Genomic DNA, 144,179 nt, shown 5'->3' with positions numbered 1-144,179 from the left:
CTCTCCTCTCCGTTATCCGAGCCCATCCCATCAGCACCGATTCACCTGGGCTGGCATAATGGTCTGTCTACACTTGAGACCTGGCACTTTAAGTCTCCTTGATAATGTATGATGTCACAGAAGGGAATCTTCCATGTGCACTTTTACTTCTTCATGATGTCAAGTGGATCAGTCCTCCTACAGGCACATGTTTAAAAGACAAAAAGATACTTCACTGTGGAGGGGGGACACTGAAGGCCAATTAGTGGCAAGATGTGAGGACCTCTCATCTCCAATTCCTGTACTGTGACTGATGGGGCTGTTCCAGCTTTGGGGGCACTATTTTGGTTGTTTTTCACTTCCCCCATCCATATCCAGTCAGTTTCAGGGGCAGCTCCATGCCCCACAATGGCGAGAGACACTGTTGAAGTTCATTGTGTTCATTGGCAACCTTCAGAAGGAATCCTGGGGGTCTGGTCGTAGCATGTGGCTGGGAGTTGTAAATGAATATTCACTTTTCTGACTATTTTAATTTTTTTTTGGTGGGGTGGGCATACTTGTAGTTCCCCAGAGATTATTCCATGCTCTACCATCAGAAATTGTTTCCATCAATGATCACTGTTTCATATGGGGGGCCGAGGTTTGTTCAGTCTCACAGAGGGATTCACTATATTCTCTTAAGTGTCTCTCCAGCCGCATTTTGGTGCCTTTTTTTTTTATAAAGAATTTCTGCAGCAGGTAGGGCATTTTCTTACACACATCCGATCCTAGTTTGATTCCTTCACCCCTCTCAGAGAGCCCAGCAAGCTACCAAGAGAATCTAGCCCCCAAGGCACAGCCTAGCAGGCTTCCTGTGATGTATTTGATATACCAAAAACAGTAACAAGAAGTCTCACAATTTGTTGTGAGATGTTATTGGTGCCTGCTCGAGCAAATTGATGAACAACGGGAGTACAGTGTAAGTTAGGTTGGAAAACATCTTTCAATTCTTCATCACCTCCCTGACCCTGACCATGTGACCCTGGCTGTTGGAGTGAATGTTGTGTGTAAAGGTGTTTTCTTAAACAAGGATTTATGTTCTATTTTTTCTATTTTATAAGGTAGTTCACTATATTTGATTACATTTCATATTGAAGCACAAATCCCAGCTAATTGGGCTTTTTGAGGAGGAAGAGATATTTGTTTAGGGATCACTCCTGCTGCATTAGAAAGAAATTTATTTAGAAAGAGCCAGAGTGGTACTACAGCAGGTAGGGGGCTCTTACCATGCACAAGACTAACCCAGGTTCAGTTTCTGTAATTCCAACGGTCCCCTAAGCCACACCAAGCATGATCCTTGAGTGCCAAGTTAATATAAGCCCTGAGTACTGCCTGTTTTGACCCAAAAATCAAAGCGCGCACACACACAGATACACACTCGTAATTTTGTGAGCAGAAAGAGGCTAAAGGTTTGTTCATGCTTATTCCCTGTGGCTACTCCCTGACAGAGCCACTTTGGGGGCCGTGGCTGCTGTGGGCATCCCTGAAGCGCAGGGGTGCTTGATCAGAGGGGTTCCTGGCCTAGGAGGCAGCCCTTGGCTGGGCCCATAAGGACCTTCCTTGGGATCCAGGAAGGAGTCCCGAATCTCAGGGCTGCAATATCCTCCCCTGTACAGTGAGCCCATCACTCCTATCCTGACAGACAGCCCAAATCCCAGCCTGCTCTGCATCCTCTGGAGAGTACGGAGCATCTGACAGTGTCTCCCAGCTTTCCCTGGTACCCCAGAGTCCCTGTCAGCAGGACATTTCCCGGTCCAAGGCAGGAGCTTTCCAGGTCAGGGCTAGAGGTTCATCCTCTCTCTGCTCACAGCTATGACTACTATCCCAGGTCTTTGTTTTGGAGTCTACTGCTGATCCTTGGGAATAACAGGCAGGATAAGATCATGCTGAGGCTTGCTACTGGAGGTTGTTTGCATGGAATCTGAGTGAATTTTATTGTTTTCATGAAAACAAAGACTTTGTGCTGCATGTGCCATCTGTTCAGTCCCTCGCTCTCCATTTGTCCTGGGCCTGGTGAACCCCAGATGTCCTGGTCACCTGACTGAAGTAACAGAAAATAAATTACAGTCCTAGCTCAGCAAGCCACGGAGAGTACCTCTCCCGCGCAGCAAAGACTGGCAAGCTACCTGCGGCGTGTTCAATATGCCAAACACAGTAACAACAAGTCTCACAATGGAGATGTTACTGGGCCCGCTCGAGCAAATCGATGAAAAACAGGACAGTGTCTGTGACCAAAAAATATGTGGTCAGGAATGCTTGGAGCCTGGCTCTTTAAGGCTAGGACCAGAAATGCAGGTGGCTTCACAGAATGCAGGTCTTTCCATCCCTGCCCTCCACCCAAGGTGGCTTCACTCTCTGGGCAACAGTTACAATCAGCCACCATTGTTGCTGAGGATGAGGCGCGGGGAAGGAGCAGGTATTGGGGTGCCCAGGGAGACTGCGAGCGTCCCTAAGGTCCTTTTGTTTCACCAGCCACCCTGTGGTCTCTCTGAGTGCCCTAAACTGCTGTGGTCTCTGCATAGTGAGTGGTGGGGTCACTCGATGATAGTGTACAGGAATGGTGGCCCCTCACCCAGGACACACCGAGTGCTCCTGACGAAAGCTGTATCTTACTTATTAATTGAATTTTAGGAAACAGTCACTGTCACTGTCCTCCCATTGTTCATTGATTTGCTCGAGCGGGCCCAGTAACATCTCCATTGTGACACTTGTTACTGTGTTTGGCATATGAAATATGTCACTGGTAACTTGCCGGGCTTTGCTTTTCAGGTGAGATACTCTTAGTAGCTTACCGGGTTCTCTAAGAATGGTGGAGGAATCGAACCTGGGTCGGCTGCATGCAAGTCAAATGTCCTACCCGCTGTGCTATTGATCAGAGGAGATTTTTCTGAAGAAAGCTTTTTTTTTGTGTAAGGAGGACAGTGGCCTTGCATGTAGCTAACCTGGGTTCGAACCCCATGACCACATATGATAACCGGAGCACGGCCAGATGTGATCACCCCAGAACCTGAAAAGGAAACTCCGAGTGGTCAGAAAAGCATGGAGTTAGGGAAGAAAATGAGCTTGGAGAGGAAAGGTGTGCTGGGAAAGTTTCTGAAACAAAATAATGGAACAAATGAGAAAGTAATTTCTTTTAAAATTATTGTTATTTCTTAGAAGGAATTAAGGAAATAGTGGGCTCAAATTTGAATTCTTGAGCGTGTGTTAAATGAGAATTAGTGAATACGCACTTTAAATCATTCTTTTAATGATGAAAATACTGGGCTATTAATGTCAGTGACTTCAATGGGCATAAGAAAATTTTAGCTCGAAAGTTCCAACTTAGCTTCTTAAAGACCTGGTTTCTATTTATAGACATAGTATAAGATTGCCCCCCACCCCACCCCGGACCCCTGTTTTCAATCACAGTGCACACAGTGCAGGATTTTCCCATTTTGGCTGCTTGGAGGTGGAGGCAGGGGATTATTTGGAGATTATGTCCAGGACAGCTTGTTGCCGGCCACCTTTCATTCCTTAGACTGAACCATTGGCTCCCTCGACTTGATCAATTTATTTCAGTTAATTCTGTTTTATTTATTTATTTATTTTTTAGTGGGGTATACACCTTGGTATACTTGGTTACACTTGATGGTGCTCAGGGAACAATATGGGATTCCAGTATTCAAATCTGGTTTTTCTGCTTTCAAGAGAAGCACTTCTCCCGCTGTACTATGTCTCCAGCCCCTTTGCACAGAAAAATTTTGATTTATTATTGTCATTTTGAATTGTAAATTTTGACTCACAGCACTCAGTGCTCTGTGCTAAGTTTAGCATTTGATCTTAACATTGTTCCTGGCACTGCTTGGGGACCCTATCTGCTTTAGAGAACTGAATGTGATTTAGCAGCTAGAATGGAAAGCATCCTATGTACTGTCTCTGCTTACCCTATTTAATTTTTCTACAGAAAATAATATTTTTTTATCTGCCAAGTTTCTTAGCAGAGCCCTACCCATTGACCATCTCTCCCAGACCAGGTGCAGGTACACCTAGTAGGGCGCTTGCCTTGCATGTAGTTTGCCTGATTTCAATCCCCATCATTTCATAGGGTCCAATGAACACAGCCAGGTGTGGCGCAAAGCCCCCCGCAGAAAAAAGTCTCACTCCAGAATTTGTCATGACAATGAGCATTCTTTGAACATCTTTTTGTGCTTTGTGAATATCTTTCCTGTCTGTTTTTTTTTTTTTTTGCTTTTTTTTTTTATTAGACCCAGCGATGCACAGGGGTTACTCCTGGCTCTGTATTCACAAATTAGTCCTCTTGGTGCTCGATGACCATATGGGATACTGGGAATTGAACCCGGGTTGGCCACGTGCAAGGCAAACACTCCATCTGCTGTGCTATCACTCCAGCTCCTTGCCTATTTTCTTGTTTTTCTTTTTGCTACAAACTTGACGATGGTCAGGGACTCTGCCCCTCTGTCCAGATGTCCTTGAGATTCCATGTACCCCACCTTAAACCACATGATCCGCCGTTTGAGCTCCTTTTCCCGGGTCTATCTCACTACGAGGGGAGCAGATGAGGTGGGATTTGGGGCTACATCTGCCAGTGCTGGAGGACTGCAGCCTGTTCTCTGCTCACAGTACTGGTGGACAGTGGGTACCAGGAAAGGCCCCCCCGGGCTTTCAGCTGACTGACATCCACCCCAGCCTGGTGTGCTGTCTCCTGCCCTCAGTTGATATGTTCATTGTAAGTTCTTGGATGTGAACATTCTGGAATATTTCAACTATTAAGCCCGAAACTATGGGTTTCCAAATAACGAGACAGAAAGAGACACTAACTTGATAATGCGAAAGCAGTAGGAGTTGTAATCCAGTATACTGGCGCCAACTATCTCACGCACAGAGTGGCCTCTTGATAGGGACACCGATGTCAGGTAGTAGTTTATATAGGGTTTGATTACCTAAGCAGTAAATTTTGTATAGTTTCAGAAAAAAAAACTTAGCTAGTTACCAAACAAAATTGTTTTGGCAAGTGTCTAGGCTAACAGTGGTGAGGCAGTAGTTAAAAATTTGTTTTCCATAATCATTCACGGTTACATAAGCTCATTCTTTTAGGGTTAACAAAAGACAATTTCTGGGACATTTTGACTAGGGGCATAATGATTGATTGAGCCCCCTGGCAGGGCCCAGGAACTTTCCCAGGTGGGTTCAGTTTGGCTAGTTGCACATTGTTCCATTTCTGGGAAGCTGAGACTGTTTCAATTCCAGGAACCTGGGGCCTCACTGATTGTGCTGATTTCTGCCACCATAACAGGTGTCAGTTTTCCCCTTCCACAGCAAAACACTGTCTGTAGGGAAGTAGTTGGAGGCTCTGAGAAAAATTACAGACTTTTCACCATTAAGATTTCTTTTGGGCCAAGTGTAATATTTGTTCTCCTTTTCCTTACACAAAATCACATACCAAGGGAGAAAAATCATATAGTCTGTTAAAGCCTTGCCTGTAAGCTCTGAGTCCTGCCTAGTGTGGCCCCCAAGCAAAGACAAAGTAAAGAACTGACTCTTGAGAATATAATGCTGGATTCCAAACCTTTGCTGTTGGCACATAACAGCCTCTTTGCTTTTATTTGTGTGTAGGAAGGGTAGGGGATTTGGGATTTCTGCCAGACCCAGCAGTACTCCAAGATCACACCTTGGGAATTCAGGTTGTGACGTTAAGTCAGCCACAGGCATGAGAAGTGTCATGCCCACTGGTTTCTCTTTCTGTCCCCTGCAAACCTTTAAAAATTCTTTGGAACTGCAGACTGTGCTGCTTACTGGCATCATACTGGGATCCACCAGGCACCATCACCCTGCCATGGCCTTTTCCGGCTGGACCTCATCTCTGCGTACTACCCCACCCACCCCCATCATGCCCATCTGTGTCCATTTCACAAGGCTGACAGGATTTATATAGAATTTGAATTGCTGGGGTCAGAGGTAGGCCAGGAGTGCATGTCCTCGCCTTGTAAGCAGCCTGCCATGGGGCAACCTCTGTCAAAATGCAGGGTCCCCCAAACACCCTCATGAATAATCCCAAAGTTCTGCCACTTGTGGCCCTAAAACCCAAATCTGTCCTACAAAACTGGCTGGAGGGGGCTTTGACAAAATACATTTTTTTTCACTTTTGTTTTGTATTTTTTGCGTATGACACCCAGTGGGGTGCCAGGGATTGAACCCAGGTCAGCTGTAGGCCAACACCCTAGCAGACTGTAGCTCTAGTCTATAAATTCATCTATTTTGGGTTGGAGGCTATGTCAGTCGTTGCTCAGCAATTACTCCTTACTCTGTGTTCACTGATCCCCTCGTGCATGGCTTGGGAACTTGTGTGTTGTGGGCAATGAAGCTGGGTCGGTTGAATGCCAGGCAAGCACCCCGTGCTCTGTGCTATTTTTTGGCCATCATAAAAATGCTTTTACTCTGGGTAAAGTCGAGAAAGTTGTGAAATTGGATGTCTCTTTTTCTCATTTGAACACAACTTTCTCTTACATTTGTGTGTTTTGGGACCAGTCAGCAGTTCTATGGGCTTAGTCCTGAATGTGAGCTCAAGAATCACTCCTGGTGGGCTCAGGGAGACCTATGAGATGTTGGGGATCAAAGCAGAGACAGCCACTTGCACAATAAATGCCCTAACTGATGTGCTGTCACTGCTCAGACCTAATTTTCATCTGTAGCACTAGATTCCTGTTTAGATATTAGAGTATTTTCAGAGAATGGACCGAAGTCACCTACTTGCCTTATCTTCATCATGAGTACCCTGGGTGCAAACCCTCTCCTGAAGTTGATGGACCATATGACAGTGTCTGCCCTGTGTGGGTCTGTGACCATGTTTCTAACGGCGAGGCCAGTGAGGACATTTTCGTCGCCAGGACAGGGACTTCCGGCCTGTTAAGGCCCTGGGCTGTTCTCTTCTCTGATGCTCACAGCTCTGATTTGTCCTCCAGGTCGTTGGACATAACTCCCTGCTATTCTAGGGAATTAGAAGCTTGGGACAATGGCAGTGACCCACCTGGCAGACCATCCCCAGGTAGGAGGAGAGTGACAAGATGACAGAAATCAGTGACAGGAGGACACAGACTTCAGGGTCATCCATCTCTGATTTGGTTCTGGAAGGAGCCCTGGGTTGTCACTACTGATTGGAGTGCCCAATGCTCTGCTGTTTGACAACATTTTTGACCCTGTGTTTTTTTGTTGAATTTGGGTTTTGGGGCTATACCCCAAGATGCTGAAGTTGTACTCGCAGCTCAGTGCTCAAGGATCCCTCCTGCCAAGTCTTGGGAGCCCTTTGATGTGCCAGAATAAGAGTCTGATTTGTTCAGGTTTGTTTTGTGAAGTGAAGTGAGGTGATGTGAGGGGAACACCCAGCGATTCTCCAGGGTCACTTATGGTTCTGTATTCGATATTGCGCCTGGCATGGCTTGTTTGAGCAGATGGTATGGTGGGGATCGCCTGCCCCACTCACTGTCCCTGAGTGGACGTACCTGAACGGCCGCCTCTCAGAGGAAGCTCTACAGGAACATGATGCTGGAGACCTGCCAGCACCTGCAGGCTGTTTCTGAGGGCCCTGTGGGTTTAACTTGCCAGGAATCCAGAGAGGCACCTGCGAGTTCAGAAGAGACTGGATTCTTTTGGCCAAAATGTATGACAACAGTGGGAACTGCTGTTTCTCTTGGTCCTCTATTTTTACCCTATTTTTGTTATTTGTTATTGGGCCACACCTGGAGATACGCAGGACTTGTACTCCGGGCTCTGTACTCAGGGAACACTTTTGGTGGACTCTGGACTCCAAATGGAATTCAGCAGATAGACTCCAGTTGGACACATGCAAAGCAAGCGCCCTCCGTCCTCTGCCCCGTATGGTCGCTCAGATTCCTCTCAACAGTTTCCTTCTATTGCTGAATTACTATGGTACCCTTCACTGGAGTGTGTTCATTTTTGGGTTTGATTGGGGGGCTGCATCCACATTTCTCTTGGCTCTGTCCTGAAGGATCACACCTGCCAGTGCTCAGGGGCCCATGAGGTTGCTGTCTGAGTCTGGTGCCTTTCTCACTGTAGTACTGCACCAGCACTTCAACTTCATTTATTATTTCGTTGTTTTATTTCTATTTGATTTGGGAACTACACCTGGTAGTACTCAGAACATTCGTGAATATTTAGGAATTTCTCCCTACAGTGCTCCGGAACGATATAGGATACAGGGATGTAATCCATATTTGTGTATCAGGTGTGTTGTGTGCCTGCCATGCTGTACTGTCACAGTGGTCACAGGTTCATTTTCTTTTCTATTTTTCCTTTTGGGTATTTTGCGTTATTTCTGGCTATGCTCATTGATTGTTCCTGCCTCTGTCCTTAGGAATTACGTCTTGTGTTTCTCAGGGGACCATATGGCATACCTAGGAGTGAACCCGGGTCAGCAACGTGCAAGGAAAACACCCTCCCTGCTGTATTATCACTCTGCGTCCAAGAAGTTCGTCATTTTGGGCCTCACCCTGTCAGACGGTGCACTATTTCACTGTGTGGATTTTCTTCTAATGATCCTTGGGTGTCTTCAGCATGACTCAATATGTCTCTTAAACCTTGGTATTATAACTCTGGATAGGCACCAATCTGGATATAAGGAAAATGGATATTTTGTTCATTCCTTTTCCGTATTTTTGAGGTTTTTATTAGGATCACAAGGGTGTTGACCTGTGTCCTTTCCTTCTAACTAATCTGGGCATTCATTTCTGTGGGGTCAGGACGTTCTGGGATGAAGCCTTTGTTAGTTGCTCAAACCTTTTGAATCACAGGGAAATTCCTCCTGGAAAAAGGCCCTGTATATGTGAGAATTCTCTATTGTCAGCCTTACTGTGCACAGGAAAAATTTTTCTGGAGAGAAGCATTATATATGTCAGGAGTGTGGGAAGGGCTTCATTCACACCATCAACCTTTACCAGTATAGGATATTCCATACTGTAGAGAAATCTTTTGTATGTCAGGCATGTGGGAAAGTGTTTGCTCTTTCTTCAAGTCTTTGTAGTCATACGAAAATACATACTGGAAAGAAACCTCATTTTTTTTTTGCGTTTTGGGTCACACCCGGCAATGCACAGGGGTTGCTCCTAGATCTGCACTCAGGAATTATCCCTGGCAGTGCTCAGGTGACCATATGACATGCTGGGAATCGAACCCGGGTTGCCCACATACAAGGCAAGCACCCTACCTGATTTGCTATTGCTACAGCCCCAGAGAAACCCTTTTTTTTGTATGGAATGTGGGAATGTCTTCTCTTAATCTGGGGGCCTTACTAAATAGTGGAGAAAAAGTTCATCAATGTCTGTCATTTGGGAAGGCCTTCACTCTACCCTTAGTCCTTAAGACTAGTATGAGATTTTGTACTCAGAGAAGCCTTATATATGTAGTGAATGTGGGAAGGTCTTATTCATTCCTCAGCCTTCACTAGGCATATGAAAATGCATACTGGAGAGATCACTTAATCACTTAATCATTTAACTTCCCGTTAGTCGTCGACTAACACAGACACATAGACACACACCGGATGTGAGAGCAGAGAAAAAGAATAAGTATTCAGGATAAGTCCAAAAATGTGATTTAGCACACAGTGTTCAATCCTTTAAGTGTTTCTCTGTAGAATTTGTCTTTGCAGATGAATTTATTTTTGGTTTTGTTTACTTTGTTAGTTACCTTTTGTTGTTGCAGTATTTGTGGTCCACAACCTAAAGCGTTTATGTCTAACTCTTGGCTCTTAGCTTAGGGATCATTTATTCCAAGGTCAGGAGCCCATCTGGGGTGCTCAGGTATCGAACCTGGGTCAGCCACGTGCAAGGCAATATCACCTATATCTTTTTTCCTATATCACCACCTTGGCCACAAGGTATCATATTCATCTTTAAAAAGTAGAATCACTCCTGCTGCTACAACTTTGAGACACAGCTCACATTCTGGTGTATAGTAAACATCCTGGATATTGGGTTAATTTTCCTGTACAGCAAACTTTTTGCACTGTTTCAGATAAATTACTGCACAACAGGAGTGAGTGCTAGATGCAGGCTCATGAAGATGTGTCGGTGGGGTTTAGGACTTTCTGGGGGAGAAACCGGTCATGATCTGGCTGGAAGGTGGAGCTCTGAGGCCAGGGAAGAGAAGTGTATGAGCAAGTGAGTTATTTATGTTATAAAATAAATGAGTGTGGTTGAGTAGATGCATGAAGGAGGGAACAGGCTTGCCAGGCTGGTTGGAGACCATTTGCCACTTATTCCATTCTGCACACTCAACTGTTTCAGCCTCACTACACTCCCCATTCCAATCTCACCCTGCCCCTCAATCTTGTCTTCTTCTGTCCCCTATGGTGGTCTCTCCTCCCTCCATCTTGCAGCCTAAGTCTCCTGCCCACCCTGCAAGCATTCCTGGTAGCAGCTTCACCCAGGTGAGGTAGCACAATGAACATAGGAAAGCCCTTCCTTCCCAGGGTACCCTTCTAAGATAAGACAAAGACCTCCTCCCGAATAGTCAGTCTGTGTCGTTATCACAAGGTACACAGGATTTATCTAGAATTTGAATTTCTAGGGTCAGAGATAGGCCAGGAGTGCAGGCCCTGGCCATTGGAAGCAGCCTGCCACAGTCCAATCCCGGGAAAGCAGAGTCCCCTAGCACTGCCAACAGTTCTTTCCCTGCTGTCCCCCAAACCAAACCCTGACCCGACAAAGTTGCCTGGTGGGCTTTGACTAATATACAAGTTCTTCTTTTTATCCTTTGGCTTCTGGGTCATACCCTGTGGTTGCTGCTTCAAATACCCAGTTGGTGCTGGGGACTGACCCAGGTCAGCCATGTGTGAGGCTTATTAGCTATGAGACTTAGCTCCAGCCTCTAAATTTATTACTTTATTTTTTGTTGTTGGCCACTCCTGGTAATGCTAATGGGTTACTTGTGACTCTGCTCATTGATCCCCCATGAAGATGTGGGGACCCTTTGGTCTGATGGGGATTGAAACTTGGTTGAAGTGTGTGCCAGGCAGCCACCAAATGATCTGTGCTATCTCTGTTGCCATCAAAAAAAAGCTTTTACTCTGATTAAATTCCAGAAAGTTGTGATGGTAGAGGTTCTTATTTCTACTAAGTACCCAACTCACATTTCTTGAGCGTGTTCTTGTTTTGTTCTGGGACCCCATCAAACAGTAGTAAGAGTCTGGGCTTCCTTCACAGTCTGCATTCGGGAATCTCTTGGTGGGCTGTGGGGGCCCTATGGATGCAGGAAATCAAACCAGGATAGCTGTGCGCAAGGCCAGTGCCCTCTTTCCCTCTTTCCCTGTGTTCTGTTTTCCGGCTCCCACACTTAGTTTTCATCAATTCGGCTAGATATGTCTGTTCAAATAGTATAAAATTTTCAGTTAAAGAAAAAGGACAGCAGGTCAGCTGCTTGCTTTTCCTTCCCTGAAAGTGATGGGCAGCTTAGATCACAACCCACTTTTATGTCCCCTGTAGAGGAAGGAGCATCTGGCAACTCTGAGACGTACCTCGGGGTGGTCAGGGCCTTTCCAGCTTCAGTGCGGGGACTTCCGGTGACGGCTTTGGGTTGTGCTCCTCTCTGGTGTTCACGGCTATGACTTCTTTTCCAGGGGTTTCTACGGAGCCTCCTGCTGATCCTTGGGCACTACAGAAGCTGCAAACAATGGTGATGTATCATGTGTCGCACTGTCCCCAGGTGGGAGCAGAGTGATATGGTGACATGACACAGTGACAAGCACGTACTCGCGCTCGCCTCCACTCGCACTCCCCTGCTACTGACCTCTCACCATTGCAAGGTCCAGGTGGCAACCCAGGGACAGACTTAAAGAAAAAGGCAGTCGGGGTCACTCCTTAGGGCGGGGGCGCTAAGGTTCCGCGGGAAGAAACAATCCCCCTCCCCCCGCCCCCCAACTCCCCACTGATTTCAATTTTTTTCCGCAGAAGCCAGGAGGGCATTGCTACAACACACAGCTCAAAAGGGTTTTTAATAAAAATTTTTTTAAAAAATGAATAAAAGAAAAGGACTATCTTTTCATCAAAAGGACTATCTTTTCATCAAAGGACTATCTATCTTTTCATCAAAGGGAAAAGTAAGGATATTCAGTACTACCTGTCTGTTCAAATGTCACTGAAGATATTGTTTGCTTGATCCTATCAGAGTATACAGCCAAGTTGGCTTAAATTTATACCTTTCATTTCTGAGTTTGAATGTTGTTGTATTATAATTCTGTTGGTGAACAGTTTCAGTTTTTATCAGGACTGAGACTTTTCTCTAGATAGAACGTTTCCCCTTTCTGGCCTCAAGAGGGGATTTGTCCCAAATGAAACGAGTGTAGACGTTGTGCCAGATATCTTTTTTCTCAGAGCTTCATGGTCATTCTCCATCTGCTAAGAAGCAGCTGAGGCTACTCAGCAGCATCTAACATATTCAGGTCTCTACACAAACATAGCATGTCTGAGGCTCCCTGGATAACAGCTTGTGTTTGCAGGGGCTTGTTGGAGATGAAATCCAATATTCTCAGACACAACTAGACAGGGAGAGATGAGTGAGGGCACTTCAAATGAGCTCTTTAGAAAACCAAGGCATTTCTTTATTGAAAACTGTATGTGATGTCGTGGGTTTTTTCGTCTGCTACTGGGAGTAGAGAGGTCCTGATGATATTGCAGGTCTTGCACCCCTAGTCATCACTAAGGGGAAAATGAAAATAGACCCTGGGTCCTATCAAAAGGACTGCAGAAAGGTTGTAGAAATCAGTGCTGTTGGCTTTACAAAGGCAAAAAATTTAACCCCCTACAATCCCCCTCAGGAACCTGATTGGCATTAATACCCTGTCCTCTGTGTGTGTGTGTGTTTGTGTGTGTGTAGGAAGCATAGAAATAGCTTTATTCATTTAGCAATAGGAGGGATTTCTATTTTGTCTCCAAGGGCACTGAAAGGGATTATCAATTGTGGATTCATACTGGAAAACTGGCAGCACCATATCTTCTAGTAGGTAAGTTTCTGAAAATTTGATAAGATGGATATGTTTTCCTAACTCCTGAGAGCCAGAATTGGCCAGAAAGTTTAACTACTAAATATGAAGCATAAATACTAAGTATTAAGCATTTCCATAGTGGCAGTCTCAAGTACCTAATAGTAGAGTTGGGAAGAATAGTGTGGATTTTTCTCTTCAATTCCCAAAAGCAGAACTAGTTTACCAAACTTTTAAAAAAAAATCTGTCAGCAGTATGTATTATTTACTTTCGCCTACACATTTGTCTTTCCTATACAGATCTTGAATTCTTTTTCCTTATAAGATTAGGCTACCCATTAAGGTTTGCTAGTTTGACCCCCACATTGTAAGTAGGTAAGGTCTACTAAATCATAGATTGGAGATCGAGAGATCCCAAGAATTTTCTGAAGAGTTGATATAGCTTAACATCAAAGGAGAAACAGGACTGCCTGGAAATACTGTATTTCTATGCCAACACAGGAAACGTGCATTCCAAGCAACATTGTCTTTCTCTTTGCCCTTCTTTCCCTTGCCCACTTAAAATGGCTTTGGCGGAGTCCCTCTGTGAGTAGACCTAGGGATGGGTAGACAGAGGGCTAGGAATAGATCCTATCCCGTTGCAGTGTGCAGCACCAGCGCCAGGACCACTCAGCCTTAAGTCTCCATTGTGGTTTTTCTCTGTGTAGGTCACGAGATACCATACAATATCCAAATGAGCCATGTCAGAAGCAACCTTGGCATCGTGGTACCGACGACTGAGGACATAGCTTTCATCCAGCCACCACTCTTAACAAGAGCACACCTTCATCCAAGGTCAAGATGCCAGTTTATTCTGAAACCCACCCCCAGGACTCCTGCATTGACCAAAAATGGTGAGTAGCTGCTCCTCTGCACAGTCCTGCTGCGTTTTGATGCCAAAGGTTTCGTTCCTGAAAACAGTACCGAGATCCACACTTGCAGTCGGATGAGGTGGTTTTTGAATTATCCTAAAGCAAAGACCATTTTAGGAGGTGGTCATTACGGAAATTCTTGTCTTTCTACATTATTCATTGCTCTTAAACTGTAGGCACATTACGGCGTTGGAGGCTCCATTGAGCGATGCAGGTGTGCAATGCCTTTCTACCATGGGACATTGTACTGTGTGTTTCTCAAAATAGTCCCATATTCAAAAGAGGTAGTTTGGAAGGGTCATCCCCTACCTGCATCCTGGGTCAGATGATTTCCATAGAACTCTCTTTTGGGTCCATTCATCTAACATGCATTCCCTAGAAACATAGCCATCTCCTACCTATGCCATCAAGAAAAAGAACTCTAGATGATAAAGTGACATTAAATGGAGGGGGTCCCAAGTGTGAGCTTTGAAGTCTTTAGTCTGAAAAGGAGATTGATCTGGTTTAATTTTCCTGTTATGAATACAAACCAGGTGTCTGTATTTGCAATAAAAACAAAAGAATCATTGGGATAGTGAAAAGTCCATGCTGAATTTCCATGGTTGTCTTTTGTCAATGTGAACCGACTGAGGGACCCAGAAGTAACTCTCTTATATATCTACTGCACACACCCTCACCCTATTTTCCTGATTTCTTTTGGCCACTCCTGACTCTGCCCTCAGGTACTGAATGTGGGTTGGCCATGTGTGTGCAAGACAAAAGCCCTACCTGCTGTACGATCTCTCCAGCCTCTAAAAAATTTGAGGTAACAGTGCTTTTCAGGAAACTTGAACATCACATGCCAAATGATACATACAAATAGACAGATATGCATATTAGGAAATGTCTCAGGAACTCTGCTGAGACCATCCATATTTCATTTGCTTTTTTTCCAACTGAGATTTATTCTGAGAAATCTTGTCTCACAGGTGGTTGAATACATAAATTACCACAAACAATACTCTTTTCCCCACTTCAAGGAAGTAGTCAAGACTTTGTGAAAACTTTCAGTCACGTCAGTCACAGTTTTAAAAGCAAGACAGCTTTATTTAGTATCTAGCAGCAAGACAGATGTTATTTGAATATATAAAATGAACTAGACAGACTGACCAACAGTTGAATTGGCAAAAACAAAAGGCTGATTACTCAACATTTTTTTCTGTGACTTAAGAAGGGAGAGTTGTAGTGGACTTTTTTATGTTTTCAATTTACTTTTCAATAAAGTTGTTTGGGATAATTTGTTACATTACATATTCTAACAACGATCCCACTGCTATTGTACCTTCCCACCACCATTCTTTCCAATTCTTCCAACCACCCCTGAAGCCTGCCCCTAGATCAGAGCCTGAGTTATTGATTTTCTATGGCTTGTTATCAATAATTTGCTACAAACAGTCAAAAGATGTTCCTGTAGAAGAAAGTGTGTGAAGATTATCATAGCTCATCATGGAGCCCTTAGGCCCTTGTAGAAGAGATTATTAACATGCTGTTACAGGTTAAGTCTTAAGTCATGATATCTTGTTCATAAAGATTGGTTGCCTTGTACTTTCCATCCCATCCAATGTGGTGTGCTCCTCCTTATTTATCAGTGATGTGAGTTTGAGAGGTTGCTCTAAGAATTCTAAAATTTTGAATGGGCTGATCCACCAGAACATATTCTAATTGGACTGAAATCACTTTTATTTTAAAGTGACTCTTTTTGGATCAGAACCCTGAGTTTTTTTTTTTTTTCTTCAAACAAATCTGGAATTGAGCTGAGAGCTACCTGGAATGATCTAACGTAGCTTTGATGGAAGACTCTTCCCAAATAGAAGGACAATAGATAACCACATGCCTGCCAATATCATCATCAGTAACTTAAAGGATACAAAACTCAATTGACCTCTAGCAGAATTCTAGAAAGGTTTTGGTCATCTAGTCTACTAGTGTTAGGAAACATCACATAAGCCTGCTCAGATCAATTAGAATTTGCTTTTAAATAGAGAGTCCACAACTTCTCCACACCCTGTTCCTTGAACTCAAAAAGTATTCTGAAAGTCAGTTTCACGTTAGAAGCAGAGACTAGTTTGGAGAAGACTCTTTCATGGGCTTTATAAGTATTTTGATTCTTGGCACAATTGGTTACCATTCATCAATAGAGTAGCTCAGAAGATAGGCTCCAGTACTTGAGTTTCCTCCTTAGATGAATATGGTATGTGCCATTGCAATGTATGAAACACTAGTCGAGCCACTTTTTAGCACAGATTTAGGGAGTAGTTCTCGTCCTACTTTAGATTACAATGCTGGGGTTCCAGTATCAGGTATTGCCATAACTAGGTTCCAGAGTCCCATGGGTGCTTGTCTCTTCCTTCAAGCAGAGGACAGAGCAGGAAAGAGAAATACAAACGGTATTCCGAGGGAATGAAGTAGAGAAAGCTTCCACCAGAGGAGAGTGTTGAGCTTTTTGCAGCAGGAAGTAAACACACACTGTCTGTGGCACTGTGGCACTGTCCTCCCATTGTTCATCGATTTGCTCGAGCAGGCACGGCACAAGTGGAATGAAATATGAAACAGAAAAAAGAAAAGCAAGTGGAGAAATTTGGCAGAAATATTTTTATATTTGGAATCAGGGAGGAGAATGGGGAAGTCTGTGTTAGAAAGGAACAGGAAAATACTGAGGAGGAGAAAAGTTAGCAGAGAAATTTGGCTTTTAAGTGACTATTGGTTCGCCGAACAAACAGATGACACTTAAAACAAGCGTCTGTAGTAAAATGTCTTGGTGGGATGTTGACTATAATAGCATGAATATATAGAATGATGAACTACCAGAAAACACATGGGCTTTCGTCCACCTGGCAGTTCCCTAGTGATGCCCCGATATGAAGCACCATTCTGCTTTTCCTCCCTACAGAACATACTACGGCTCCTTTATGAGAGGGGGCCCTTGACAGAAGGCATATTTCATCAATCCGCAAGTGTGAAGGCGTACAGGGAATTAAAAGAAAAATTAAATGCCGGCACTGATGTACAGATTTATGGCGAGCCACTTTTTGTGGTGGCCTCCGTTTTCCAGGTACGAAAGGTTCTCCCTTAATTCACTATGTTCTGTGTTGCTCAGGAGAAATACAATGGGATTCCCTCGCGTAACAATGTCAGAATAAACTGTAAGCCTGAAGGGTTCTAGAAAAACATCAGGAGCTAGAGAGATAATACAACTATTAGGGCACTTGCCTTACACTCAGCCTAGGAGGATTCAATCCCAATCACATTTAGATGGTCTCCCACGTCCTGTCAAGTGTAAGCCCTGGGCAAGGCTGCATGTGGCCCAAAACCAAAAAGAAAAAAGAAAAAAAGAAAGAAATCACACTTTATCAGGTCAGCATTGAGTTTTTTTAAAGCCACCAGGAAGTCTAAGAGAGAACACAGCAGGGAAAGCATTTGCCTTGCACACAGCCCAAAAGCCTATAACAGAAGTATGCATAGCATGATTCTCAAAGCAAACATCCTGATACAAAAACTTTCACGCAGTCTACCTACCTTCTTAACGCTGGCAAGATTTTCTAAAGGAAGCTCATTAAACTTGAAAACTAAAGTTTGCCACAAGAAGCATTTGCCTAAGGAAGAGATATTGCTTGGGTGAGTGGGGTGGGCTGGGGTTGGGGAGCCACTGAAAACTCCACTCTTTTGAACCTTTACGATTCTTGCTGCGCCCCATTAATGCCATCCCATGCAGGACAATCCTGTGGTGCCAGTGATTGAAACTGAGGCTCCTGCGTACACAGCATCCTCTCTAGCCTGCTAACATCCCTTCTAATAGAGGCAAAGGTTGGGAAGGAAGAACCACAGAATCTGGACTGCCTTTCTCAAAGAACTCCCAACGTCGGCCTTGTTGGCGTTCCTCGCACTTAGACTTAGGGTACCAGAGTTTGATCCACAGTTGAGCTAGAGATGAAAAATGCAGAATCAGAGGCATCTTTTAGCAGTTTTGAACTTTTAGATTTGAACTCAGCAGGAGCTTCTGTAGACCTGCTTTACGTTCCCACCTCCCAGCAGGGTTGGAATGCACCAGAGCCAGGAGAGAGAAAGGTCCTGGAATAAACATATCCAACTCAGGAAGTATGGTGAAATGGCACACTCTGCCCATCCCTAGTGAGTGCAATTTAGGAATAGGAAGTGAGCCGGCTCTGCTCCTTGACAACTCTGAAGTAGAGGTTTGCAATGAAGCACCTCTCAAAAGAACTGAAGATTGGTATTAGGTTTTCTCATCTGGTTTGGCCAGAGTATATGATGACTTGTCAATCCTAAATATAATCCAAGGTATACATGCTGTGCTTACCCAGCTGTGATACTGTAAGGTTTTTTTTCTGTTTTGAGATGTCAGATTTTCTCTCATCTTTAAGGAATTTAAACCACATGTCTTGAAAGTTAATTTTACTGTTCTTCACCAGGTTTAGAATGTGAATTCTTAAATTTTGTACAAAATCCTAAGGTTATACACAACAAAACTTAAGAAGAGTTTAACTGCAAGTGATTTGTGCAAAAATAAAATAAAAAACTATCAGTATAGTGCAAAGTCTGTTCAAGTGAGTCCCAGCTATCTGTTTGCATGCAGTTACCAGAAACATCTTGGTTTCTAACCAGATTCTAACTTGATTCTAACCAGAAGTTAGAATCGATCACAAAAAGGACCGAGTCAGTCATGTTCCTACATGTGAAATCAATTTATTAATAGGTAACATGACATCAAGGGGTTTTTGTAACAGTCATAAAAACATTCTAGCTTCCAGTTTATTTTTTAAAATTTTTAAGTTTTTTCATTTTTGGAGCATTACAGAGCCGTTCATAATTGAATTCCAGTCATACAATATTCTAGCACCCATCCCTCCAGCAGTGTACATTTCCAGCACCAGAGTCCCCAGGTTCCTGCCCAACACCCCTTACCCCCTCCCCTTGCTGCCTCTTTGGTAGGTGCTTTTCTGAACTCTCTCTCTCTCTCTCTCTCTCTCTCTCTCTCTCTCTCTCTCTCTCTCGCCCTCTCTGGCTCTCTAACCTTTTGGATATTTTATATTTTCTGCTAAGTATATTTTGTGCTAAGATTGTCATAAACCAACAAGTCAGGCACAAGATTCTTGCCAAGAGAATGACTGTTCCTCGTGAGCATATTGAGCACTCGAAGAGACTAGCCAACTGTCTCTAACGGGAAGGAAAATTGTCCCAAAAAGAAGGAAGCCAGAGAGAAAGGGACTTGGGCTCAGCTGAAGTGCCAGCCTGCTCCGCCCAGAGAACCAAAAAGCAAAGATTTCCCATCACTAAAGCTCCTCAAATACACAACCAATCTGGACAGTGGTTTTTGCCAGTTCAGTTCTAAGTAGCAGGCTGAAGAGGATGCTTCAAGGCTCTGTGTTCCCGTGCTATTAGAGATGTTGCCTCCTTTAGGTTGCCCATATTTGGATAGATCAGCTTCAGAGAAGTGAAAAGTATCTGAGAGCTACTCACTTAGGGCAGCTAGGCTCAGGCTGAAGCAATCTGACGCTTTGCTCTGAAGTATAAGTTGGAAACTCTTTAAGATGGATGTGGGCCCAAGAGCTAGTACAGGGCAAGATGCTTTCCTTGCACGTGGAGGGTTCGTACTTGGACCCCCAGCACCTGTATTTGGTCCTCTGAGGATCACGAGGAGTGACCCCTGAACACTGAAAACCAACCAAAAGAATGGGGGTTGGGATAGAGGAAAGCTTTATAGCCACAGAAAGTCAGGGCGAAGGATTGTAAACATAGTGCCACCCCTTTTCCAAGGTAGCAACTGCCTTTGTATATGCTTTCTTCTGTCTCTGTGTCTACAGCAGCCCAAGGTAGAATACATCCCCAAGAGCTCCCTTTGTGTGTGGTGTGTGTCTGTTGCCCCGAGGGGAGGCGAGCCTGGCCTGCTGCTTCGACCCCTACGCCTGACTGCTAGGGGCGACGAGCCTCTGGCCTGGCCCAGATGTGCCTGCAGCAGGAGACCCTGGCGGGGCTGCCCGAGGCCCCCTGGGGGGGAGGGAGTGAGGAGGGGCTTGAGCTCTTGCTAACCAGCCCCTGAGAGCTTTAAATCCGCGGAGTTCTGCCTCTCCGCGACCCCCGAACATTCCCGAACGTTCCCTCCTTCCCCACCCTCACGCCCCGCCGCGCCGCCCTCTCCGGGTCGCTCGGTCCCCGCTGTCCTCGCTGCTGCCTGACGCAGCTGCTGCCGACCGCGTCTTCTCTGCTCTTTCTCCCAGCCCGCTCGGCTCCTCCATTAGTCCGCCCGGGCGCCGGGAGTTCGACCGGGGGTGTGGGGGGGGCGGGGGGGGACTTCGGGACCCCCCCCCCCGGCGCCCCTGGGCGCGGGTCCCCGCGGTGGTGGCCCAGGCCAGCGACAGGGCCCACAGAGGACGGGAGGCGACCACCGGATCCCCCCGCCTATGCTGCAGAATCCTGGGGGAGGCAGCCAGGGTCTAGGTCTGGGGATGCGGGAGGCTGCAGGCAAGGACCCTTGGGGGCGGGGCGGGGCAGGGCTGTCGAGGTGGGCGTGTGTGGCCTGTCACAGCAGCCCGCCAGCAGCTTGTGGGCTGGCCATGTGGCGGCGCCATCGACCAGCGGCTCCAGTGGCGCTAGCAAGTGCTTGTGGTTGTGGGGGGGGGGATGTTGCTATCTCTGCCCTGCCCAGTCCACACCCACAAGACGTAGTCACAGTTGCTTCCTGCCCTTTTCTTTCATTTTCTTTCTTTTTTCAAAAACCTTTTATTAAAAAGCCTTTTTTTAGGGCTGGAGCGGTAGCACAGCGGGTAGGGCGTCTGCCTTGCACGCAGCCAACATGGCCGACCCGAGTTCGATTCCTCCGCCCCTCTCGGAGAGCCAGGCAAGCTACCGAGAGTATTCGATATGCCAGACACAGTAACAGCAAAGTCTCCAATGGAGACGTTACTGGGCCCACTCGAGCAAATCGATGATCAACGGGAGGGCCTCTACTTTACTCAGAGTCCTAAAGCTGATTTTGTTTCATTAGTTCATCTGTGTTTACTTGCAATATCTTACACACTTAAGAGTCATATGATGTTTATCCTTTTCTCTCCGGCTTATATCACTTAGCATAAGGAACGAGAAAAGAAATGGTCTCTTAAATAGCTCACCTTAACACTATCCTCTCAAGCAGCATTCTGACCTTTTACATATGGCCTGTAGGTGGCAGCAACAGCATGCTATGGAATCTGCATTCTGCCCTTTCAGGGCGCGCATTTCATAGGAGGGTCTGAGTGTTAGGTCCTTCCTTCCTTCCTTCATCCTTTTTTCTTCCTTCCTTACCTCCCTCCCTCCATCCTTCCCTCATTCCCTTTTTTCTTTCTTTCGTTCTTTTTTCTTTCTTCCGCGCCTTACCTGCTCCGGGTGCCCGCCCACACGCTCAGCGTCCAGCTGGTTCCCACGTGCTGGCAGGGACCCCCCCACGCCCGCCCCTCACCTGCTCCGAGCGCCCCCACACACGCTCAGCGTCCAGCTGGGCCCCACGCGCGGGCCAAGGAGCAGCAGCCTGGCATGGCGGTCGCAGCCCAGGGCCTCGGAGGTGGCGCTCAGGCTCCGGGCGGTCTCCAAGGAGCCATCGCCAGCGGTCGGCGGTCAACGCCCGTGACGTAGGCCGCACAGGCGCGCGGGACACCGAGTGCGCCACCAGCGCGAGATGCGGGAGGTGGGGAGCGCCAGCCCAAGGTCCCAGCCAGGCCTGCCCCTCCCGCCTTCCTGCTGACCTTTAAAGGCCAGAGCATTGCCCCGACGGGAGGCGAGCCGCGGGCCCGCTGCTCCAACCCCTGCGCCCGGACGCCAGTGGATCAGAGCGCCTGGGCCGCTCGGAGGCCGCGCTGCGTCGCGAGCCTCTAGCCTGGCCGCATTGTGCCCGTGGCAGGAGAGCCTGGCGGGAACGCGGGGAGCATCTGGGCCCGCCCGAGGCCCCCAGGGCAGGAGGACGCGGAGCACGGGCCGCGGGGGGAGGGGGCGGCTCGTGCCCTGCGCGCGCCTGCGGCTGCGGGGTTTAAATCCCCGGAGTTCGGCCGGCCGCGGCGCGAGCCCCGAACGTTCCCTCATTTCCCACCCTCACGCCCCGCCGCGCCGCCCTCTCCGGGTCGCTCGGTCCCCATTGTCCTCGCCGCCGCTCGACGCAGCTGCTGCTACCGACTGTGACCGGGTCTTTTCTGATCTTCCGCCCAGCCCGCTCGGCTCCTCCCTCCGTCCGCCCGGGCACCCGTGCTCGGCCGGGGGGCCCCCCATTGGGGACCCCCCGGCGCTCGGCGCCCTTGGGCGCGGGTCCCCGTGGTGGTGGCCCAGGCCATTGGCCAGCGACAGGGGCCGCAGAGGACGGTAGGAGACCACCGGGTCCCCTCGCCTATTGCAGAATCCTGGGGGAGGCGGTGGGGGTCGAAGGTCCGGGAGTATGGGGGCTGCGGGCAGGTCCAGTTGGGGCCGGGGCGGGGCTGTCGAGGTGGGCATGGGTGGCCTGTCACAGCAGGCGGCCAGCAGCTTGTGGCTGGGCCACTTCGCAGCGCCGATGCCCACCAGCAGATCCTGTTGCCCGAACAAGTGCTCGGGGTTGTGGGCGGGCCCAGGGGATGTGGCTCTCTCTGCTCTGCCCCTCCTCACCCCCAAGATGTAGTCACAGTTGCTCCCCGCCCTTTTCTTTTATTCTATTTTTTTTTAATTAAAAAGCCTTTTGATTTGTGTGTCCTGCCAATGCCCTCCTGGTTTCTGCAGAAACAAATTGAAATCAGTGTGGAACAGGGGGAGGAGGGGGTCTGTTTCTTCCCGCGGGACCTTAGCGCCCCAGCCCTAAGGAGTGACCCCCACTGCCTCTTTCTGTAAGTCTGTACCAGGTTGCCACCGGGAGTGTGCAAGGGTGAGAGGTCAGTTGTAGGGGAGTGCGAGTGGAGGCGAGTGGGAAGGTGTTCACTGACTCCTGACCTTGGACCTCGACCTTGCCCCAGAGCCCACTGTGAGCATAGGTGAAGTGGGTGAGGAATGGACTCCAGTATATATTGAAAGCACCTAGGGTCCTTCCTGGTCACTTGTCAGGGAGAAAGGGAGGGAGAGGGAGATGGGGTAGAGGGAGATCACTAAGAGAAAAAGAGAGAGAGAGAGAGAGAGAGAGAGAGAGAGAGAGAGAGAATTTGAATCCAAGATGTGTCTCCTTGTTTCACTGGGTAATTCAGCATTCTAGCAAAAGGAAAAGCATCTAAGAGCTTGATCATTTCTCAATTGGTACTTAAACAGTAAATCAAGGGTTACTCTTTGCCCTCCCCCCAGATTCTTTGTAGTCATCACAACCATTGTCCTGAGATTCCACCCTTTGCCCTACCCATCACCCTAATGGATTTTCACTTGACCATTTCAGTCTTTTCCTTTTGAAAAGAGGAAGTAGGTTCTGTGAACTGGTCTTCCTACACTTTATTACCCACTTGGGGTTTATGAGAGTGAGGTTCTAGAACTTTTGCTTTTCACAATGTTTTTCCAACGAAGGTATCTTGGTTTTTAGTATGAATGGGCATACCTGTTGAATCACACACCCCCCATAGTCCCATGTCTAGCTGTGGGATTATTTCCAAACAAATCACATGACTATGGTTCACAATCTCCCTGTATCCCAAATACTCAACAGACTTGGTCTCCTTTAATGTTTCGTCATACGTTTTTTAATTTTATTTTGGGTCCCATCTAGAGATACTCAGTGACTACTTCCTGTTTGGTACGCGTAGAGAGGGAGTGAGAAGGGAGTATTGGGGGTGGTGGCACTCTGGGACTCATGTGGTGTCAATACCTACTCAGGTCCCCAGCATGCAAAGCATGAAGAATAGGCCTTGGAGCCAGCTTTCCTGTAAGAGCTTTACTTTTGGGTATGGGGTTGTATTGAGTCATGACATATACTTGGAAAAAACTCTACAAGAGTTAGAATGGTAATTACTCAGCACTAAGCCTTGTGTCATCATTGTTTACATTGCCAGTTGCAGCCAAATAAACTATTAGTCCATTAGTAAGGGTAAATTGTGTTTTATAACTTCTTTGGGTTTCATATATCTACAAGTATTTTGGGAAATGATGTATGATGTCTTTGGGGGCCACACCTTGTAGCTCCCAGGGCATACTCCGGACTCTGTGCTCAGGGATAACTCCTGGCAGTGTTCTGGGCACCCTCTGTGGTGCCAGGGATCGAAGAGGGCCACATGTGAGGCAAGTACCTAACCTCTCTAGCCCCCAAAATGTATTTCTTAATGAATGATTTCCACCAGAGGTGTACTGGCCAGACCACTCTAATCGATTAGTTTATTTGGATTTCAATGTTAGCTCTGTTACTCTGTAATCCTGAAAAGAACCTTTGGTCACAGTGTCTTCTGTTGTCAAATACTAAACTAAAATACAGTGCAGAACAAAGTGCACTGAAAAGCTACATTGACCACAATCACATCTTTTCTTCTATGACAAGGTAATTCTATAGAACTTCAAGAATCATTCAGTCAAACACTAATTGTATGAAAACCATCCTGTCTACTTGTCCAGTGGCATTGCCCATGCCTCCAATGTAGTTCACATTCCTAGAAACTCCTCCGTTCACTGACTTCTGAACTTCTGATTGGTTCCCTCCCTGTAAAATGGGGTCATAATCCGTAGATGATACATATCAAAAGTGATAGGAAGGAATAAATTATAAGAAAACTTTGTATAAAGTAGATCTTGCTAAGTGTAAGTAGATATAAAACAGTACAAAGGAATTTCCATTTGTTGAGTATAAGAACATTTACCTGATTATCCGTTGAATACTGTTTAATTTAGCTTCCCTTACCATGACGAAAACACCAAAAGTTGAGTGACTTTAGCAACAATTTTTTCTCTTAGTTCTAGTGATGGTGAAAAAGTATGGTTGGAATTCCAGCTAATTTCTAGTTCGAGCCATCCTCTTGCTGTTCTCTTCCATAGAAGAGAGTATGGGTGAAAGCAGAGTGGAGAGGAAGATGGAGGTGGTGGTAAGAGAGATATCATTGGGCTCTTTTGATGAGGCCACTGGTCTCCTCAGAGGATCCAACTCTTCAGAGTGCCTTATGCCAAGCTAATGCTAACGCTTTCTCAAAGGGTCCATATCTTCATACTGCCATCCAATGGGAAATGAAAGCTCTGTGAGCATGAAATGAAAGCATGTGAATTTGAGGTATTCTGAACATCAGTAAGTCAAGGTAAAAAGGCCCTCCCGTTGATCATCGATTTGCTCGAGCGGGCCCAGTAACGTCTCCATTGGAGACTTTTTTGTTACTGTGTCTGACATATCGAATACGTCATGAGGAGCTTGCCAGGCTCTGCCGTACAAACAAGATACTCTGGGGAGCTTGCCGGGCTCTCCGAGAGGGGCGGAGGAATCAAACTCGGGTCGGCCATGTTGGCTGCGTGCAAGGCAAACGCCCTACCGCTGTGCTATCGCTCCAGCCCATGAACATCAGTCCATAAGACTATGAACATCAGTCCATAAGACTATGAATATCCAGCCTATGAACATCAGTCCATAAGACTACTAATTAAAGCAGTCATTCTTAAGAAATACCAAATGTTACAAGGTTACAAAATGGGTCAAATAAAGATGAGTTTATTCACCATGATCTTGGTAAAGGAAATCCGAAAAGTTCTTGAAGTGAATGTGGACAATACAAACCTGTTCCATGTGGTATAGGCAAGAACGTGCTCTTACACCGGAAGGAAATGAGCCAGTGTGGGGTGAACAGCAGAGCCCGAGTCTGAACCCAGATTTCTCAACTTCATTTCTTTTCCTAACCTAACTAGAGCTGATTTTGCTACGAAACATAAGATATCAAGAGAGACGATTCTGAATTTTGGATGTAACCATCTGAGAAAAGCACATTGGAGAGGTTTGACTCCAGAGAGCTAGTTTCCTTCCTTGGATGCAGAGACTTGATCCCCCACATGCCACACTGAATTGATGTTTATTCGGTAAACAGTGCCTATCTGGATTCTCCCACAAACCAGACCCATAGGAATGCCAAGATCTCACCTCTGCTGAGGGAGAGGTGTAATTCGGTGAAAGTTGCTCAGGCCTAAGAACCATGAAGCCTGTGGGCAAACACAATCATTGTTCCATGGCCTTCCAACCTATCCCTGGGTATCAGTCAGTTTCAACATTTTTTCTAAGGCACATGCATTTGAGGACGTTTTCAGTCAGACCTGCTTTCTTATGCTTAATGCAGTGCTTGTTGCTGGAAGGCTTGCGCTAGTTTCCAGACTCATAGGACTAGTTTCCCAAATTCTGTGTGGGTGGTCCTACACCACAGGTGAGTTCCTCATAGAAAACCATCCTCTGAAACTCAGTGGAACCCACTGGAAACACTCTCAATTCAGTCAACATTTGATTACATGACTTCAGTGTAAGGGGGAAATTAACGTTTCATAGTTATTTTTTTACTTAAAATGTGAACGCAACATTTCATTGAAACATAGCAATTGAGGGGGGCTGGAGCGATAGCACAGCAGGCAGGATGTTTGCCCTACACGCAGCCAACATGGCCGACACGGGTTCGATTCCCAGCATCCCATATAGTCCCCTGAACACTGCCAGGAGTAATTTCTGAGTTCATGAGCCAGGAGTAATTCCTGAGTATCACCGGGTGTGACCCAAAAAGCAAAATAAATAAATAAATAAAAGAAACATAGCAATTGAACTATCAGTTGGTGGCTCTAAAATTCATATAAGAACAATAATTTTTTGATTAAATGTGATGGCTCTCATTCATATTCAGCACAGTTGTCTTTTAGAAATGCCAATTTAGAAACTTCCTTTCTCCGAGTTTTTGTGGGTTGCGGGGGGGACAATTATATGTCTCAGATTGTAAAGACTCAAGTCACAGCTACCTGTATAGCACAGTTGTGCTTTTGGTTCTGAAGTGAAGCCTGCTGAGATACAGTTTTATCACTGATTAACATCTGCTGTGTCTCCTGTGTTGTGACTTGAAGAAAAGTCTGCAAGACCAAAGGTGAGATTCAGGAGAAGGCACAGAAGGGGATACTTGCAGGAAAGAAAACCTTCCACTTGAGTCATTTCCTTTCTAGCTGTCATTCAGGATGTGGTGGTTGCTCTTTCCCAAGTTCAGACATCCTGTGCCACACAGACCCAGCTGCAACTTAACAAAATACAGAAGATAAAAACTTTATCTTCCTAGAAAGTATCAGCAATTGAAAACTCTCAGTTTCACCTTACTGCCTCTTAAACTTTAATAGACTACTGTCAGAAAAAGAAACAGAAATGTCATATATGTTTACATATACACAAATAAGTGTGTATTTATAGATTTATTTGAAATATAGAATATGTAATTATTATATGGTATAAATATTCTTATGTAAAATATAATATATTATTTATAGTTCAATGTATAAGTAAATATGAACATTTAGAATATTATGTCATTTAAATATATATAAAATATGTATGTTTATATATAATTAATATATAAATAAATAATAGAAATGTGTACATTATGTGTCTATATATTATATATATGCAAATATTACATTTCATAATAAAACATAATAAATTCTATGTGTATAATTTATTTGTTATAAAATATCTATCATCTGTAAAATATAATTACATATCTTTTTATATATACACTTTTATGTGTGTCATATCCGCATATCCATATATATATAGACAGACATGTGTTTAAGTCTGTAGACATATATGTATGTATTTGTCTAAAACAATGCATTCCATATGTTATACCTATATACACACTTCTGTGTACATACACTTGATGAGTATGCAGTGACTTGAGTGCACATTTTCTTACTGTGCATAGTTCTCTGAGGAGAACATTTGGCATAAACCTGGTTGTAGAGTGAAGCTCTGATTCCCATTGTAGTGGTATTTGCAGATGGAATGGTTTGGGGAGAGATTTTAGTGAGATGAGATGTGACAGTGGCATTCTTGTGATGGTATTGATGTTTCAGCAAAAGGATGGCTTCGCACTCTGTCAGCTCTTGAAGGTACCCAGGATGACACCTTCCTGGGAACCAAGAAGAGCCCTCACCAAGAACTGCATCCTCCAGCACCTTGTCCTGGGATTTCCCTGCCTCTAGACCCTGACGAACAAATGTCTAACAGCCTTTCTCTGTTAGTTTGCTATTATACTCCACACTGAGACTCCCTGAAAAATTACGTGGAGGGTAAGTTTTGTCTGGTTGTTAGTTTGAGTGTCTCAGTGGAGTTGATCGCAGGGGAGCTGCATGTCCCACACAAACTAGAAGCCTGCAGGATGACAGCTCAGCTTGGTCATGGCACCTGAGGCTACCTAGGATAGGGCTGATGTCCAGCCTTGGTTTCTTACCTCAAGACTCAGCCTCAGTGTGGGAGACAGGAAAGGGGGTGAGGAAACTGCCTTTGTCAGTGGCCAGTGAAGGGGCCTGAAGGCAATATAACTCAGATCATTGGATCATTTTGTTGCGGTCTCATTTTCCGTATTCAGGAGAAGTTTAGACGAGAAACTTCCAATGGGCAGCAGAAACAGCCCCATCAGGGCTGGTATATCAGTGCTGCACTTAGCAGCCCTGACCTAATTTCAATAGACACTGGCATGTGGCATGACTGAAAAGTAAACCCTGTTGGTGAATGTCTGGTCACTTAGAAAAGTGGATTCTAAATATGGAATATGTGTATGCTCACATCTGCTTACGTTTCAGAAACCCAGAAGCTTACTCTTTGGCTTTCCCTGTTTCTTTGGGCCCTATTTGCACCTCAGAGAGTGTTTTACTATTCTGTTCCTCCTTGTACACCAGGAGTATCAGCTTCTTTCTAGCCCCTAGGAGAAGTTGGATAAACCTAAGCTCTTTTGCATTCTCATTTCATACACTATTTGGGGAAAATTCTTTTACCATCACGATTTGAGGGTTGATCATCATCTGCCCACCGCCACCCCTTAACCCCCTCCCCCCCCCCACACACACATACTTGAGAAATGAGGTAGGACTCTTGAGTCTGAGCTACTGGACCATTAGGTGAGTCAGCACTTTGTCCAGCAGGCAGCTGGATACAACTGGGGAGCCAGAGAGTATATAGTGTGCAAATACCAACTATGTGGGCAGCAATGTGGAAAACATAGTAAAGTTCAAAAATGGTGTGAGGATTATGAAGGACGAATCTGTGGGGCCTCACCTTGCCTACTTCAAGTCAGTGTCCAAAGAGAATCGTGACCAGACAAACTCACCAAAGTACAAGTTCAATCAACTGGATGGCTCCAACACTCTCCAGAGTCCAACACTCTCCGGAAGCATGTTTGGTAGGTGGAGGCAGAGGCACAAAGAATCTTAAGGCACATTCTTGCCTCCTTGATTCATACCCAGAGGTTATGTTCTTCTTTCTAAAGCATTACTCTGCTGTTACACTAGCAAGGTGCTTTCTGTATCCAAGGACTTGTGTCATGATGGCACTTTATTGGATTCCTTCTTATAGGTTGAACACTTTTCATTTTACTGAAATGAAAGGATTTGGAGGAGTCAAGCTGGAGAACCAGAGTTCCGAATTCGGGACATGAGTCATCTGGCCTGGTGCCCACACTTCTCTAATATTATATAGATTCCTGTGTTTATTGTTGTGATTCTAAGTTGTTGTCTCATGGGAAAAGGGAAGCTTGTCAAATGTAAATATATTTCTGAACCTCAGAAAATAACATATTCTTTAGTCATCTGAAGATATTTGCTTGAATCAATGGCCCAAACCACTTCTGAATGACATGATTCTGAGTGAGTAGATCCTCCTTACGATAGAACAACTGACTATAGCAGAAATATCTGCTCATCTAGCAACCAAAACCCTCCTTGTGATGATAGAACCATAAAGCATGACACAAAGTTGCAAAGAATTTTCTCATTCCCTTGCGAAGACAGTGTCTTTAAGATTCAGTGGCTTGAGTATGTGCCCACATAGATACGCTTCAGGAGTGTAGGGAGACAAGAAAGAGTTTCTTAGTCACAGTGGGTGGAGTCAGTTTGAAGAAGTGAATTTGTAAATTCAACAGTTTCCTTATCCTTGAAACTTCTTTCAAGACTTTTCTCCAAGTCTTCGTTTCAATTCTATGATCATTTTAAGCATCTGAAAGTAACTTTCAAAAGATTTTTTTTTCAAAGTGACTTTAGCACCTTGTGACTCAAATGGGACTGGAATAAAACACTGAACAATTTGTAGATCATATGACTTGCAACTTCCATACTCCACTTTTGATACAGGTTTCTTTCCCTTTCACCTCTATGAGAACCAGAATCACCACCATCAGAGCCACTGACAGGTTTTCCAATTAGTGTCTCGTGATTAACATGAAGTTAAAAAATTCCAATGAGAGACTCCTTCCAGGGATTTATGGCAAGCATGTTTTCAGAATGCTAGGAAATAAAAGAAAGAAACTTTTCTGCTTTGGTCACCTGTTTACAACTTCCTATTCCGATCCAAGTGTCCTGGTTACCACCTTCAACTCTCAGATGCAGGAAGTGGATACCCAAATCTTGAGGATCTGCTCTTGGAAATGCTGAATTAGACAGGTAGGCATGTGCCTCCCATTTTTGAGGGTTTCAGACTGAGAGCTGCTGAACCATTTGGTACAGAAATATGTTAGAAAAAAATGCAAAGAAACCATTTCCATTATCAGTTGATTGTTAGAAGGAGAAAGAAAATGATCACTTCCAGCCATGAACCAGTTTGGTGAGACAGCCTGGTGGTTTAGTAATTTAGTTCTTTATTTCGTCTGAAGAGCTCGACTGAGATAAAGTTCCTAGGACATAATATTCGTGGGTATCAAATATACAGGCTGTTGGCTTTAGTCTCTACACATAAACATGCCTCCATGATAGCAATTTCAGAACATTGTCATTATCCCAGAAGGCAACACCGTACTCTCGACCATCATCTCGGTTCCCTTCCCTGCCCAACCCCAACTCTAGGCACATGCTACCCTGCTCTTGAGTTTCTGTCGGTTTATGTCTTCTGGAAGTTTTGTAGAAATAATCATGCACCCATGTTGTTGCATGTCTTAATACTTTTCTTGCCAAGTCATATTTTATATAAAGCCAGGCACCCACTTGTTGCATCTATCAATGCAGTCTTGACTCAAATGGTATTAGATTTTGCGGGCATTTGCCACATTTCGGTAGGCATTCATAAGTGACATTTAAAATCCACAGGAAACCTCCCTACATCGAATAGATAAGTCTGTGCCAGGCACTGGGGGTACAAGGCAATGATAGGGCTACTAACAAATGGTTTATTAAATGAACTGTTTCTAAGGAAGGGAGAAAAAGTCTCTAAAGGACTGATGTCTGCTCTCTAAGAAGAAGGCCTAAAAGCTACATAATAGAAAGCGCTATCACACAGGCATCATAAATCAAGTAAGCACTGGACACAGGGAGTGAGTCTCTTTTGAAAGATAGAGTTCAACTGGTTGGAATAGACTTTGTCGATTAGCTGGCTTTATTACCATCATATGGAGTTGTTGCTGAAGTATAAAAGAAAACAGTTTGAGTTTCATCTTTCATGGGGAGCTCTGTTCATTTACTCTTTGGCAGAATAGATGTTTTGTCTCTGAAACGGAATTCTGTTGTTCAGGAGACATCTGGTAAAACAGCTATTAAAGTATTCTTTTCTGGTAGAAATGACTGCTTAGTAGAACAGCAGCAGTTTGTAAATGGAATCATGATTCTCTCTTACCGCTTCTTCCAGTTTCCTCCTCCTTGTTCCCATGTGGCAGCAAAGGAGTAAATAGATTATGCTTTGTATTTCATTAGTTTTTAGCTCACCTCAAATTTCTGTTTCTTTTCCTGAGGAGTAGTTAAATGATGTGTTATCAAGAATTTACCTAAACCCTAATGCAATGGATGGTTTTGCCTACTATGGGATCGTATCTTTTTTTTTAAGTTCAGTTACCTTTTCTCCCCACTGTAATTTTATTTTAAAAACTTGACTTTAGAAATATTCAATAGGAGAGATAGTACATGGAAGTCATTTGCCTTGCATGCAGCTGAGCGGGGTTCGATAATTTGCATCACATGGCCCCCAGAGTACAGAGCCAGGAGTAAGAAAAGGCAGTCCGTGGGTAACTTAGAGGCCATGGGAACATCAGCAGCGTTGAGGTGAGGTGTTTGCCTGTATGTAAACCACAGAGCCAATAGTTTGATTGGCTTGGAAACCAAATTGGGATCAAACTTAAACGTGTCTGTAATGGATGCATGCCTGAGGAAGGGGTTGTGGGAACCTGGAGAAGGGAAGATGACACTGGTGGTAGAATTGGTGTTGGGATATTGGATGCCCGACACCCTAATATAGAAAGCTTTGTAAATCATGGTGCCTCAATTAAAATTTTGATAATAGAAAAAGCCCTCAATTTACAGACTAATTCTTTGGATAACTTCATCGGAAGGAAATACATTTATCACTAATGTTAATATTCTGTACAGCACTATGAACAGTGATTCCATTAAAGCCAAAATAAAAAGGAAGGAAGAATAATGTCAGAGAAGGTGGGATTTCCCAATATAAACATATGTACACTTAAAGGTCCCTTAAATCCCTTAAGAATACAGTCTCCATCTTTTAACTCTCTTCCTCCTTGACTTGATTTCTTCAAATTCTGTCCTTCCTGGAAGCCGGGATTGCAGCCTCTCAAGCCTGTGAAGTAGTATAGAGCCTGCCCTGAGGAATCTATGACTCAGAGGGAATTGTTCCTGCCCCTGCTCCAACAGGGGTCCAAACAAGTTTTATATCAGCTGACAACTGTTATGATGATGTTTGGTTCATGGAATGTAGCACTGGAGCACTGTCCTCCAGTTGTTCACCGCTTTGCTCGAGCGGGCACCAGTAACATCTCCATCGTGAGACTGCTGTTACTATTTTTGGCATATTGAATACGCCACAGCGAGCTTGACAGGCTCTGCTGTTCGGGCAGGATACTCTGAGTAATTTGCTGGGCTATCCGAGAGGGACGAAGGAATCGAACCCGGGCCTACCGCTATGCTATTGGGCCCGTCCTAGTGTACTCCACATACAATTCCTTGCTCTCTGACCCTAAACAACTATTACCTCTTTATAGTGACACTGTTTCAGATGTCACTGTTTCATCTACATAATGGGATCATAAGCTCCTTCAAAGGTAACACAAAAGTTGTGGAGCTGGGGACCTGATGATGGTACAGCAACTAGCACATTAGCCTTGCACATGCCCACACTGGGTTCGATACCCAGCATTTCATAGGTTTCCTGGAGCACCTCCAGGACTAGTTCCTGAGTGCAGAGCCAGGTGTAACTCCTTAGCACCGCCAGGTATGACCTCCAAAGTCAAAACAGTTTGAAAACCTTTATTTTGATGGGTTTTTTCCCTCTCAACAGGACGGAAAAATGCCAGAGACACCTGATACTGCAGCATCTCTCAATATTGGTGGGACACCCGAGGAACAGCCTGGTGTTCAGGAACAACCTAATGTGGAGGAACATCCTGGTGTTCAGGAACAACCTAATGTGGAGGAACATCCTGGTGTTCAGGAACAACCTAATGTGGAGGAACATCCTGGTGTTCAGGAACAACCTAATGTGGAGGAACATCCTGGTGTTCAGGAACAACCTAATGTGGAGGAACAGCCTGGTGTTCAGGAACAACCTAATGTGGAGGAACAGCCTGGTGTTCAGGAACAACCTAATGTGGAGGAACATCCTGGTGTTCAGGAACAACCTAATGTGGAGGAACAGCCTGGTGTTCAGGAACAACCTAATGTGGAGGAACAGCCTGGTGTTCAGGAACAACCTAATGTGGAGGAACAGCCTGGTGTTCAGGAACAACCTAATGTGGAGGAACAGCCTGGTGTTCAGGAACAACCTAATGTGGAGGAACATCCTGATGTAGAGGAAAATCCTGGTGTCCAGTAAGTGGAAGCTTTGAATCAACACTGGTTACTAGCCATGTTATTTCATGTATGTTTCCTGAACATTTCAGCACCTGAACTCTTCACCTGCTATTAGAAAATAGGACTCATGAAGTTGTCTAATAAGGCCTCTTCTTTTTTTTTTCTTTTTAATTTTTATTAGTGAGACACCATGAGGTACAGTTGTAGACTTACAAATTTTTGTGCTTGGGTTTCAATTATAAAATGATCCATCCTTCCACCAGTGCCCATTTCCCACCACCACGGATCCCAGTATCCCTCCCACCCCCCACCAGGGCATTCATTCACTTTTGTTCTCTCTCTCCTATAGGGTGTTGTGGTTTGCAAAAGATAAGGCCTCTTCTTTAGATGAGTTGTAAGGCCTTCCAGGTGATATTTGTGATCAGTTACTTTGAAATTGATTCAGAAGTGAATGTTCTATCACATTGGATACAAACACATAGGTCCCACTTTTTGATAAAATTTCTTTAGAGAGGGGCTGGAGAGAGCTCAGTGGACTGAGCACATTTTTGCATACAGGAGGCTCGGGATCAAACTCCAGCACAGCACCCCATTGTCCCCAAGCACCAGGAAGAGCAGCCTCTAAGAGTAGTCCCTGGGAGGTGGGAGTTGTCCTTTAGCATCACCTATCAAGCGCTGAACAAAAAAGAAGTTTATTTGTAAAGAAATTAGATAGGATAGCCCAAAGGTCGAGTGTACCTGTGGCCCCCAAACCTAAAAAAGACCCATTCTGGAAAGAGCAATCAAAAGATAGGAGGAAAAGTCATTTTAATGCTGCTCTACAGATTGGTTTCACACAAATCTTTTCTTATAATGCATGTTAAGATCTGATAGTTATGCATGATCCTAAGGCACTTTTATAAATTTCAGGCAAGAAGAACAACATGACTCTAACATCACAGTGGATGGTAAAGTTGGATTATCAATGAATATCATAAATTGTTTCCTTTAACTATGGTTAAGTCTGTCAGTAAATTTGTAAAAATGTGAAGTGAATAAGCTAAATCAGTTAAATATATTCTGAAATGGTCATGTAATCTACTGGGGCTCCATCCTATTTCAGTACACATTTCATTTTTAATCTTTTGTAATGTATAGGAACTGACTGGCTATTCGTTCCATTTATTTCTAACTGTGAAATGACATTTTAACTTAGTAGTTTGTATCTCCAAAGGACTCAGGTGATTTTCTTCAAGCTATGTATCCCTTTTGTAAAAGGAAGTCCATGTCAATGTTATTTACCCTTATTTGAAGTGAGCATACATTTGATACATGGTGAATGCTGTGCTGACTTAATATAAAATCTGTGCAAAGGCATGGCATTCTTCTACTTTGGCACCATGACTCACAAAGCTGTTAAAAATTGATCCTCTATGCATATTTCCATGTCATCTGAAAAGAGTGATAATTAGACTTCCAGGTGGATCTCTTTGATTTTTTTTTGCTAGCTTAAATACTACTGGGGCTTTCAATACTATGTTGAATAACAGTGGAGAAAGTGGCATCCTTGCATTGTGTATGATGTCAGAGGGAAGCCTTTTAGGTTTTCACCATTGTGTGAAATACTGGCTGTAGTTTATTGTCAATGGTTGTTACTATCTTAAGGAAGTTTGCTTCTATGCCTGCTGTGTTGAGGATTTTTATCATGAGTGGGTGTTGGATTCATCAAAAGCTTTTTTATCCAGTAGTATAATCATACAGATGTCTCTGTATCAAACAATACAATCAATGTTATACACAATATCATATAATCAATGGAAATTGTTAAAAAATTTATTTTATTGCATATGACATTACTTTGCTTCCATTGAACACTCTTTTCATTCCTTACATGAGACCCAGTTAATTGTGGTGTATTGGTACTTACAACTGGTATGTTGTTGAATTCAGTTTGCTAAGATTTGTTATGGATTTTTAAATTGATGATCAATTGTGATATTCATCTGAAAATTTTTCAGGTCATATTTCTATCTGCTTTCAGTATCCATGTAATTTTGCTTTCCTAGAGATTTGCCTAGTCCTCTTTATTTCACATTTGAGAAGTTTGAGGAATATTAAGTATTCAATCTTTTTGAAAGGTATGCTAGAACTTACCCATGAACCTATCTAGACGAGTCTCCTCCTGGGGAGATTTGGAATGACCGTTTTAATTTCCTTGCTTGGAATTGGTCTGTTCTGTTTTTATATTTCTTCAGTATTGCCATTTGAGAGGTTTTATGATTCTAAAAAGCCACGCCTTTCTCCCTGGTTCTCCTGCGTGGCGGCATCTTCTGTAACCTGTATTTTTGTAGTTAGATGCTGCTTATATTGCCAGCTCTTGATTGTCTGAAAATGTATTTATCCCTCCCTCAAGTCTGACAGTTTTGCAAGATAGAAGGCTCTAGACTGGAGAGTCATTCAATGCTTTGAATATGTCACTCCCTTCTCCTATGGTTTCAGAGGAGAGATCTGTTGTGAATTTTCTTGCCTGTCTCTCAGTTGCCTTTGTGATGAGGATGGGTAAATCAAATGCAGGAAAGTCGGGTGGTAAGGCACTAAATGGGGCATGGTTCCTGAATGACATAGGGAAATAAGTCCCAGCTTCCCTCCAGTCACCTATGGAAAGCCAAGGCATGACAGGTTTTAGTGCCAAAACTATATTGTGTAAACAAATTCCAAGGAGTGAAACTTAGTTCACTCTCTTCCTAAAGTTAGCAATTTCCGGCCAGCCATCCCTGCTTTCCCCAAAAGGTCATGTTTTATGTCACTGAAATAATCCATAAATGTAAATATAGATGTCAAATCAAAATGATTCATAGTGATTTTCGAGTGTTTGACGCCTCCAGGCAGGTGAAAATAGAATTCCTTCATGACCACTAAGGCAAAAATAAAAACTCTTTTTTTATAGTACTATTCCCTGTAGTTGGCTGCGTGCAAGGCAAACACCCTACTGCTATGCTATCTCCCTCCCCTCTTCACACCACCACCCTTCGCAAAGTCCCCTCCCATCCTCCACCACCCTTCCCGTCCCCCCCCACGCCCCCCACTCCAGCAACTCTCACCATCCGTCCCATCCGCGCCCCCACCCGGGACTCCGGCCCCGCTGCGTCCCGAGGTCGACCAGTTGAGCCACCCGGATCTTTTTATTTTAAAATATCAATTTACTTCTTGAATCACCGTGAGAAACAGTTACAAAGCTTTCGGGTTGAAATCTCAGTCCTACAACCAGTGCACCAGTGCCCATTTTCCTCCACCACCACTACCACCACTGATCACCGAAATCCCGTCTCTCTCTCTCTCTCCTCCCCCTCTTTCCTCTCTCCCTCTCTCCCTCCCCCTCTCCCTCTTCCTCCCTGGATCCCATTCTATATCGGCATCACTTTCGCATGTGCTCTCCTCCCGCTCGAGGTCCATCCCTGCGCAGACCTCGCCTCGCCTCGCCTGGGTCCGGTCGGGTCTGTCAGTCCCTCTGGCACTCGGATCTCCAGGCCGGCCGGCCGGTGACCCTGTCTTTCGAGCGACTGCCAACAACTGGCGCTCCCCTTCCCCCTTTCCTTCCTGAGCCTTTTTTTTTCTAGTTCTTCCTGCAGCCCTTCCCCCTCCCCCTTCCTGCACCTTTTTGCCCCCTCCTGGCCGCTTTTATATTTCTCCCCCACCCCCATCGGTGGGGGAGGGGGCGGCAGGGAGGCCGCCTGCAGGCAGTATTCCAGGAGGGGGAGGAGCGGGGACAGACCTGTCCAGTACTGAAGCACAGCGGGAAGGCGTTGGCCTTGCATGCAGCGGGCTCCGTAGAGCCAGGTTCCATTCCTCTGCCCCTCTCAGAGAGCCAGGCAAGCTCCCCGTGAGGTATTCTATATGCCAAACCCAATAACAACAAGTCTCATGATGGAGACGTTACTGGGCCCGCTCGAGCAAATTGATGAACAACGGGAGGACCGTGACCGTGACTATTCCCTGTACTAGTTTTTACATCTAATATAAAATGAAAGCCAGGTGTTAAGCAGCAGTAACATTTTCATAGACCAGCACCAGCTTGTGGATTAATGGTTGAAAACCACTACTCTAGAAGAAATCGAATAGACTGAGACATTTGAATATCTCCACCCATTGTGGGAAAGAGGAAAAAGCAAACCGGGATGCTAGACAGCAAATAAGACACAGGAATCCCTTCTAATAAATCACGGTATGTCCTGCACGTGGGACATATATCAAAAGGGAATTTTCTTTCTTAGATTGCCCTATCTAGAGTTTATATACTTCTTATAGTTCGAAGAACACTAAACTTTTCATATATTTAAGCATTAATTTTCATATCAAGAAATAATTGAACTTTGTGTTTTTTTAAACCATTTCAGAAGGTTCTTCTTGCTGTTCCTCATTCTGTTGCTTGAAATGGTAAGATCATCTACCTTCTCTAAAAGTTCGATATATTAACTCTTAGTAGGTATATCATCTAACCACCTTATCCTTTAACATAGCCTGAGTGTATACATATGAAATGTGTAATTGACGATGTGGTAACATTTTTTTCCCTTTGATACTGGTCATTTAAAAAAAAATTCGCTTCAAATTTGATCTCTAGACCATATACTCCATAGATACAACCATTGGCAGTGGTTCTCAAAGCTGGTTGTAGTTACATAGAATATGCAGACCAGGTAAGATCTGCTTGTTTGGGCAATTTTAAAAAATCTCTAAAGATTTGTGTTTGGCAGTAGAAGACTTTTGAGCCAATACATCTCCACCTGCATTGAAAAGAGAACCCAGAAAAAGAACTCAGGAGCAATCCGTCTTCAATGATTTAGGTAGAACTGAAGCACTTTTCTCCCGTTGTTCATGGATTTGCTCGAGTGGGCACCAGTAACGTCTCCATTGTGAGACTTGTTGTTACTGTGTTTGGCATATCAAATACCCCACAGGTAGCTTGCCAGGCTCTGCTGTGTGGGCAGGATACTCTCGGTCGCTTTCTGAGCTCTCTGAGATGGACAGAAGGATCGAACCCAGTTGGTTGTGTGCAAGGCAAACGCCCTAGCCGCTGCGCTATCGCACCAGCCCAAGAGAGTTTAGGTAACACCTGAGAACATGTTGGCAGTGACTATATGCCATTCTGTGTACTGACCGGGTTCTGACTTCAAAGGTGAATGCATATGTTGAAACTCATTGTACACCTAAGATAAAACATTGGAGTGGTTGAATTTAAATTGGACTATACATGTCTTATAAAATTTCAACTTTGCTCTGTTTGAATTTTTTTTCTAATGAACTATTCAAAACTTCTGTGTGGCAGTTGACTAGAAATATTTAGTGCACTGAACCATTGTACTGGAAAACATAAAGACCCTTGAATATAGCCACTAGAAACTGTGATTTTGTTGAAACCCATTTAATTGATTGACTAAAGATTGTGGTGCTTGATAATTACAGGCAGGGTGCTACTTTCCATGATGAACCTTATGGTTGTTCACCCACCTTGACCACTCAGAGAGAATTACTGCTGAGTAGTCCTGTTGAATTGAAGAGAGGCATCCAGAAACAGGACCGCCATTTATTTCTCTATGAGGATATACTTATTATCGCCAAAATCAAGTAAGTAGAATGCACAATGTAGTTCATATTATAAAACAGCATTACCACTAAACTGTTGTTCATATTATAAAACAGCATTACCATTACACTGGTTCTGAGCGATAGGAAGTCACATTTCTCTGGGCATTCTCTCCTCCTGCCTGTTTAAGTTTCAATTACTTTAGGAGTGTTCCTGACATAGCGAATTTGGTGACCTGACAAGGAGGTTTGACGACCGTGGTCCTAAGGAGTTGGAGTTGGGGAAGATGACGTAGATATTGTTAGAAATCTCTTCCATTGCTGACCTAAAGTAGATCATTTTCTCAGCCCCCGGAGATGATTCCTTGTGGTGACTCTACTTCAATCTAATTCTTTCTGACTTCTTTTCTCTTTCACTTTCATCTTGGGCTCTGCTTTTATGCTCTGTGAGTTTTTGTTTTTCATTATAGCCAAAATAGAAGAGAACACCATGTGAACCAAATCTCCAAAAAGAAACATGATTTTTCAATTTTATTTATTTAATTTTTATAATGTAGGAGCACTGCTATTTATCCAGCCATTGGTTAAGGTCACTGAATTGGGCATGAATTCCACATTACTTCTTTATTAAAAAAATTTTTTTAATTGTACAAGTTAGTTCACAATGTTTGATTACATTCAATTTTCAAGCACCAATCCCACCACCATTCCACCTTCCCTCCACCAAATTCGGGATGTTTCCGTCCCAAACCCCAATCCCTGTCACAAAACATAACTGAAGTAATATATTTTGTATTGTCTGTTATGAAGAACTGCTGAACATGCTTACAAAAAAGTGCTCATATAGGAAACAGTGTGAAGATTGTTTTATTTTGGCAGGAGCCATTAAGATATTCTTAGGATATTATTAACATTAATATATTGTAAAAGTTTGGGTGGTGTGAGCTTTGGTATACATCTCTGAAAATATGTATATATGCAGATTGTCTGATCTGTGGATATATTTTTTTCACTCTATTATTTGCTGCCAACTATCTGAATCCCATCGACTGTGGTGTGGTAATTATGGAAAATGGGTAGGGAGTGTTTTATAATTTGCTTTGTGGCCGCTTTCATGGTGGCACAGTCCAGGGATATATTTAGTCATATGTGAGGTTCGCCTGAGCATGTGGGGAGCAGCCTTGAGCATGGCGTCGGATAGGTTGTGGAAGTTTTTGGCTGCCAGAGCTGGGTCTCGTGGGGCAGGGAGGGCTTCCACCCGCGCCCCCTCTGGGGGACCCTGAATGGAAAACAGCCTGGTGCAGAGTCCTGTGGCATGGTTATCGGGGGCGCATGTCATGCTCCCTTTAGGGAGAAGCAGCCATGTGATCTGGACGGTGGCCGGTGATGAGATTATCTGGCACCGGCAGGAGGTGGCTTATGGTTGTGACTCCTTGGTGGCCTGAGACTGGGGCAACCGGGCAGAGGATCTCTGCTCCTGTTCCCTCTGAGCCCAGAGACCAAGGTCACAAAGTTCCCCATTACCTGGGTTCTGTAGGACTTCACTCATGCGTGAGGCTCGGCCTGAGCTCTTGGAGAGGGGCCTTGAGTGTGGCACAGGTTCCTGCCTACCTCTGCGCTACAGGCCCTAATTGCCTCTTTGGATCTCGTTTGAGATTTATGGGCCTCTAAAATAAGGCCAATGAATGAGGTGGTTTGTGGGTATGTCTCCCACATACCTAACTTTTGGCCGTTGAATTTCTTGGTAAACTTGGCCCCAGGTTGTTGGGGTCTGGCCAAAGGCACAACAGCAGTTTTGGGGTATCTGGAAGCCTAAAGGAAGGCACCATCAGGCACCATCATGCACTTGCCAGACATTTACAGGTTGACCTGCTGGCGGCACCGTACCCCCCAAAAAAGGGACTTTAAATATGTTTTTCACCTACTTAATCATCTTGAAATGTAAGAATGTTAAAAATAAACTGATTTCCTTTCAAATCATACTTTCAAAACTGTTTTTGATCCAAATATATTGTTCAATATCTAGAAAAATCAAATTGCCATGTTACATCATTTCTCTACCATAATGTGCAAGCATGTGGGCTGATGCATCAACTATTTCAAGGATTACATTTGGCCTATGTTAAAATTTACTGTGCTTACTTCATGCTGGAGCGGTAGCACAGCAGGTAGGGCGTTCGCCTTACAAGCAGCCAACATGGCCGACCCAAGTTCGATTCCTCCGCCCCTCTCGGAGAGCCCGGCAAGCTACCGAGAGTATTCGATATGCCAGACACAGTAACAACAAAGTCTCCAATGGAGACGTTACTGGGCCCGCTCGAGCAAATCGACGATCAACGGGAGGGCCTTTACCTTTACCTTTTACTTCATGCTAATGAAAATAAGGATAAGGTTTTGGTTTGCCCCTAACATCTGGAAACTACGCTCTTATCACAAGTACAGAAACTCTCATCACATTGAAGAAATCACATAACAGGAAGTCCTATTTGGTTTTATCTTTTCAGGTACAATAACACTTATCAAATTAAATACAAAGTAAGACTGTCTGATCTGTGGATATCAACATGTACCGAAGAAGTTGAGGAGAGAAACTGTCATTCTGATAAAACATTTGTGTTAGGATGGCCCATAGTAAACTTCGTGGCAACATTTAGGTAAGAACTGTAGTTTCCCCTGTGTTTCCGTTCTTAGCTCCTAGGAATGTCCATTTTTCAGACCATTTTGAGGATAGACTAGAAGCAAATTTATTTTTTCAAAGATATTTTAATTGAATCACTATGAGATAGACCCTTACAAAGTTGTTCATGATTGAGTTGTAGTCATACAGCAACCCTCCACAGTGGGTCTCCATACAGACCCATCCCTCCATAGTGTACACTGGTCCCAGCACCAGTGTCCCCAGTTTCCCTCCCAACACCTCCCACCCACCCCACCCCATAGAGGCAGGCCTCTCTCCATCCCTCTCTCTTTCCCTGTCCCCCTTTCTCTTTCCTTCTCTTTCCCTTCCTCCCTCTCTCCCTGTCTCTCCCTCCCTCTCTCCTTTGGACATTGTGGATTACAACACACATACTGACAGGTGTATCCTGTTATCAGGTATCAGGTATATCCTGTTACCTACTTTGAGCACTCAGTTCTTGTCCAGCCTGTTCATTTCCAGCTATTCTTGCCATACTGGTCCCTTTGAAAAGCCTCATTCTATAAAGCACTTCATTCTGATAGTGCATGTAACCTGGAACAACTCTTTTGACACACTCTCATAGAATACTTGTATGCCTTTGATTCTCCTAAAGAGTTCTTAAAATGTGAATTCAGGGGAGAATACGGGGAACTCTTGGAGTCATTTGTCTTCACCAGTGACTTTATAAGAGGACACAAGTGGTCACAAACCTGGCACTTTCCCACCAGCATGTCCTTCCCTTGAGTTTTGGATGTGGAACTTTCAAGTTGATCTTTTCAATGAACTGAGATAGAACTTCACTGAAGCATCTTAAAAAATAATTAGACTGGACAAACTGTACTGCTCAATGGACTAGAAGTCAGCTTTCGTAACAGGAACAAAAGTAATGCTACAAAATAATGGGTTACCCAAACTGTCTATCATGTTCTTCTTTGGGAACTAGGAAGATATGAATATCAAAAGCAAGGTTCTTTCAGGGAATCAAGGTTACATTTACAGGACTCATTCCAATGCTGGGATGGGCTTGGAGAATTGATGTATAGAAAGTCTTGCTGCTTTCATGTTGAATGTGCTGAATGAGGGTTGTGGTTCATAAGTCAATGCAAATTCAAGCCTGTGTTCTTGATCAGTTGCACACCCCAACTCATTCCAGCATTTGTTTTAGTGTTTGTTATATGCATACTACATTTTTCTTCAGGTACGGCATCTTGGGCCATACTGAAGGAGCTCAGGGGCTATTCTTGACAAAAACCCAGTCTCATCTGGACGGAAGAACCATAATGCAGAGAGGTTCACTGCCACCACTGGGATGTGAGGGGGGAATCTTTCAAGGGAGAGTAGGGAAAGGGTAGCTCCAAAAAATTATCAATATACTAGACATTGTCCTCACAAGGTACACTCACAGTCCTTGGAAACAAAAGTCAAAGAACTAGACTGCTGCCTGCCAAGGTGAGAAAGTTTGATAGCAGTTGTTATTGCTAGTAGCTCCGTTGGTGAAAGCCAAATGAAATGAATTTAAAGATTAGAAATCTCAGCAAAAGTAGAAAACATTTATTTCAAAGATCCAAATGAGATTTTCAGAGTTGAAACTACAATGTCTTAGTTTTTGGTGGTTGGACTCCTAATTCTTGGGTCCTTTACAATATGTTTTGAGTTCTGTGTATTTAAAACCTCTTTCATCTGATAATATAAATGAATAAATAAATAATATGTACTCTATCATTTTAAAAAGGAAAAAGTCATCTGTGTAGGCTGAGTGTAGAATGAAAATAAAAGAGGAAATACCCACTGAATTTAAAGATAACATCAAAACAAAGTGCCTAATAATAGAAAGAAATTTAAGTAACAGATACTTGTTGGAAACTGCCAAAAGACATAATAGACTTCTGGTTCGAACTCCTGAAAGATGAGAGGAAGGATAGGAGGCAATAAACATTTGAAGAAATAATGGTTAAAACCCTCCCAATTTTGGTAGAACTTAACCAGGTTGTTTCAGTTAGCTCTGTGAACTCCTAAAAGGAGAGTAAACATTTGACACACTGCTTTAGATCAAATATGACCAAAAAAAAGTACTCCATGGAAAGGAACACTCATTCCCATCACAATGAACTTGTCATCAGAATCTGTGGCCATCAGAATACTGTGGAATGCCCTCTCTAGAGTACTGAAAGAAAAATCTTTCACCCTGTAATACCACAGCCAGGAAAAATAACCTTCAAAACCGGATAGTAGAATATTTTTCTAAAGCTGCAAGAACTTTTTATCATTAAACCTATTTGACAAAAAAAAAATACTGATGAAACTTTTCTTCCGGAAGTGAAATCCCAGAGGGAAAACTTGAGTGCACACGAAAAGGTGAAGAACATCAGAAATGGGATGGGGGAATCTGGCTGACAGCTGAAGAAGCAGCCTCTCCAACTAGTGGCACTCTATTGTCCAAATATAAAGAAACAAATCAGAAAAGACTAATGATGACTAACAAAGTTGGAAAAAAACTGACATATGGATGAGGAATTTCCTCTCCGTTGAATCTAATTTGGCAAGGAGTAAACGATCAATATGGACTTAGACTTGGGATAGAGATAAAAGATATCTCCTCTTTAGAAAAGGCTTTCAAGGTAGTTCTGATGGCTCTCACCACTTGTCCTCTTGATTCACAAACCTGAGACCTGTGCCTACAAGGAAAAAGGCACTGCACTTGCTTCATAGAGAAGGATAGTAAAAACGGGAGCACTGTTTGAGAGATATAGGAAATACATGAAATGATATATCTACAAAACTCATCAGAAATATTTCAATACCTAATAAGACCTTTATTCCACACACTCAGTAACACAAGAAAAACCTGTTCTTGTAGATCAGATTAAAATTGACTTTGAGCCTTCAGTTTGCCAAACTGGTAAATTTCTAATTCTCTTTTTTACCGGGGCACTTGTTTTCCTTGGGGTAGAATGACAGAGAAGTTGGGGATTGGGGCTGTAGAACTAGTACAGGAATTAAGGTGCTTACCTTGGATATACCCCAGTAGATCAAAGTATTGCATATGGCCCCCTAACTACTCTCAGAAGGGAAGGAGGAGCATGAGGAGAAGGAGGAGGAGGAAGTACAGCAGGAGGAGGAGAGGGAGTAGGTGGTGGAGGAGGAGGGAGCGGAGGAGGACGAGGGGAAGATGAATAAGTTGGTAATGTCTTCAAAGTATATCAAAATTTTCTGACAACTAGTCTATCTAGTCTGTGGCTGACAATATCTCCTTCTGCGCCCAGTTGTTTCTTCCCAGTTACTCTGGACACTGGCCACACATGGGTGCAGGTATATGCTGATAAAAATATGCACATATACATCTTTGGTACCTAGGAAGCAGCCTCTCCTAATATCTGAGAGAACCTTTTCTTGGGGGGATCTTTGTTCCTTAGACACTTCAACATATGACTACGTTCAGACCCCAGCACTGCATGATCCACTGACACTGCTGGGTGTCCCATTCCCTCCACTTTGCACCAAGAAAAATCAAAGGAAGTAACAGTGACTTCAGGAAAAAAAAACAATAGTGATTTTAGTTTTCATTGAACTTAACCAGATGATTCAGATGAAGATTGTCTCCTTTGAGTGTAATTAAATCACAGATTTTTTATATGAAAAATCAGTTTGTTTTTCTAACAATAGATTTCAGATCCAATTTACTTGCCCCTCAGTGGGCCAAGTTTCACACGGGTTTTATTTGGGGAGGTGAGCCAGGGGCTGCTCGCAGTGATACTCAGCCAGACGGCCAAGTGACTGGGTGCTCAGCCCCAGCAGTTCTGGGAGACACCAGGGCTGACCCACCAGGCCGTGGTCACAGATGACATGTGGTGCCAGGAAACTGAACCGAGGGCCTTGCTAAGGCAATCATGAACCTCTGAACTGTCTTTCCAACCTGCTTTCATCTTTCGAAGTTTCAGTGAAGCGTACCTTTTCTTTTTTTTTTTTTTTTTTTGCTTTTTGGGTCACACCCGGCGATACTCAGGGGTTACCCCAGCGATACTCAGGGGTTACTCCTGGCTCATGCACTCAGGAATGACTACTGGCGGTGCCCGGGGACCATATGGGATGCTGGGAATCGAACCTGGGCCGGCCATGTTGGCTGCATGCAAGGCATGCCCTACCTGCTGTGCTATCGCTCCAGCTCTGAAGCATACTTTTTATTTGGCACTTGATGCTACCAAACACTGAACTAAGTGGCCAGTTTGACAGCTAGCGGCATGAGGCTTCACGTTATTATGCCATTCTCACCATGATCATAAAGTTTGCAAAATTTTTAAATGCCAAATCAAATTCTTACTCCACTATTAGAGCTATTTCCCATTGGGACAATGCCACTTGTCAAAGAGCAGCTAAGTCAAAAAAGTGGGCCTGGGGGCTGGAGCAATAGCACAACGGGTAGGGCGTTTGCCTTGCCATGCAACCAAACGGGTTCGATTCCCAGCATCCCATATGGTTCCCCAAGCACCTCCGGGAGTGACTCCTGAGTGCAGAGCCAGGAGTAACTCCTGTGCAGTGCCGGTTGTGATCGCCCCCGCCCCCCCCCCCCCCACACACAAAGTGGGCCTGTCTTGAATCTTCCCAAGAGGGGTGGAAAAACAGGACTGAAAAATTTTTCCTGAGAGGAAACTTCTCCAGACTGAGACCAAGATGGCAATAGGACACAGTCCATAAGGAGCTTCAAACTGTTAATAGCACATCTCCATTGATAATCTTCAGTATAGGTTTGTAGAAGGAGTTTATTGTTTCATTTGAATTCTTTTTATTTTCAAATTCAATAGGGGATTAACTGTTCTATCCCATTTTCATTGATTACAGATCTGCAGATGAGAAGGAAATTTGGCTTATCATGTTACAAAGGTATTTTACAGTAGATATTTTAATCTTTAAGTGATAGTTAAATCATTGAATTATTTTCTACAGAGATCCATCCAAAATGTTTCCCCTTTCCTTCCTAAAAATGTTTCATTTGTCCTCCAAATGAGTGGTGGAGTCTGTAGACTACTACTTAGTGTAAATAATGTTCTCATGTTCCATGGATGTCTTACTTTCTTATTTTTATTTATTTTTTATTTGTTTATTTTTTGCTTTTTGGGTCACACCCTGCGATGCTCAGGATTTCTCCTGGCTTTGCACTCCGGAATGACTCCTGGCGGTGCTTGGGCGGTGCTTGGGCGGTGCTTGGGATGCGGAGAATCGAACCCGGGTCGGACGCATGCAAGGCAAACGCCCTACCCGCTGTGCTCTCTCCAGCTCCAATGTCTTACTTTCTAGGGATGAGAACACTGAAGTTTGCTTAGATCATTTTAGACATAAATAGTACTCTCTGCCATCCATTTCCATACTTCCAACCTCCTCTTGGAGCGAAACTTTTCTGCAAAAGCTTGTGTTAAAGTTTCTTTTCCAAATATGGAAAGTTTCCTGCTGAGTACCTCAAAAAGAAAGAATGCTCTGTACCTTGGAGCAGACAGACTCAAAGGATTCTTTTTATGTCTTCGGCCCATAGCTCCTTGCTCCTCCTCCCCTCTCTCCCTTTCCAGTTATCTTGGGAGAATTGAGATTTAGACTCCAGTCAAGAAGGAAAAGGCCATTGTTTTGGTTCTGTCTTGTCAAGTATTGTATGGCTCACCTGTCTTTATCAGCCAGATTCTGGGCTTCTGAAAAAGATAGGCAGACAGGAAGGAGAAACCATCACCTGGAGCTGCCTTCACATGATTATGCTTCTCAGATTTCACTTGAATGAACGGATCTCCTGCTCTTGTTTTGTTCCCATGTCCGATGCCCTAAGAATTATCAAAAATTCTTTCAGCCCGTAATGTCATCTGACTTTGCTGAACCTTACCGTGAGTTTTTAATAGTAAATACATATACTGAAAACAGTAGTCAAATAGATAAACTGATAATAAATTATTAGAAGAAAACTGACTCCGTGTTGAATTTGATTAGATATATCGACATTGAAAAGGAAAAAGATTTTCCGAAGGTTCTTTCATTGAAGTTAATCACCAAGAATATTGATAACTGCGCAAAAGTAAGTGTTTTCTAAGCCAGGAAACGCAATTCCAAGGGCCATAACGATCTAAAGAGAGACAGGCAGTGTATGCACTATGGCAGGCTGGGCATCCAGAACTAGTATTGTGGGAAAATGAGCTTCCTGGGGAGAAGGGTGTCACTGTCTATAGGAAATGTACACTGTAGAGCAAATGAAGGAAGCAAAAGTCCTGGTAAGCACAGAATTTCATATTGCCATGAGGAAAGAATATTGCTTGTCAGATATCCTTTTCCCCCCTCTGGCACTCACATTTCCCTGGATCCTTGGGAAAGCAGTTGCAGCAGTTGGAATATGGCCATTTGCACAATTTTTTTCCAACTTGTCCAAGCTTAAGTTCGAGATTTTTTGAACTGGTTGGTTTTCCGGTTTGGGGTGTTTTTGTTTGTTAGTTTGTTTATTCGTTTTTAAAATCTTGGTTTATTCATTATTTAAAAATAGATGGAGTGGGACAGACGACATTTTTAAGGGATTAGCGTGCTGCTACGTCACAATGACCAAATATAATTTTAGACTTTAATCCTCAGATATTATGGGTGATTTAAGAACTGAAATATAGTACAAGTGCCCAGGGGTTATGAACAGGACGCGTAATGAAAGATTAGGAATATTTTCTTGATATAAAGGCTGTAATAACACATCTCCAAGTCATATAGAATAGTTTGGTGTGAAAATAGATTAAAACAGTTAAGTTTTAGCCCAAAGGAGTAGTTATGCCACTGTTCAGGCTTAAATACTTGGCAGCACTGCTTATGAGAAATACTCAAATGTTTATGGCAAGAGACTACAGAGGTCTGTCCTGTAGCAAGCAAAAACTCACACCAAGAAAGCACATTTTTCTGTAGATTTTCATTCCATTTCTGTGGCTGCTGTTACATTCAGTCATTGGAGACCAGTCAGAGTTCTTGCACTTTTTGAATACTTCCATTTTTTTCCTCTCAGGCACCGCAATTTAAGACATTGCTAATGTCAGAGTTTCATACAGAAAACATTCTAACACTGTAGCCTCCACCATGTGTCCGTGCCCACCCACCAAGCCTATCTACCTTTTGCAGTGTGTGGAAAATGGTTGCTTTGGGGGTGGGGGGAGGATGAATGTCCCACTCTTATTTTGGAAGACAAGAAATGTGGTCTGGTTGACTGTACCATTGGTACCTGGTGAATTGAATGCAAGAACTAACACACATCTGAGTTGATTCTTGGTGAGAGTTTTCATTCAAGGATTCGTGCTTCCAGAAGTCGTCATTCCCATAAAGCAGGAATGCATGCAAAAGGAGCTTTATTCCTCCTGGCCTGTAGGTTTTCAGTCTGACAACTGGCTTCTACTGGATGGAAAAGAATAGAGATTTTCTCCTTAGTTTAACTTACTGACCAAAGAGCTCTGTCCACTGCTAAAATTTCCTTTGTTTTATCTACAGGAAAGCCATGCTGGGAAAAATCCACAGCTTCTAGTTACTCATTTGAATCTATGTGCTCAGTGTTAAGAAAGACATTACTTTAGAAATCATGAGATTCCAGGGGGGCAGGGATATGGACCGGGAGTCAGAATGTGTAAGCCTCTGGGTTCCAGAGGCCCGCACTGCAAAAATAAAAAGAAAGAAACCAGGCACTTTGTCAGTGATAACTAGAATTAGGGGATAGAATTGAGAGAATATAGGAGGGTTTCCTTGACATGGTTTTCAGACTTTAAAAAGGTGGAAGCATCTCATGAAATGAAAGCTCAAGTTGAGTCCAACTTAGAACTCGACTTTGCCATTCTGGGAAAACAAGCACTGGTTAGTTAGGTAAGTTTAGTCCTCTGTTGGGTACTGAGAAAATAAGAATCTGTCTTAAGGCTAAAAGCATTTGAATTCAGTCATCTCCAAAGACAATATATCATAGCACGTAATTGGCTTCTAGAGAAATATTTTTTTCTTTTTTTTTCCTTTTTTTATTAGTGAAACACCATGAGGTACAGTTATAGACTTACAAATTTTGTGCTTGGGTTTCAGTTATACAATGATCAAGTACCCATCCCTCCACCAGTGCCCATCATCCACCACCACGGGTCCCAGAATCCCCCCACCCCTTAAACCCCGTTCCACCCTGCCTCTGTGGCAGGTCATTCCCCCTTGTTCTCTCTCTCTTCTTTTGGGTACTGTGTTTTGCAAGAGAGGCATTGAGTGGCAATCATGTTTGGTTTATAGACTACTTTTAGCATGCTTCTCCCACCCTGGGAGGGTCCTCACAACACCCTTTATTTGGTGCTCTCTTCTCTTAATCAGTGATGGGAAAGTGAAGAATCATGAGTAGATTTCACTTAGCCTAAAGGCTCTTTTATTCTTTTGGCTCTTATACTTTGTTTCCATTGATGCTGCCTGTTTGCTTCCTTTCTACCAGCAGGGACAAGGCCCTAATTGCTCATTTATCTTACAATTATCTTTAAACACTGAGCATTTAGAAAGCCCTGCATTTGATTCCTAGCACTTTATGGCCACACAAGCCTGCCAGCTTTGGCTGCGATTAAAAAAAATTGTTTCTCATAGACAAGAAAGCTACGGCATAGGATAGATTTTTATGATAAAATTTTTATGAGAAAAATGATAGATTTTTATGATAAAAACATTGTAAAAGTCAATGTTTTATAATTGAGTCATCTCTATAAATATCCTAATCTCCTAATTTCTCAATACAGTTTAGCATAGACTATTTGTCTGTGCTCGGTGACATCGTTTGGAATGATTCTTAAGTCTCTAAAAGTTTCTTCTCAATTGCTAGACCTGAGATTTTGAGATGCCCCCCTCCGTAAGAAATTCAAATATGAAATTTTCAGTAGCCAACAGTGCCAGATATGTAGAAAGTGCCTAAAAACAAAAACCAGTGAGACCTAAAAGTTCTAACCTGAAGGTCTTTGTAGCCAGTTGTTATTCTTATCTTACCTAAGCTGAATTTCTACCAGGTGTAGAACCAACACCCGGTGGGAATAGTACTGAGAATACAGGGGTTTTTTTTTTGTTTGTTTTGTTCTTAAATTACACACTGTACTATGTAAATACAAATACAGTAATGATGCAGAGTACCAATGTCCCTGTGGTGCCGGGAGAGTTCCAGACACTCCCTCTGAAAATAATAGTTTTCTGCTTCTTAGAGCCTTATTGGATTAGCCATATTGATACTGTATTATAGTGTATCATAGTCAATGGGCAAAAAATAATTTGTAGAAAAATTTGTTTTCTGTTTACCTGTTTTACCAGCAACTGAAGTCAACATATGCCTTTGAATAATCACTTGGCAATGATTTGTTCATCTGTGACAACGTCTTTATAGTTCTTTTCCTGTTTTTTTTTCTGTAGTTCAAAATTTTGAATGTTAAGAACTCTGAGAATGTCATCGACGTCATCAAAACCTCCCTCTCAGAATTAGGATTAATAGTAAGTTTCTCTGCTAGGTACTTTGAATTAAGAACAAACTTTGACACCGTAGATTCTTGTTAAGATCATCTCTTCAAGAAGACTTACTAGAGATGCAAGTAATATCCCTCAAGATAAAGAAAAAGGGACACGAAGCTTTTAATATTACCTTAAGATTGTTTAATATTCTCTCATTGGGATTATGTGCAAATCAAAAAGAGATTAAGCTATCTATTATTTGAGTGATAATATATTGATATTGTATATGCTATAAACATGCACGGTTAGGTGCATTGATACAGGTTAGGTTTTCAGTCTAGTTTCAACCTCCTGTCTCCCTTGCTACTTGTTCAATACTTGCCGAATTCTTTCCCAGTCTCCTCCTCTGGTTGTTCTCACTCACCTACTCAATCAAGGGGATGTTTCTGGATTTGCTGTGTAGTAGAGCTGTAAGGACCAGATAGCTACTGGAGTCACTCGCTGCAGCGGGTGAAATGGCTGATGCCTATCATGAATTACTAAATGCAAAAGAAAAGCTTCCTGTGGTGGATTTAAGGAGCATTAGTATACACACCACATATTCCCCTGTGGCGTTTTTTGTTTCTTGTTTCTTGGGGTTGTTTTGTTGATTACTGGAAAAGATTGGAATGTTTGAGGATGGGTGACAGGAAAGAGCTGGGAAAATAGTCATCTCCAACCTACAAGTATAGAAATGCCACCACAGAGTTGATCCTTATGTTAGAGGCAGTGACTTTCAGAAGGATGCAAATAAAAGACAGCACTGCTCCACCACTAGTTCTTGAGTGAGTATCTTTCTAAGTGCCTAGACAGTGTTGTTACATGTTTAATAGACCCTCACCTGAAGTTTTCTTGTAGAACAAATGAAGAAGGAGGGGACAAACAAAATTTGGAATGGGACATTTCATTTATTACATTGAATATGAATATGTTTCATGTGTACAAAATGTAGCAATATGACCTGAGCATCTGGGCAAGCATCTAAACCACTGTGCTATCTCTCTGGCCCCTCTGCTTTGATTATTAGACAGATCATAATTACAGGTTGGAAGCACGTGAATGATTTAAGAGGAAACAAGGGAGATTCAACTATTCTCATGTTCTTAATTTTGCTTTCATTTTCACAGTTATCAATCTTTGACGTTAGAAACATCCTACTACATGTAATTCAGAAGATTGATGAATATTGCTTTAAAATTCATTTGAAATTTAGGCTGTTTGGTTCTACTGTTCTTAGGCATTCTTGTTTTCAAACACTACAAGATAACAAAGGGGTTGATTAGCTGTTCTTCTTATTTGCAGTAATAATTTGGGGGGGGGATAGATAGAAGCAAAAATTATATATTGGGAGGTGGAAAGGATGGAATTCTCCATAACCAATATCTTCTATCTTTTCATCAAAGGGAAAGGTAAGGATATTCAGTACTACCTGTCTGTTCAAATGTCACTGAAGATATTGTTTGCTTGATCCTATCAGAGGATACAGCCAAGTTGGCTTAAATTTATACCTTTCATTTCTGAGTTTGAATATTGTTGTATTATAATTCTGTTAGTGAATAGTTTCAGTTTTTCTCAGGACTGAGCCTTTTCTCTATATAGAAGGTTTGCCCTTTCTGCGCTCAAGAGGGGATTTGTCCCAAATGAAACGAGTGTAGACATTGTGCCAGATATCTTTTTTCTCAGAGCTTCATGGTCATTCTCCATCTGCTAAGAAGCAGCTGAGGCTACTCAGCAGCATCTAACATATTCAGGTCTCTACACAAACATAGCATGTCTGAGGCTCCATGGATAAGAGCTTGTGTTTGCAGGGGCTTGTTGGAGATGAAATCCAATATTCTCAGACACAACTAGACAGGGACAGACAAGTGAGGGCACTACAAATGACCTCTTTAGAAAACCAAGGCATTTCTTTTTTGAAAAATGTATGTGATGTCGTGGGTTTTTTCGTCTGCTACTGGGAGTAGAGAGGTCCTGATGATATTGCAGGTCATGCACCCCTAGTCATCACTAAGGGGAAAATGAAAATAGACCCTGGGTCCTAACAAAAGCACTGCATAAAGGTTGTAGAAATCAGTGCTGTTCGCTTTACAAAGGCAAAATCTTTAACCCCCTTCAGTCCCCCTCAGGAACCTGACTGGCATTAATACACTGTCCTCTGTGTGTGTGTGTGTGTGTGTGTGTAGGAAGCATATAAATAGCTTTATTCATTTAGCAATAGGAGGGGTTTCTATTTTGTCTCCAAGGGCACTGAAAGGGATTATCAATTGTGGATTCAAACTGGAAAACTGGCAGCACCATATCTTCTAGTAGGTGAGTTTCTGAAAATTTGATAAGATGGATATGTTTTCCTAACTTCTGAGAGCCAGAATTGGCCAGAAAGTTTAACTACTAAATATGAAGCATAAATACTAAATATTAAGCATTTCCAGAGTGGCAGTCTCAAGTACCTAATAGTAGAGTTGGGAAGAATAGTGTGGATTTTTCTCTTCAATTCTCAAAAGCAGAACTAGTTTACCAAACTTTAAAAAAAAATCTGTCAGCAGTATGTATTATTTAATTTCGCCTACACATTTGTCTTTCCTATACAGTTCTTGAATTCTTTTTCCTTATAAGATTAGGCTACCTATTAAGGTTTGCTAGTTTGACCCCCACATGGTAAGTAGGTAAGGTCTACTAAATCATAGATTGGAGATCGAGAGATCCCAAGAATTTTCTGAAGAGTTGGTATAGCTTAACATCAAAGGAGAAACAGGACTGCCTGGAAATACTGTATTTCTATGCCAACACAGGAAACGTGCATTCCAAGCAACATTGTCTCTTTCTTTGCCCTTCTTTCCCTTGCCCACTTAAAACGGCTTTGGCGGAGTCCCTCTGTGAGTAGACCTAGGGATGGGTAGACCGAGGGCCAGGAATAGATCCTAGCCCGTTGCAGTGTGCAGCACCAGCGCCAGGACCACTCAGCCGTAAGTCTCCATTGTGGTTTTTCTCTGTGTAGGTCATGAGATACCGTACAATATCCAAATGAGCCATGTCAGAAGCAACCTTGGCATCGTGGTACCGACGACTGAGGACATAACTTTCATCCAGCCACCACTCTTCACAAGAGCACACCTTCGTCCAAGGTCAAGATGCCAGTTTATTTTGAAACCCACCCCCAGGACTCCTGCATTGACCAGAAATGGTGAGTAGCTGCTCCTCTGCACAGTCCTGCTGCGTTTTGATGCCAAAGGTTTCGTTCCTGAAAACAGTACCGAGATCCACACTTGCAGTCGGATGAGATGGTTGTTGAATTTTCCTAAAGCAAAGACAGTTTTAGGAGGTGGTCATTACGGAAATTCTTGTCTTTCTACATTATTCATTGCTCTTAAACTGTAGGCACATTACAGCGTTGGAGGCTCCATTGAGCGATACAGGTGTGCAGTGCCTTCTTTCTAGCATGGGACATTGCACTGTGTGTTTCTCAAAATAGTCCCATCTTCAAAAAAGGTAGTTTGAGAGGGTCATCCCCTACCTGCATTCTGGGTCAGGTGATTTCCATAGAACTCTCTTTTGGGTCCATTCATCTAACATGCATTCCCTAGAAACATAGCCATCTCCTACCTATGCCATCAAGAAAAAGAACTCTAGATGATAAAGTGGCATTAAATGGAGGGGGTCCCAAGTGTGAGCTTTGAAGTCTTTAGTCTGAAAAGGAGAATGATCTGGTTTAATTTTCCTGTTATGAATACAAACCAGGTGTCTGTATTTGCAATACAAACAAAAGAATCATTGGGATAGTGAAAAGTCCATGCTGAATTTCCATGGTTGTCTTTTGTCAATGTGAACCGACTGAGGGACCCAGAAGTAACTCTCTTATATATCTACTGCACACACCCTCACCCTATTTTCCTGATTTCTTTTGGCCACTCCTGACTCTGCCCTCAGGTACTGAATGTGGGTTGGCCATGTGTGTGCAAGACAAATGCCCTACCTGCTGTACTATCTCTCGAGCCTCTAAAAAATTTGAGGTAACAGTGCTTTTCAGGAAACTTGAACATCACATGCCAAATGATACATACAAATAGACAGATATGCATATTAGGAAATGTCTCAGGAACTCTGCTGAGACCATCCATATTTCATTTGCTTTTTTTCCAACTGAGATTTATTCTGAGAAACCTTGTCTCACAGGTGGTTGAATACATAAATTACCACAAACAATACTCTTTTCCCCACTTCAAGGAAGTAGTCAAGACTTTGTGAAAACTTTCAGTCACATCAGTCACAGTTTTAAAAGCAAGACAGCTTTATTTAGTATCTGGCAGCAAGACAGATAGGAGAAGATATTTGAATATATAAAATGAACTAGACAGACTGACCAAAGTTGAACTGGCAAAAACAAAAGACTGATTACTCAACATTTTTATCTGTGACTTAAGTAGGGAGAGTTGTATTGGACTTTATTTATGTCTTTAATTTACTTTTCAATAAAGTGGTTTGGGATAATTTGTTACATTACATATTCTAACACCGATCCCACCACTATTGTACCTTCCCACCACCATTCTTTCCAATTGTCCCAACCACCCCTCAAGCCTGCCCCTAGATCAGAGCCTGAGTTATTGATTTTCTATGGCTTGTTATCAATAATTTGCTACAAACCGTCAAAAGATGTTCCTGTAGAAGAAAGTATGTGAAGATTATTGTAGCTCATCATGGAGCCCTTAGGCCCTTGTAGAAATGGTTACTAACATGCTCTTACAGGTTAAGCCTTAAGTCATGATATCTTGTTCATAAGCATAGGTTGCCTTGTACTTTCCATCCCATCCAATGTGGTGTGCTCCTCCTTATTTATCAGTGATGTGAGTTTGAGATGTTGTTCTAAGAATTCTAAAATTCTGAATGGGCTGAACCATCAGAACATATCTTTTAACTGGGCTGAAGTCACTTTTATTTTAAAGTGACTCTTTTTGGATCAGAACCCTGAGGTGTTTTTTTTTCCCAGACAAATCTGGAATTGAGCTGAGAGCTACCTGGAATGGAATGATCTAATGTAGCTCTTGAGATTCTAACCTAAATTGAATTCCCAGTTTGAGGTTCACATTGACTCCTCTGTGTGAGCCTCAGGGATCAACAGGAACTGACCTACTTCATTAGGTCGTGACATTTGTGATGAAGTTCTTCCCCTGCATGTTTGCGCTGACCTTGGCATCTCTTTTTTGATGGATTCAACTGTTTCTGTTACCTAAGGAAGCCTGTCCTTTACTTTGAGAAATGCAGTGCCAAAACTCTACACTTGGTTGATTTCTCCAAAATAGGGAAATACCCAAACTTTAGTTTCAGTGATGAAAAGGCTAGCAAACAAAGACTTGTATAGAACATTTTTTCTCTTTGAACATCACCTGGAATAGAAAGTGTCAATGAAGTGAAGTCAATTCAACTAACTCGTACTGATCTTCTTCCCTAAACTCAGGCCACAGAAATGTTCTGCGACAAAGATCTGTTCTAAACTGGTCATTTTGGAGAAGGCCTAACACACAGTTGGATGATGGATCAGATTCTACGACAGGAAAACTGTTTGGTATCTCTTTGCCAAACATCTGCGAAAATGGCAACTTACCAACACCGATTCTTGTGAGTTCTGTTTTGTCCTGTAACACTAACTGCCCCAGGCGCCATGGAATCTCATCAATGGCCAAGACACAGTGGCCATAAACTAAAGCTCCCAGGAGCGAACAAGACAGATTTTCCTGGACATTATTTTCTATTCATAACAAGCAATACAAAACAAATTGTCTAGCATTGCCTTTTCAGCAGGTTTCAGTGGTGGTGGGACTGGTGTCAAAATATTGAATGTAACCAAATTAGAGAGAGAGAGAGAGAGAGTGGAGGAAATTGTCTGCCACATTGGCTGGGGAAGGGGGTAGGGGAATATAGGATATTTTGGTGGTGAAAAAATGTGCACTGGTGAAAGGATGGGTGTTTGATGATTGTATTACCAAAGTTCAAACATGAAAGTTTTGTAACTATCTCATGGTGAATCAATAAAAAGGGAGAAAAAAATAAAATAATAAAATAAAATAAACATTCTGAATGCAAAAAAAGTAATGTGGACTTCATGCCCAATTCAATCAGCTTAATCAATGGCTGAGTAAATAGTCCTACTCCGATATTTAAAAAAAAAAAAAACAAGAAGGGGAAGTCTGTCAAAGGAGAGCTTTGATGGAAAACTCTTCCCAAATAGAAGGACGATAGATAACCACATGCCTGCCAGTATCATCATCAGTAACTTAAAGGATACAAAACCCAATTGAACTCTATCAGAATTCTAGAAAGGTTTTGATCATCTGGTCTACTAGTGTTAGTAAACATCACATAAGCCTGCTCAGATCAATTAGAATTTGCCTTTTAGATAGAGAATCCACAACATCTCCACACCCTGTTCCTTGAACTCAAAAAGTATTCTGAAAGCCAGTTTCACATTAGAAGCAGAGAATAGTTTGGAGAAGACTCTTTCATGGGTTTTATAAGTATTTCGATTCTTGGCACATTTGGTTACCATTCATCAATGGAGTGGCTCAGAAGATAGGCTCCAGTTCATGAGTTTCCTCCTTACATGAATATGGTATGTGCCATTGCAACGTAGGAAATACTAGTCGAGCCACTTTTTAGCACAAATTTAGGGAGTAGTTCTCTTCCTACTTTAGATTACAATGCTGGGGTTCTAGTATCAGGTATTGCTATAACTAGGTTCCAGAGTCCCATGGGTGCTTGTCTCTTCCTTCAAGCAGAGGACAGAGCAGGAAAGAGAAATTCAAACGGTATTCCGAGGGAATGTAGTAGAGAAAGCTTCCACCAGAGGAGAGTGTTGAGTTTTTTGCAGCAGGAAGTAAACACACACTGTCTGTGGCACTGTGGCACTGTCCTCCCATTGTTCATCGATTTGCTCGAGCAGGCACGACACAAGTGGAATGACATATGAAACGGAAAAAAGAAAAGCAAGTGGAGAAATTTGGCAGAAATATTTTTATATTTGGAATCAGGGAGGAGAATGGGGAAGTCTGTGTTAGAAAGGAACAGGAAAATACTGAGGAGGAGAAAGGTTAGCAGAGAAATTTGACTATTGGTTCGCCGAACAAACAGATGACATTTAAAACAAGCGTCTGTAGTAAAATGTCTTGGTGGGATGTTGACTATAATAGCATGAATATATAGAATGATGAACTACCAGAAAACACATGGGCTTTCGTCCTCCTGGCAGTTCCCTAGTTGTGTAAACACACAAAAAAGAAAAAGGCCGGCGGTCAGGCCGCTTCCCCACTCCAGGGAGGTCGAAGGCGATGGTCAGGCGAAGGAAGGAAACGAGGGCCAGGCTGGTTGGTCTTAGCAGCGATTTATTACATGGAAGAGATGTATGTCACGGAGGCCTCAGGAATCCTCAAGCATGTGCACACTTGTTCTCTCCGCTTCTTTCCTCAGCCCCATCTTCCCAGGTTCTCTGGTGCACGTGTCCCCCCCCCCCCCCGCAGAGAGCCCTGAAATCTCCCTTATATAGATCATAGTACCTCTAAAGGGTGCAATATAATGATGTCATCAAAAGGAGTTACAGAAAGAACACTGAGGCAAAACATACATTGTTTCTTTACATCTGCTGGCCAGTAATCCTGGCCTCACCTTTTTATAAGCTATAAGCACTTAGATTAGCACAACAAAGACCAGTCTGCTAGAGCTTGGAATCTACATCTCCAAAATCAACCAGCCTGGAGCCAGGCATCTACATCCCAAAGACCAGGCCTGGCTTAGCACCTGGGATCTGTATACCTAAGGCCAGCTAGGTTCCTGTGAGATAAGAGAAACTACCTCAATATACTGAAATCATTTACTGAAGGCAGTTTGAAGGGGAGAAAGCAGTCTCATCCAAGCTAGTCAGGACACACAGGAAAATTGCTTCTAGGACGTGTTTCTCCTCTCCTTCTCCAACCAACATATAAGCATACATAATATTAATCATTTTGTATGGACACAGTAAGAAATACTTTGAGCTTATAGAATTGCTCTTCTAGGGCCATCTCGATCTCAGACTGCAGTGCTCAGGCCAGATATCTTTCCTATTCCTAGCAGCAGGGCCCTAGTCTCGTCATTACTTTTGGATCATGACATCATTTGCCTATGATCAACCTCTTAACTTATAGTTAAGAATCGTGGCACCTTAGCCTGGCCCATCGCGATGCCAGGGTAGCACATAACTTACTGACTTGCCCTGGTTCCATCCAGTCCCACGTCGGGACCCTGCCCTTGGGGTGCTAGGAAGTGAGGGCAACTGAGGCTTAAGTTGAGAAGGCAGATGCCCAGGAGTGAATAATATTCAAAGCCAATCAATTCCTAAGTTACAGAGCATATTAATTAATTGTCTTCCTGAATCTATACAAAAGGACATTGCATTAAAGTAAACTGCTCAAAAGACATAAGGAGAGGAGAAAGGAAATATTAACTTACAGTACAGCTTCAGTGTCTAAGCAGGATGAGACCTTACAAATTGGTTGGGGAAGAGAGCATAGAAGAGGTTACAGACAGACAAAGTAATGGGAGTGACTCAGGAGCACTGTGATGGGTGCAACCTGATAAACCTAAGCTCCGTGTACTCCAACAGGCTTTCGTCTTCCTGGCAATTCCCTAGTGATGCCCCGATATGAAGCACCATTCTGCTTTTCCTCCCTACAGAACATACTATGGCTCCTTTATGAGAGGGGGCCCTTGACAGAAGGCATATTTCGTCAATCCGCAAGTGTGAAGGCATGCAGAGAATTAAAAGAAAAATTAAATGCCGGCACTGATGTACAGATTTATTGCGAGCCACTTTTTGTAGTGGCCTCCGTTTTCCAGGTACGAAAGGTTCTCCCTTAATCCACTCTGTCCTGTGTTGCTCAGGAGAAATACAATGGGATTCCCTCGCGTAACATGCTCAGAATAAACTGCAAGCCTGAATGGTTCTTAGATAAACATCAGGAGCTAGAGAGATAATACAACTGTTAGGGCTCTTGTCTTACACACAGCGTAGCAGGATTCAATGCCAAGCACGTTTAGCTGGTCCCCCAAGTCCTGTCAAGTGTAAGCCCTGGGCAAGGCTGCATGTGGCCCAAAACCAAAAAGAAAAAAGAAAGAAAGAAATCATACTTTATCAGGTCAGCATTGAGTTTTTTTTAAAGCCACCAGGAAGTCTAAGAGCGAACACAGCAGGGAAAGCATTTGCCTTGCACACAGCCCAAAAGCCTATAACAGAAGTATTCATAGCATGATTCTCAAAACAAACATCCTAATACAATAACTTTCATACAGTCTTCCTACCTTCTTAACACTGGCAAGATTTTCTAAAGGAAGCTCACTAAACTTGAAAACTAAAGTTTGCCACAAGAAGCATTTGCCTAAGGAAGAGATATTGCTTGGGTGAGTGGGGTGGGCTGGGGTTGGGGAGCCACTGAAAACTCCACTCTTTTGAACCTTTACGGTTCTTGCTGCGCCCCACTAATGCCATCCCATGCAGGACAATCCTGTGGTGCCAGTGATTGAAACTGAGGCTCCTGCATACACAGCATCCTCTCTAGCCTGCTAACATCCCTTCTAATAGAGGCAAAGGTTGAGAAGGAAGAACCACAGAATCTGGACTGCCTTTCTCAAAGAACTCCCAACGTCGGCCTTGTTGGCGTTCCTCGCACTTAGACTTAGGGTACCAGAGTTTGATCCACAGTTGAGCTAGAGAAAAAAAATGCAGAGTCAGAGCCATCTTTTAGCAGTTTTGAACTTTTAGGTTTGAACTCAGCAGGAGCTTCTGTAGACCTGTTTTACCTTCCCACCTCCCAGCAGGGTTGGAATGCACCAGAGCCAGGAGAGAGAAAGGTCCTGGAATAAACATCCAACTCAGGAAGTATGGTGAAATGGCACACTCTGCCCACCCCTAGCAAGTGCAATTTAGGAATAGGAAGTGAGCTGGCTCTGCTCCTTGACAACTCTGAAGTAGAGGTTTGCAATGAAGCACCTCTCAAAAGAACTGAAGATTGGTATTAGGTTCTCTCATCTGGTTTGGCCAGAGTATATGATGACTTGTCAATCCTAAATATAATCCAAGGTATACATGCTGTGCTTACCCAGCTCTGATACTGTAAGGTTTTTTTTCTGTTTTGAGATGTCAGATTTTCTCTCATCTTTAAGGAATTTAAACCACATGTCTTGAAAATTAATTTTACTGTTCTTCACCAGGTTTAGAATGTGAATTCTTAAATTTTGTACAAAATCCTAAGGTTATACACAACAAAACTTAAGAAGAGTTTAACTGCAAGTGATTTGTGCAAAAATAAAATAAAAAACTATCAGTATAGTAGAAAGTCTGTTCAAGTGAGTCCCAGCTATCTGTTTGCATGCAGTTACCAGAAACATCTTGGTTTCTAACCAGATTCTAACTTGATTCTAACCAGAAGTTAGAATCGATCAGAAAAAGGACCGAGTCAGTCATGTTCCTACTTGTGAAATCAATTTATTAATAGGTAACATGACATCAAGGGGTTTTTGTAACAGTCATAAATACATTCTAGCTTCCAGTTTATTTTTTAAAGTTTTTAAGTTTTTTTTCATTTTTGGAGCATTACAGAGCCGTTCATAATTGAATTCCAGTCATACAATATTCCAACACCCATCCCTCCAGCAGTGTACATTTCCAGCACCAGAGTCCCCAGGTTCCTGCCCAACACCCCTTGCCCCCTCCCCTTGCTGCCTCTTTGGCAGGTGCTTTTCTGAACTCACTCTCTCTCTCTCTCTCTCACCCTCTATCCTTTTGGGCATTGTGGTTTGCAATATTCATACTGAAAAGTTATCAAGAATATTTCTTACCTACTTTTAATCCTCAGATCTTGTCCAGAGTGATCATTACATTACCGGTTATTATTGTCATAGCAGTCACTTCTCTCTCTTACCTACCCTCAGCCCCACACACACTTGTGGCAAGTTCGAACAACTGACCAGTCCTCCGAACCCAAAGAGGCTTTCTAATGACCATAAGATCTCAGCTACAATTAGCTAAACTTCCCATATGTCCTTCATATCTATTTGACTATATGACAAATTGCAGCAGACCCATAATGACCCCTACTCTATATGAGAGGAGTAAAGAAATAAATAAACCATTATTTACTTTCAAAATAGTCCATCATTGCTCTGGGATCTGCTCATTAAACTAACAGGCACCCCAGCTCAAACATTAGCCCTGCAAACATGGCATCTAAATAATAAATTTTGAGTTGCCTGTGCTCAGGTAAGTAAAATCAATAATTTGGTTTCTCAGCAAGAGTTGAAACTGCCACGTCTAGAGTCGCATCTATCTTTCTCTTGTATCAACTTACAAAAAGGCAGCCTACTTCTCAGGCAGTGTTGGAGACCAGGATTGGAGATCAAGCTTTGCAAGCTCAACTTGATGAAGACTGTTGATTGGGATAACCTTTTGCTGGTGTCATACTCTGCTTCCATCAACTGCATCTATTTAGAGCCTGGAATGATTTCTCCCCCAAATCTATGAGAGCACTTATGTGGAGAACACTGGGAGAAACTGGAGTGTCTCCCCCAAGAATAGGAAGTAGCAGGGAGTTAGTATTCTTCACTAGACTAGCCTTCGCACCACAGCTAGTGCCTGTCCCATCTGAGGAAATAGGAGTACAATAAGTAGCGGGCTGGTTACCACATGCCTAACCTCAGAAAGACCATGTTAGTGCATCTATTTCTCTGAGCTACTGGTCTAAAGTTGTGTGTGTGGGCGGGATGGGGGTGGGGGTAAGCCACAGGGCAAGGGAAGGTGCTGTCTGCTTACTTACGGCCAGACTAGCCCGTTGTATACATTGCTACATGCACACAAAAGGAGGTGGAAGTTTCAATAGACTTCAGTCTTCAGTGACTCCTCTAGTTTTGGGGTACAAGAGAGTCAAAGTTCAACTAAAGCATGTGTTCGTAAAAGTGAATGTTAGTGCAGAGTTGACCAAGAACTCTGTTTCCCGGAGAAGGGAGAAAGAAATTTAACGAATCTTCCCACCCAAAGCTTTTCTTCTTTGCCCCATACTTAGGAGCCTGAATAATGACTTAAATATTTCAATTTCTTCTATATAAGGATTTTTTGAGGAGTATTCCAGGTAGTCTATTGTCATCAAACATGTTTGAAATTTGGCTTTCGATAATGGATGAAGCGAATCCTGAAGAGCGCATCCGTACTATCCAGTTGTAAGTGCGCTAGTTTTGTCATGTCTCAAAATCTTTCTGAAATGTATAACTTGCCTAGGAAAGTAATGATGACTATTAAAAGCACATTTGAGGGGGCTGGAGCAATAGCACAGCAGGTAGGGCGTTTGCCTTGCACGCAGCTGACCTGAGTTCGATTCCCATCATCCCATATGGTCCCCTGAGCACCGCCAGGAGTAATTCCTGAGTGGAGAGTCAGGAATGACCCCTGTGCATTGCCGGGTGTGACACCCCCCCAAAGAAAAAGCAAAAATAAAAAAAACACATTTGAAATAGTAGGCGCAAGAAAGATAGTGGAACAGGAGGGAGCTTGCCTTGCACACAGCTGATCCAGGTTCCATCCCTGCCATTCCATTTGGCATCCTCAAACACCATTGGATGTGACCCCAAAAAAAAACAGAACAAACCAGGAGAGTAGATTAGCTGCCGTCATTGGTATTTCAGACGTAATTCTACCACATGGAATTCTTTACCTTTCTAAGAATCTGATAAGAACTGAAACCAATAACATCCAGAGCTAATGCTCTAGACCAAATCTTATCATTGGCGGTCTTAATTTTGTTAAGTATTTCACCAAACAACTCCTTAAATGTCTAACTCAACATCTGGATTCTTCTCTCAAGGAACTCTAAAGTCTGAGCAGATAAACTAGGAATTATAGTACTGTCTCATCAATGCCAGAAAAGACATAACTAGGGGTGGGATCTTCTTGGAGAGGCACTGCAGAAGGCTGCTCACTATTAAGAGTCAAGGGAGAGGGGAGTTGCAAAGTCTCTCCATCTTAATCACAGAGAACACATGGTTCTGCTGCAAAGGGAAGTTCCTAGCAGAACTCTGCACCCCTGACCCTAAACATTTTCTGTATTATGAAAGAATAAGAAAGATATGTCTAGCGACTGGAGCGATAGCACAGTGGGTAGGGCATTTGGCTTGCACACGGCTGACCTGGGTCCAACTCTTCACATTCCATATGGTCACCCAAGCACTGCTAGGAGTAATTCCTGAATGCAGAGCCAGGAGTAACCCCTAAGCATTGTTGGTCTGACCCAAAAATCAAAAGAAAAAAAAAGAAAGAAAGATATGTCTACCCTAATAAAAAGCAACACTTCCTTCACCTGTGAAAATGCAATCACTTATTTTTGCAAACGCTAGTTTAGTAGTCCTTTCTGGAATAACATTTAAAAAAGTTTGTTTCATTTGAATGAATCAAAGTGAGATACAATTACAGACTTACAAACTTGCATGATTACTTATTGGTTATACAGTTCTTGAATACACATCCCTCCACCTGTGCCCATTCTCCATCACCAATGTTTCCAGGATCCCTCCGACCACACCTACCCTTTTGCTCCCCTCTCCCCAACTCTGAGGCAGGCATATTCTCTCTTTCTCTCTCTTTCTGGGTATTGTTCTTTGCAATACAAGTACCAGGTGACCATCATGTTTGGGCGATGGTCTACTTTCAGCACGCATCTACCATCCCAAGCAAGCCCTCCAACCATCATTGATTTAGTGGTCCCTTCTCTATCCAGCTGCCTTCCCTCAGCACATGAGAACAGCTTCAAAAGCCTTCCCCGCAGAGATCCCCTTGGCTCCTATCTCTACTCTCCTTAGGTGTTGGTATCCGATTATTTTACTTTATATTCTACAACTGAGTGCAGTCATTCTATGTCTGTCACTCTCTTTCTGACTCATTTGATGTGATACTCTCCATGTCCATAAAATTGTTTGAAGAAAACCGCCCTAAAGCCCTTCTGGAGTAACCTTGAACTTGTGAATTATCTAGACTGCTGTTGATAAACTATGTTCTTCTATTAACAAAAGAGGTCTAGCTCCTAAGAGGGTCAGAAATCAAGGCCATGGAACAAAGAGGTTATTACTTTCATTATGATTTTGTGGGATGTTCAGACAGAATGAACATCAGATTATATGCTTTGTTGCTTGTCTTAAAGATCTTATCCTACAACCTCAAATAGTTCAAAGACTGATGACCTGAAAGTCAGAGAACCAAAAGAGAGTACCCTAGACAATAGCTGCCTTCTTACTGAACTTCCTCAGCAGTCTTTAGATTCCTCGTCCGTGTCCTTTATACCCTTTCCCTACAGACTCTACCCATTAGACCACTGCACTGAGCCTAAGTGCCTCTGCTTCATTTGGCGCAGCACCACCCACCTGATTTTCCCACTGGCTGCAGATTCTGGCTAAAAATAACAAACTTTCAAGATTATCAATAATGTCTCTGTTTCTCTGGGTAACAGTTAAAATCATTTTTAGTGACTAATTGTTTGAAATCCCTTATGAGCTGCAGTCCAGACAGTGGGAAACATAGTGTGAGAGTGAAGGAGAATGCTAAGCTCTGGATGGAGCAAGGATGTGTCCCAAGCACACAGCTGAGGCCAAGTGCTTGGGACACCAAAAGACACACTGGCATTTCTGCATTGCTGGAGCAACTTGATATTTCAAGGAGCATGTTGGGAGCTGGAGTATTAGTAAAGCCAGTAGGACACTTGCACGTGGCCAACCCGGGTTCAATCCCCGCCACCCCATTTGATCCCACAAGCCTGCCAGAGTGATTCCTGAATGAAGAGCTACGAGGAATCGCTGAGTAACATCAGGTGCACTACCCCACTCCCGCCAAAAAAAAAAAAAAACACATTAGTTGTTTAATTTCCTCAGAAAGTGTGTGGGATAGTTAGCTTGAGAGTGTTCGGAAATGTCTCTGGGTTTCAGGCAAATATTTTAGGCAGCGCTGTTTTACAAACCATTCAGTACCACTTTTACATCTTTCTAGACCCAATGCCCTATTCATTTGACCTCTCTACAGGCAGTGCTCACTCTGCACACCATCACACTCACTAAAACTCTGCATATCTGACTGTGCTCTTACTTTCTTTGGTTCCCTATGGACAGAAAAAGTGCCTACTCTATACAAGCTTTCTATGAAATGTCTTCTCTAAAGTGCCTTATTCTTTCTTTAGACTCTTACAGCATCTTCCAAGAGACAACATCACTGTCCTGAGGTATCTTTTTGGAGTGCTACACTGCATTGAGCAAAATTCCTCTTTAAATAAGATGAACGCTCTCAACTTAGCTATATGCATAGCCCCTAGCATCTTGGGGCCACCAAGAGATACCCCGAAGGTGGAAACAGAGATTTACGAAAAGGTAATGGCATTTCTTTTTTCTTTTGATGCCCCAGGGAACTGAGTTTTATTTCCTATAGCATTTGGGGTAGTTCTGGTGTCTTCTTTAAGTAACATACCATACCTTACAGACTACATTGAACATGTTATCCTAGCCTGTTCATCTATTCACACATGGATGGCAGTACCGTAATTTGTGTTAAGCCACATTCAAGTGTGAAACACTGATAGTACACGCCAGCATCAACATATTCAACAGAGAAGTACTCCCAATTGGGTCACTTCTCATTTCCCTTGAAGAAGGCAAGTCCTTATGTCTTAAAGTGATGAGAAAGCAACTGACTTATATGAAGGGAAGAAGAACTTTGAAGTGGGACAGGTCACGGTTCAATTCTCAGCCCATTATGTACAGAAAAAAAATATATATCTGTATATGCTCTTAGAAAAATGATTTGCAGTGTCCACCATTGCCAAATCTAAAAATCTGAAGTAATGGTAATCTCAAACTCATATTCTAGTGACTGGGAGCCACACTCATGTACAGTGTTCTTGCTTCCACCATTCTTCCTGTTCCACTGTCTCAGACACTGGGGCAACAAACCAAAGATTCCAGTATCCATCTCCATAGGGGCTGCTGCCCCAGGTGAAACTTTACCTCCTCCCACATCAGGGAATTCAAGGGAATGAACTTCACTGGCAGAGGCTGTGAGACAGAAGACAAACTCCCTCCTCCTTAAGAGGCCCCATGAGCACAGCCTCTGCCCACACTCACACACTTCATCAATACTTATCAAAGAATGCTTTACCAATTTTCATGATGTATGATTTTGTCGCTTCAAATACTCTACACAGAGGATACTGAAAACAGTCCTCATTTTAAAGTCAGAGCCATTGGCAGAAAAGCGTTAGCATGAAATCCAGGTCACAAATAGTGATTCTTTAATGTATACGCCAAATATCATACTCAGATGGAGAGTTAAGACACTTGACTTGCATGTGGCAAACCCCACACCTAGCACTTCCTATGGTTGCCCAGATACCGCCTGGTGTGGCCCAAGTCCTACACCCTCCATCCCCAAAAATGCCTTGTGTTTTGTGACTTTGAAAGCAGACATTTCTCTTAGGATTCACGTATTAAAGGTGACTCGAAGAAAGGCTGTATAAAAACAGGTGCTTCCTTTTTTGTCCTTTTTGAACAGATGTCCAAACTCATTCAATTCATGATAGAGAATTGTTTCCAAATTTTTGGAGAGGTAATCATTTGCCTCTTTGGAGAAGTTTCGAAACCATATGATAGGAAAAAGAATATTCCAGGTATTGTAAAGAAACAAGATCTCTAGGGGGTTGGGGGTGGGAGAACATGGACACTTGACTGGAACAGGGGGTATTTCTTAGAAGGCAGGTCTTTCTTGTCAGCAAAGGTCAGGGCATGGGGACGTCCACAGATTCACTTGGTGAGGTCCCAGAATCCAAGTAACTCATCAGCAACATGAGATACTAGAGTCATTTTAGCCTCTATTCAAATAAAGTTACACTAGGACCAAATGTGTTTACGTTGCTATGGTTGAAGTTGTAGTCAATGTCCCAGTGGCAAAGTAAGGCTTGTCTTTGGCTGTGTGATTCCTGGCATAGAGTCCTTGAAACTAAAAAAATAGTATCATGGCTGGTGTCCATGACTGAGTGGTGCTTGCATGTGGGAGGCCCTGAGTTGGATTCCTGGCAATGCCTTCCTCACCCCAGCACAGCTAAAAGGGGCTGAGCAGCAAGTTTTCTCTCACCCTGATCACCTTTTCTAGTCCTTCAAGTTCCTCTCCAATAGAGACGACTTTTCAGGCTCAAAGGATACCTGGGATTGCTCTTTGGGCTCGCACGCTGATAACCCTGATTTTGAAATGTCTGGTTTCTCAGACGGCAGGCCAGCACTGCTTGGCTTCTACAAAAAAAGGACACGGTGGGATGGTATTCATAAAATAGACAAAAATCATTGCTGTTGTGGGGAAGGAGGTTTGGAATATGAAGTCCTGTTCTATCAATGACTAGTTCTATGGTCTTCAAGCTGCCATAGCTGCACCAAGAAAATACAGAGAAATCTAACTAATGGGGACTGAAGCAGTAGTACAACAGGTAAGGCACTTGCCTTGCACGTGGACGACCTGGGTTCAATTCTTGGAACCCCTTTGGGTCCCTGAGCCTGCCAGGAGTGATCACTGAACACTGCTCGGTATGGCCCAAAAACCGAATGGGTGTGTATGGGTGTGTGTGTGTGTGTGTGTATACAAAAGACATACAAAAAGAAATAGTAGTTGTTACAGTTTTCTGAGCCTAGAGTTGTAAGTCCCCACCAGCGATCCATGTTAAAAATCTGAACCCACACTTCATCCACAAAAAGCTGAATACACATTCTTCTCAAGCGTACAAGGAACATTCTCCAAGATAGACCACATGCTGAGCCACAAAACATGCCTCCATAAAATTAAGAAGGTAGAGATTGTATCAACAATCTTCTCAGACCATAATGCGCTGAAATTAGAAGTAAATCACACACAAAAACAGAAAACTAAATCAAACACCTGGAAATTAAACAGTGCACTATTGAACAACGAGTGGATTAGACAGGAAATCAAAGAGGAAATCAAAAGATTCCTAGAAACGAATGAAAATGAGAACACGAGTTACCAAAACTTATGGGACACAGCAAAGGCTGTGTTAAGAGGAAAGTTTATAGCTCTACAAGCATTCCTCAGGAAGGAGGAGCGAGCACACATAAGTAACCTAACCTCACAGCTTAAGAGCTTGGAGAAGGACCAAAAAAAGGAGCACAACCCGAACAGGAGAAAGGAAATAATAAAACTCAGAGCAGAGATTAATGAGATGGAAACCCAAAAAACAATCCGAAAGATCAATGAAACCAAGAGCTGGTTCTTTGAGAAAATTAACAAGATCGATAAGCCTCTAGCAAAACTCACAAAGAAAGGGAGAGAGAAAACCCTAATAAACCGAATCAGAAATGAAAAGGGGGTCATTACAACAGAAACCACAGAAATTCAGAGGATCCTCAGGGTGTACTTTGAGAAGCTTTATGCCACGGAACATCAAAACCTCGAGGAAATGGATAAATTCCTAGACTCCTACAGACTCCCAAGGCTGAACCAAGAGGACCTGGAATACCTGAACAGACCTATCACCATCAAGGAAATTGAAATGGTAATAAAAAGTCTCCCCAAGCACAAAAGTCCTGGCCCGGATGGATTCACTAGTGAATTCTTCCAAATCTTTAAAGAGGACTTACTCCCAATACTCTTTAAGCTTTTCCACGAAATTGAAATATCAAAAACACTTCCAAACAGTTTCTACGAAGCAAATATCACACTGATACCAAAAGCAGACAGAGATACCACAAAGAAAGAGAATTACAGGCCGATATCCCTGATGAACACAGATGCAAAGATCCTCAACAAACTACTAGCAAATAGAATCCAACTACTCATCAAAAAGATCATACACCATGACCAAGTAGGATTCATCCCAGGGATGCAAGGATGGTTCAACATTCGGAAATCAATCAACATAATCCACCATATCAACAAAAGAAAAGATAAAAAGCATATGATCATATCAATAGATGCAGAGAAAGCATTTGATAAGATCCAGCACCCCTTTATGATGAAAACCCTAGCCAAAATGGGTATAGAGGGGACCTTCCTCAACATAATTAAAGCCATCTACCACAAGCCTACAGCAAGCATCATCCTCAATGGGGAAAAACTGAGAGCCTTCCCTCTAAGATCAGGGACGAGACAGGGATGCCCACTCTCTCCACTGCTGTTCAATATAGTACTGGAAGTACTTGCAATAGCGATTAGGCAGGAAAAAGATATTAAGGGCATTCAGGTAGGAAAGGAAGAAATCAAGCTCTCACTATTCGCAGATGATATGATACTCTACTTAGAGAACCCAATAACTTCCACCAAAAAACTCTTAGAAACAATAGACTCGTATAGTAAAGTTGCAGGTTATAAAATCAATACCCAAAAGTCCATGGCTTTCCTATACGCAAACAGTGAGAGAGAAGAAAGCAACATGAAAAAAACAATCCCATTCACAATTGTGCCCCAGAAAATCAAGTACCTAGGAATCAGCTTAACTAAGGAAGTAAAGGACCTGTACAAAGAAAACTACAAAACGCTACTTCAGGAAATAAAAGAGGACATGAGGAAATGGAAAGATATCCCCTGCTCATGGGTCGGGAGACTTAACATTGTCAAAATGGCAATACTACCGAAAGCATTGTATAAATTCAATGCAATCCCTATAAGGATACCCATGACATTCTTCAAAGAAATGGAGCAAACACTCTTGAAATTTATATGGAACAATAAGCCCCCACGAATAGCTAAAGCAATTCTTGGGAAAAAGAAAATGGGAGGAATCAACCTCCCGAACTTCAAACTGTACTACAAAGCAGTAATAATTAAAACAGCATGGTACTGGAACAAAGGCAGAACTGCAGACCAATGGAACAGGGTTGAATACACTGACATTTCTCCTCAATCATATGCTCATCTAATCTTTGATAAAGGTGCAAGTAATGTGAAGTGGAGTAAGGAAAGCCTCTTTAATAAATTGTGTTGGCATCACTGGACGGCTACATGCAAAAAAATAGGCTCAGAACTCTGCCTAACACCATGTACAAAAGTAAGATCAAAATGGATTAAAGACCTCAACATCAGACCAGAAACCATAAGGTACATTGAAGATAAAGTTGGCAAAACCCTCCATGACATTGAAGCTAATGGTATCTTCAAAGATGCCACGCCACTGGCCGAGCAAGTGAAAACAGAGATAGATAAATGGGACTATCTTAAACTAAGAAGCTTCTGCACCTCCAAAGAAACAGTGACCAAAATACAAAGACAGTCTACAGAATGGGAAAGGATATTCACCGAATACACATCTGACAAGGGGTTGATATCCAGGATATACAAAATACTGGTTAAACTCCACAAGAAGAAAACATCCAACCCCATCCAAAAATGGGGCAATGAAATGAACAGAAACTTTCTCAAAGAAGAAATCCGAATGGCAAAAAAGCACATGAGAAAATGCTCTACATCATTAATCATCAGGGAGATGCAGATCAAAACCACAATGAGATACCATCTCACACCTCAGAGACTGGCCCACATTCAAAAGAACAAAAGCAACCGATGCTGGCGTGGATGTGGCGAGAAAGGGACACTCCTTCACTGTTGGTGGGAATGTCCACTGGTTCAGCCCTTCTGGAAAACAGTATGGACGATTCTCAAAAAATTAGAAATTGAGCTCCCATTTGACCCAGCAATACCACTCCTGGGAATATATCCCAGAGAGGCAAAAATGTATAGTCGAAGTGACATCTGCACTTGTTTGTTCATTGCAGCCCTCTTTACAATAGCCAGAAACTGGAAGAAACCTGAATGCCCAAGAACAGATGACTGGTTAAAGAAACTTTGGTACATCTACACAATGGAGTACTATGTAGCTCTTAGAAAAGATGAAGTCATGAAATTTACATACAAGTGGTACAATATGGAAAGTATCATGCTAAGCGAAATGAGTCAGAAAGAGAGGGATAGACATAGAAAGATTGCATTCATCTGGGGGATATAAAGTAACAAAGTATGAGATTAATACCCAAGAATAGCTGAGATCAGCACCAGGAGTATTACTCCATAACTTAGAGGCCAGCCGGGTATCCTAGAGGAAAGGGCAGCTCAGATAGAGAAGGGAGCACCAAATAAAGGATGTTTGGAGGATCCTCCCAGGAGGGGAGATGCATGTCGAAAGTAGACTATGGACTGAACATGTTCGCCACTCAATGCCTCTTTTGCAGACCACAACACCCAAAAGGAGAGAGAGAACACAGGGGATTGCCCTGCCACAGAGACGGGGGGATGGGGGGATGGGGGGATGGGGGTGGGAGGGATATTATCCATGGTGGTGGAAAATGGGCACTGGTGGAGGGATGGGTATCTGATCATTGTATAATTGAAACCAAAGCACAAAAAATTGTAAATCTACAACTTTAAAAAAAATAAAATAAAATAAAGGGGAAAAAAAAAAATCTGAACCCAGTTCAAGACGTTGGTGTATACCAGACATCAAGTCCTTACTTATCTTTACCATTTCTTGTTATTTTGGTATGTCCTCATGACAAGGATGTATGTAGCATGTGCTTGAGAAGTTCTTTTCCTACACTAACATTTGGGAAGATTGTGACAGAACCTATCCTCCTTGAGAGTAGGAGGCAAATGACAAGAAAATTCCATGGAAGATGTCTGTTTTTAAGGCACATGCACTGTGTTTGTGGTAAGAAAATACTAACAATAACTTGGATATTTTTTTCCCACAGCTTGTTTGCAAAAGTCCTATGATAGTGTGGAAAATGAACACCCATATCTTATGCCATGGTATCATGGAGAAGAGGACACCCCTGATGGTGATCCTGTCTTACTCTCAAACCCTCCCCTGGAGAGCCACTCTAAGCTCCCATCGGGAAAATTCAAAATGAAAAGTCCAAACGGTGCCAGATGTCAGGGGCAGTCCTCGGAGCCCACACTCTCCACAGAACTCTGTCTCAAGGAGAGCGTTCCCCAGGAATCGCGGGTGGCCTCCGCAGCGGCTCATGCCGTGCCCTTTGCCAACGCACATCATGGTGATCACGCCAGGGATTCCTCAGGGGAAACCCTAGTCAGATCTTTGTCAAGCATACTGAGCCTGTGCTCGGAACCAGTCCCTGAAACACACCACAACCTCCCCGAAGGCATTCGGGGGGCCCAGCCTTCAGAGCCCACCACACCAGGGGCTCCAAGCCCTATGAGGCAGCAGCGGAGCTTCTCCGAGCCCACTCTAAACAGCCTGAGGATAAAGTGGCCCTCTTGGAAGGAACTGTATCAAAAAAAGTTCTGCTGCCATAGCTGTGACTCAGCCCTTTCACCACCACAGAGAGACTGTTTGAACCAAAAGTCACCCGGAAATGCAGAAAAGCAATGCTTAGAGAGAGATGTTACAGGCCTGGTGGGACTGCCTAAGAACAAACCCCTCCGCCAGTTGAGGCGATTTTCAAAATCCAACACAGGTCTGCCATGCGAGTCCATTTCTTTTTTTATTTTATTTTATTTTTTTTGGTTGGGCATTATATATATATATATTTTGTAGATTTACAATTTTTTGTGCTTGGGTTTGAATTATAAAATGATCAAATACCCATTCCTCCACCAGTGCCCATTTTCCACCACCATGGATAATATCCCTCCCACCCCCATCCCCCCCATTCCCCCCTGCCTCTGTGGCAGGGCAATCCCTTGTGTTCTCTCTCTCTCCTTTTGCTTGTTGTGGTCTGCAAAAGAGGCATTGAGAGGCAAACATGTTCAGTGCATAGTCTACTTTCGACATGCATCTCCCCTCCTGGGAGGATCCTCCAAACACCCTTTATTTGGTGCTCCCTTCTCTATCTGAGCTGCCCTTTCCCCTAGAATGCCCGGCTGGCCTCTAAGCTATGGAGTAATTCTCCTGGTGCTGATCTCAGCTATTCTTGGGTATTAATCTCATATTTTGTTACTTTATATCCCCCAGATGAATGCAATCTTTCTATGTCTATCCCTCTCTTTCTGACTCATTTCGCTTAGCATGATACTTTCCATGTAGTACCACTTCTATGTAAATTTCATGACTTCATCTTTTCTAACAGCTACATAGGACTCCATTGTGTAGATGTACCAAAGTTTCTTTAACCAGTATCTCCTCTCGGGCACTCAGGTTTTTCCCAGGTTCTGGTATTGTAAAGAATGCTGCAATGAACAAACAAGTGCAGATGTCACTTCGACTATACTTTTTTGCCTCTCTGGGATATATTCCCAGGAGTGATTTTGCTGGGTCAAATGGGAACTCAATTTCTAATTTTTGGAGAATCATCCATACTGTTTTCCAAAAGGACTGAACCAATCTACATTCCCACCAGCAGTGAAGGAGGGTCCCTTTCTTGCCACATCCGCGCCAGCACCTGTTGCTTTTGTTTTTTTGGATGTGGGCCTGTCTCTGTCGTGTGAGGTGATATTTCATTGTGGTTTTGATCTGCATCTCTCTGATGAATAGTGATGTAGAGCATTTTCTCATGTGCCTTTTAGCCATTCAGATTTCTACTTTGAGTATATTTCTTTTCATTTCATCACCTCATTTTTTGATGGGGTTAGAGGATTTTTTCTTGTGAAATTCAACCAGTGACTTGTAGATTCTTGATATCAACCCCTTATTGGATGGGTATTGCGGGAATATACTTTTCCATTATGTAGACTGTATTTGTATTTTGGTCACTTTTTCTTTGGGGTGCAGAAGTTTCTTAGTTTAAGATAGTTCCATCTGTTTATCTCTGTTTCCACCTGCTTGCCTAGCAGTGTGTCATCTTTGAAGATAACTTTAGCTTTAATGTCTTGGAGGGTTTTGCCGACCTTGTCTTCAATGTACCTTATGGATTCTGGTCTGATGTTGAGGTCTTTAATCCATTTGGATCTGACTTTTGTGCATGGTGATAGGTAGAGGTCTGAGCCAATTTTTTTGCATGGGGCCATCCAGTTTTGCCAGCACCATTTGTTAAAGAGGCTTTCCTTGCTCCAACTCCCATTTCTTGCTCCCTTATCAAAGATTAGATGATTATAAAAGGGTGTTGAGAGGATCCTCCCAGGATGAGAGAAGCATGCTGAAAGTAGACCATAGACCAAACATGATTGTCACCCATCGCCTTTTTTGCAAACCACAACACGCAATAAGAGAGAGAACAAAAGGGAATGCCCTGCCACAGAGGTAGGGTGGGATTGGGGGGTGGGGGGTGGGAGGGGTCCTGGGATCCGTGGTGGTGGGAAATGGGAACTGGTGGAGGGATGGGTATTTGATCATTGTATAATTGAAACCCAAGCACAAAAATTTGTAAGTCTACAACTGTACCTCGTGATGTCTCACTCATAAAATTTTTTTTTTAAATTAGATGATTATATATTTGGGGGGGGTCAGGATATTAAACCTTGTTCCATTGGTCTGCGGTTCTGCCTTTGTTCCAGTACCATGCCATTTTAATTATAACCACTTTGTAGTAGAGTTTAAGATTGGGGAGTGTGATTCCTCCCATTATCTTTGTCTGAAGAAATGCTTTAGTTATTCGTGGAGACTTATTGTTCCATATGAACATCAGGAGTGTTTGCTCCATTTCTTTGAAGAATTCATGGGTATCTTTATTGGGATCACATTGAATTTGTACAATGCTTTGGGGACAATTGCAATTCTGACCATGTTAATCCTCATCCTCCTGATCCATGAAAAGGTGATATCTTTCCATTTCCTCATGTCCTCTTTTATTTCATGTCACTGTCATTGTCCTCCCGTTGTTCATCGATTTGCTCGAGCAGGCCCAGTAATGTCTCCATCAAGAGACTTGTTGTTACTGTGTTTGGCATATCGAATACGTCACGGGTAGCTTGCCAGGCTTTGCCATGTGGGCTGGATACTGCCAGGCTCTCCGAGAGGAGCGGAGGAATTGAACTCTCGTGTCGGCGATGTTGGTCCCTTGCGAGGCATATGCCCTACCCGCTGTGCTATCGCTCCAGCCCATTTTATCTTATGAAGCAGTATTTTATAGTTTTCTTTGTACAGGTCCTTTACCTCCCAAGTTAATTTGATTCTGAGGCACTTGACTTTCTGGGGCATAATTGTGAATGGGATTGATTTTTTCATGTCATTTTCCTCTGTTTCATTATTTGCATATAGGAGAGCCATGGATTTTGGGGTATTGATTTTATAAGCTGCAACTTTATTGGACAAGTCTATTGTCTCTAGGAGTTTCTTGGTGGAGGCTTTGGGGATCTCTTAATATAGTATCAAATCATCTGTGAGAGCTTGATTTCTTCCTTTCCTATATGGATGCCCTTAATATCTTTTTCTTGCCTAACCACAATTGCAAATACTTCCAGCACTAAATTGAACAGGATTGGTGAGAGTGGCCATCCTTGTCTTGTCCCTGATCTTAGAGGAAAGGCTCTTACTTTTCCCCATTGAGGATTAGGCTTGCCATAGGTTTGTGGTAGATGGCTTTGACTCTATTGAGGAAAGTTCCTTCAAAACCCATTTTGGTGAGAGTTTTCATCCTTAATGGGGGTTGGATCTTGCCAAATGCTTTCTCCACATCTACTGATATGACCATATGGTTTTTATGTTTTCTTTTGTTGACATGGTGGATTCTGTTGATTAATTTTCGAATATTAAACCATTCTTGCATCCCCGGAATAAATCCCACTTGGTCGTTGTGTATGATCTTATTGATGAGATGTTGGATTCTATGTGCTAATATTTTGTTGAGGATCTTCGCACCCATGTTCATCAGGAAAATTGGCCTTTAGTTTTCTTTTTTACTGGTATCTTTGTTTGCTTTAGCTATTAGAGAGACATGTGCCTCATAGAAACTGTTTGGGAGATTTCCTGTTTCTTCCATTTCCAGGAAAAGCTTGAGAAGAACTGGTAACAGGTCCTCTGTAAAAGTTTGGAAGAATTCACTAGTGAATCCATCTGGACCTGGGCTTTTGTTTTTAGGAAGACTTTTTTGTTTTGTTTTGTTCTGTTTTATTTTTATTTATCTATTTATTTTTGCTTTTTGAGTCACACCTGGTGATGCACAGGGGTTACTCCTGGCTCTGCACTCAGGCGTTATTCCTGGCGGTGCTCAGGGGACCATATGGGATTCTGGGAATCGAACCCAGGCTGGCTGCATGCAAGGCAAATGCCCTACCCGCTGTGCTAGCTCTCCAGCCCCGTTTTTTTTTTTAAAGAAGATTTTTGATCACTGTTTCAATTCCCTTGATACTAGTAGGTTTATTGAGGTATTCCAAGTCTCCCTTGTTTAATCCTGGGAGAATATTGGAATCCAGGAATTTATCCATTTCTTCTAGGTTCTCTTGCTTCGTGTCATACAGACTTTCAAAGTCATCTCTGATGATCTTTTGTTTTTGTTGTGTTATCTCCCTTTTCATTTCTGATTCGTTTTATTAGGGTTCTTGCTCTCTTTTTCTTTGTGAGTCTTGCTAGTGGTTTATCAATCTTGTTTATTTTCTCAGAGAACCAGTTCTTGGTTTCATTGATCTTACGGATTGTTTCTTGGGTTTCCATGTCATTGATTTGTGCTCCAAGTTTTGTTATTTCTTTCCTTCTGCCTGGCTTGGCCTCTTTCTGTTGGTCCTTTTCTAAGATCTTGAGTTGTGAAGTCAAGCTATTTATATAAGCCCTTTCTTCCTTCCTGAGAAATGCTTGCAGAGCTTTAAGTTTCCCCCTTAAAACGGCTTTAGCTGCATCCCACAGGTTCTGGTAACTCGTGTCTTCAACCTCCTTTGTTTCCAGGTATCTTTTGATTTCTTCCTTCATGTCCTTCTTAACCACTTCATGTCCACTCGTTGTTCAAGACTGAGCTGTTCAATTTCCAGGTGTTTGATCTGCTTTTCCACTTCTGTGCATGATTAACTTCTGTCTTCAGTGCACTATGGTCTGAAAAAGATAGTTGACACAATTTCTATCTTCCTGATTCTGTTGAGGTATGTTCTGTGACCCAGCACAAGGGCTCTTGTGAAAACTGTTCCGTGTTCACTGGGAAAAAATGTGTATTCTCTCTTTTGGGAATGTAAGAGCCTACATAGTCTATGAGCCCTCTCTCTTCTGTTTCTTCCTTCAAAGACAGTGTTTCCTTGGTGAGTTTTATTCTTGTTGATCTATCGAGGGGTGATAAGGTGGTAATGAAGTCTCCAACTACTATTGTGTTGCTAGCAATGTCCTCCTTAAAACCTATTAGTAGGTTTTACATATTTAGTGGGTCCCTCACTAGGTACAAATACATTTGGGAGTGTGATTTCTTTCTGTTGTGCATATTCCTCGATTCATAAAAAAAATTGCCAGCATCATTCATTGCTCCACTTCATATCCTTGCTCGCTTATCATAGATTAGACGATTCTATATGTGAGGATGTGTGTAAGGATATTCAACCCTGATCCAATGATCTGCAGCTCTGCCTTGTTCCAGTAGCATACTGTTCTAACTGCTCAAACATGAATTATTGTTCCAGTAGCATACTGTTCTAACTGCTCAAACATGAATTATTGGAAGGAAAAGTCAAAGAAGTAAGAAACCACACTGGGCAATAACTGTGCCAGGAAAAGACCTGATGGGCGCACTCCTGAGATGGTAGCAAGTGACGTGAAGTGACTCTCACCTGCCAAACGAGGGGCTGTGCTGGACTGATTAACTAGATTTTTGGAAGCTCCTATCCTTAGAAAACAACAAGTTTTTACTTTACTGTTATTACTACCATTACTTAGTACACAAACTCACGGTAGTGGTGAGAAGCAGGCTTCACACCTCTTGGCTCGTTTGGTGGGATTTGAAAACTGCTTTATAGCCCATTCGGTTTATTTTATATTCCAGGACATATCTACAGTCTTATCTGCCTGGATAGCAGATAGCCTCGTTCATTTGGTGTGAGGGTATACAATGTGGAACCATTTTTCCCCGCCGGGAGAACACTTCTCCCGTCAAGTCAATATAACTAAGTGGATCGCTCTGTGTCCTGACAACTTCACGGACCAGACCATCCTGGTCAAGGATGATACATTGACCTTAGAATCAACTGACCATACTGTGACTCCTCACCCTGCTTAAAAAAGAGCAGAGAGTTCACTGACCTGTGTGACTTAGACTGAAAAGAACGGATGCATCCAGTTCTAACTATCTCTCTTTACACTCACAGCAAGCCTAAACTAGAGACTATAGTAAACTCCCAATATACCACCCAAGTGTCTTCTTTATGACTGTCTGAAGGAGAAAACTGATGGACACTTTGGGAAGAAAAAGAAATGCCTCCCACAAAACATGGAAAGAGTTGTCAAGCCTCATCTCACCACTGCCGTGGGTTTGTGTACCATCAACAACACGCACTTCAAAAAAACCTGGCTATGGGCTGGAGCGATAGCACAGCGGGTAGGGTGCTTGCCTTCCATGCAGCCGAAACAGGTTGGATTCCCAGCATCCCATATGATCTTCCGAGCGCCATCTGGAGTAATTTCTGAATTCATGAGCCAGTAATAACCTCTCTGCATCGCCAGGTGTGACCTAAAAAGAAAAATAAAACCCGGCTAAATCAGTCCAACACTGTCCATCCTTCGGCAGGTGAGAGGCACTTAACATGCTCCCACGTGCGCTACCACCCCAGCGTCATGCCCATCAGGTCTTCTCCTGGAACCGTTATTGGCCTTTGTGCTTTCTTACTTCTTTTATGGATTTCTCCTAAATTAGTCCCATTTGAAGACTGGCTTTTATATCCCATTTGGATTCTTTTAGGGTCAGCAGCATTTCTACAGTCTATAGACTTGTGATTAGACTTGTTTCGTTGGTGTGAGATGATAAACTTGGCAACCTACTCGAAATTATTTTCTCAGCCATCAAGTTTTACCAAGTTGCTCAGAATTTATCTCTAGAACAATCCATCAGAATTAGTTGCTTACAGTCTATCAAAAAATAAAGAAAAATAATAATAAAAAGAGTTTGTCTCTATAATCATCTACTAAATTGAGTGGCTCAGAATTTATTTCTATAATCAACAAATTTAGTTGCTCAGAATTTATCTCTAAATTCATCCATCAAATTTATATGGACTTGTAGACACCTACTTCGACTATTATGTTTCTTGGTCACTTGAAGATTCCCAAGTGTCACATAATATCTGAAATGTAACATAGTTGCTTCTTGGAACTAACTTCCAGTCCGCACTGGTTTCCATGGAATTCACTGACTCTAAATTATTTCTCTTGTGCACCAGAATATGTTGACAGTGTCAAGTTGCTCAAACACATATCTCCAGTCACCTATCAAATGGACCTTTCTATACCTACAAACAATCTGTTTAAACTGTCTGCAGAAGTCAAATGGACTTTTTTCCTAATGACTCCCAATAAGTTACTTTTCATTTCTATTGGACAATTCCTCTTGTCAAACAACATCTACGTGTAAGGCAGTTGATTGCTGCAACAAACTATAGGAAAAACCTTTCTAAGAAAACACTTTAAACAGTTTTTCTCGGCTACCAGAAAATGCTGACCATATCAGCATGCTCAGAACTACTGTCTGGAGTCATCAGCAGTGCACTTTTCTCATTTCACTCTCAAGAAGTTATGGCTTAGTCATCATAAAACTTAGAAATATTCTTTCCCTATTGTCTGAAAACTTGTATTTCTCAATAACTAGGAGAAAAAATGTTTTCTGTAAGATAACAGAATTACCACACAGCAACAAACAAGAAAACCAGCTGGAGGGCACCACAGCTCCCGGAGAATGCTCCAGGCCCAAACAGAACCGATATCAGCTGGAGGTCCCAGATAGGCTAGGTGCTGCCGTCCTGCCTTCTCCAGATGGAATCCCAGTGACCATGAGCTCCTAAAAGTATGGCTCTGGCATACGGGTACCAGGACATTTTTTCCGAACTGAATGGGTCAGCCCCGGCTCCCAGGCAACCTCTCATTCTGAAATCATGCCCACAACTCTCCCTCCAGCACCATCTTACACCACACACCAAGAGAGAAGAAATCCCGGTATAGGGACCCACAGCTGCCGGAGAATTCTCCAGGCCAAAAACAGAGCCGATATCACCAGGAGGTCCCAGATGGGGTAGGTGCTGCCGTTCCACCTTATCCAGATGGCATCACGGTGACCATGAGTTCCAAAATGCATGGCTCTGGCATGAGGGTACCAGGACTTTTGTTCCGAACTGCAAAGGGGCAGGCACGGCTCCCAGGCAACCTCTGTTTCTAAAAGTCACGCCCACAACTTGCCCCAGCGCCATCATAGAACTCACATTAACAAAGAAGAAAACCGGCTGGAAGGCTCAACAGCTCCCGGGGAATGCTTCAGGCCCAAACAGAACCGATATCACCGGGAGGCCCCAGATGAGGTAGTTATTGCCGTCCGGCCTTCTCCAAATGGAATCCCAGTGACCATGAACTCCTAAAAGCATGGCTGTGGCATGCTGATACAAGGAGGTTTTTTCCACACTCCAAAGGGGCCGCCCCGGCTCCCAAGCAACCTCTGATTTTGGAACTCATGTCAACGATGCGATGCGACCGCCAGCGCTATTTACAGCACACAGCAACAAAGAAGAAAACCGGCTGGAGAGTCCCACAGCTCCCTGAGTATGCTCCAGGCCCCAAACAGAGCCAATATCACCGGTAGGTCCCAGATGGACTAGATGCTCCCATCCCACCTTCTCCAGAGAGTATCCAGTGACCATGACTTCGTACAAGCATGGGTCTGGCATGCGGGTCCCAAGATTTTTCTTCAGAACTGCAATGGGGCCGACCTGGCTCTGGGCAACCTCTGATCCCTGAGTCAAACCCAAAAGTCGCCCCCCAGCACCATCTTACAACACACAGCAACAAACTAGAAAACCGGCTGGAGGGCCCCACAGCTGCAGGAGAATGCTCCAGGCCCCAAACAGAGCCGATATCACCAGGAGGTCCCAGATGGGCTAGATGCTCCCGTTCCAACTTCTCCAGAGGGTATCCAGTGACCATAAGCTCGTACAAACATGGATATGGCATGCGGGTACCAGGACTTTTTTTTCCAAACTACAAAGGGGCCACCACAGCTCCCAGGCAACCTATGATTTTGGAACTCACGCCAACGACTCGCACCGAGCACCATGTTATACCACACAGCAACAAAGAAGAAAACCGGGTGGAGGAGCCCACATCTCCCGGAGAATCCTCCTGGCCTCAAACAGATTTAATACCAGGAGCTCCCAGATGGGGTTGATGCTGCCTTCCCGCCTTCTCCAGAGGAATTGCCGGTGACCATGAGCTCATACAAGCATGGCTCTGGCATTCGGTACCAGGATATTTTTTCCAAACTCAATGGGTCCGCCCCGATTCCTAGAAAACCTTTGATCTCGAAAGTCAGTACCACGAGGCGCCCCCAGCGCCATCTTACACCACACAGCAATGAAGAACAACTAGCTGGAGGGACCCACAGCTTCCAGACAATGCTCCGGGCCTCAAACATTCAATATCACCTGGAGGTCCCAGATGGTGTAGGTGCCGCCTTCTCCAGAGGGAGTTTTGGTGACCATGAGCTCATACAAGCATGTGTCTGACATGTGGGTACCAGGACATTTTTCCGAACTACAATGGGGCCGACCCAGCTCCCAGGCAACCTTTGATTCCATAGGTCACACACACGACGTGCCACCCAGCGCCATCTTACACCAAAAAGCAACAAAGAAGGAAACCGGTGGGAGAGCCACACAACTCCCGGAAAATGTTCCGGGCCCACCTAGAGGCAATATCACCTGGAGGTCCCAGATGGGCTAGGTAATGCCATCCTGCCTTCTCCAGAGGGTATCCTAGTGTCCATAAGCTCCTACAAGTATGGATCTGGCATACTGGTACCAGAATATTTTTTCCAAACTCAATGGGCCCGTCCCGGCAACCAGGCAACCACTGAATCCTGAGTCAAACCCACAACTCGCCCCGCAGCGCCATCTTACACTACACAGCAACAAAGAAGAAAACTGGATGGAGGGACCCACAGCTCCCGGAGAATGCTTCCGGCCGAAAATGAAGCCGATATCACTGGAAGGTCCCAGCAGGGGTAGGTGCTTCTGTCCACCTTCTCAGAGAAAATCCCGGTGAGCACAAGCTCCAAAAAGGAAAATTATGTGGGCATGATTTCAGAATCAGAGGTTGCCTGGGAGCTGGGGCAGACCCATTGAGTTTGGAAAAAAAGTCCTGGTACCCTCATGCCAGAGCCATGTGGGTACCAGGACTTTTTATCCGAACTGCAAAGGGGGCAGCCCGGCTCCCAGGCAACCTCTGATTCCAGAAGTCATGCCCACAACTCGCGCACAGCGCAAACTTACAGCACACAGCAACAAAGAAGAAAACCGGCTGGAGGGCCCCACAGCTGCAGGAGAATGCTTCAGGCCGAAAATGGAGCCGATATCACTGGGAGGTCCCCGAAGAAGTAGGTGCTGCCGTCCCGCCTTCTCCAGAGAAAATCCCGGTGATTATGACCTCCAAAAAGCATGGCTCTGGCATGCAGTTTCCCCGAACTGCAAAAGGGCCGCCCTGGCTCCCAGGCAATCACTGATTCCAGAATTCATGCCCACAACTCGCCCCTATACCATCTTACAACACACAGTAACAAAGTAGAAAACCGGCTGGAGGGCCCCACAGCTGCAGTAGAATGCTCCAGGCCCCAAACAGAGCCGCTATCACCGGGAGGTCCCAGATGGGCTAGATGTTCCTGTCCCACCTTCTTCAGAGGGTAACCAGTGACCATGAGCTCGTACAAACATGGATATGGCATGCGGGTACCAGGACTTTTTTTCCAAACTGCGAAGGGGCCACCCCGGTTCCTAGGCAACCTCTGATTTTGGAACTCACGCCAACGACTCGCACCCAGCGCCATATTATACCACATAGCAACAAAGAAGAAAACCGGCTGGAGGAGCACACAGCTCCCAGACAATGCTCTGGGCCTCAAATATTCAACATCACCTGGAGGTCCCAGATGGTGTAGGTGCTGCCGTCACGCCTTCTCCAGAGGGAGTTTCAGTGACCATAAGCTCATACAAGGATGTGTCTGACATGGGTACCAGGACATTTTATCTGAACTACAATTGAGCCGACCCAGCTCCCAGGCAACCTTTGATTCCATAAGTCACGCACACGACCCGCCACTCAGCGCCATCTTACACCAAAAAGCAACAAAGAAGAAAACCGGTGGGAGGGCCACACAGCTCCCGGAAAATGCTCCGGGCCCAACTAGAGGCGATATCACCTGAAGGTCCCAGATGGGCTACGTACTGCCATCCTGCCTTCTCCAGAGGGTATGCCAGTGACCATAAGCTCCTACAAGTATGGCTCTGGCATACTGGTACCAGAATATTTTTTCCAAACTCAATGGGTATGCCCCGGCAACCAGACAACCTCTGAGTCCTGAGTCAAACCCACAACTCGCCCCCCAGCGCCATCTTACACTACACAGCAACAAAGAAGAAAACTGGCTGGAGGGACCTACAGCTCCCGGAGAATGCTTCCGGCCGAAAATGGAGCCGATATCACTGGAAGGTCCCAGCAGGGTTAGGTGCTGCTGTCCACCTTCTCAGAGAAAATCCCAGTGAGCACAAGCTCCAAAAAGCAAAATCATATGGGCATGATTTCAGAATCAGAGGTTGCCTGGAGCCGGACCGGACCCATTGAGTTCGGAAAAAATGTCCTGGTACCATCATGCCAGAGCCATGTGGGTACGAGGACTTTTTATCCGTACTGCAAAGGGGGCAGCCCGGCTCCCAGGCAACCTCTCATTCCAGAAGTCATGCCCACAACTCGCACACAGCGCCAATTGATAACACACAGCAACAAAGAAGAAAACTGGCTGGAGGGCGCCACAACTGCAGGAAAATTCTTTAGGCCGAAAATGGAGCCGATATCACTGGGAGGTCCCCGAAAAACTAGGTGCTGACCTCCCACCTTCTCCAGAGAAAATCCCAGTGATTATGAGCTCCAAAAAGCATGGCTCTTTCATGTGGGTACCAGGACCTTTTTCCCGAACTGCAAAAGGGCCGCCCTGGCTCACAGGCAACCTCTGATTCCGGAAGTCATGCCCACAACTCGCACACAGCGCCAATTTACAACACACAGCAACAAAGAAGAAAACCGGCTGGAGGGCCCCACAGCTGCAGGAGAATGCTTCAGGCCGAAAATGGAGCTAATATCACTGGGAGGTCCCCGAAGAAGTAGGTGCTGCCGTCCTGCCTTCTCCAGTGAAAATCCCGGTGATTATGACCTCCAAAAAGCATGGCTCTGGCATGTGGGTACCAGGACATTTTCCCCGAACTGCAAAAGGGCCGCCCTGGCTCCCAGGCAATCACTGATTCCGGAAGTCATGCCCACAACTCGCCCCCATGCCATCTTACAACACACAGCAACAAACTAGAAAACCAGCTGGAGGGCCCCACAGCTGCAGGAGAATGCTCCAGGCCCCAAACAGAGCCGATATCACCGTGAGGGCCCAGATGGGATAGATGTTCCCATCCCACCTTTTCCAGAGCGTATCCAGTGACCATGAGCTTGTACAAACATGGATATGGCATGCGGGTACCAGGACTTTTTTCCTAACTGCGAAGGGGCCACCCCAGTTCCTAGGCAACCTCTGATTTTGGAACTCACGCCAACGACTCGCAACCAGCTCCATATTACACCACACAGCAACAAAGAAGAAAACCAGCTGGAGGAGCACACAGCTCCCAGACAATGCTCCGGGCCTCAAACATTCAACATCACCTGGAGGCCCCAGATGGTGTAGGGGCTGCCGTCCCGCCTTCTCCACAGAAAGTTTCGGTGAAAATGAGCTCATACTAGCATGTGTCTGGCATGTGGGTACCAGGACATTTTATCCGAACTACAATGGGGCCGACCCAGCTCCCAGGCAACTTTTGATTCCATAAGTCATTCACACGACTCGCCACCCAGCGCCAGCTTACACCAAAAAGCAACAAACGAGAAAACCGGCGGGAGGGCCACACAGCTCCCAGAAAATGCTCCGGGCCCAACCAGAGTCGATATCACCTGGAGGTCCCAGATGGGCTAGGTCCTGCCGTCCTGCCTTCTCCAGAGGGGATCCCAGTGACCATAAGCTCCTACAAGTATGGTTCTGGAAAACTGGTACCAGGACATTTTTTCCAAACTCAATGGGTCCGCCCCGGCAAACAGGCTTCCTCTGAGTCCTGAGTCAAACCCACAACTTGCCCCCCAGCGCCATCTTACACTACACAACAACAAAGAAGAAAACTGGCTGGATGGCCCCACAGTTCCCGTAGAATACTTCCGGCCAAAAATGGAGCCGATATCACTGGAAGGTCTCAGCTGGGGTAGGTGATGCTGTACCTCCTTCTCAGAGAAAATCCCGGTGACCACAGCTCCAAAAAGAAAAATTATGTGGGCATGCTTTCAGAATCAGAGATTGCCTGGGAGCTGGGGCAGACCCACTGAGTTCGGAAAAAATGTCCTGGTACCCTCATGTCAGAGCCATGTGGGTACCAGGACTTTTTATCCGAACTGCAAAGGGGGCAGCCCAGCTCCCAGGCAACCTCTGATTCCAGAAGTCATGCCCACAACTCGCACACAGCGCAAACTTACAACACACAGCAACAAAGAAGAAAACCGGCTGGAGGGCCCCACAGCTGCAGGAGAATGCTTCAGGCCGAAAATGGAGCCGATATAACTGGGAGGTCCCCAAAGAAGTAAGTGCTGCCATCCCGCCTTCTACAGAGGGAGTTTTGGTGACCATGAGCTCATACAAACATGTGTCTGGCATGTGGGTACGAGGACAGTTTATCCGAACTACAATGGAGCCGACCCAGCTCCCAGGCAACCTTTGATTCCATAAGTCACGCACACGACCCGCCACCCAGCGCCATCTTACACCAAAAAGCAACAAAGAAGAAAACCGGTGGGAGGGCCACACAGCTCCCAGAAAATGCTCCGGGCCCAACTAGAGGCGATATCACCTGAAGGTCCCAGATGGCCTACGTACTGCCATCCTGCCTTCTCCAGAGTGTATCCCAGTGACCATAAGCTCCTTCAAGTATGGCTCTGGCATACTGGTACCAGGACATGTTTACCAAACTCAATGGGTCCGCCCCGGCAACCAGGCAATCTCTGAGTCCTGAGTCAAACCCACAACTCGCCCCCCAGCGCCATCTTACACTACACAGCAACAAAGAAGAAAACTGGCTGGAGGGACCCACAGCTCCCGGAGAATGCTTCCGGCCGAAAATGGAGCCGATATCACTGGAAGGTCCCAGCAGGGTTAGGTGCTGCTGTCCACCTTCTCAGAGAAAATCCCGGTGCGTGCAAGCTCCAAAAAGCAAAATCATGTGGGCATGATTTCAGAATCAGAGGTTGCCTGGGTGCCGGACCGGACCCATTGAGTTCGGAAAAAATGTCCTGTTACCATCATGCCAGAGCCATGTGGGTACCAGGACTTTTTATCCGAACTGCAAAGGGGGCAGCCCAGCTCCCAGGCAACCTCTGATTCCAGAAGTCATGCCCACAACTCGCACACAGCGCCAATTTACAACACACAGCAACAAAGAAGAAAACCGGCTGGAGGACCCCAAAACTGCAGGAGAATGCTTCAGGCCGAAAATGGAGCTGATATCACTGGGAGGTCCCCGAAGAAGTAGGTGCTGCCGTCCCGCCTTCTCCAGAGAATATCCCAGTGATTATGAGCTCCAAAAAGCATGGCTCTGGCATGTGGGTACCAGGACTTTTTTCCCGAACTGCAAAAGGGCCGCCCTGGTTCCCAGGCAACCTCTGATTCCGGAAGTCATGCCCACCACTCGCCCCCATGCCATCTTACAACACACAGCAACAAACTAGAAAACTGGCTGGAGGAGAATGCTCCAGGCCCCAAACAGAGCCAATATCACCAGGAGGTCCCAGATGGGCTAGATGCTCCCGTCCCAACTTCTCCAGAGGGTATCCAGTGACCATGAGCTCATACAAACATGGATATGGCATGCGGGTACCAGGACTTTTTTTCCAAACTGCGAAGGGGCCACCCCGGCTCCCAGGCAACCTCTGATTCTGGAACTCACGCCAACGACTCGCACCCAGCGCCATATTACACCACACAGCAACAAAGAAGAAAACCAGCTGGAGGAGCCCACATCTCCCGGAGAATCCTCCGGGCCTCAAACAGATTTGAGAACACCGGGAGATCCCAGATGTGGTTGGTGCTGCCTTCCCACCTTTTCCAGAGGGATTTCCGGTGACCATGAGCTCATAGAAGCATGGCTCTGGCATTCAGTACCAGGATATTTTTTCCAAACTCAATGGGTTCGCTCCGACTCCTAGAAAACCTCTGATCCCGAAAGTCAGTACCACGAGGGGCCCCCCAGCGCCATCTTACACCACACAGCAACAAAGAAGAAAACCGGCTGGAGGGACCCAGAGCTCCCAGACAATTCTCCGGGGCTCAAACATTCAATATCACCTGGAGGTCCCAGATGGTGTAGTGCTGCTGTCCCACCTTCTCCAGAGGGAGTTTCGGTGACCATGAGCCCATACAAGCATGTGTCTGGCATGTGGGTACAAGGACATTTTATCCGAACTACAATGGGGCCGACCCAGCTCCCAGGCAACCTTTGATTCCATAAGTCACGCACAGGACTCGCCACCCAGCACCAGCTTACACCAAAAAGCAACAAAGGAGAAAACCGGTGGGAGGGTCACACAGCTCCCGGAAAATGCTCCGGGCCCAACCAGAGGCGATATCACCTGGAGGTCCCAGTTGGGCTAGGTACTGCCGTCCTGCCTTCTCCAGAGGGGATCCCAGTGACCATAAGCTCCTACAAGTATGGTTCTGGAAAACTGGTACCAGGACATTTTTTCCAAACTCAATGGTTCTGCCCCGGCAACCAGGCAACCACTGAGTCCTGAGTCAAACCCACAACTCGCCCCCCAGCACCATCTTACACTACACAGAAACAAAGAAGAAAACTGGCTGGAGGGCCCCACAGCTCCCGGAGAATGCTTCTGGCCAAAAATGGAGCCGATATCACTGGAAGTTCCCAGCAGGGGTAGGTGCTGCTGTCCCGCCTTCTCAGAGAAAATCCCGGTGAGCACAAGCTCCAAAAAGCAAAATCATGTGGGCATGACTTCAGAATCAGAGGTTTCCTGGGAGCCGGACCGGACCCATTGAGTTCGGAAAAACTGTCTTGGTACCCTCATGCCAGAGCCATGTGGGTACCAGGACTTTTTTGTCCGAATCTCAAAGGGGGCAGTCCGGCTCCCAGACAACCTCTGATTCCAGAAATCATGCCCACAACTCGCTCACAGCGCAATCTTACAACACACAGCAACAAAGAAGAAAACTGGCTGGAGGTCCCTACAGCTCCCGGAGAATGCTCTAGGCCACAAACAGAGCCAGTGTCACTGGTAGGTCCCAGATGGGCTGTGTGCTCCCATCCTGCCTTCTCCAGAGGGTATCCCAGTGACCATGAGCTCATACAAGCATGGGTCTGGTATATGGGTACCAGGACTTTTATTCCCAACTGCAAAGGGCCGCCTTGGCTCACAGGCAAACTGATTCTGAAGTCGCGCCCACACCTAGTCACCCAGTTCCATCTTACACCACACAGCAACAAAGAAGAAAACCGGCTCGAGGGTCCCACAGATTCCGTGAATGGTCCCGACCCAAACAGAGCCAATATCCCTGGGCGGTCACAGATGCGATAGGTGCTGCTGTCCCGCCTTCTCCAGAGGGAATCTTGGTGACCATGAGCTCCTACAAGCATGGGTCTGGCATGCAGGTACCAGGACATTTTTTCCGAACGGCAATGTGGCCGCCCCAGCGCCAAGGCAACCTGTGATTCAAAAGTCATGCCACAACTCGCCCTCCAGCACCATCTTATGTACACAACAACAAAGAAGGAAACCGGTGGAGGGCCCCACAGCTCCCGGAGAATGCTCCAGGCAAAAACAGAGCCAATATCACCCGGAGGTCCCAGATGGGCTAGGTGCTTCTGTCACGCCTTCTCCATACAGAATCTCAGTGATCATGAGCTTCTACAGGCATAGCCTGGGCATGCTGGTACCAGGACATTTTTTCTGAACTGCAATGGGGCCACCTTGGCTGCAGGCAATCTCTGATTATGAAGTCACACCCACATCTCGCCCCCCAGTGCCATCTTACAGCACACAGCAACAAAGAAGAAAACTGGCTGGAGGTCCCCAGAGCACCCAGACAATGCTCCAGGGCCCAAACAAAGCTGATATCACTGGGAGGTCCCAGATGAGCTAGGTCCTGCAGTCCCGCCTTCTCAAGAGGGAATTCCGGTGACCATGAGCTCCTACAGATATGGCTTTGGCATGCAGGTACCAGGACAATTTTTCCGAACTGCAATGGTGCACCCCGGCTCCAGGACAAGCTCTGATTTTGGATGCCCTGCCCATAACTCGCCCCCAGGGCCATATTACAGCACACACCAAGAAAGAAGAAAACTGGCTGGAGGGACCCATAACTCCCGGAGCATGCTCCAGGCACAAACAGAGCCAATATCACTCGGAGGTCCCCAATGCGGTAGGTGCTGCCGTCCCACTTCTCCAGAGGGAACCCGGTGAGCATGAGCTCCTACAAGCATAGCTCTGGCAAACTGGTACCAGGATATTTTTTCAGAACTTCAATGGGTCCACCCCAGTCACAGGCAACCTCTGATTCCGGAAGTTGTGCCCACAACTCGCCCCTCCAGCGCCATCGTACAGCACACAGTAAGAAAGAAGAAAACGGCGGTGGGCCTACAGCTCCCAGACAATGAACCAGGCCCCAAACAGAGCCAACATCACCCTGAGGTACCAGATGGGTTAGGTGCTGCCGTCCCGCATTCTCCAGAGGGAATCCCGGTGGCCATGAGCTCCTACAAGCATGGCTCTGGCATGCGGGTACCAGGACATTTTTTCCGAACTGCAATGGGGCTGCCCCGGTCACAGGCAACCTCTGCTTCCAGAAGTCACGCCCACAACTCGCCCCCCAGGGCCATCTTACACCACACAGCAAAAAAGAAGAAAACCCGGTATAGGGACCCACAGCTCCCAGAGAATGCTTCAAGCCCCAAACGGAGCAGATATCACTGGGAGGTCCCAGATGGAGTAGGTGCTGCCGTCCTGCCTTCTCCATAGGGAATCCCGGTGACCATGAGCTCCTATAGGCATGGGTCTGGCATGCGGGTACCAGGACTTTTTTTCCGAACTGCAAAGGGGCCGCCTCGGCTCCCAGGCAACCTCTGATTCTGGAAGTCATGCCCACGACTAGCCCCCAACACCATCTTACAACACACAGCAACAAAGAAGAAAACCAGCTGAAGGGCCCCATAGCTCCCGGAGAATGCTCCAGGCCCCAAACAGAGCCGATATCACCAGGAGGTCCCAGATGGGCTAGGTGCTCCCGTCCAGCCTTTTCCAGAGAGTATCCCAGTGACCATGAGCTCATACAAGCATGGCTCTGGCATCCAGGTACCAGGGCATTTTTTCCGATCAGCAACGATGCACTGGGTTCCAGGGCATTCTCTTACTTTGAATGTCCCACCCACAACTTGCCCGCATTTTTAATCTATTTTAATTTATCTTTAATCCCGCCCACAACTTGCCCACATTTTTAATCGATGTTAAAAATGTGCACTGCATCCTAAATTTACACCTGTCCTTTTGGTTTATACATACTTCACTCCATATACAATGTGAAGTAAAATGAGGATTATTTTATTCTCCAAAGAAGTCTACTGGCAGAGAGAAACAGAAACAAAGAAACAGCTGGTCATCAATGGGATGAGAGAGGACCTGGACGTTTTAAACAAGAAAAAGGGGTAAGAAATCCTATTTTATACGAGGGCGTTGGGAAAAGTGCCATGTCAAAAGGAGCATGTAAATTGAGACTAGAAAGATGAAAAGCAACACTTGCAGGATTTTCAGGTCAGAGAGAGAAAATGACCCAGGCAGAAAGAAATGTCAAATTGATGGAAAGTCCCAAAGGTGGAAATGTGGGTTGAATTCAATGCAGTGCTTGAGAAAAAGCAGGTGGCCAACGCGTGAATAAAGAACGAAGAGAGAAAGAGAGAGGCTGAGAGTAGTACAGAGGTGCAAGCACTTGCTTTGCACACAGTACTGGATTCCCCACACACTGCAGGGCAGGATCCCTGAGCACAGATCCAGGAGTAATCCTTGAATACTGCCAGGTGTGACACAAACCCCACCCCCTCCGCAATGGGGGATAGGGGAAGAGAGAAAGGAGAAAAGGAGAAGGGAGGAAGAGCAAAGGGAACCAAATCATGTATCTTTTATCCTCAGGGAAGTAGGAAGCTACTTAGGGGATCAGGGACAATTGTGACTGATGATAGGACCAATCACCCTAATCACTAGGCTCAAGAGCAGAAGTGAATTAGCACAGCTCGGCGGTCACAGAGACAGGCCACTTCCATGCATTCAGGGCCAAAGGAAAGAAGAGTGGAATGAAGAGGTTTAAAAAGAGACAACCAATATCGAATGTTTGGAAACGACTCCTTCCAATATTTTTTTCAAGTCATCGGAAAAGCTGAAAGCAACTAAAAACATGGAATTTAAGTCACTGTGTATCACCACACCATCCCCACCACCACAAGGACAGCCTCTCTTGGGTCACAGGAACCTTCCCTCCTATGCCCTGCACCCTTGGTAATCTCAGTTCTGTCATCAGAGTCTATGGGTCTATTTTCAGTGAACACTGTCTATTCCTTACCTTGGATGATCTACCGATGAGATCATCCAGGAAGACTTAGCCTTCAAGTTCTTTTTCTTTTCTTTAAATACACTTGAAAATAGGTAGCCTACTTACACTTGGAGAAAAATGTTAAAAAGTTTTACAAGAAAATCTCCCTCGTGTTCCCAGCCTACCTATGGATAACCACTGATACTTCTACTAAATACTCCTTAGAACAATAGTATAATGCTGTACGACTGAACTACATCAGTTCTCCATTGATGGGCACGTACTTGTTTCAAGTCCTTTGCTGTTACAAAGAGCTGTGGTGTAAAAAACATTGTTGATGTGTTGTTTTCTAAATGTGAGATTAAGTAGATCTAACTTTCTACATTTAATTACAGTTCATTAAGCTTGTATTACTATCATTCTTTATCAATGGAAATGTACTTGCACATCTTGAATTTTAATACTTTGCTTAGCATGTTGTCAGTTAAAATTCTTGGAAAAAAATTTGAACCCACTGCAATAGCTCACTTATAAAAGTTCAGGAATCTTCCAGACTCACCCAAATCATCAATCTTTAAATGATCTTCAGCCACAACATCCAGAAAGGAGTCACCAACTTTTCCTTTGACGTTCATGTTTCCCCATCATGCTTTATAACGTAGACAATGTTACTTTATCTTCTGAACTGGAAAAGGAAGCAGACCTTTTACTCATTTGAAAAGGTTCTTTCAAATAATTGTTTTTAGAACTTGGGGAGTCAAAGAAATAGTGTTGGGGTGTGTGTGTGCAAAAATATGTTCTTTTAGAGTCATTTTTTTTCTTTCCAAAACTGAACTCAGAAGGAGACACCACAAATCAAAGGCACGTCTCCACTCCTAGAGGAAGGGAAACTCCCACCATACAGGAAATAGCAAGGACATCATTGTAAGGCCTCAGTATAACACCTGCCACAACTCCCTGAAGTCATGGTCACAGCCATGTGGGGACATTTAGCAATCACTGCCATTTGTGAAGTCTGTTTTACTTTCACACAGCTTGCTGATGAAAGCTCTCTGCTCCTGTTCCTAAAGGACTATCCCAGCGCTGTGAGGCACTTCAGGCAACTCAAGTGCTTGTTGTGGAGGTCTCTGACAGGGAGCTGTCATTGAGACAGCAATGCGATGTTTTTCAGAGCATTTGAACATGGGTCCATACCGTGAACTCATCTAACACGGTCCTCCTCCACTGCTGAATTAACCGAATCACAGGCTAGAACTTCTCTGGGCTGTCATCGGAACCGAGGACATCTCCCTTGTCAAGTTAAACCCTCTGAGAGCTCAGACATTTTTCAGATGAGGAAAGTCATCATCCTTAGACAAACACTGAATTTCAGGCCACCCGAAGACATTCTTAAGGGTGACCAAAGACCCACAAAAATTTGCTGAATAATGTTACCGTTATAACGCAACCTATCAGACGCCTTTTTCTGACCTTTACCAATTAAGACACCTGTTTGCTGGTGAGGGTGAAGCTTCTCAAATGAATCACCCTAAAAAGGGATCTACAGAAGCACACCCTTAACGTGTGGTAGACTCAAGTAGGCAAGCTTTACCAAGTCTTTCTACAGCAGGGCCTTTCAGAAACTTAACTAGAATAAAACTCGAGTATATAAAAGCCTGATGAAAATATCCTTGACTACAATTGACATCAGATTATTATTACTGCTGTTGTGGGTTTTTTTTTTGAGGGGGGGAAGGGGCACACCCAGCATTGCTCAGGTCTTACGGAGGAGGCAACTCAGAAACACTGCCTCCAGAAAAGCACACAGACTATCTAGGCACTATTATTAACTGGCGGTGTTGAGTTCTGCAGATTATTCCAATTCTAAGAACTAGCAAACAGCTTTTTGCTCTGATTCCCAGAAGGAAACTGGGAAATACATAGGATCCTTTCAAATCCTCACCTGCTCAGCGCGCCTGCCCACACCGCCTGCCCACACGCTCAGCGTCCAGCTGGGCCCCACGTGCTGGCAAGGACCCCCCCCCCATGCCCGCCCCTCACCTGCTCTGAGCGCCCGCCCACACGCTCAGCATCCAGGTGGGCCCCAAGCACAAGCCACCGAGCAGCATTTTGGCATGGCGGGCGCAGCCCAGGGCCTCGGAGGTGGCGTGCAGGAGCCGGGCAGTCTCCAAGGAGCCACCACCAGCGGTCGGCGGTCAACGCCCGTGACGCAGTCTGCACAGGCACGCAGGACACGGAGCCCGCCTCAGCGTGAGACCCGGGAGGTGGGGAGCGTGAGCCCGCAGTCCCAGCCAGGCCTGCCCCACCCGCCTTCCCGCTGACCTTTAAAGGCCAGAGCAACAGCGCTTTCCCCCTCCCGCCCCCACCAACTGGCCCCTAGCCACGTCCCCTAAGCGGGGGCATTATGACATACATTGTTTGATTATGTTCACAAGCCAGTTAGTTTCAGCCCTCAGGAAAGAAACACAGCCAAATGTTCTTGCCTGTTATTTACAACCTCAAGCATCTGGTGTCAAGTGGGTCTGGTGTCATCTGGTCTATGAGAAAAGACTGACTCTTCTGCTATACTAAGATTTAGGTTTTTTACTTAGGGCAGCTTAAAGAAAGAGATGTTGAGCCTCATTGAAACCAATCTGGACACACACGTCTTGTCTCGCCCATTTTCATGGTTCCCTGTATTCCTGACCGTTAGTGGGATAGTCTACTTGGACTCGTCTGGTTTTTTTTTTTTCTTTAAACAATCCTGGCCCAGTAAAATGAGGCTAGAATACCTGCAATGAGATGCTTTTTTCATTTAAGATTTCTTTTCCGTGGTTGTATTTTCTTTTTAGAACAACTACTTCTGGTCATTAGATTGAATCTGACAGTGTTCTGGATCAACGGTGATTATAGCAAAGCTATTGCATTTGTAAAAATTATTTATTCTCCTACATGTACTTCTTACCCTCTAAATGCTGATGACAGATGTCAAAGAGGCAAAAACCAGCTCAAATGGAAAGACCGTCAAAAAGAGTATCACCTTGTGCTTTCAAATACATTGAAGCATTTCGGTGTACAATAGTCCTTTCATTTGACATTTTTAACAAGATGCTGATACAGTGCAGCAAATATGCAAAGTCTTCTTTCACACAGTCTGTGCAGAAGACAGCTAATTTTTTTCAGTTCTGAGATACAAATGATTTAAAAAGAAATCAGGATGAACAAGTTTCAAAATGCAGAGTGTTCTGTGCATGAGTCCATTTTCTTTAATCTCTGAAAGAATAAAGTGGTAAGAAAACAAGACAAGATCTCCTGCTGCACTCTGATCTTCTCCACTGTGCTGGCCCAGACTCTATTCTGGCTTGGAAGGATGCAGGTGTTTCTTTACGGTGCCAACCTCCCAGTGGGTGAGCTGTTCCTGTGGCAGGTAGAGGCAGATGCTGCATAACTTGAAGATATTACCTTTATTTTTTGGAGTCTGCAAATGCTGTTGGTCGATAAAGAGAAACACTGACTGGTTGGGATTGTTGACAACAATTCCAGTCTTGTCCTTGTGGCTCAGTACATGCAGAAAGTGTTTTTCATAGTCACAGTGATGAAACTCAAATTTGGCATGAACGAGACGAAAAGGCTCATCAGATTCCTTCCACCTAGAAAACAGTAGACAGACAATTTTTTTCAATAACATTCTAAGGCCACAGAATGAAATACATCTCCTGAGTACAGTCAATGACATCCCTTCTCACAGACTGGTATCGAGGAGCAGGAAGCTGGACCACATCCTCCTTTAAAAGCTCTATGGAACTTTCCAAGGAATAGCTGGAATCTCGCACACCTTTTAGGATATTTTCTTATAATTATTCGTCATGACTGGTTTGACCTCAGACACTTCAAAACCTGCTGATTTTTTCTTCTTCTCCTTGAATGCAAAGGTAATATACATCTTGAAGTCAAACTGGTCAGGTAGAGCTTCTTTTTCTTTCTAAGCTGAGCATGTAGTCTGTACAGAGCTTGTTTCTTCTACACGGACTCATCTTCACCATCTAGTCCGGCCCCAACAGAAAGAGACAGTGAGAGAGAAAGACAGAGAGAGACAGAGAGAGAGAGAGAGAGAGATACCACCACTCCTCCAATAAGAAACTAAGAATAGTTCTCAAAAGCCAGAGTTTGAAAACAGGATTTGAAAACTGAAGTCCCTGGTTAGATGCTCAGTACCCTGTGGTCCCATGAACACTGCCAGCAACAACCTTTCACACCAAACCTGAAGTAGCTCCTGAGAACTAATAGGTGTGACCTCAAATCAAAAGCCAAAGTTTGAAGTCATGGTTCCCACCACCAATTGAATGAATGTTCATAGCGCATTATATACTTAGGACCAAATCTTTGCTGGAATAAAAAACTAGCCACGATAACCCTGTGTGCATATTTCTGAGAATAAGACCTTCCTTGGGTCTAGAGTGATAGTGCAGTGGATAGAGCATTTGGTCCCCAAGGAACTGCTCAGAGTTGTTCCTGAGTTACAGAGCCAGGAGTAACCTCTGAGTATTTCCAGTCTGCTTCCCCGACGAAAATAGAAATGAAGAAAGCCCCCCAAAACACGGCTATAGAACGAAGAGCTGGAGTGCAGGCTTTGTGTCTGGGTTTAGTCTTGCACTGCATGGTTCACTCAGCACTGCTGGGAGTAATCCCAGACCACAGAGCTAGATTATTCCGTGAGCAATATGAGGTTCAATCCCTGGGGCAACCCATATGGTCTCATGAGCAGTACCAGGAGTAAATCTTGAGTGCGTAGCCAGGAGTAAGCCCTGAACATTGCCAGATGTGACTAAAAAACCAAAATCATAAGTACTTAGACCACCTGAAATAGAGCTGCGGGCAGGTCCTACAAGACACATTCCAGAGGAAGCTATTGCTGTCCCAAGGGATGGCAGATGACAACTCCATGTGAGATTCTTCCTCTGCAGACACGCCAGTGAGAAGAACAGCTGTGAAGGTGGAAAACAATGAGATTGCTGGTTCTGACCCTGTCTAGGACTATGCGGATGGATGTGCTTATGCCTTACTTGATGCTGTGAATGTTCATTCATTTTCCCTTTCTCTTCCCTTTTCACTGTTGTAATGACCAGGATTTGCAGTGCTCCCCCAGTTGGTTATGGTATTCACTGGGGTTACACGCATTTTGTTGTGGCATCTGCACACACTTGGATGCAGTGCACCACAGGTCATGTGGACTTGCTGAATCAAGCATCTTTCTAGTGTGGGAAGAACTACATCAGAGGAAGTGGGTGGGGGCTGGGGAAGGGACAAGGGACAGTCTGGAGTGAAGTGAGCGTGGGCAAGGAGGATCAGGGCATTCCTATGCCACTGTTCAGCAGCATAAGGACTCCATAAATTTCAAAGTGGGTCCAGTCAATGGGTTTGCTGTGGTGCTATATCCAGGCTGGGGTGCCCACCTAATATAAAGGATCTTGAGTCAGGGTGTTTAGTGTGAATTCCCGGAGGTGACTGAAATGACTGGCAAGTTGGCTTCAAAGGGACATTGAGAATAGAGAGCCACAGGCCTGAGTCTGTTCTCAGTCATCGGGGTTCTAAGACACACGCCAAGAGAGGTGAAAAGACACAAGAAAGTACTAGCCGCTGGCCTCTGGCACTGAGTAAATCCCATCTCCTTCAAAGCCCGTGAACCAGCTGCCAGCATGGCTGGTGCATTCTCACTCTCCAGGCTGTAGGCCTTCCCTGACATCCCAGGCTGACACAGGGCCCTCCTGGGCATCGCCTCTTGATTTCCTGTGTGAATTCATCAGCATCTCCTTCATCATTTTGATTCCATGCTAATGATAAGCTTTCTCAAAGAAGGTAAGCTCTGGAAGAGCAGGAATCGCACCTGCCTGTTCACCACAGCAACCTCAGAACCTACACAACCCAACACTCCGTTAACATGGAGAGGAGGGGGTAGCGGTCTCTCCTGGTTCTGTACTCGGGGGTCACTCCTGGTGATGAAGATATGCTGTGCTAAGGACAAAACTGTGTACGAAGCAAACCTCTTCACCTCTCTCGAGCCACTCGTTGAACATGTAATAAATACTGTTGAATTAATCAAATTGTTATTCTGGGTTGTTTTTCCAATGGACTCGTTTCCATTTTGTATAGCCCCCATCATCAATATGTTGGCCCCTTGGTCTTACGCTATGGCCTACCATTTATGTTATTTTCATCTGAGGTCGGACCCTGACTGAGAAATGTTTTACTAGGCTAAGGATGTTTTTATAACTTTTTCTCCCCTCTGCTGGCCAAGGAGTTTTGATCATCATCTTTAAAAACATTTTGTGATGGGGGAGAATTGGGCTATACCCGAAGCTGCTCAGGGCCTACTCCTTATTCCTTCGCTCAGGGCTTCCTTCTAGAGGTACTCATGGGACCACATGTGGTGCCAGAAACCGAAGTGAGATTAGAAGCAGGTATGGCAAGTGCCTTGCCCCCTCCACATCTCTAATCCTAGATACATCTTCTCCATGAACACTCTAAGATATCTACTCTGTCACTGTCATCCTGTTGTTCATTGATTTGCTCGAGCGGGCCCCAGTAACGTCTCCATTCGTCCCAGCACTGAGATTCTACCAGCCTCTCCTTACTCTTCCTTCCCAACGGTGCCTTATGGGAGGCTCTTTCAGGGTCAGGGCAATGAGACCCACTATTAGAACATTTACTCTAGGTAAGTTAAAGTTGAATTTGGGCCTAAGAGAAAGAACACAGTGGCTAAGGCACTTGTCTTGCACACAGCCAATCGGCTTCAATCCCCAGCATCCCATATGGTTCCCTGAGCCCCCGCCAGGAGTGATTCCTGAGTGCAGAGACAGGAGTAATCCCTGAGCACCACCGGGGGTGGCCCCAAAGCAAAAATCAAACCAAGAAAAACCTGAAGGGGGTTATGCGATTTATCAAGGTCTGTAGCAAAGCTAAGTAAACTGAATTTTGTTAACTGAGCAGCAGTGCTCATGCTGCTAAGGGTTTTACAGGAAAGAGGAGAAGGTGAAAAAAAGAACTTAGAAGAAGAGGGGCTGTAACTCCGACTCTTTCTGGTGGCACTAAGGAGACATGAGGTTCTGGAGATCAAGTCTGGGGTCGCTGCATGCTGAGCTGAGCATCCACCCTGGAGAGCTCTCTCTCTTTCTCTCTCTCTCTCTCTCTCTCTCTCTCTCTCAATCTCTCTCTGCCCCTGTCACTTTTTAATGCTCTGACATCTGCTCTCATGCCAACTGTTTTAGCATATTCAAAATTAACTGTTGCTTTCTGAAATTCTGATTTTTAAAAAATTTCTATTAGTAAAACACCATGAGGTACAGTTGTAGACTTACAAATGTTTGTGATAGAGTTTCAATTATACAGTGATCAAGTACCCATCCCTCCACCAGTGCCCAATTTCCACCACCATGGATCCCAGTATCCCTTCCCCCCCCATTGCCCCTCCCCCCCACCCTGCCTCTGTGGCAGGGCATTTCCTTTTGTTCTCTCTCTCCTTTTCAGTGCTTTGGTTTTCAAAAGAGGCATTGATTGACAATCATGTTCGATCTGTAGTCTACTTTCAGCATGCTTCTCCCATCCTGGGAGGATTCTCCTATCACTAATCTAATCATCTAATCTTTGATAAAGGAGCAAGAAATGTGAAGTGGAATAAGGAAAGCCTCTTTAACAAATAGTGCTGGCAAAACTGGATGGCTACATGCAAAAAAATGGGCTTAGATCTCTGCCTAACACCGTGTACAAAATTAAGATCAAAATGGATTGAAGACTTCAACATCAGACCTGAATCCATAAGGTACATTGAAGACAAAGTTGCAAAACCCTCCATGACATTGAAGCTAATGGTATCTTCAAAGATGTCACATCACTGGCCAAGCAAGTGAAAACAGAGATAGACAAATGGGACTATTTTAAACTAAGAAGCTTCTGCACTTCAAAAGAAACAGTGACCAAAGTACAAAGACAGTCTACAGAAAGGGAAAGGATATTCGCCCAATACACATCCGACAAGGGGTTGATATCAAGGATATATAAAGTACTAGTTGAAGTCCACAAGTAGAAAACATCCAACACCATCAAAAAATGGGGAGATGAAATAAACAGACACTTTCTCAAAGAAGACATCGAATGGCAAAAAAGGTACATGAGAAAATGCTCTACATCATTAATCATCAGAGAGATGCAGATCAAAACCACAATGAGATATCATTGCACACCACAGAGACTGGCCCACATCCAAAAGAACAAAAGCAATCAGTGCTGGCGCGGATGTGGCGAGAAAGGGACCCTCCTTCACTGCTGGTTCAGCTGACTGGTTCAGCCCTTTTGGAAAACAGTATGGACGATTCTCAAAAAATTAGAAACTGAGCTCCCATTTGACCCAGCAATACCACTCCTGGGACTATATCTCAGAGAGGCAAAAAAGTATAGTCGAAGTGACATCTGCACCTGTTTGTTCATTGCAGCACTCTTTACAATAGCCAGAATCTGGAAAAAACCTGAGTGCCCCAAAACAGATGACTGAAATTCTGGTTTTAAAGAAGAAACAGGAATTATGACTTCTTTCTTTTCCCACAGCTTTCTTCCCGCACAGCTCAGACTTCCCTTTCATCCCTTCTCCCTTCTATGCCCTTTGTGTAAATTTCAAGCAAAAATTAGAATGTTCTTACAGGATTCTGGATGAGAATATCTGGTGCTGGGTGAGTATCAGATCATCCAAGAAAAGTTACTTCCAATAGATGAAAAGTAATGAAAGAGAAGTCACAAAAATTTAAATCTGTCCCTTCCAAAGGGAGCGCTTGAATTCCAGAGATGCATATGATTATGTCAGCAGAAGGGAGGACATTCAGAAATGGAGTAGAAAGCATCCAAATGATAGCAACCCCTATATAAAAAGAAACAGTGTTGGGAAATTGACAACCTCCCATCTTGGTACTTGAGGGAAAACTGTGATTTATGTTCTTGAGTTTTCAGGACCTATGGGAGAGCAGGCCTGCATGCTGACTCAGGTCCCAATCCCAGCACCCCGTATGATCCCCCAAGCACTGCCAGGAGTGCACCCTGAGCTCAGAGTCAAGAGTAAGCCCGAAGCACAGCAGGTATGGCCCAATCTCCCCTCCATCAAATCCCCCCGTTCTTGTAATAATATGAAGGTCACACTTAAGTCTAAAACCGGTCAGGATGTAGGTCAGCAACAGAGCATTTGCCTTGCACGTGTGAGAGCCTGAGTTTGATTTCCAGGAATACAAAAGTAACAAACAAAAAACATAAACAAGAGACTATAGATAAAAGACTCAGCTTAAAATCTCAAGTTTTCAGAACTCATATTCTTCCAAGTGCATCTCCGAACCCCACTGCAAGACGTGACTCATACATACAAAGTCCACAAAGAAATGGGAAATTACCCTGGTTTCAAGCACAAACAATTCTTCTGACATACTAAAGTGTTCCCTAAGTGAAAGTGAAAAGAAGACTCCAGGAGAAAGCCTTCTTCAAAACTAACTCAGAAATCACCACAAAGGCCTCCGACTGCCTGCTTTGGGTCTGACAGAAGTAGGGGCACCACTTTCTCCTTTTTCCAAAATCGGTTTCAGGCTGGTCCCTGGAATGTCTAGTGCAGGACCGCTTTGTTTGCCTTCTTTGCGAAAATACTTCAGAGGCTGGAAGCCCAGTTAGAATGGAAGGGAATCATTCCTACACCACACATTTCTCCCACTGTTGTCTGGGGGAGTAAGGCTGATTTGTGCCTGTAATGCTCTGTCTGTGCTTGAAAACTAGGGTGCCCATTAGAGCAGGAGTGACAGAAGAGAAGGATTTCTGGTTTTTCACGCAATATTGAGTGTGTAACTCGTGTTGTACAGAATTCAGAAAGCAAAGGAAATCCCCCCAAATTATACCCGTTTTGTAAATCTTTTTGTAAAATTTAAAATTTTTAATGACTGATGTTTTAGAAGTTTCATTCTGAAACAAATTCCCACTATAATAAGCTTTAAAGGTGAAAAAATATAAAGGTGCTAGGGACTTAAAAACAATGGGGAAAAAACCAGAGAAAAGACCATTATTAAATGTTATTAAATGCTCACCCTCTGCTATTTAAAATTCTTAGAGAAATGGGCCCAGGGAGAGATGGAAACGCCCACATCGCCATCACGTGGGGATTAGGTGGAACTACTGCAGCCCGACTTGTCCCAGGCTTCAGATTTCCTAACCCTCAGCTCAGATAGAGAAGGGAGCACCAAATAAAGGGTGTTGGGAGGATCCACCCAGGATGGGAGAAGCATGCGGAAAGTAGACTATAGACCAAACATGATTGCCACTCAATGCCTCTTTTAAAAACCACAGCACCCGAAAGGAGAGAGAGAACAAAAGGGAATGCCCTGCCAAAGAGGGGTGTGTGTGGGGGGGATGGTGGGGAGGGATGCAGGGATCCGTAATGGTGGAAAATGGGCACTGGTGGAGGAATGGGTACTTGATCAGGGTATAATCAAAACACAAGCACAAAAATTTGTAAGTCTACAACTGTACCTCATGGTGTTTCACTAATAAAAATTAAAAAGAAAAATGTTCTCAGCACAAGAAAAGAATTTAACTATATGTAGATTGGCAGAACACTAGATGAAGGACAACTATGCGAGCAAGCAGGGTTCCGCAAAGGATTCAGCACCATCGACCATATCCACACGGTAACCAAGCTCATTGAGGTTTCTCGGGAGTTCAAGATGCCGCTCTGCTTAACGTTCATTGATTTAAAGAAGGCCTTTGATTCTGTTGAGACGGAAACGGTCATTGAAGCCCTAGCCAATCAGGGCATTCAAGCCCAATACATCAGGATCCTCCGTGAGCTGTATTGCGGATTCACTACCAGGATCTCACCATTCTACAAAGAAGTGATCGTTGATGTCAAGAGAGGGGTGCGGCAGGGTGATACCATTTCACCAAAACTCTTCAGTGCCACCCTCGAGAACATCATGCGACGACTGGAATGGGAAGGAATGGGAGTGAAGATAGATGGTCGGCAACTACACCACCTCCGCTTTGCTGATGACATTGTTTTAATAACACCAAACATCAGCCAAGCGGCACAAATGCTGGCCGACTTTGACCGTGAGTGTGGAAAGGTAGGACTACAGCTGAATCTTACGAAGACAATGTTTATGAGAAACAGCCTTGTTCCTGACGCCCCATTCGCTCTCAATGGAACGACCATCTCCGAATGCAACAGCTATGTGTACCTAGGTCGAGAGGTCAACATGACAAATGACCTGGCACCCGAGCTGCGCAGGAGGAAGAGAGCGGCTTGGAACGCCTTCAAGAACGTCGAAGAAATAGCTAAGAGGACGAAGAACCTCCGGCTCCGGGCACATCTCTTTGATTCCACTGTTCTTCCTGCATTAACATATGCCTCAGAGACCTGGGCCCTACGCAAACAAGATGAGAACGCCATTCAGATCTCCCAAAGAAGAATAGAAAGAGCTATGCTTGGAATAACACGTTTCACTCAAATGAGAGAACGAATCCGGAGTTCTGACATCCGTCGACGATCAAGGATCAGGGACGCTGTCTCATATGCCAAGGTGTCGAAAATCAGATGGGCTGGTCACGTAATGAGATTTAAAGGCGACCGTTGGACTAGAGCTGTTACTGATTGGATTCCACGGGATGTCAAGAGACCGCGTGGCCGCCCACCTACCAGATGGTCAGACTTCTTTGTCAAGATCATGAACGATCGGTTTGAGGCCCTCCATGTTCCCGGAGCGAAGAGATGCCATTGGGCTACACTAGCACGCGACAGGGACAAATGGAAACGTTACTGGCGCCCGCTCGAGCAAATCGACGACTAACGGGAAGTTAAGTGATAAGTGATTAAGTAGTGACATACATTAACTAGACTTACTCTCTAAATTATTTTAAAATGTACACAAATACTGAATCATTGTGTTATATACAGAAATCAATAGAAGAGTGTATGTGAGCCTTAATTATATTTTATAATGATATTTCACATTATAGCACAGTGGTAGGGCGTTTGCCTTACACGCAGCAAACATGGCCAACCCGCGTTCGATTCCTCCGCCCCTCTTGGAGAGCCCGGCAAGCTACAGAGAGTATCTCACCCACACGGCAGAGCCTGGCAAGCTCCCTGTGACGTATTCGATATGCCAAACACAGTAACAACAAAGTCTCCAATGGAGACGTTACTGGGCCCGCTCGAGCAAATCGACGAACAACGGGAGGGCCTTTACCTTTAAATGATATTTCAGTATATCCTACAATAAATGATACCTTGTTTTAGTTTCTGTAAAAAAAGAGACGTCGTGCCCTTTTCTTTGCTTCAAAGCTAGGTAGCATTGTAGCACTGTCTTCCCTTCACAGATTTTCTCCAACAGGCACCGGTAACGTCTCCATTGTGAGACTTGTTGTTTCTGTTTTTTGGTATATCAAATATGCTACGGGTAGCTTGCCAGGCTCGGCCGTGAAGGCGGGATACTCTCAGTAGCTTGCGGGGCTCTCCAAGAGGGACAGAGGAATCAAACCCGGGTCAGCCACGCGCAAGGCAAACGCCCTACCTGCTGTGCTATAGCTCCAGCCCAGTGGATCACAGCCAGTTACAGATTTCAGTGTTAGGTATAGGGTCATTAGGAAACAAGTAAGCAGTTTGGCCGTTGCAGCGGGAGCAGAGCGGTTAAGGGCTCTTTGTTTGCATGCATGGGACCCAGATCCTTTCGTACATTCCCCATACAGTTCTACAGCCATTCCGAAGTGATTCTTGAGTGCAGAGTCAGGAGAACCCCCTGAACATATCCATGTGTGGCCCCAACCATAAACAAACAAACAAGAAAATGAAAACAAAGCAGTCTCAGATGCTTGATGGCGAACTCCCTCATTCTGAGCTGGATCTTCCTCCATCCCCCACATCTTTGTAGAAGAGGGTTGGGGCACCCTCACAATGTGGGTGGAGTGTGGGTTGTCCCTTGTAGGAAACATTCAAAGGGCACAGCCGCAGACATCGAAGGTGGGTTCAGAATTTTATTGCTCAGAGCGAAGAGAACAAAAAAAGAAAAGAGCCTTGCTTTGCTTCTTCCAGACCAGGTTCCAACCCCTGCAACCCTTCTTGTCCAGAGACCAAGCTGGGGCAACCCACCCGGGCACCCCGAGGAGATTCAGATATGTACCCCACAAAAGTCTGAAGGCGGGAATCGGACCTTGGTCACCCGCGGGAAAGACAAGCACCCGCGACACTCTCCTATCGCTGCACCTGTGGAAGCTGTGTGCTTAATGACCCCATACTTAACACTGAAGGAAACCCAAGGGAGGAAAATTCTTAAGAGAAAGGGGTCTGTGGAGGGGCAAAAACGCGGCACACCGCCATCTTGTGGCAGTTAGGCTGAACTACCGCGGCCCGACTTCTTCCATGCTTGATTTCCAGCCCTTTGCTTCAATATGGGGTCATCAAGCAGGCAGCTTGGGCGGCTGCAGCAGGAGCAGAGCGGTTAGGGCTCTGCCTTGCAGACACAAGGCCCTGGTTCTTTCTTTGGCTCCCCATACAGTCCCACCGTCATGATGGAGCGATTCCTGAGTGCAGAACCAGGAGAAGCCCTGAGCGTTTCTGGGTTTGTGACCCCCAAACTATGAACAAGTCAAATAACATGGACACAGCCTCAGTTCGTGATGGTGGATTCCCTCACCCCAACTTGGGGGACTCTGAGCTGTATCTTGCTGTATCCCTGACCCTTATTCCTTGTAGAGGAGGGTTGGGACACCCTCAGAATATGGGGTGGTGGTGTGTGGGGTTGACTATAACTGGAAACCTTTCCAAAGGGCTGGATCACAGGCAGAGCAAAGTGGCTATAGACCATTTTTGTTCACCTCAATGAGTAAAGCAAAAAACATAAAAAATAAACTTAATTAAAATAAGCAGAAGTTCATGGCTAACTTTAATAGCAAGTACTTATAAGGGTCCCCAGAACCCCGCGAACCCACATCAAACCCCCAAATAAAATAATTATTGGAAGAGTGAGTGGTGTATTTAGAATTTCCAGGGAAGGGGATTGCCTGGTCTTTGGCTCATTATCACTGTTTTAATCAAAATTCTTTTTAACCTACTCCCATTTATCTGATGGTAGGCAATCTCACCCCAAACTTTTGGAGATCCTGAAGTTGAATCTAACCTCTGTCACCATCCTTCACAGACTTGGGACTTCTCATGTATACAGGAAGCCCCAAATTCTCTGCGATGGGGAAAGATGGCACCCTTGGAAAAGTGGAGCGTAGGGGTGTGGGGGTGATAGACTGGAGACCTGTAAAAATGGTTGATTTGGAGAGATCATACTATGGTATGGCACAATCGTCTACTGTGCTCACCCTGGGTTCTGTCTCAGCACCATATCATACCCCTGAGCCCACCAAGAAGCTGTTGGGGCCACCCACAGCCCACAGTAAATAAAGCCAGAGACTAGCTTGGCCAGTCAGTGCGGGGGACTAAGGAGAGGGACAAGGGTGCAACTCCATTGTGCAGAAATTCTTTTTTGTTTTATTAATCAGAAATTCTGAGGATCCTGGGAGGTCTAGTTCTGGAGGAAAGTCGGGACTAGGGTTGGACATTTCTTAGAGGAATGTCCCTGGGGAGGGGAGGAAACGCCCCACAGCGCCCTCTCGTGGTGCATCGGCGGAAGAGCCGTGGCCAGGCTTTCCTGCCTGAAGATTTCCAGCCCTTGGGTTTGCTTCCATATTAACCTGCGGGTCACAAAGAATCAAGAAGGCGGCCTCAGGCCGTGCAGCGGTAGCCGAACATTAAGGGCGTTTGACTCGCATGGGGCGATCCCTGTGTCAGGATGAACCCAGCAGCCTGGCCAGTGCTTTGCCCGAAGTAGAATCTCTCCCTCTAAGCCCGTTCGCAAACAGTTCCTGTCGCGGTCATCCCCACACCTCGCGGTTTTCCGTAGAGGAAGGAGCTGGAAGCAAGACTCAGCTCGGCACCCCCAAGTTCGGCGTGAAGGAATGCGCCGCGAAAGTCGCATTCTGTTTGCTTGTGTTTCGCGGACCACACGGGCGGCATTCGAGGGTTATTCCTGCCCCTGCACTCAGGAATCACTCCTGACTGTGCTGGGGGAACCTATGGGTTGATCGCCCCATACAAGACCAGCGCCTTCGTGGCTCACTGTTAGATCCTTGGCCTTTGATCCTTCATGACCCCGTATTAACATTGAAGCAAAGAAAATCTTTTCTGTTTTTCCCTTTTTGGGTCACACCCGCAATGCACAGGGGTTCCTCACGGCTTTGCACTCAGGAGTTAAGTCCTAGCAGTGCTCCGGGGACCATATGGGATGCTGGGAATCGAAGCCGGTGGACCCAGGTACCGGGCAAACGCCTTACCCGGGTACTAGAGCTCCAACGCAGGAGCTGGAAATCTTAAACTTGGGAATAGTCGCCCGGTAGTTCCGCCTAGCCGCCACGTGATGGCGCTAGGCGAGGGCGTTTCCGACCCTCCTCAGGACCGTGTCTCTAAGAATTTTCCACCCTTGGGTTTGCTTCAGTGTTAAGTATGGGGTAATTAAGGGTCAAACGCAGCTTTGACAGGCAGCAGTTGGATAGCCATGCGGATACTTGTGTTTCATGCGGGTGACCAGGGTTCGATTCCCGCCTTCAGACTTTTGTGGGGTACATAGCTGAATCTCCTGGGGAGGTTCAGGTGGGTTCCCCAGCTTGTTCTCTATACAAAGAGGGGTGCAGGGGGTTGATCCTTGTCTGGAACGAGCAAGGCAAAGTTTTATATATATATATTTTTTTTCTTCGCTCTGAGCAAGAACAGTTCTGAACCCACTTTGTGATGTCTGTGAACGAGCCCTCTGGATGTTTCCTGCTATGAACAACACACACTCCATCACCCCACAATCTGAGCGTTCCCCAACCCTCTTCTACAAGGACGTGGGCGATGGACGAAGATACAACTCAGAACCCCTCAAGGGAGGGAATTCGCCATCAAGGACTGCTTTGTTTTAATTTTCCTGTTTGTTTATGGTTGGGGACACACCAAAAGATGCTCAGGGCACTCTCAGGAATGCCGCCGGGCACGACTCGAGGGCCATATGGGAAGCCAAGTGACAGACAACGGTTCTGTGAATGCAAGGAAAGTGTCCTAACCGCTAACCTACTGCTGCACCGCCCGAAGCTGCCTGCTTGATCCTAATTACCCCAGGCCTAACACTGAAGCAAGCCCAAGGGTGGAAAATTCTTAGAGAAAAGGGCCTGGGAGGGATGAAAACGCCCCACAGCGCCATCTCGTGACCCGGAACGAACTCCCAGCCTCCATTTTTCTTGCTTCAAGTCAAAAATTGGTTTGGTTTTGTTGGGGTTTTGGGGGTCACACCTGGTTATGCTCAAGGGTTACTCCTGGCTCTGCGCTCAAGAATTACACGTGGCAGTGCCACGCCCCAAAGTCACAGCAGCTGCCCTGCAGCAGCCAACCTAAGTTCACCCTCAGCATCCCATAGCGTTCCCCAAGCACCGCAAGGAGTGATCCCTGAGCAGAGAGCGAGGAGTACCCCTGAACACTTCCTGGTGTGGTCGCCAAACAAAAGAAAACAAAGCAAAAACAGCTTACCAAATCCATTGACTTAGGAGGAAAATGCTGCTCAGATGTGGAAAACCAAGCATTCTGGCCATGATTGGTGGTGATTAGAAATCATTATTGGTAGGATAAATAGTAAGTTGCAGACAAAGAAGGAATTCTGATAACACGCTATTTGGTTTCGTGGTGAGAGTACTTTAAATGCTTATAATATTTCTGTAATGATCCAAATTCATGTTTCATTTAACTAGACATGTTATGTTTCTTGGAAAAGAAAGGGTTAGAACTGGATAAAAATTCAAAGGTCTCAGCAATTCAATTTTCCCTCATGGATTGTAGTGTACATTTTTTGTTTTGGGATTTTTTTAGTTTTATTTATTTATTTATTTTTTGCTTTTTGGGTCACACCCAGCGATGCTCAGGGGTGACTCTTGGTTCTGCACTCAGGAATTACTCCTGGCGGTGCTGGGGAGACCAAATGTGATGCTGGGGATCAAACCCAGGTTGGCTGCCTGCAAGGCCAACTCCCTACCTGTTGTGCTATTGCTATTGCTCTGGCCCCTGTAGTCTATATTATTTTCTGATACATGTTCAAAGATTTATGTACCAAAAAAGTCACTACATCATTGAACAAGAACTGACAAAGAAAGACAACATAAGTCACCATCAGTTGGAAAGTGCTTAAACAGCTGGTTAAGTGAAGCATTGCTAAAGCATCAACAGTCAATCCAGCCCCCAGTCCCTCCCCCGGTGCGCGGCCCTGCGGAGCCAGCCAACTGGCCAGGCTCCCCTTCCTGGCCATAACGGGCGGGCGAGCTGCCCTGAGGAGGCGGGGAGGGGACGGCTGGGCTGGCGGGCGGGCGGGCGGGCACACGATAATAAAGAACTTCTGAGTGCCCCCCAACTGCATGCGCTTGAGCACGCAGTCCGACCTGGCCTTCTTCAGGTTCCCGCGGGACCAGGCCAGGTGCCAGAAATGGGTGGAGAATTGTAGAACAGCAGACTTAGATGGTAAAACACCAGATCAACTAAATAAACATTATCGATTATGTGCCAAACACTTTGAGACCTCTACGACCTGTAGAACTCTAAGTAATAGATACATTTTGTAAAAGTAGAAAATGAACGCTATGAAAATGGACGGAAGTGTCTCAAAGCTTACCTGAGCAACACTTTGAGAGACCAGGGGTCGAATAACTGGGCTTTGCTTAATATAAATTTTGATATAAAACATGATTTGGATTTAATGGTGAACACATATATCAAACTCTACACAACTAAGTCAGAGCTTCCTGCAGATAATTCAGAAACCATTGGAAACACCGAAGAGATTTTAAAATAGGGTTTATCTTTCATTTGAAAGCATCTTACAGAAAAGCTATGTTGTATGTAGGCCACCCAGTCACTGACTGCCTTGACCAGTAGGTCTCCCATTGAGTATGTTCATTTATACTCCTATTTAAGTGGCTCCAGTTTGAATTCCTGCTTTGGAGACCGAACTGTTCTAAAATATAGCATTGAAAGTGTCACATCACATTTCAGTGTGAAGTCTGCTAGTGGCTCTAGAGTTGTTTTTAGTTATTTTAGACATAACATTATCACTGTGGATGCGATATGTGGGTATGGAGTTACCAGTTCCTTGAAGAAATAAATTGGAGGTTGTGTGGGAGGAATTCATTTTTAAAATGTTACGTTAAAGCTCACAACTGACCTTTGACTGATAAGAGTTCTAAGTGTTACTGCTCAAAACCTGTACTGGACAATTAAGAGTATTACCAGAGAAACTTGAGCTTGCCAAAGTGTAGATTTTAAGTGTAGATTTTGTCTTTAGCAAGTGAACTTAAAGAAACAGACGAGTCTGCCATTGTTGTTCCATAACTGGTTGTTGCTGTTTGCATTCCTTTGTTGAGCCTACAGAAGCTTTTAGCAAGTGTATCTTGAACTTGTGTTTCATGGTCAAGATAGGATCAGAGGCCATGGATACTGACAACTGATTTGTTTTGCTTTCAAGTCTGTTCTCCATGACTATTATCTACTGCCTCCTCTTGATTTATAAGTAAAACTAGGAGAAGACACAAGAATTATTGTTTTGTGGGCTTCTGGGAATTATATGAAAATATTGCAGTTAATTTTGAAGGAAATCAATTTTGTATAGTTTATTTCAACCTAAATAAAATGTGAATTTTGTTTAAAAAAAGTCAATCTAATAGATTCTAACATGAAGTCTCTTCACTTAAGAAACTGAAACAAAAGATGAACAAATTGAAGACTAGCACTAAATTGGAAAGTAAAATCAATTCAAATATCACCCTACAAACAGGTGAAAACATCAAATCTTGTGCGGGGACACAGACTCGAGGGGTATACTCAACGAATGGAGTTTTTGGATAAGAATTGGGATCATCAGGCTAGGGATAAGTTAGAGACTAAATCTGTACTGCATACCATTTTGTCACTTGAAATATCATTCTCGAAGTAGTATAAGAACTGTGGTGGAGGGTCCTGGACACTTTGACAGTGGTGAAGGTGCAGTGACTTTGGACAACAGTGCCATACAGTTAAATGCTATTAAGGTATTGAAACTATTTAGGTTTAACAATACAGGTGAAACTAAACTATAAAATGAGATGAAATGTTATGCTCAGCAATAATTACAATTTAAATGAATAACTTGAACATCTCAAAGAAATGGAAACATAAATAATACAGCTGTGAACCATGAAAGATCAGCACTCGTGTCCTCACTCCTTAGCCTATAGATTGAAAGATAAGCATTTACGTACATCACATCCAGTGTCAGCACAAGCAAGGTTATAGCTGGAATCATTAAGCCTTAGGTAATCTCCCTTGACCATCCTCATTTGAGTTACCCAAGTCTGCAGGGTGCTTTAGTGAGAGAATACATTTCAGGAACAGTAAATACACCTGAATCCTATCACACTTGGTTTAGAAAGATGTTATGCCCTGTTCACTTTCCAAGTCCCCTCTCCCCCAGGTGCAAAGCAGCCAAGCAGTTTTACAGAAAGCAATGTTGCAAGTTAGCTGAAGCACGCAAAAATTTGATGCCCTAATATGGATTCTTTCATATCCTTTTCTCTCTGGCTTGTATCACTTAGCACAAGGAACGGAAAAACGAATTAGTCTCTTAAATAGCTCACCTTAACACTATCATCTTAAGCAGCATTCTGTCATTTTAGCATATGGCCTGTAGGTGGCAGCAACAGCATTCTATGGAATCTCCATACTGCCCTTTCAGGGAGCGCATTTCATAGGAGGGTCCGAGTGTTCCTTCCTTCCTTCCTTCCCTCCCTTCCTCCTTCCTTCCCTCCCTCCCTCCCTCCCTTCCTTCCTTCCTTCCTTCCTTCTTTCCTCCTTCCCTTTTCTTTCCTCCTTCCCTTCTTTTCTTTCTTAATTTCTTCTTCTTTCTTTTCTTTCACTCTTCCTTCATTTTTTAAAATTTGTTTCTGTTTTTGTTTGAGGTCCACACATGGTGATGCTCAGGGGTTTCTCCTGGCTCTGCACTCGGGGATTACTCCTAGCAGTGCTTGGGTAACCATATGGGATTTAGGGGATCAGTCCAGGGTAAGTCACATGGAAGGAAAGTGCTCTGCCCACTCTACTATCTTTCCAGCCCCATATATTTCTTTTCATAAGAATATTTTCTTGAAATATCTACTTATAAATTTATACAATGAGTGGACTCTAAGTACTCTTGAATATAGTTATGAAAAAAGAAGCTACAAATCTCAGGATGGAAACACTGAAAAAATCTTCAGCAGAATGTGAATGATTGCCCCTCTGCTGTAGAACAATTAGTTTTCAGTTGTTTTTCCTCTCTGTGCCTTTCCAGGTTTTTCTACAACAATCCTGGCATGCTGACTGACCTCATTCCCTGTCTATCCTGACCAGAGGAGCCTCCTTCAGAGGTCTGGAGCATGGAAGTTGGTGTCCTATGTTACCCAGCATCCAAACACTGGCGATCTCACCAAACACTTCCTTTTCCAAAGTTGGAATGCAAATAATGAAAATGGCATTCGTTTCATAATAGCGTTGTTGAGGCAGATATGGGGAAGGGGGGCGCTACAGGATCTCTTTAGTACTCTTCCAATCCAGAAGCTGATTTTTCATGATGTTAATAAAGCTTATGCTTCAAGACCCCTCGCCTCACTTGAAGTAGTCCCTCTCCAAACATTCAATTTCTGAATACATAGTACTGTGATTTCCTTAGAAGACCCATCACTCCTCTGGTTACAGAATGTACCAGACACTGAGACCCAGTCTAGCCAAAGCTCTGGACAACTTTAATAGCCTTGTATGAGGGCTGCAGTTTTGTACAGTGGGCAGGGCATTTGCCTTGCACACAGCCAAGCTGGACTTGACCCCCAGCATCCTATATGGCTTCCTGAGCCCCACCAGGAGCAATCCCTGAACACAGTGCTAGGAGTAAGCCCTGAACTCAGAACTGACAGAGCCAGGGAAAAGCCCTGAGCACTAGAGTGTGTAGCCCCTAAATAAAACAAAAAGAATCTAAACCAAAAACAAAATCCAAAATCATCTTCTCACAAGTTTCTTCAAAAGATGGACAAAGTGCATTAAGCATATTTGGTTTTTATTGGTTGTTCTCTCTCTCTGTTTCTCTCTGTCTCTCTCTGTCTCTGTCTCTTTCTGTCTGTCTGTCTGTCTCTCTCACCTACATTCATCCACAAATAGGTTCTTCCCATCAAAGTAACAGACAAGTCCCTTTTGGCCAGAACATCTTCCAGTAAATCACAAAAAAGATTAACACAAAGAGGAAGAGGAGGGGCACCCGCTCTATGTTCTCTAGAACTTTAAGAAAACATGAGGTAAAAAAAAAAACCCAAAAACATGAGGTTGTTCCTTTGGCCACATACATGCAGATCCACAAGAAAGGTAAACTCGTAGGCATAAGGGGAATGGGCATTGTCCCAAAAAAGAATTACTCCAGAAAAGTTTTTTTTTTGTAGGAGTACTGCTATTTATTCAGCCACTGATTAGCTTACTGAATTGTGCATGAACTCCACCTTACTTTTTTTTCCATTTTGTATAATTTTATTTATTGAATCACCGTGAGGGCAGTTACAAAGCTTTTGGGTCTAAGTCTCAGTCATACAATGAAACACCCGTACCTTCACCAGTGCCCATTCTCCACCCCCAACAACCCCAGGATACACCCATACCACATCCTCCCCCTGCCTGTGGGGCAGATGATTTCCACATTACTCTCTATGATCACGTTCACTATTTCGATACCAGACCCACCATTATTTGAAATTTTACCCCAACACTCAGATCTGCTGAAAAGGCAACAATAGATAATTTGTTCTATTGCTGGTTATGAATAACATATGATGTCATGTGGCTGCAGTAGGCCCATGTGGTTTTGAAATTCTGAAATTTTAACACTTAAATCTGGAGTGATTTCTGACAAAAGCCACTGGGTTTAGAGATCTGCTCCTGAGTCTCTGGGATCAGGACCGTTGAGCAGCTTGATGAGGAGCCAGAGAGGCCGTTCGTGGGCGATGACTTGGGGTCTCGTTAGGGTGGGGAGGACAGGCCCGGCTTCCCCCCCCCCCCCATCCCATGAGGCCCAACAAGTTTTCGTCACTGCAGGCCCAAGCCTGACTGTCCAATGGCCTCTGGAGGATGACAGCCACAAAAGTTTTTAACTGAGAGCACCTACAATGTTACCTAGCATGCTACTGGCATTGTCATAAACCAACAAGTCAAGGGCCAAACATGACGGAAATTTAAGGAAATAGTTCACATCCAAGAGAAAGTGACGTTACCAGTCTCTCAATTTTCACTGGAGAATACGATGTGCTTTGCAAATCAAGTCATTTGCAGTACTTACGTTACATTCTCTGTACTCTTCTTTGCTGACTTCCTTATAGTAGTGATATCGCTTGGAATATGAGAACTTAGTCCACAGCTCCCTCATTGTCGTTAATCGTATTTCTTGCCTTTGTCTGATTTTGCTTGAGCTCGAGCGGGCCCAGTAACGTCTCTACGGGAGACTTTGTTGTTACTGTGTTTGGCATATCGCATACGTCCCGGGGAGCTTGCCAGGCTCTGCCATGTGGGCGAGATACTCTCGGTAGCTTGCCGGGCTCTCCGAGAGGGGCAGAGGAATCGAACTCGGGTCGGCCATGTTGGCTGTGTGCAAGGCAAACACCCTACTCGCTGTGCTTTGTTTTGTCCTTTTTTCCATGATCCATTACATAGCCTTCTTGAGTCGAGAAGTCTATTTTGTGCTAAGATTGTAATAAACCAACAAGTCAGGGACAAGATTCTTGCCGAGAGAATGACTGTTCATCGTGAGCATATTAAGCACTCTAAGAGATGAGTCAGCTGTCTGAAACAGGGGCAGGAAAATGGTGCGAAAAACAAGGAAGCCAGAAAGAAAGAGACTCTGGCTCAGCTGACGTGCCAGCCTGCTCCACCCAGAGAAACAAAGAGCCAAGATTTCCCATCACTAAAGCTCCTCAAATACACAACCAATCTGGAAAGTGGTTTCCACCAATGCAGTTCTAAGGAGCAGGCTGAAGAGGATGTTTCGAGGCTCTATGCTCCCATGTCATTAGAAATGTTGCCTCTTTTAGGTTGCCCACATTTGGACAGATCAGCTCCTGAGAAGTGAAAATTATCTGTGAGATACTCACTTAGGGGCAGCTAGGATCAGGCTGAAGAAATCTGACACTTGGCTCTAAAGCATGAATTGGAAACTCTTTAAGACGGATGGGGGCCCAAGAGCTAGTCCAGGGCAAGATGCTTTCCTTGTGTGTGGAGGGTTCCTACTTGGATATGGTCCTCTGAGGATCTCCAGGAGTGACCCCTGAACACTGCAAACCAACCTAAAGAACGGGGGTTGGGATAAGGAAGAAAGCTTCACAGCCACAGAAAGGCAGGGCAAAGAATTCTAAAACTAGTGCCACCCCTTTTCAAAGGTAGCAACTGCCTTTGTATATGCTTCCTTCTGTCTCTTGTCTAGAGCAGCCCAACGTAGAACACATCCCAAGAGCTGCTGTGAGTGTGTATGTGTGTCCGTTGCCCTGACGGGAGGCGAGCTGTGGGCCCGCTGCTTCGACCCCTGTGCCTGGACGCCCATGGGCTAGAGCACCTGGGCCGCTCGGAGGCGGCGCTGGACCGCGAGCCTCTAGCCTGGACGCGTTGTGCCCGCGGCAGGAGACCCTGGCGGGACCATGGGGGCATCTGGGCTTGTCTGAGGCCCTTGGGGGAGGAGGACACTGAGCATGGGCCGCGGGGGGAGGGGGCGACTCGCGCCTGGCAAGCACATGCAGCCGCGCGAGGGGTTTAAATCCACAGAGTTCTGCTGCTTCGCGACTCCGCCTTTCCCACCCTCACGCCCCGCCCCGCTGCGCCAAGCCACGCTGCCCTCTCAGGGTCGCTCAGTCCCCGCTGTCCTCACCACCACCCGACGCAGCCGCTGCTCCCGACCCCATCTTCTCTGGTCTTGCTCCCAGCCCTCGCGGCTCCTCTGTCCATCCGCCTGGGCGACCGGGCTCTGCGCGGGGGAGGGGAGGAGGGAGGGGAGTCTTGGGGTCCCCCCGGCGCTCTGCGCCCCATTGCACGGGTTCCCGCGGTGGTGGCCCAGGCAGTCGGCCAGCGACAGGGGCCGCACAGGACGGTAGGCGACCACCGGGTCCCCTCACCTATGCTGCAGAATCCTGGGGGAGGCGGCGGGGGGGGGGGGGTCGAAGGTCCAGGGGTGCGGGGGCTGCGGGCAGGTCCTGTTGGGGATGGGGCGGGGCTGTCGAGGTGGGCGTGTGTGGCCTGTCACAGCAGGCAGCCAGCAGCTTGTGGCCAGGCCACTTCGAGGCGCCGTCCACCAGCAGATTCTGTTGCTGGAACAAGTGCTCGGGGTTGTGGGCGGGCCCAGGGATGTGGCTCGTTGTGCCCTGCCCAGACCTCACCTGCAAGACTTAGTCACAGTTGCTCCCCGTCCTTTTCTTTTATTCTTTTTAAAAAAAAAAATTATTAAAAACCCTTTTGAGCTGCATGTTGTAGCAATGCCCTCCTGGCTTCTGCGGAAACAAATTGAAATCAGTGAGGAGCGGTGGGCGGGAGGGAGGGGGGATTGTTTCTTCCCACGGGACCTTAGCGCCCCCGCCCTAAGGAGTGACCCCGACTGCCTTTTTCTTTAAGTCTGTCCCTGGGTTGCCACCTGGACCTTGCAATGGTGAGAGGTCAGTTGCAGGGGGTGCGAGTGCAGGCGAGCGCGAGTACGTGCTTGTCACTGTGTCATGTCACCATATCACTCTCCTCCCACCTGGGGACAGTGCGTCACATGATGCATCAGCATTGTCTGCAGTTTCTGTAGTGCCCAAGGATCAGCAGGAGGCTCCGTAGAAACCCCTGGAAAAGAAGTCATAGCCGTGAACACCAGAGAGGAGCACAACCCAAAGCCGTCACCGGGAGTCCCCGCACTGAAGCTGGAAAGGCCCTGACCACCCCGAGGTACGTCTCACAGTTGCCAGATGCTCCTTCCTCTCCAGGGGACATAGAAGTGGGTTGGGATCCAAGCTGCCCATCACTTTCAGGGAAGGAAAAGCAAGCAGCTGACCTGCTGTCCTTTTTCTCTAACTGAAAATTTTATAATATTTGAACAGACATATCTAGCCGAATTGATGAAAACTAAGTGTGGGAGCCGGAAAACAGAACACAGGGAAAGAGGGCACTGGCCTTGCCCACAGCTATCCTGGTTTGATTTCCTGCATCCATAGGGCCCCCACAGCTCACCAAGAGATTCCCGAATGCAGACTGTGAAGGAAGCCCAGACTCTTACTACTGTTGGATGGGGTCCCAGAACAAAACAAGAACACGCTCAAGAAATGTGAGTTGGGTACTTAGTAGAAATAAGAACCTCTACCATCACAACTTTCTGGAATTTAATCAGAGTAAAAGCTTTTTTTTGATGGCAACAGAGATAGCACAGATCATTTGGTGGCTGCCTGGCACACACTTCAACCAAGTTTCAATCCCCATCAGACCAAAGGGTCCCCACATCTTCATGGGGGATCAATGAGCAGAGTCACAAGTAACCCATTAGCATTACCAGGAGTGGCCAACAACAAAAAATAAAGTAATAAATTTAGAGGCTGGCGCTATAGTAGCATAGCTAATAAGCCTCACACATGGCTGACCTGGGCCAGTCCCCAGCACCAACTGGGTATTTGAAGCAGCAACCACAGGGTATGACCCAGAAGCCAAAGGATAAAAAGAAGAACGTGTATATTAGTCAAAGCCCACCAGGCAACTTTGTCGGGTCAGGGTTTGGTTTGGGGGACAGCAGGGAAAGAACTGTTGGCAGTGCTAGGGGACTCTGCTTTCCTGGGATTGGACTGTGGCAGGCTGTTTCCATGGCCAGGGCCTGCACTCCTGGCCTATCTCTGACCCTAGAAATTCAAATTCTAGATAAATCCTGTGTTCCTTGTGATAACAACACAGACTGACTATTGGGGAGGAGGTCTTTGTCTTATCTTAGAAGGGTACCCTGGGAAGGAAGGGCTTTCCTATGTTCATTGTGCTACCTCACCCGGGTGAAACTGCTAACAGGAATGCTTGCAGGGTGGGCAGGAGACTTAGGCTGCAAGATGGAGGGAGGAGAGACCACCATAGGGGACAGAAGGAGACAAGATTGAGGGGCAGGGTGAGACTGGAATGGGGAGTATAGTGAGGCTGAAACAGTTGTGTGTGCAGAATGGAATAAGTGGCAAATGGTCTCCAACCAGCCTGGCAAGCCTGTTCCCTCCTTCATGCGTCTACTCAACCACACTCATTTATTTTATAACATAAATAACTCACTTGCACAAACACTTCTCTTCCCTGGCCTCAGAGCTCCACCTTCCAGCCAGATCATGATCGGTTTCTCCCCCAGAAAGTCCTAAACCCCACAGACACATCTCCATGAGCCTGCATCTAGCACTCACTCCTGCTGTGCAGTAATTTATCTTAAAACAGTGCAAAAAGTTTGCTGTATAGGAAAATTAACCCAATATCCAGGACGTTTACTATACACCAGAATGTGAGCTGTGTCTCAAAGTTGTAGCAGCTGGAGTGATTCTACTTTTTAAAGATGAATATGATACCTTGTGGCCAAGGTGGTGATATAGGAGAAAAGGTGCTTGCCTTGCACTTGGCTGACCCAGGTTCTATACCTCAGCACCCCAGATGGGCTCCTGACCTTGGCAGAAATGATCCCTGAGTTAATAGCCAAGAGTTAGACATGAACCCTTTAGGTTGTGGACCTCAAATACTGCAACAACAAAAGGTAACTAACAAAGTAAACAAAACCAAAAATAAATTCATCTGCAAAGACAAATTCTACAGAGAAACACTTAAAGGATTGAACACTGGGTGCTAAAATCACATTTTTGGGACTTATTTTATGCTATAGAAGTTTTACACTCCATGTTTTATCCCGAATACTTATTCTTTTTCTCTGCTCTCACATCCGGTGTGTGTGTGTGTGTGTGTGTGTGTGTGTGTGTTTCCTTCTGCGTATGGTGTATGGGCTTAGTTTTTGGGCAACAGCCAACAGTGCTCAGGGATTATTACAAGCTCTGGGATAAGAGATCAGTCCTGGTGGGGTCCGGGGACCATATGAGGTACCAGACATACATAGAACCTGGGTTGGCTGCTTGCAAGGCAACTCCCAGACTTGCTGTACTCTGGCCCTTTCTAAATAAATTATTTCTAGCACACCAGGAATGAGCCCTAGGCAAAGCTCCTACTCATCCCCAAGCCCTCTCAAACATCAAATATCTTCCTTCAAATATCTTAATTTATAGTACATCTCAAAACAACAGCGTGGCTAGCATGGAAAAGGGAAAAATGAAATGAGGGGGGTACTTTGCTCCTTGTATTTAAGAAGCACACATTCCTACATATTCTTTTTTTTTTCTTTTTGGATCATACCTGGCAATACTCAGGGTTTCCTCCTGGCTCTGCACTCAAAATTACTCCTGCAGTTGCTCAGGGGACTATATCGGATGCCAGGGATCAAACCTGGGTTGGCCACGTGCATGAAAAATGCCTTCCTTATTATAGTATCACTACAGACCCAGAAGGAGATATTCTTTACTGGGAAAAAGAAAAAAGGAAAGAAAGTTAGAGCAAGAGACAGTAAAGTGGGTAGGAAGCTGCTTGCATACTGTTAACCCGGGTAAATTCCTGGCATCCCATAGGGTCCACTAAGTCGGCCCACAGAAATTCCTGAGCACAGTGCCAGGAGGAAGCTTTGAGCATTTTCAATGTAGTACAGAAATTTAAAAACATGATAATTAAAAAAAAAAGTGAGTTTCATTTTGAAACCCCACCCACCTGCCGGATAGCCGCCCTCATCATGGCAACCAATGAAAGCACAGGAGATAACTAAGTCTCATGCTTTAGGGTTGGGGTACTGCCAATCAGAGTTTTGAGGTTCTGCCCTTGTGAGGACCAAGCCAAAGGCTCCAGATCAGGGAGCAGCACATCCTGTGTTGGGAGGGCAGGAATTCCAAGCCACCTATCCTTGGTAGGACCCACAAACCCAGGGTCTTGCGTGCTTAAAAAAATAAAAACACAACCTTTACCTGCAATTATCACCCCAACAGCCTGGGACACCTGATCAGGGAGAGAGGAGAGATGCGGGAGGCTTCGTAAGTTGATGTGAGAGAGCAGAAATTCCTGATGTACAAAACTACCAACACTGGAATCAGACAGACTGTAAAGTTGTAGGGTGCTCGCCTCGCTGACACCAGAGAATCCTCTGCATCCCGATGGCCCCCAGAGCACCCAGAAACAATGCCTGAGTCCGGAGCTAAGCACTCGGGCTATCACAGGGCATAACAGCCCCCATGCCCCACAACAAAAATAGCCCCCAAAGGAAACTAACATTAGCAAACCCCAGTCACATAAGGATTCACTGCTCGGGATGGCCCCGTCCCACCAGGGCAGCCAATGTGAAAGTAGGACAGGAACAGGGTCTCTTGCCATTGGGGGAGCGGCCGCTCTGCCCCTCAAAGTGAATCTGGAGACTTGAAGGCAGCGAGAGAGGGGCCAAGGTCCCAACAGGGGTCAGTAGGGAGGGGAGGGTCGGCCAAACCGCCGCACTTGGAAGGTCCCGTACCCCCAAGGCCCGAAGCCCGCAGCCCCCTGCACTAAGCCCCACGAAAACCCGCTGCTGCCCCATTGCAGATCTGGGGGCAATCGGGACCACAGGAGCCTCTCAGGATTACACACTCACACCCTTGACACCTGGACCCCAGTACAGGCCCCACTACACACCACAAAGCTCCGCCACACCTCAGGAACCATCTGTATATGAGGGAATACGTGAAAAACAAGCACAAAAGCGCCCCCCACACAGCTCAGTGTGGAGATTGGTAGGTGCCAGGTGATCACGGGATTCTGTCCCCAGCCTCCCACAAAATTGACTTCAAAGTCCCGCCGCTTCTCAGGGGCCCTACTCTGTCCTTTACCCACACCACATTTCCAGAAACAGAAGCACCAGGAAGAGCCCACTGTGATGTCACTTCTGGTTCAGAACGCAGCATTAAAGGGCCAGAGCCCAGATGTGCAGAAAAGCACTATGCCCACCCAGACAAATAGGTGGCTCAAGGGGGATGGCCTCGCATAAAGGGGTGGAGAGGCAGCTGCTGGAGTGGCTTGTCATACATTGGGGGCTAGCGGGGAGTAAGGAGAAGTCCCCTGGTCTTGTACTGAGCAGACAATGAACCAATGCTCTCACACACAGTCCATCAGGAAAAAAGCAAAGGGGGTTCACTCCAAGTAAAACAGGCAGATAGGGAGCGGGTGGGGCACTGGACAGTGAGTTTCTCCAGGAAGTCATCAATCAAGATGGGGTGAAAGCAGTGACTCGAAGCCAGCACTGGAGATGCAGAGAGGAACTGGCCTAGCACCAGCCCAGACAGCTGGAGAGACACTGGTACAGGAGCAAAGGCTTGTAAGAACATCAGAGAGCACTTTCAGTCACCGCTCTAGCCCTGATAACGCATGAGTAGTGGACTCTCGCCTAGAAGAAAAACCCAGGGGGCAGTTTAAGAAAAATTAAAACACAGAGAGATAGTACAGTGCACTGGCACCTGCCATGAACTTGTGTCGACCTGAGTTCCATCCCTGGCATCCCAAATGGGACCCAGCACCACCAGGAGAGACCGTTAAGAATTACCAGTTGTGCCCACAAACAAAAATATATAAGTAAATAAATGAAACGCAGCATGTGGAGACCAACCCTAGAATGGAGATATACATGAAGCTAACAGGCAGTAAACTAGACTGGCCATTTTGTGGCCTTGCTTGGCATTTTGGAGAGATCTCAATGATGTTGAGCATTCTGGTCAATATAAATTGTTGGAATTTTACTGCTTCCAAGCAAAAGTTTGATCTTTCTTTTTCTAGCCCTTACTACTGCTGAATTGAGGTCAGTGGATCCCAGGTATGTGACTGCCCTTTATTACTAGTAATCACAGTTAAGTCGAATTGCCTATTGAGATGGGTGCAGATGTTGGTGAATCTCTCATGTGCCCACCATTTGATTCAGGGTCCTCTGTACATTTCAAAGAACCAGCAAATGTCTTTCTATGCCCAGTAAAGTCTGTATAACGTCTATATCCAACCTATTAAGGAAACTTGCCTAGGATGGTCTGCTAACTTGATACTTCCTGAAATTTTTTTAATGGTTTTACAAAACTAATGGAAATCTGAATATCGAGTGTGCAGACATGCTGGAGCAGGTAAGGTACTTCCTTGCACACAGCTGACATGACACCAACCCCAGGACCCCATAAGTTTCCCTGAGTCCCCCCAATCATGGACTACCATGGACTGACCTTAGAGGCAGAATAAAGGCCTGAGCAGATCTCAGTGAGTCTCCCAAGAACACAACAGGAGGGGCTAAAGAATGAATGCTTGCCAGTTTTTCTAATTTCAAAGGACTTGCTGAGGCATCATGGTTAATCTATCATTAGCCCAAGCAAACCAAACCAGGGCCTGTGAACCATGGCAGAGTTGGAGCAAAGAATCAAACAGTCTTGAAACTTGAAAGCCTGAAGGGCGGGAGGTTTTCGTACCTGTATATTTAGTTCTTATTTGATCATCTGCTTCCTGGCTTCTATCACCAAGACCCATTATTTACAGATTAACAGACACATCAAGTCCAATTTCTGGAACAGTGATATAGCTGCACCTGAATGACAACAAGGAAGTATTTTTCCCTTATGTGCTGACATCATGGGAATGGTATCCCGCACTATCAGGATAATTTCCCTCTTATCTCCACATTGGGAACCCCCACATCCTTATACAAACAAACCATGTAATACCGAATGGGTTTGCTATTAGGGCATCACTCATCCAGTATGAAATTAACGTTGTCTCCTAGGGCTTTCCTAGGGCTTTCCTTGTTCCTTAAACCAATAAGGCTTCTCTCCAGTGTGAATTCTCAGATGCAAAGCAAAGCCTGAGTACAGATTGAAGGCCTTCCCTCATGCCTGACGCTGATGAGCTTTCTCTCCACTCTGAATTTTCATTCGCTTTACCGGATAAAACTGCATGGGTGGTCATGCGAGAGCGCCAGCTATCCTGAGGGAAACTTCGGAGGGAACCAGCTACTGGATGGTTCGATTAGTCTTTCGCCCCTATACCCAGGTCGGACGACCGATTTGCACGTCAGGACCGCTACGGACCTCCACCAGAGTTCCCTCTGGCTTAGCCCTGCCCAGGCATAGTTCACCATCTGGGCTGGAGCGATAGCACAGCGGGTAGGGCGTTCGCCTTACAAGCGGCCAACATGGCCGACCCGAGTTCGATTCCTCCGCCCCTCTCAGAGAGCCCGGCAAGCTACCGAGAGGCGGCCGTTCAGGCACGTCCACTCTTAGACATGGGGCTTATGGCCGTGTCAGGGAAAGTCCTGAGTCAGGTATACAGGTGGGCAATACTAAGGCCCCGTTGCCACCTTGCTCTAAGTAGTGAGAACGGGCCGATCAGGACCATACAGGGGCTCAGGGCAAAGAGCCTCAGATGAAACCACGTTATATGTATAGCTCAGGCGGATGGGCCCAGAGATCACTCTAAGGCAGTTTGATCAGGTAAAATAGGAGAATGCTATTCTAGAAGGTTCCTGGGAGCGCGAGTCTTGCATACGAACACCCCAGAGTCAGTCCTAGCACCACTTTTCCAGTGAGGATTGCAGAGAGGAAAACCTGTGCACAAACTCAAAAGGACCCAAAAAGTGATGCTGGGTGAGGCCAAAAATACTAAACACACAAGCCCTGGACGTCACAGCCCATGATCACTAGGGAGGAGAACAGGTCACTCAACGTCCAGTGAGTGATTCAAAGCTGTGCAAGGGGATGTGTGCCACAGGAGTCTGAACTTAAGGTTCAGGGCTGCCCTAAATCCCTCTCAAAACAGGTAGGTGTCTCAATGTGGAAGAACTCTGCTGGCCCCAGAGATCCTTGGCTCTGGCTCCCTGGGACTGGCACATGCCCAGAACTGTGCACACAGCAGCAAGAGAACATGAGACTGTGTGACTGAGCAGGCGAGTCTCTCCAGAACGGGAAGGATGAAAAAGGGGAAATGCTTGTCCTAGGTTGTGAGTCACTGTAGCTATGGGGCGATTATGGGGCCAGCACATCCCAGAGGCCCCTAAAGCTGGGGAGGGTTCATCTGGAACGCTGACCCAAGAGGAAGTCATGAGCACTTCCACTGTGGGACAAAAACAAATATGAAAAGAAACACAGGAGCAAGATGGAATAAAGGACAGTAGGGCAGGAGATCCCCACCATACCATCTGGTCAAACAAGCCATGCCAGGCGCAATATCGTATACAGAACCAGAAGTAGCCCTTGAGAATCACTGGGTGTGCCCCTCCCATCACCTCACTTCACAAAACAAAACAAACCGGAACAAATCAGACTCTTATTCTGGCACATCAAAGGGTTCCCAAGACTTGGCAGGAGGGATCCTTGAGCACTGAGCGGCGAGTACTCCTTCAGCCTCTCTGGGTATGGCCCCCAAATCCAAATTCAACAAAAAAACACAGGGTCAAAAATGTTGTCAAACAGCAGAGCATTGGGCACTCCAAACAGTAGTGACAACCCAGGGCTCCTTCCAGAACCAAATCAGAGATGGATGGCCCTGAAGTCTGTGTCCTCCTGTCACTGCTTTCTGTCATCTTGTCACTCCTCCTACCTGGGGATGGTCTGCCAGATGGGTCACTGCCATTGTCCCAAGCTTCTAATTCCCTAGGATAGCAGGAAGTTGTGTCCAACGACCTGGAGGACAAATCAGAGCTGTGAGCATCAGAGAGGAGAACAGCCCAGGGCCTTAACAGGCCGGAAGTCCCTGTCCTGGTGCCAAAAATGTCCTCACTGGCCTCACCTTTTGATACATGGTCACAGACCCACACAGGGCAGACACTGTCATATGCTCCTTACACTTCAGGAGAAGGTTTGCACCCAGGGTACTCATGGCGAAGGTAAGGCAAGTAGGTGACTTGGGTCCATTCTCTGAAAATACTCTAATATCTAAACAGGTGGTGGTGGCTGGTCCTGGAGGTCTTCGGCTGCCGTAGCCCTGGTCGGGACGGGGAGGAAAGCTCAACCCACTCCCCTCCAAGGGACTCCGGGAAGGAACACCCAGGCGCGGGGGCAGAGACTGCACTGTTCTCGTCCGGGATCTGGATTTTATAGTCTCTGAGTCTTGGCCGCTGATGGGATTACACGGCGCCAGGGGGCCAGGTGGTGAGTGTGACCAGCCACCACCATGCTGAGACCACTCTCCGCACACATGAAGGTACTGGCAGAGGGACAAAGCCACGCGGGTTCCGGGGCCGAGACCTCCAAGCCTACTTGAATTGGAGTCGAGCATCTTCCACCCAGATCCTCCAAATTCCAGTAGGCGGGGGTCACACCCACCACCTGGCCCCCTGGCGCCGTGTAATCCCATCAGCGGCCAAGACTCAGAGACTATAAAATCCAGATCCCGGACGAGAACAGTGCAGTCTCTGCCCCCGCGCCTGGGTGTTCCTTCCCGGAGTCCCTTGGAGGGGAGCGGGTTGAGCTTTCCTCCCCGCCCCGACCAGGGCTACGGCAGCCGAAGACCTTCAGGACCAGCCACCACCATGCTGAGACCACTCTCCGCACACATGAAGGTACTGGCAGAGGGACAAAGCCACGCGGGTTCCGGGGCCGAGACCTCCAAGCCTACTCGAATTGGAGTCGAGCATCTTCCACCCAGATCCTCCAAATTCCAGTAGGCGGGGGTCACAACCACCACCTGGCCCCCTGGCGCCGTGTAATCCCATCAGCGGCCAAGACTCAGAGACTATAAAATCCAGATCCCGGACGAGAACAGTGCAGTCTCTGCCCCCGCGCCTGGGTGTTCCTTCCCGGAGTCCCTTGGAGGGGAGCGGGTTGAGCTTTCCTCCCCGCCCCGACCAGGGCTACGGCAGCCGAAGACCTTCAGGACCAGCCACCACCATGCTGAGACCACTCTCCGCACACATGAAGTACTGGCAGAGGGACAAAGCCACGCGGGTTCCGGGGCCGAGACCTCCAAGCCTACTCGAATTGGAGTCGAGCATCTTCCACCCAGATCCTCCAAATTCCAGTAGGCGGGGGTCACAACCACCACCTGGCCCCCTGGCGCCGTGTAATCCCATCAGCGGCCAAGACTCAGAGACTATAAAATCCAGATCCCGGAAACGCGCGGCCGCATTTGCGGCCGCGTGACATCTTAACAGGACTTTTTTTTATGACATCTTATTGTCTTATTCCTACTTTGGACAAACTTGCAGGCTATCGAATGTAGCCTGCCCACAGGGCAGAGTCTGGCAAACTCCCCGTGGCGTACCAAATATGCCAAATACCAGTAACAATGATGGGTCTCATTCTCCTAAATAGCCTTGAATATAATCTCAGGGCTAGGATGAAAGAGACGTTACTGGGGCCTGCTCGAGGCAATCGACGATTAACAGGATGATGAAATGATGAAATGAAATGAAATCTAAACAGGAATCTATTGCTACAGATTAAAATTAGGTCTGAGCAGCGACAGCATATCAGGGAGAGCATGTATTGTGCAAGTGGCTGTCTCTGCTTTGATCCCCCGCATCTCATACGGTCTCCCTGAGTCCACCAGGAGTGATTCTTGAGCTCACATTCAGAACTAAGCCCATAGAACTGCTGACTGGTCCCAAAACACACAAATGTAAGAGAAAGTTGTGTTCTAATGAGAAAAAAGACATCCAATTTCACAACTTTATTGACTTTACCCAGAGTAAAAGCATTTTTATGATGGCCAAAAGATAGCACAGAGCACGGAGTGCTTGCCTGGCATGCAGCTGACCCAGGGTCTTTGCCCACGACACACAAGTTCCCAAGCCATGCACGAGGGGATCAGTGAACACAGAGTCAGGAGTAATTGCTGAGCAACGACTGACATAGCTTCCAACCAAAAATAGATGAATTTATAGACTAGAGCTACAGTCTGCTAGGGTGTTGGCCTAGAGCTGACCTGGGTTCAATCCCTGGTACCCCACTGGGTATCATACGCATAAAATAAAAAATGAAAATGAAAAAAAATGTATTTTCTCAAAGCCCCCTCCAGCCAGTTTTGTAGGACAGATTTGGGTTTTAGGGCCACAAGTGGCAGAACTTTGGGATTATTCATGAGGGTGTTTGGGGGACCCTGCATTGTGCCAGAGGTTGCCCCATGGCAGGCTGCTTACAAGGCGAGGACATGCACTCCTGGCCTACCTCTGACCCCAGCAATTCAAATTCTATATACATCCTGTCAGTCTTGTGAAATGGACACAGATGGGCATGATGGGGGTGGGTGGGGTAGTACACAGAGGTGAGGTCCAGCCAGAAAAGGCCATGGCAGGGTGATGGTGCCTGGTGGATCCCAGTATGATGCCAGTAAGCAGCACAGTCTGCAGTTCCAAAGAATTTTTAAAGATTTGCAGGGGACAGAAAGAGAAACCAGTGGGCATGACACTTCTCATGTATGTGGCTGACTTAATGTCACAACCTGAACTCCCAAGGAGTGATCTTGGAGCACTGCTGGGTCTGGCAGAACTCCCAAATCCCCTACCCTTCCTACACACAAATAAAAGCAAAGAGGCAGTTATGTGCCAACAGCAAAGGTTTGGAATCCAGCAGTATATTCTCAAGAGTCAGTTCTTTGCTTTGTCTTTGCTTGGGGGCCACACCAGGCAGGACTCAGAGCTTACAGGCAAGGCTTTAACAGACTATATGATTTTACGCCCTTGGTATGTGATTTTGTGTAAGGAAAAGGAGAAGAAATATTACACTTGGCCCAAGAGAAATCTTAATGGTGAAAAGTCTGTAATTTTTCTCAGAGCCTCCAACTACTTCCCTACAGACAGTGTTTTGCTGTGGAAGGGAAGAACTTACACCTGTTATGGTGGCAGAAATCAGCATAATCAGTGAGGCCCCAGGTTCCTGGAATTGAAACAGTCTCGGCTTCCCAGAAATGGAACAATATGCAACTAGCCAACCTGAACTCACCTGGGAAAGTTCCTGTGCCCTGCCAGTGGGCTCAATCAATCATTATGCCCCTAGTCAAAATGTCCCAGAAATTGTCTTTTATTAACCCTAAAAGAATGAGCTTATGTAACCGTGAATGATTATGGAAAACAATTTTTTAACTACTGCCTCACCACTGTTAGCCTAGACACTTGCCAAAACAACTTTGTTTGGTAACTAGCTAAGTTTTTTCTGAAACTATACAAAATGTACTGCTTAGGTAATCCAACCCGTACTACCTGATGTCAGTGTCCCTATCAAGAGGCCACTCCGTGGGTGAGATAGTTGGCCCCAGTATACTGGATTACAACTCCTACTGCTTTTGCATTATCAAGTTAGTGTCTCTTTCTGTCTTGCTGCTTGGAAACCCATAGTTTCGGGCTTAATAGTTGAAATGTTCCAGAATGTTGACATCCAAGAACTTACAAAGAACATATCAAATGAGGGCAGGAGACAGCACACCAGGCTGGGGTGGATGTCAGCCAGCTGAAAGCCCGGGGGGGCCTTTCCTGGTACCCACTGTCCACCAGTACTGTGAGCAGAGAGCAGGCTGCAGTCCTCCAGCACAGCAGATGTGGCCCCAAATCCCACCTCATCTGCTCCCCTCGTAATGAGATAGACCCGGGAAGAGGAGCCCAAATGGCGGATCATGTGGTTTAAGGTGGGGTACATGGAATCTTAAGGACATCTGCACAGAGGCCCAGAGTCCCTGACCATCGTCAAGTTTGTAGCAAAAAGAAAAACAAGAAAAGAATAGGCAGGGAGCTGGAGTGATAGCACAGGAGGTAGCGAGTTTGCCTTGCATGTGGCCAACCCGGGTTCAATTCCCAGTATCCCATATGGTCACTGAGCACCAACAGGACTAATTTGTGAGTACAGAGCCAGGAGTAACCCCTGTGCATCGCTGGGTCTAATCCAAAAAAAAAGGAAAAAAAAAAAAGGAACAGACAGGAGAGATATTCACAAAGCCCAAAAAGATGGTCAAAGAACGGTCACTGTCATGACAAATTCTGGAGTGACACTTTTTTTGGGGGGGGCTTTGTGCCACACCTGGCTGTGTTCATTGGACCCTATGAAATGATGGGGATTGAAATCAGGCAAACTACATGCAAGGCAAGCGCCCTACTAGGTGTACCCACACCTGGTCTGGGAGAGATGGTGAATGGGTAGGGCTCTGCTAAGAAACTTGGTAGATAAAAAAAATATCTTTTTCTGTAGAAAAATTAAATAGGGTAAGCAGAGACAGTACATAGGATGCTTTTCTTTCTAGCTGCTAAACCACATTCAGTTCTCCAAAGCAGATAGGGTCCACAAGCAGTGCCAGGAACAATGTTGAGCTCAAATGCTAAACTTAGCACAGAGCACTGAGTGCTGTGAGTCAAAATTTACAATTCAAAAAGACAATAATAAATCAAAATTTTTCTGTGTAAAGGGTCTGGAGAAATAGTACAGTGGGAGAAGTGCTTGTCTTGCAAGCAGAAAAACCAGATTTGACTACTGGCATCCCATATATTTCCCTGAGCACCATCAGGTGTAACCAAGTATAGCAAGGTGTATTCTTGCTAAAAAATAGCAATTTTTTAGCAAGGATACACTAAAAAAATAAACAAATAAATAAAACAACTAAAATGGAATTAACTGAAATAAATTGATCAAGTCGAGGGAGCCAATGGTTCAGTGTAAGGAATGAAAGGTGGCCAGCAACAAGCTGTCCTGGAGATAATTCCCAAAAAATCCCCTGCCTCCACCTCCAAGTAGCCAAAATGGGAAAATCCTGCACTGTGTGCACTGTGATTGAAAACAGCGGTCGGGGGTCGGGGGTCGGCATCTTGTACTATGTCTATAAATAGGAACCATGTCTTTGAGAAGCTAAGTTGGAACTTTCTAGCTAAAATGTTCTTATGCCCATTGAAGTCACTGACATTAATAGCCCAGTGTTTTCATCATTAAAAGAATTATTTACAGTGCATATTCACTAATTCTCATTTAACACACGTTCGAGAATTCAAATTTGAGCCCACTATTTCCTTAATTCCTTCTTGCTAAGAAATAACAATAATTTTAAAAGAAATTACTTTCTCGTTTGTTCCGTTATTTTGTTTCAGAAACTCTCCCAGCAGACCTTTCCTCTCCAAGCTCATTTTATTCCCTAACTCCATGCTTTTCTGACCACTCGGGGTTTCCTTTTCAGGTTCTGGGGTGATCACATCTGGCCGTGCTCCGGGTACCCTATGTGGTCTTGGGGTTTGAACCCAGGTTGGCTACATGCAAGGCCATTGTCCTCCTTACACAAAAAAAGCTTTCTTCAGAAAAATCTCCTCTGATCAATAGCACAGTGGGTAGGACATTTGACTTGTACGCAGCCGACCCAGGTTTGATTCCTCCACCATTCTCAGAGAACCCGGCAAGCTACTAAGAGTATCTCACTTGCAAAGCAAAGCCTGGCAAGCTACCCGTGACATATTTGATATACCAAACACAGTAACAAGTGTCACAATGGAGATGTTATTGGGCCCGCTCGAGCAAATCGATGAACATTGGGAGTACAGTGACAGTGACTGTTTCCTAAAAATCAATAAGTAAGATACAGCTTTCGTCAGGAGCACTCGGTGTGTCCCGGATAAGGGGCCGCCATTCCCGTACACTATCATGCAGTGACCCCACCACTCAAAATGCAGAGACCTCAGCAGTTTAGGGCACTAAGAGCGACCACAGGGTGGCTGGCAAAACAAAACGACCTTGGGGACACTCGCTGTCTCCCTGGGCACCCCAATACCTGCTCCTTCCCCGCGCCTCATACTCAGCAACAATGGTGGTTGATTGTAACTGTTGCACAGAGAGTGAAGCCACCTTGGGTGGAGGGCAGGGAGGGAAAGACCTGCATTCTGTGAAGCCACCTGCATTTCTGGTCCTAGCCTTAAAGAGCCAGGCTCCAAGTATTCCTGACCACATATATTTTGGTCACTGAAGAGTATGATTACTCTTTACGATGGGCATGGTTCAAAAGGAAACACAACAAAACTGAAACAAACATGGCATCATACAGAGTCAGGCCCTCCAACAAGGAGGCACAATGCAGGATCCTTCCTGAAACAACTCAGATACATTTGGCACAAGAAGGCTGAGCGCTCCTTGATAAGTGATAAGGTCACTGCATCACCTTATCTGGTCACTCTTCTCCTACCTAGGGATGGTGTTTCTATTCGCATGTCAATATCTTCTCCTGCCTCTGTTTTTCATGAGGATCAGAGACCTGGAGGAGAAGTCAGAGTGGTGAGCACTGGAGAGTAGCACAACCCCCAGGCCTGAGAAGCCACAGTCTCGGGCAATGGCTCACAGACCCTCCTTGGGGATTACACCAGATGCTTCTGTCTCCCCAAGAGAAGCAAAATGGGTTGGTATCTGTGCTGTCTTTCATGACACAAGCTCTGGGCTTGGCTACAAGGGAGAAAATTCAGCCCTACCTTGACCTGGGGCCTCCTCCCTGCGTCCCACAGAAGGTTCTCACAGCCACAGCCAGGGGCTGAATCAGAGGCCAGATCCCGTGCATTAGCTCCCCCTGCGCTGGCAAAAGGGCTGCCCCCCACAACCATAGCCGAGAATGGGGAAGCCCCTTTCCTCTAAAAAAACACACTTTCTACACACACACACACACACACACACACATGCACTTACCAACAAACTCACACACCCTTTACCCCCAGTATTCACCTCTATAAACAGGGGTCAAGGACAGGGATTTGCAATGTGATATGAAGAAGCAGAAGTTCCTGTTCTGACAGACAGTAAAGCTAGTAGGATGCGTTGTTTGCTGATACCAGTCAATCTTCTGCATCCCCATGCATCCCTATGGCCCCCAGAGTACTCCAGGAAAAATATCTGAGCCCTGAGCCAGGAGCCAGAGTAAGCTCTCATAGTATCTTCACGCACGCAGAGCCCCCCATTCCCCACACCAAATATAGCCCCCAAAGGAAACTAAAACACCAATCACCAATGGATCCACTGCTCGGGAAGGCCTCGTCCCACCAGGGAAGCCAATGAGAAAGACGGACAGGAACAGCGTCTCTTGGAATTGGGCGAGCTGCGACTCTGCCCCTCAAAGTGTATCTGGAGACTTTACAGCAGCAAGACTAGGGCCAAGGTTCCAACATAGGTCAGCTGGGGGTCAGCACAGTCAAGACCCGCCCTCGGAAGTTCCCTCTTCCCAAAGGCCCACAGCCCCGCGTTCAGCCCCACACCTATCGACCGCTGTCCTATCGCAGAGCTGGAGGCATAGTGGCCGCAGAAGCCTCCCAGTATCAGTCATTCACACCCTCCTCCCCTGCACCCTGGAACAGTCCCAATGTACCCCCTGAAATATCTGCCCCACATCAGTAACTGTCTGGATATGAGGGAACAAGTGAAAAACAAGCATGAAAGAACCCCCCTTCGCCCAAGCTGGTGGAGACCCGCAGCTCAGTATTGAGATGGGAATCGCCAGGCACTCACAGGAGATCAGCCCCATTCTACCACAAAATTGGCCTTCCGAATCCCGCTTCCTCACAGGGGCCCTAACTGTCCTTTATCCACGTGAACAATGACGCTGACCCAATTTTCAGGAATAGAAGCACCAGGAAGGCCCCACTGTGATGTCACTTCCATCCCCACAAGCAGCCTTAAAGAGCCCGGATCCAGAAATGCAGAGAACCACTATGCCCACCCAGGTGAATCTCTGGCGCAACAGGGATGGGCTCGCATAGAGGGGTGGAGAGGCAGCTGCCAGAGTGGTCGGTCACACAGTGGAGGGCTAGAAGGCAGTACGGAGAAGTCCCCTGGTTTTGTACTGGGCAAACAATGAGCCAATGCTCTCACACACAGTCCATCAGAATAAATGAACAGCGGGTTCATTCAAAGTCAAACAGGCAGATAGGGAGCAGGTGCGGCACGGGACAATGAGTTTCTCAGGGAAGTCATCAAACAAGATCGGGTGAAAGCAGTGACTCCCAAGCCAGCCCTGGAGATGCAGAGAGGAACTGGCCTAGCAACAAGCCCAGAGAGTTGAAGAGACACTGCAACAGGAGCAAAGGCAGGTAAGAACATCAGAGAGCACTTTCAAGTCAATGTTCTATGCTTGACAACAGGCGAGCAGTGAACACTCATCTACAAGGAAAACCAAGGAGGCCGTTTCAGAAACGCAATTTCAACCCAGAGCATGAACCAGGAGGGAGAGTGCAGAAACTTGACACTTGCATTGAAACTGGTCATCTGGAGTCCATCCCTGTACGCCAAATCGTGGCCCAAGGAGCAACAGGAGTAACTGACAGGTATGTCCCTCCCCCCAGAAGTATAGTTCAATAAACAAATCCCATGATATCCAACATTCCTAAGAACAGAGGCATATATTTAGCCAAAGGTAACCAAAGCATACTGGTAAATTTGTAGCCCTACTAGGCCTTTCAGACAATCTATAGCACTGTCCTCCCGTTGTTCATCTCCTGAATGGGCCCAGTAATGTCTCCATTGTGAGACTTGTGACTGTGTTTGGCGGATCGATTATAGGATGGGTAGCTTGCCAGGTTTTGCCGTGTGGGCGAGATACTCTCAGTAGCTCGCCGGGCTCTCTGACAATCAAAATCATTATTATCAGCCAGGTGAAAACATGATGGTTTGGATTTAACTCCTTCCAAAGGCAAGTTTTGTTTTGTCCTAACACTACTGAAGTGAGGTGGGTGGGATCCTGGAATGTGACCCCCTTTATTAGTTAGTCATCAAAGCTGAATGCATGTTGAGATGAGGAAGCAGGGGGGTATTCAGGAACATGACCATCCTTGTGAGTAATCACAGGTAAACAGAACGGCCTGCTGGAATTTGGGGAGCTGGTCCATATTCCCCGCATTTGTCAGACATTTGATTCAAGGGCCCCTTCTACCCTTTCAAACGTCTTTCTACACTCAGTAACATTCATTTAAACTGTTTCCAATAGGGGTCAATGAGATAGGATAGCAGGTAGGAATTTTGTCTTGCACCATATTTAACAGGGTCCTAGAGCACCACCCGGAGTAATCCCTAAGTTTTCTGGGTAAGAACCAAAAATATGGGAAAAACAAAGTTTTAAACATTAAAAACAAACTGTCTTCATTGCACTCCAATAAAGAACATTGCTGGGGCCATTTGCATAAGATGACACTTTCAAAAATATCAATCCTTTATTCTTACACAATGCTAACCAGTACCTGAATACAAAGGAGGCAGAGATGACATGGAGGAAGGAGCTGGTCACACATGGCAGACCTGGATTCCAACCACAGCAGCCCATAAGAATCCTGAGTTCCCCAGGTATGGATGCCTGAGCTGAGAGGCAGGAGTAGGGCTCAGCTGGGTGAAGTTCCAAAGAACATGAATCAGGAGTAGCTGAAGAATGAAGGTATGGCTGTTTCTCTGTCTTAATACCCCAAACCCAGAGCCTCAAAGTTAAGCCACAGGGGTTGGAGCAATAGTCCAGAGGGGAGGGCATTTTCCTTGCATGGGGCCGACCCTGGTTCAATCCCCGCCAAACACATATGCACCACCAGGAGTAATTCCTGACTGGAGAAGCAGGAGTAACCCCTGAGCATTGCTGTGTGTGAACCAAAAAGAAAAAATAAGTTAAGTCAGAATCAGAGCAAAGATTCAGAAAGTGGTGAGCCTTCACAGCCCTGAGCCTAGGGGATTTTTTTGCCTTTTTTATTCACATTCCTACTGACTTTCACAAGATACGAAAATCTGACATCACAGAAGGTTTGTTACACACCACCAGGATCATTTCTTTCCTGGCTGCACTTTGGTAGCACCTTATATCATGGTCCAAACAAAACAGGCTTTATCGAAGGAGCCTGTTTTGATGTTGAAAATTGTTATTAGGGGACTGAATTATCTAATTTGAATTTTATGATGTTTCCTAAGACTACAAAGAAACACAAAGGCTTTCCCACATTCTTGACGTACATGAGATTTCACTCCAATATGAACTGCTCTATGTGTAGTAAGGCCTGAGGGCAGACGGAAGGCCTTCCCACATTCCTTACAAATAAAAGGTTTCTTTCCAGTGTGATTTCTCAAATGACTAGTAAGGCTTGAGGAATAACCAGAAGCCTTCCCACATACCTTACATACATAAGATTTCTCTCCATTATGAGATTTCATATTCCGAGTAAGGGCTGAGGATAGAATGAAGGACTTTCCACATGCCTTACAAACATGAGGTTTCTCTCCAGTGTGAATTCTCACATGACGAGTAAGGCTGGAGGAATACCAAAGGCATTCCCACATTCCTTACACATATAAGGCTCCTCTTCAGTTTGAGTTTGCATATGCCCAGTGGGGGTCGAGGATCGAGTGAAGGCCTTTTCACATGCCTTATATTTATGAGGTTTCTCTCCACTCTGAAATTTCCTGTGTCTAGAAAGGTGTGAGGAGTAAGCAGAGACCGTCCCACATTGCTCAGACACATATGGTTTCTCTCCCGTATGAATTCTCCAAAGTTTTAAGGGGTCAGAGGGTCGCGTGAAGGCCTTTGCACAGTCCTTACATGTATTAGTTTTCCTTCCTGTGTGGATGTTCATGTCAGCACATTGGGATGACACTGGACTCAAGCCACGCCCTTGCTGCTGACACTCCTTGCTGCTGTCCACTGTGGGTTTCTAAAGGAACATCACAGTCCTGGGAACACGAGGAAGCTCCCCCACATTGCTTACTCTTAGACAGGGTCAGTCCATGGTGACTTTGCTTATGGGCTTTCCGGTGTGAGGGACTCACTACAAACAGTGCTCCTCTCCCACATTCTAGGGTCTGCTCCAGTATTGGAGTTTGTGTCTGTGGACTGAGAACAACAGACTGTATGGACCTTTTCCGAGGGGAGGGCTTCTTCAGAGTGAGGGCGCTCTCTCCATTTTGATCACCCTCAGGGGCCATCCTGCGTGTTCTGGCATCCCCATGGTGCTGAGGGCACAAATGCTCACTCGAGACATTTTCACAGTGTGCAGGATCAGAGACATTCCACTCAGGCTGGCTGCTTCCCTGTCGAACAGCAGAGGATTCCAATCATCGCCCTATGACTTTAGAGTCTCCATGGAAAAAGACATTCAGAACTGCAGGTTGGTTCCTAACATTTGCACCACACCAACGCAATGTGAATGGCATTACCAGGGAATAAACTAATGTTTCTGTAAGACACACATGCAAAATTGATGAACGAGGGTCATTAAGTTGTTTAAATATTTTTTTTCAACTCAATGAACAAATAACTCCCTCTGCGGAAAACTGATGCACCAGTTTCAAGAGAAAATAAAAGACACCAAACCGTGGGTTCGGTTCTAGCTCAGCGAGGTGCCTGCGAGGCATTTGTGAAGGCAACAATGCATCCCACACTGCTGAGACTGACCACAGGGGCCATTGAAAACATCTCACCACAGGTGGATTCCGTGCAGGATAAATGGCTTTTTCTGTTTTTGAGTTTGTTTTCATTTCTGGGCAGGGGCACACCATGCAATACTCAGGGATTACTCCAGGTGGGTCTCTGGGAACCATATGGAGCTCTGGGGATAGAGCAGTTTAAAGGATAGACCCCCATGGGTCGCCCGGGCCATGGCGACCAGGACACACAATGAAAAACAAACATGAAAAGAAAACTCTTTTCAATTATTACCATTTGTAGATACTTTCGGTCAAATGAAAAAATCATAGCATTCCTGTGAAACATATTACAAATTTCTTCAGGTTTTGAGCAGTGATGTCATCATTCAGTGAAGGTAAGGACTACCCCAAGCATTAGACTCTGGATTTGTTCCTGGCCATGCCCAGCACCTAAAAATAACGTGCTGGTCCACTGACCTTCTTCATTGGCATAATAATATTGATTCAAAACTTGCAATATTACCAGCTCATTCATACTTGGTGAATGAGTTTCAAAATGAAATAGCTGAAAGCCCGAAGGAAACTATCATTGGCAAACCCCAGCCACCTGCAGATCCACCACCCTGGCTGACACACAAAGGCAGCCAATGAAAAAGCTGGACGGCAACAGGGTCTCTAGGCTATGATGGGGCTTGAAGCTCTGCCCCTCGAAGTGAATCTGGAGATTCTACAGCAGGGAAACTGTGGCAGGTCCCAACCTGGGTCAGCTGGGAGGGTCCAGAGGGCCAAGGCCAAGCCCTCAGCAGGACCCGCACCTCAAAGCCCACAGCCCCCGCAACTCAGCCCTGCACCCACTGGCGGCTGCCCCAACATGGAGTTAAAGGCACAGTGGCTGAAGCGCCCTCCAGGACCACACACTCACACCTGCGACCCCTGCATCAAACCACAGACCCCTATGCCCCACAAAGCTCCATGACCCCAAAAGACTCCATTATAACCCAGGAACCACCTGGACATTGGGGAATACAAGAAAATCAAGCACAAAAGCGCCCCACCCCCAGCTGGTGGGGACGGCATCTCACAGTGTGGAGACTGGGAGGCGCCAGTGCTCGAGGGAGGCCAGCCGTCTAGCAAGAAGACAAAATCTGCCCTCACAGTCCTGCCCCAACACAGGTCCCTAATTCATCATTTACCCACGTGAAAAATGACTACCAGGATTAATTCCTTAGTGCTGAGCCAGATATTTCATGTGTGTGTGTATGTCTGTGTGTGTGTGTGTGTGTGTGTGTGTGTGTCTGAGCCAGAACAAACAGTTTCAGGAGTACTCCTAGCTCTGCATTCAGGGATCTGTCCTGGAATGTTTGAGGTTTACTGGGATGCAGCTGATCAAATCTGTGTTAGTTCCATGCAAGGCAAGCACCCTACTTGCTGTACCATACCTCTGGCCCTTTCGAAGTAAATTTCTTCCCAGCAAGCCAGGAGTGACCCCTGAGCAAAGCTCCCTCTCCCCACAATAAGTACATCTTCCTTCAAGAAAAAGAAAAATTAAACCCTTGACCTGCTGTACTCACCCCAAGAGCCAGTATCCAGGGATCGCACAGTCAGGGAGAGATGAAGCATAGAGCATTTTTTGTAACTGAACTTGAGTATAAATTCCTCATCTGGAAAAAACATCAATGTTGGGATCAGACAGACAGTAAAGCAGGTAAGATGCTTGCCCTCCTCACCCCAATCAAGCCTCAGCATCCCAGATCCCAGAGCACCACCAGGAATGATTCGTGAGCACAGAGCCAGGAGTGAGCATCTTAGGGTGTGTCCTCTCTCACATTCCCCCCCAAAACATAAAGACAACTGAAACAAACCCCGAAATTAAAATTTCATTGGCCTAAACCGCCCACCTGCGTGAACCACGCTTCCAAAAAGGCCCCACCCCATCACAACCGCCAATGAATAGGACGGTCTGCAACAGAGTCTCTTGCCTTTAGGGGGCTGCAGCCCTGACCCTGAACATGAATCTGCAGATTCTATAGCATCTATGTCAAGGCGAAAGGCTTCAGGATTTGTACCAGCAAGTCCCATGTTGGGAGTGTTGGCCACTCTAGCCCCTAGCCCTTGGTGGGTTCCGTACCCCCAAGGCCAGTAGCCCCAGTGCTCAGCCCCATGCCAAAATGCCACAAGTACACACTCAATCCCTCAACCCCTCCACTGTGTACAGACCCCACTGCACCGCCCTAAGCTCCGCATCACTCTGAAGCCTCTACTGCACCCCAGGAACTGCCTGGATGTCAGGAACCCAGTGAGAAAGCAAGCACGAAGGCGCCTCCCAGGTCCGAAGGGTCCCGCTACTAACAACGTGGAGACTGAGAGTTCTGGGATGCTAACGGGAGGATGCTTGTGTCCTGCCACAAAATTGGCCCTCAGAGCACCCCTTCTACGAGGGGCTGCCACTTTTTACTTTATCCACGAGACTAATGGAGGCCTGAGCCACTGACCTTGTCCCTCGTAAATAATGCACTAGGAAAGACCCATATGTTCAGTGTTTTATTTTTTTTTAGACTCAATGAACAGACACGCGTGGAAATAAATCCCTTTGCAGAAAGCGGTAGAGAGATAGCACAGCGGTAGGGTGGTTTGCCTTGCACGCAGCCAACATGGCCGACCTGAGTTCGATTCCTCCGCCCCTCTCGGAGAGCCTGGCAAGCTTCCGAGAGTATCTTGCCTGCACGGCAAAGCCTGGCAAGCTCCCCGTGATGTATTCGATATGCCATACACAGTAACAACAAAGTCTCCAACGGAGACGTTATTGGGCCCGCTCGAGCAAATCGATGAACAATGATGAGGACAGCGACAGTGATAGCAGAAAGCTGACACGCCATTCCAAGAGAAAAGAAAATAGTTTCGAGTCAGGGTTCAGTTCAAGCTCAGTGTGGAGCTCAGTGTGGAGCGCCTGATGCATGTAGTGAAGGCAACCCTGCATCCCTACAGACACGACGAGCCACAGGGGCCATTGAAAACATCTCACCAAAATGGACGGCTCTCAGGATCAATACTTCTTTTGGTCCTTTTATTTTGAAGTTTGTATTCTTTAGAGACACAACACGCAGTGCTCAGGGATCACTCCTGGAGGGTCTGTAGGGGAGCAAATGGATGCAAACCTTTCTCCTCATCACCACACTGACACTAGTGCCCTCAAACTGGTTTTTTCATTTTTGGCTTTTGGGTCACACCTGGTGAGGCACAGTGGTTTGTCCTGTCTCTGCACCGAGGAATTACTCATGGTGGTCCCCAGGGGACCAAAAGGGACGCCAGGAATAAAACCCGGGCTGGTCACGCAAAAACCAAGTCTGTACCCACTGATCTATCGCTCCACCACCAAACTAGTTATTTTGAAACAATTACCAGTTTCGATCAAATGAAAGTAATAGAAATAAACATTTTGTTCAAAGGAAAGATTAGAAATTTCTTTAGGTTTTGAGCAGTGATTTCACCACCCAGTGAAGCTAAGGGCCTCTACCCCAAGAATTAGGCTCTAGATTTCCTCTCTGCAGTGCCCTGTCATCCACCTTCAAAATCACATACTTGATCCCCTGCCAGCATAGTATCTGTCCCTAATGTGGAAATTTTACCAGCTGCCTCATACTCAGTGACTCCATTCTCAAATCAAATTGCTGCGATGCCAAAACCTGAATCTGCAATTTGAGTTATGCAATGAAATGCAACAGACGATGTAAGAATTTGTGGAAAGAAATGAATGAGGCAGTGTGGGTGGAGAACATCGCGATGGTTCTCATAATCCAAACAGGCCCACGGCAAACAGAAGATCTGATTGGACCATGGGTGTGAGTACCATGGCAATCCACACAAGATGGTCAGGTTTTGCTTCCTGACCAGACTCAGTGACATTTGGGACACACCTTTGATGCAGGTTACTGAACCAGGTCGGCCGAGTGCACATTAAGAAAGTCCCCACTGTACTAGTAGTCAGGCCCCAACTAGCTTTGTTGTAGGTTCACTCATTCACTACTTACGGAAAAAGGCAAAAGATATTTTGCAGGCAATGCGATACCACAGGCTGTGCAGCCAGGCTGCTAACACAGGCATCAGGGCCAAGGGTTTTCCTGGGGGCCTGAGTGAAGAGGCAGGAGGAGTAACCCATGAACACTGCCAGCTCTACCCCCCCCAAACTACATAATTCAATAAAATAAATAAAGGTGCGGTGGCCGATGGGGATCCTAGAATGCAGTATGAGGCCTTGGGACACAGCCTCCAAGTGCCTGGGCTACTTCCTGCTAAGACTGCACTTTTGTTTGAAGGACCCTCTCTGGCCCAGCCCTGATGCTCCCCCATACCCCCTCCTGCCAGCCCTCAGCCCTGACTCCTCTTCAAACTCTGCACACTGTGGTAGGAGAAATGGCACCAGAAGCGTCCGACTTGCAGGCAGACAACCTGGATTTATTGCCCAGCATCTCATAAGATGGGTCTCATTCTCCTAACCCTGAAAGATCCTTTAATCAATTTTTAAAAACATCTCAGGGATAGGACGAAGGAGACGTTACTGGGGCCTGCCCGAGGCAATCAACGAACGACAGGATGGTCGTGATCGTGATCTCATAGGGTCCCCTGAACAGCACCCAGAGTGATCAGAGTGCAGAGCCAGAAATAACCCCATGAGCATCACAGGGCGTGAACCTAAAAGCAAACAGAAACCAAAGGGGAAAAAAGAAAGGAAAAGGAAAAGCCCTCCGAGCCTGATGGCTGAACCAGGAACAAGTGAAAATCGAACGCTGGGACCAATGTTCTTGAGCCCCAAGCACAGGAGAAATGCACCCAGCGCCTTCCTCCCCCCACCAGGCAGCGGGGCGCTGATGCGCCTTCACGCTGCTCACCAGGGTACGGGGTTACACCGAACACTGCCAGGGTCGATTCCTGAGGGAAGGTTCAGGAGAGAGCCCTGAACACGCCAGGTGAGGCCCCAGCCCTCTCCCACAAGAGGCCAAAGAATGGGCCCCCAGGTCCCCTTGCCGAGGGAAACCCCTTATCTCTGACTCCTTTTCAACCCGCCTAGACACGAAAGTCGGCCTGGAAAGAGGGGGATGTAGGTAGGCAACCGCGGCGTAGCCATTCTCGAGATGTCCCCACGCCCCAACCCTGCTGAGGCCCTCAGGCTCCGAGGGTCCATGCTGCAGAGCCAAAGCTGTGGTGGTCCCGCAAGGGCCATGAGACTTGCGGGCAAGCTGGGGCTCCCTCGGGCTCCGGCACGTTCCTCTCCGGTTGGGGGCCAGAGCGATGGTTTGGGGGGGAGGGCGAGGGTCTCGTGCCCGCGACCCCATGGGGTCGCCCGGGCCATGGCGACCAGGACACACAATGAAAAACAAACATGAAAAGAAAACTCTTTCTCTTCTGGTCATACTCATTTCCATTGTTCCTGACACTTTCCAAACGGACTTTGGCTCTCGAACCTTCCACCTCACTTGTCAGCCCACCTGCCTGGGACCAACACCCCCTCCTCACTCGCCTCCGAAATAAAAAACTCCTGCGATGCGATGCGCTAAAATAGAAATGAGTAGACAGACAAAGCTCTCGAAAAGGCGGGCGCTGGGGGCGTCCCGCGGTGGGGAGACCGGCAGAGGCTCAGGGCTGCTCCCAGATACACCACTCACTCCACGGCCAGCGAGGAAACTGGCCCTATGGGACGTCCCCGCTCCCTGGCCGCCCCCTTCCCGCCCCCCCCTCACAAGCCAACAAACAGGGTGGATATTGCTCTGCCCACAAAGACCCCAGGGAAAGGCGGGGCTCTGTGACCTCACCTACACTTCTGGTCGGAGTTTTAAAGGGCCAGACACCACACAGGGTTGGGAAAGTTAATTGTTTCCCCATTTCTGCTAGTGATCCCAGGAATCCCTCACACGGAGCCAGATATGCTACAACAACATTATTCTAGAAAGTTCCTGCAGGTTCTGGACAGGTTCGAGACAGGTTCTGGACTTGCATGGAGCCATTCCAGGGATAAATCCAATGAGCACTGCACAGGGTAACACCTTAGCAGAAACCCAACAGGACCACAAAAAGCAACACTGGGTTGGAACAAAACACTAGCCGCCCCCTCTCCCCCAATGCCATATCCCACATTCCCTGTTCCATGTTCTAGGGATGAGACGGAGACATACAATGTCAGTGAGTGACTCAGAGCTATGTGAGGGCATAAGTGCCTGTAGTTCCTGTATTGAAGCCGCCCCAAATTATCTCTGGGCAGGAAAAGTGACCCCAATGACATTGACGGCCCCAGGCATCCTTTTCTCCCAGGGACAGACACATGCTC

The 144,179-nt window shown here is 45.5% G+C and overlaps 1 protein-coding gene and 1 pseudogene across 1 annotated transcript; one reads left to right on the top strand and one right to left on the bottom strand.

Annotated features, from left to right (window-relative positions):
• The first annotated feature begins 29,110 nt into the window (after window positions 1-29,110).
• LOC130028900 (rho GTPase-activating protein 20-like) lies at window positions 29,111-96,189 on the top strand. The gene is made up of 7 exons (XM_056119732.1): window positions 29,111-29,261; window positions 57,030-57,190; window positions 60,278-60,439; window positions 63,702-63,811; window positions 66,808-66,994; window positions 68,172-68,249; window positions 96,163-96,189. Exons 1-7 carry the CDS (start codon window positions 29,111-29,113, stop codon window positions 96,187-96,189), a joined length of 876 nt encoding a protein of 291 aa, XP_055975707.1.
• Window positions 96,190-96,527: 338 nt separating this feature from the next.
• LOC130028899 (uncharacterized protein C6orf62 homolog) lies at window positions 96,528-108,386 on the bottom strand (annotated as a pseudogene).
• Between the last annotated feature and the right edge of the window lie 35,793 nt (window positions 108,387-144,179).

This window comes from Sorex fumeus, unplaced genomic scaffold (genome assembly GCF_029834395.1).
Source record: "Sorex fumeus unplaced genomic scaffold, SorFum_2.1 ptg000041l, whole genome shotgun sequence".
Lineage (NCBI taxonomy): Eukaryota > Metazoa > Chordata > Mammalia > Eulipotyphla > Soricidae > Sorex > Sorex fumeus.
The sequence above is the reverse complement of the archived record's forward strand: the minus strand, read 5'-3'. Positions and strand labels throughout refer to the sequence as shown.

What these genes read in the sequence shown, in the direction of transcription:
- LOC130028900 (XM_056119732.1), top strand. Translation starts at nt 29,111, where the DNA reads ATGAAGGACGAATCTGTGGGGCCTCACCTTGCCTACTTCAAGTCAGTG. An exon ending in ACTCTCCGGAAGCATGTTTG is followed by an intron (nt 29,262 to 57,029) that starts GTAGGTGGAGGC and finishes CCCTAAACTCAG; the next exon opens with GCCACAGAAATGTTCTGCGA. An exon ending in TCATTTGCCTCTTTGGAGAA is followed by an intron (nt 68,250 to 96,162) that starts GTTTCGAAACCA and finishes TTTTCTTTTTAG; the next exon opens with AACAACTACTTCTGGTCATT.